At 40.0% G+C, this 144,179-nt stretch overlaps 1 protein-coding gene across 1 annotated transcript; it reads left to right on the top strand.

Moving 5' to 3' along the window:
• The first annotated feature begins 83,410 nt into the window (after positions 1-83,410).
• On the top strand, positions 83,411-134,605 carry LOC148021369 (SEC12-like protein 2). Its single transcript, XM_087699228.1, has 10 exons — positions 83,411-83,829; positions 131,583-131,677; positions 131,821-131,971; positions 132,070-132,161; positions 132,241-132,340; positions 132,420-132,492; positions 133,397-133,517; positions 133,953-134,069; positions 134,147-134,214; positions 134,322-134,605. Exons 1-10 carry the CDS (start codon positions 83,560-83,562, stop codon positions 134,453-134,455), a joined length of 1,221 nt encoding a protein of 406 aa, XP_087555354.1. The 5' UTR covers positions 83,411-83,559; the 3' UTR covers positions 134,456-134,605.
• Positions 134,606-144,179: the final 9,574 nt, after the last annotated feature.

Raw genomic sequence — 144,179 nt, 5'->3', positions numbered from 1 at the left:
GTTTTTCTTGAAAATTAGAAACGCCTCTCTCCTGAAGGAAAAAAAACCTCAATTTACTTTTGAAACGGGAAATTCTTTAGAAAACTCTTTCCTATTGGAAATACACGAGAGTAGCTTCCATCGCGCCATCTCCATCCTAGAGAAAATGTGGGCAATAGATTTAAGTTGTTAAATGCTAGCCTTTGGGACCTCTCCAACAATCCAAGAAGTAAATAGTGAAAGAAAGGATGAGATGTTGTGGACTTCCTCTATCCAAACCGTATTCTTAAGAGGTTGGAAATTAACCTTCTTCAATCATGAAATAACCATTTCTTAAAAGTTGCTAGGAACTTGGATAAGAGACTTAAATGGCAATTTGGCTATGATTCATTTAGAGCTCCAGGCTATTGCACAAAGTTTGCAACAACCCCAAAAAAAAGTAAAGATACATCTTATTAGTTGTCATCACTAAGTTGTGCTATCAACAAATAATTCAAGAACCATGTATGTACATTGCATAATTTGTATCTAGTAAATAAAGATTTACAATACGTTAAGGTGTACCCTAAGACCCTACTCACCATGTAAGGCGTTTGTAGGCATCTTGTACATAGGGAATCTTTCTTAACAACTTAAACATGGACAAGGCTTTCAAAAGACAAGCTTTGAAGATGGAATCTACTTAGCATGTGGCTCCTTTTTGCATTGGAATTGCCCATAGGTGCTCTAAAGTATATGCTTCAAAACAAAGGCCCTAGTGATATTCCAAAGCATGAGGCTTTCTTGGTTTAGGACACCTCTATCTCTAGAAAGAGTTGTTCTCCTTGGCCTTCACTTTGGTACCACAAGCCAATAACTTATCATCCCAACTCAAACCCCCCTTGCAACCCCTACCAAGTTTGGCCATGTCCAAGAAATCCTTAACTATAAGATCCAACATTTGAGGCTTTTCCACTCTCTTCGTTAGGTGAAAAGCTACTTGTTGAGCCTTTGTCTGCAGGCTTTGAAGCCCTAGGCCACCATAGATCTTAGGGGAGTTAGAATATCTCTCCAAGTAGTAGCAAGCCACCTAGATGCATGATCTGCACTCCATAAAAATCCTTTTAGTACTTTGTTGGCCTTTGCCCATACATGCCCATGTGTAAGGCCTTTTGTGATGAATTTTCTCAATGGCCACCAATATGCCCCCAAGGTTGATAAGACCTCAGATTGTATACGGTCATAGCCACGTACACAATCATGATTATGCATATATATGAAATCATGGCAGTTGATTGGGTAGATAAGTTGGAAATTGACTAAGAACGTAAGCCCAATTTCACCGCACTAGCGCGGTTATAGATAACATCAACTATATCCTACATTTCATGTTGACAATGCAAAGGAGATGACATAATTTATTGACCTTGGCTCCAATCTTATCAAGCAAGCATTCATCTTTCTAGGCCAATGTGAGACTTAATGAAGATCTTATCTTGCCTTAATAGAAGTGAAAGCAAATATTTAATTTGAATTTTTTTGACATTTGGTTATCTCCCTCCATCCTCATTATCTCTTTTACTTGTTCTTCTCCTTGTTATTAGTTGAGATGCATATATATAAATTTTCTAGCTAATGCAATCAAATATGAAAGAAAGTCAAGTATGTAATTGTTTACTTCCAAGACCATATGTGGTGAAGACTATTGAAGACAAAGAGTTAATGGCAAAGCGATGAAAGTTTTGGATGAGCCTTTCCATATCAAGGCTAGCTTCAAGAGCAAGAAGCAATAGGTTCTTTACAATGAATTTAATTGCATTTTCCTTGATCTACCTACCTTGCAACGTTTGATGATCAGATTTTATGATTTATCTTTAGAAGAGGCACAAGAAGTAGCAAAGTTTGTGATTAAACTTGGTGAAAGCAAGAATTTAAAGTGTACAAAATTAGACAGGATCTCCATTACCTTGATTAATAGAGCACTTTCATCAAGTCATTGTAGTGTTCAATCTAAACACAATTTTTTTTCGATTAGGCGCTTTTGAAGTGAACACACAAGATTTTGATATACTATATTTGGTTTTCCATCAAACTTCAATACTTGAGGTAATTAAGAGCCAACATGCAGGAAAAGAGCTATTCATTAAGGGATTTGGGAACTACAAGGTCACATGGCATATAGTTAGTGACTTTGAAACACTCAAATACATGTACAATGTGTCTAAAGGAGTAAACTTCAGTTATCCTTGTCTATATTGCATGTCCCCAGATGCACAGTTGAGCTCAAGCAATTGAAATCAAGCCTCCTCTAGGCATATCAAAACCCACGCCAGTTTTAGATATTCCTTTGACCAATGCTCATATATGTACACTTCATGCACTTTGCAGAATAAGTGAAAAGCTCATTCATCTTTACATAGGGTTTGCTTGGAAGCTAAAACTCTTATAAGGTAGATAAGATGCTATAACAAATATTGAGCAAGCTTTATTTGCAATTGGTTTGCATGGAGATAATATTACTATTGAGCCAAATCTTCAAAAGCCCAAGGATGAAAATTGTATCCCCAAAAAGCCATCTATTGGTGGGTGAAGGCTAGAAGGTTTCTAGGCTTTCATGGAAGTCTTAACAATATTGATTCTAAAAATATAAAATCAATCCTTAAACATAATTAATAGAAATCCCTACATAATGTAGTTAAGGATTGTGTTGATAATGGATAGGCTCGGAATAGAAAAGCTAAAGTTTGAAAAGTACTAAATAAAATATTTTTAATTGTAATAAAATTGATCGAAAAGATTATTATATCAAAGACTTCAAGACCAATTGAATATTTTCAAAAAGGCAATGATAGAAGCTTAGGGTAATCAACACTTTACTAATTATATGGTAGTAAGAAGTTGTTATGTTTCTTAATTGTCTAACTCATATAATATTTTTAACTAGCGCCCTTTATTTTTTAATTGTGCAACATATTTTATACAACCATATTTCATCAAACATTATGGAAGCCTATCTATCCAATAGACCCAAGGCATGGAAAAATCACAGTATCACAAGCAAGAACAAAATACTTTAGCACACAAGACATGGAGGAGGAGTCAAAGCAATAGTTTTACAAACAAATTTGACATACACTAAAGTTTAAAGATAAGTTACATAATGCAATACTTTATCTTTGGCAAAGATTATACAAATGGTTACCCAAAAGGAAAAAGGGATATCTAAACTCTTGTGCAAAGCATACATTTTTAGAATGGTTACAAACTAAACTAAGAGAAGGCAAAAGATGGGTTTTAAGAACCCTTGATTCTTTAAGATCCTTCAATTTGTCTCTATTGCAAAGGAATCTTTGGCTTTATCCCTCTTAGTTAGGCCTCTACATTTAAAAACTCTGCTTTTTATAGCATGGAAGAAGCTTCAAATCTTTTGTATCTCCTACATGGGAGAGCAAATAAGAGCTAAGAACTCTAAAGCATTTAGCTTTAGACCCCCTATAACTAGGCATATAGCCAAGACCCTTATGATTTTTTTCTTCTCAACTCCTTTGTTTAAAACTTTAGATCCAATGACTTTCGAAATAGCTTTTAAAGCCATCATTGGCAACTTGGAGAGCTTAAGAATTTATTGTGATAAATTATAATATTTTGATTATTTCTAATGTAGTGGCCAAGTTTTTAACTTTTTCCAAGCTTCAATGGTCTAGAGCCTTTGGCTCTTCCAAGAAAGTTATTAAAATCTTCAATTTCAATGTGCATAAGAAACAAAAAAGTTTTCCTTGTTAATAGATAAAAATCTTAAGTTTACTTATACATTAACCACAACAAAACTCTAGTATTAAGCCTATGAAGATCTTGGAAATAACTTTCACACCTGTGGATTTTTATAATCTTCAAGAAGGCTCTCACCATAAAGATTTATTGAGTTCTTTGGCTTCTCCTGTGATGTTGCTTCAGTGTGTCTTCATAACCCATGCCCTCAATACCAAGTCTTTTGGACCTTTAAGAACTCTTCTTCTGTGGATAGCCCCTTCTTTTCATATTCTATAATTTGATCAATACATGTGTGCAAGGCCATGGAGCTATCATGAAAATTCTCCCTCTCAACACGAGAGCCACTAATGGGCATGGTCCATAACTTATGAGATCATTATCAATCTAGCCCCATACTGCTAGGATGTCTGAGCAATAGTATTCTCTAATATAAAAAATATATCGAATATCATTTAGCAATATATATCTTTTTTGTTGATAAGGTAGGTAGGAAATGTAGCAATACAATCCAAAGGACCTTTTTCAATCTTTGTAGTCAATTCCATATCCTCTTTTTCTACCTTTGTAATGTTTTGACTCTTAAATATAGCAAGATTAAAACCTTGCAATAGCTAGCTCTCAACATCCTCTTGAAACATCTTTGCCTTGTCTTCAACCTCCTTATCTATACATGTAGCATCTTCTTCCTTGTTCTCTTGCACTTTCTTTGAAGGAGTACATATATTGAAGAAACACAAGAAAACCTATGCCTTTTTGAATCAAAAGATACTATTTACTGATCCCTATGAAAAAGATAGTTCATTTTACGCCTTCTAAACTCCTCATCAATAAGATAATACTTAGCAATCAAAGTTGTCCTATGAGCATTGGTTGCTTGGATCTCATAATTAAAATGAACATAATTGAATTAAGGTAATACCGTAAGACAATGAAGGGGTATAGTATTATCTGATACCATACAACAGTCTTCTCGCATTGCATCATGAACAAAATCAAGTCACTCACCAAGTATCAAGAGAGAGAAGGTGTGCTTTGGAGATAAACCACAATTGAATGCATCAAACTCAATGCAGAACTTAGCCCAACAAATAGACTCGATAACCTAGACACGAGCATCATAAGAAGCAAGGAGCACTTCTTAGCTTATATATTTGAATAAGAGCTCAAGGATTACTTCAACATAACCCTCTAGAAGACAATCCTTATGATTGACTTGTAGATGAGAGTCAGTGCAAACAAGGAAGTACATTAAAACAAGATAAAATATAAAAGGGTCTCAATAAAAGTATCAAAGCTTGCTCGAAGTTTAGTTTCCTTTCATAGGGATGAAAAACAACGCACTCCTTGTGAGCATGCGCACCGAGTGCGCACCCTCCTTCGAGACATCCAAGTCACCCTCTTCTCCACCTCGACCTAGGGTATCTAGTTCTCCGTCTCCTACCCTTCTTATCACCCTCTTCTCCTTGTTCGTCCTCACGTGCAATCACACTACTTGGCTTTCAAGGAGTTATATGGATATGATCTTATTAGCACCCGTTCACACACATTACAAGCACTAGCTCTCAAGCATACACACAAAACACATATATGTGCACATATACACTAGACCTAATCGCACACAACACATACTAGTAGACCTTGCTCCATATCTACACACTTATCAAATGTGAACCATAAAAAACACAAACACTAGCCTCACCAAACATGAGCCATATATTAATATGTATACACTATAAATAGAGACAAGAAGCTATAACATAAGATATGATCATACCCACATATATAAACTGTTAATCTTCCTTTCTTCTCACCCCTCTTGTTGGGAAAGGAATCTAAACTCATGCCACCACTCTCACAAAGCCATGTTCCTTCACAACCCTAGTGCTTCCTCTCCAAAACATGTTGATGCTGATGAATCAAATGCTCAAACACATATGCTTTGAAGATGATCCATGTCATGGAATGATGATATGCAATCCAAAATGCATGATGCACACATGGGGAAAATAAATGCACTATAAGAAACAATGCTTAGCATGTAGTACTGTGTAGCACTCCATGAAACTATGCAAGGTACATAGGATTCAATAATAAAGTTCCACCTATATGCTCTACCTCACCTCTTAACGAGGAGAAGGGACTCTATTGTGCTCCCCACTCACTAGCAATATTGATGAAATCTTTCAATATTGAAAACCCTAGATCACAAATGATGCAGTCCTACACGCCTCTCAACTCACCTAAGGTTCCCAATGAGTGAATGAACATCTCGAAAGTGAGTGCAACGAATCTTTTGTGCACAATGAAGGTGCATTCTCAAGTGCACACACAACTAGAACTACGTATAGCTGCAAACAATGGACCTCATGCCATGCTTGTTTTTCATTAATGATGCAAGCATGCATCTTCCCATTTCCTAGCATGGTTCTAGTTGAAAAGATAGGGAAACAATCCTCATGTATAGTGCATAAAAACAATGGTGCAATGATGTTCCTAGGAATCCTTGCCATGTGAAGTAGATTAAGGTGGTGAATTTTACTTGTCTTCTATGATATTTAGCTTCTCCATTGCAGCTTCTTCTTCCAACTTGCAAATAAACACATTGTTGGTCTCCAAATTTGTGTTTGGTAAAACCAAAGTAAATTCTAAACTCATACTCTATTACAAAACCAAGTTTTAACTGGACTAAGAATACACATGTAAACAGAAGCTTGAATCCTACCTATCTAACACAAACTTAGGGGGTTTTTTGGGTTTTGTGAAAGGGCATAACAATGTTGAAAAGAAATAAGAACTTAAGCACAACAATAAATCATCGGCATATGTAAGTAACTCTAAAACCACACTTTATCACAACTCAATAGGTAATTGAGAAAGGGTTGGTGCTCATATAACTAAGATACAACCTTCTTGTGGCTCAAAATTGGAAACAATACCGCAACATTTAGACCATGATTGATGGAGCATAGTGTATAAGGTCATGTCCACAATACAAATCACTTAGGAATGAGCTTGATATCTACAATGTTGGGAGGAAAACTCTTAGGCAAGGAGTTCTCCTCAAGCACAGTAACATAAGGCAACTTTCAAACATGATAGCTCCTTTCTACTCATAGTTTTTATCCACCATGTACATGCTTGATGTTGTTAGGCCTTTGATATGAGCATACATGTATCCTTCTTTGCTTCCACCACCTTCACTTGCAATACCTTCACTACCACAAACTTGTTGAGATATCGAGCTCCACTCGTGATACGCCAGGGTGACCGTTGTGTATTTATGTCACCGACTTGTCAGTTGCAGATACGGTTGGTACACCGCCCATGAATAATAGCTACATGATAGCTATCCTTATCTACTCTAGTTCGTGGCTCAATTAGTATGCCACCTTAGTTAGTTGAGTTTGGTTTGAGACCCATATAAAGGGTTCTTCTATTTCTTTGTACTTGAGTTCTTTTGGCTTACACAACTAAGAAGAGGAAAACTATTTTCAGCCTCCACCCTTGTGTGTCTTCCCCCATTGTGCAAGCAAGGAAGCTTCAAGCGAGACTCCTTCCTTCTCTCCCACAATCTTGACATGGTATCAGAGCCTTGTTCGTGGTAAGGAGCTCAAGAAAGCAAGCCAAGCTCGTGGTGTTCTGGTAAGAGAAGCAGTGTTGCTTTCATCTTCTATTTTGGGAGTAGATCTCTACAGGTAGCACAGCCGAAAAGTGCAGGAGTGCATTGTCTCAGGTTGAGACGCCCTTCGCGGTGAAGCAAGAGGGCAGTATATGCTGCGGGTAAGGGCTTTAGCCCTTGGCGATCTTTTTTTTTAAATTTGAGGCCATTTCGGGGCCTGTTTTGGAGGCGGAACTTTTCTACACGCACTCAGGAAAAGGCCCAGTTTTATGCTGTGCAGCCACTGTTCTACAAGTCGGTGAATAATTACTGTAAAAATTGGATTGTATGCTTGTGCGCAGAGACATTGGGAGTTACAGAATCATCCCTGTTGCCTGTTGATGCAAAATCGTCACTAGAAAGTGACTGTGTGGTCAAATACCACTTTTGCCAGTTTTGCAGATTTTCCCTTGTGAGGGTGAAGCTGTGGTTTTTGCAGTGACAGAATTTTTTGCAGTCTTCTGTAATGGCATCTGATTCTCTTTCACAGATTGTCACTGAAAAGCTTGACAAGAACAACTTCCAAGCATGGAAGTTTAGAATGACGAATTTCCTTATGGGAAAAGGATATTGGGAATTTGTTGCAGGAAATGAAGAAGAACCAGTTCTTCCTGATGTTCCCAATCAACAGCAAATGCAGGCATTTAAAGCATGGCATGAGAGAGCCAGGAAAGTTATGTATTGGCTGTCTATCAGCATTTTAGACCCTATGATTGTGCATATTCAGGATGCAAGTACACCAAAGGAGGCATGGGATACTTTGTCGAAAATGTATAGCACAAATACGCAAGCCAGGAAAATGCAGCTCAAGCAAGAGTTGCACAATGTGCAAAGAGAAAATATGAGCATCAACGACTACCACATGAAGGTGAAGAAGATTGCAGATGCACTTGCTTCCATTGGGTCACCAGTGGAAGATGATGATTTAGTTTCTGTGACCTTGAATGGTCTAGGAAAGGATTATGCACAGTTTCGGACATCCATTTCAGTTCGTGAAAGATTTCCTGATTTTGAGGAGCTGATTGCTCTTCTAATTTTTGAGGAGCAAAGAAATGGTGGTGCATCTTCTTCAGGAGGAACTTCAAAAGAAGCTGTCTTCTATTCAAATGCTGGAAGAGGTAGAGGCAGAGGTAGAGGAGGCCGATATGGAGGCCGTGGTAGAAATCAGAATATGCAGCAAACTCAAGAAAACCAGTCCTATGGAGGAGGACGTGGTAACTCTAGAGGCAGGGGGAGCCAAAGAGGTCGTAGTGGATGGCAAAGAGGCCAAAATGCAAACAGTAATGTTGAATGCTACTATTGTGGTAAAATGGGTCATATGGCTAAAGACTGCTATAAAAAGCAGAATGACATCATGAATGGAAAACTGCAACAAGGAAATTATGCATCCTCTAGTAGACAGGGTGATGACAGAAATGAGCATCTGTTTATGGTGCAGCACATGAACAATTCTGTGACAAGTGCAGAAGAAAGGAACGATGTATGGTATGTTGACTCAGGTGCATCAAACCACATGACAGGTCATGCAGAATGGATGGAGGATGCAAGGAAAATGGAAAAACTAGGATTTGTGGAGACTGGTGATGATACTGCACATCCTATTGTGCAGATTGGAAAAATTCCCTTGTCTATGCAGGATGGGAAAAAGAAATACATGTCCGATATATTTCATGTCCCGAATATCACCAAGAATGTGGTTTCTGTTGGTCAAATGGTTGAACAGGGCTTGCAGGTCAGATTTAATCCTCATGGATGCTTTGTTGAAGATATGAAAAATAAAGGTCGCTTGATAGCAAAAGGAAAGAAGAAGGGCAGAATGTTTACATTGGATGCAGACATGTCTGAATTGAGTGCAGCAATGTTTGCACATGGGATCGGTGTAGTTGCAGATATTGATATCTGGCATAAACGCATTGGTCATGTTAATGTACAGCGACTTAAATCAATGCAGGCCCAAAATATTGTTGCAGGATTGCCAAAATTCAAGGTTGCAGAAATGCATAAGGTATGTGAAGTCTGTCAGTTTGGAAAACAGGCAAGGAAACCATTTCCTAGATATGTTCAAGAGAGTAAGAAGCCATTGGAATTAATCCACTCTGATGTGTGGACAACTAAAGCTGCATCTCTTGGAGGCTGTCATTATTTTGTCAGTTTTATTGATGACTATAGCAAAAAAGTTTGGGTGTATTTTATGAAAAAGAAAAGTGAAGTTTTTGGGCATTTCAAAACTCTTAAAGCGATGGTTGAAAAAGAAACAGGCCTGCAAATAAAATGCCTAAGGTCAGATGGAGGGGAAGAGTACCTCTCAAATGAGTTTGCAAGGTTCCTGCAAGAGCATGGCATAAAGCAGCAATACTCATGCAGTCATACCCCACAACAAAATGGACTTGCAGAAAGGAAAAACATGCATATTGGAGAGGTATCTCGTGCCATGCTCAATGAAAAAGACTTGCGAGATTTTTATTGGGCTGAAGCAGTTGCTACAGCAGTCTACATAATGAACAGGACTCCCACTGCAGCAATACATGGAATGACTCCAGAGGAGAGGTATACTGGTAGGAAACCAGATATTTCTCATTTGAAATTTTTTGGTTGCATTGCCTATGTACATGTGCCAGATGAGTTGAGATCCAAGTTGGATCCAAAAGCTGAGAAGTGCATCTTTATTGGTTACTCTCTGCAGCAAAAAGGGTATAGATGCTATAACCCTTCTACTCGTAAGTTTACAGTGAGCAGAGATGTTGTTTTTGATGAGATGAGTAGCTGGTATAAACCAGTAAATGTGATTGATGATGTAGATGCACAAAATGGTAATGCTGCACAGAATTCACAGCAGCAGTCACAAAATATTAGTGGACCTGGAGCATCCTCTAGCAGTGGTTCACATTCTTCGCCATGGACAGGCAGATTGAGATCAGGAGAATCTTCTCAAAGTAATGCAGATAGTGGTATACATGTATCACGAAAAGGAAAAGAGAAGGTTGATCAGCCCATGTTTGATGTGAATGTAGGTCACTCTTATGTGGATGGTGAATCCAGTGGCTCAGAACAGAGCATTGATGATGAGTTGGGTATTCCTTCTATTGTTACACCTGGAGTAAGGAAGACCAGGGATGTTTTGAGAGCACCTGGGAGTGAACCTACTTTGCGCAGGTCTACGAGAGCTAGGTATCCTGTGGATAGGCTGAAATATGATGGATTTACAGCCATTCACTATGCATATATAGTCAAAGTGATACAGGAACCAGAACCCACTTCTTTTGAGGAAGCCATGGGAAAAGAAAAATGGGAGAAAGCCATGGATGAAGAAATGGATGCCTTGGAAGCTAATGCTACATGGAAATTGGTACCTTTGCCTAAATGTAAAAATGCAATTGGCTGTAAGTGGGTTTATAAGGTGAAGCACAATGCAGATGGTTCTGTGAACAGATACAAGGCAAGATTAGTAGTCAAGGGATATGCACAAACATATGGTATTGACTATGAAGAAACATTCAGTCCGGTTGCAAGGATGGCAACCGTAAGAACGGTCATTGCTATGGCTGCATCAAAGGGATGGTCTTTACATCAGATGGATGTAAAGAATGCCTTCTTGCATGGTGATTTGCAAGAAGAGGTCTATATGGAGCAGCCACCAGGTTATGTGCATGCTGTTCATCCTGAGTTTGTTTGCAGGTTGAAGAAAGCCTTGTATGGCTTGAAACAAGCACCTAGAGCATGGTCTGACAAGATAGGACAGTATCTTGTCACTATTGGCTTTCGGATTTCCAAGGCAGATTTCTCACTTTATGTGAGAAAAACAGAGAAATGTATTATGCTACTTGTCATTTATGTTGATGATTTGATTATGACAGGTGACAGTGATGAAGATATCCTTCATGTGAAAATGCTATTGAAGTAGAAGTTTGAGATGAAGGATTTGGGAGAGCTGCGTTATTTCTTGGGCATTGAGGTGATTAGATCACCAAGTGGGATACAGCTCTTGCAGAGGCAGTATGGATTGGACATGCTGTCCAAATATGGGATGACAGGCTGTAAGCCTATTTCAGTTCCTTTGGAGCAGAATGTGAAGCTGAGCACAGATGCAGGTGAGCTTCTAGAAGACCCTACTATGTATAAACGCATAGTAGGAAGTTTGATTTATATGACTATTACCAGGCCAGATTTGAGCTATGATGTTGGATTGGTAAGTCAGTTTATGCAGGCTCCAAGGAAACCACATTTGGATGCGGCTAGACGCATACTCAGGTATGTGAACTCCACATTGCAGTATGGACTATTTTATGAGACTGGGGTTCAGATACAATTGCATGGATACACTGATGCTGATTGGGCTGGTAGTATTTCTGATAGACGATCTACCAGTGGATATGTGTTCTCTTTTGGGAGTGCTGCAGTCACTTGGAGCAGCAAGAAACAGCCTACAGTTGCCTTGTCGAGCACAAAGGCTGAGTACAGGGGTGCAGCAATGGCTGCATGTGAGGTAGCTTGGTTGCATAAGCTACTTTATGATATGCATCAGTCTACAGATGGACCAGTTGTCATTTATTGTGACAACATGAGTAGTATACACTTGGCAAATAACCCAGTCTATCATGCTAGAACAAAGCACATTGAGGTGCATTATCACTATGTGCGAGAGAGGGTTTTACTAGGTCTTATTGATCTAGTTTATGTCAGCATAGAGGATCAGGTAGCTGACATATTCACGAAGGCATTGGGCGCAGAGAAGCTGCGCAAGTTCAGAGACCTGCTTGGTGTGCAGGAATTGGGATTGAGCTCGAGGGGGAGTGTTGAGATATCGAGCTCCACTCGTGATACGCCAGGGTGACCGTTGTGTATTTATGTCACCGACTTGTCAGTTGCAGACGCGGTTGGTACACCACCCATGAATAATAGCTACATGATAGCTATCCTTATCTACTCTAGTTCGTGGCTCAGTTAGTATGCCACCTTAGTTAGTTGAGTTTGGTTTGAGACCCATATAGAGGGTTCTTCTATTTCTTTGTACTTGAGTTCTTTTGGCTTACACAACTAAGAAGAGGAAAACTGTTTTCAGCCTCCACCCTTGTGTGTCTTCCCCCATTGTGCAAGCAAGAAAGCTTCAAGCGAGACTCCTTCCTTCTCTCCCACAATCTTGACAAAACTCACATTCCTCTTCTTTAGCACATGACTTTTAGCTTGCTATCCTCCTACTATATAGGTAAGCATGCCATTTTACTAATCAATTATCCACCTCATCAAGGCTTATAGGCCCCCTACCATATGGGCGTAAGAACCACCCATCATCAAGAAGAGTATCTTGCTCATTATCTCTCAAATGCGGTCCCCTTACAGTAGCTTGTCTTGGTCAGCTTCATTACTAAAATAAGGCATTTGACCTTCAGACTTGCAATTATTAACAAAGTTATAGAGATACTTACCACATTGATTCCACAAAGCATTGTAAACCTACATGGAAATCCCATCTAGCCCCAAGTTCTTCCCTTTTCCATCTTTCTCACACCACAAAGTGAAGCTCATATTTGGTGAGGGGTCTAGATAATAGGAGTGTAATTTCATTAAATATGACATTGCCAAAAGGAGTTGAGTAGTCTTTCAAGGTATGATTAAAGTAATAATTGGCACTTGGAGGCATTCCCACAATGAACAAAGGTGTTTCGAAAAAAAAGTACAATTGGTGCTTCATGTATATCATTGGTTGAGAAAACAACTAACATGGCTACTTCTAGCTATGAAGTTGAGTATAGGATTTTCACTGGGTGTTGATCAATCCTCAATCAATGATACCCTATCACTATCTATATCAATACCCGTAGTACTTTGGTAGTTGCAATGAATCCAATCTTCCATACTTGCACAAAGCACCTTGAAGGCATTGTCATTAGATTTGGAAGAAACTCTTAGCATGTGAGATCAACTTGGTCTATGTGCTTGAGATGTGTCTACATAGGTTAACTTAAGGCTTTCATTCATGAGAAGTTTGAATCTTTTAACAAAGCTTTAAATATTTTACTCTTCCCACATTGATCTGCCACATTGCCATACTTGTTTACACCATCACTTCCAAGGGGATTCATAGAAATGTTAGGTACTGATATGTGGACACAAGCACACGATGTTTTTTCTTTGGGCATATGCCACCTTACCTTAGTCCATTTTAGGGTTTTGTACTTATCTTCTACATGCTCTTTCTTTTTATTACCATAGATAGTTGAGTTGTGAGCTTAGACTCTCTTCTCTATTCCTTTCTCCATTGTTGCATGTGCTTTACTTTGTTCTCTTACAAAGTAGTCAACATATCTCAAAAGAAGTGCAACACATTAGCATTCATGGTTAACAAGCATTATGCAATGATGCAACCTTAGGTAAGAGAAAGTTTCTAGTGGACCCTTGTAAGTCTAGGAATGCTACACTTATCATTCTTCTAATAGAAGTTGTAAATCCTAGAATCATCTAAAAGTTTTGTTAGCATTCCCCTAAGTCAATCCTTATTAGTTGGTGACAAGTTGGGAATATAGGTTTGGGATCACATCATGTTAGCTTGACTATGTAGGTTTACATTGTGTCACATTTCATGTCTTTCCTTTTTTAGCGCTATCATAATGATTCTTTAGTTGCCTTTTTATATGGTTTTACCAATAATTACTATTCTATGTGTGGTTGTGCCTCCCCATTAACATGAATAGATGATGATGATACTAAACCTTATTTTTACATGACAAGCATGTGATACTAATATGTGTGCCTAATGATTATGTTGTTGTTATTTATGCATGATGATAATTCTTTGCACGATAGGGACTCGTTTATTGTTCATGTTTGTATGTGATGATGATGTTGGGCATGATGATAATGGTCTAATGCTAACATTTTTTATGTTATGTTTGATGCTCCCATTGTCCAAGCATGATGATGATGTAGTGTTGATTGTCATGTTGCTAGGTTGCCAATGTTTGCATCTTGATTGCATTCATGTCCAAGAAGCAAATCAAAACAAGTGGAAGGAGGTTGCACAGGTAGGATGATGATCCTAATTGCACTCTCATACATGGAAACATGATATATTGTAAAGCTTTTTGTGATTGTCTGTAGTTGATTACTATGTGTGCAAACATCTAATTATGGAAAGATTTGGTATCTAATCTCATTTTGGCTTGTTAGAGCAAATACTATAAAGAAGGTACTATCTCATGTAGGTGAATAATGGTGCTAAATGGGTTAAAGATTAGGCAAAGTAGTGAAACATGAAACAAACCTTTTTTCATCTAATTAGGCACATGGTTATTGTAATATGCATGCATGATTAAGAACATGCTGTTGTGTTTCAAAATGAGCTTGATTAAGAAGAAGAACTATCTTGCTAGGCTCATTTTGTGTTTCATCATGTAGGTTTTGTTTTGTTTGTGATGTATAAAGATAGTTTACAATTGAAATATCTCATGCTCAAGCACTAACTTCGACAATTGCAGCTATGGGGTGAATTTTTTCATCAAGCAATGTTGCATAGTTTGATGTGAAATTTTGTGCTAAGGTGTACTATCTAAGCTTTTTTTCGAAGTGCAAATTTTTAACATAATGTTTTCTCTTGTATGGTTTTATTTTTGTTGCCACATGTAGATATGAATGTGTTATTAGTAATGTATTAGCTACCATTTGTGAAGAATTTGCATGTTGCATAACTTGAATTATATTATTTAGAAGATTACTTGCATGTCTTAATCATCAATCACACAATCTATCCTTATTATTTCTTTATAACTATAACTATGGTTTTACTTTCATTTATGAACAAGAATACATAGGAAAATCGTGATTGGATTGATAAAGATTGTATGATGTTCATTTGGCATGTGTAGTGCTACTATCATTGTTGCAAATAGAAGGTATGGTAGTACCTTGAAGGAAATTAAGCATAATCTTCCAGTTTTTAGCAACAATTACAAGTTTATTAATCATGAACCATATTATCTTGCATTGTGTGCTCTCTCATGTGTGACAACCTATACTAATATTATTATCACATGCTTAATGTATTACAGTATTAATCTACTATCTAATCTTTAGTTATTAGCATTAGTCACATTTTTATTAATTATAGATGATATTATTTAGCATTGTGCTTTCTTATTCATGACAAAATATGCTATATTACTAGAAGTGGCTACATATATGAAACCAATAACAATGTAATCATGAGTGAGAAAACTTAACTCTATGCCACTTAATATGTAGATATATAGTACGCTATGCTATTTAGTTTATTACTACTACTACTACTACTAAAAGCAACATCTTATTTTCATAGCAAGAAAGTGTATACCATGACATAGTAAGGGCTCTTGTTCATAATTGTCTTGTATGTGTACATGGTATACGTGTTTAAATATTGGAAGATATGTAGTTGTTTATGATGACTAGTAAAATATGGTGAAAACTCTAGCTCGCTCCAATCCCCGCACATATTAATTATTTTGCTTTTGTCCTTTCTTTGAGTGATAAGGTATGGTTCCTTTTGTACGTTGGTGTTATGACATAAGTGTTAAGTTATTACAGATTTTATGTGTTGAGCAACAAGATATGGCCTCATTGTACCCTGATATTGTGACACATACGTTGTACTACATGTTGAGGATGTTTTGCTTATGTAAATAATGTTAGTACATGCATTTAGCTCGTTCTTTCTATGTTATATCTTAGGCACATTGTATTACATATGTGAGATTCTTTTGCTTATTTGGTTGAGTTAGTGCATGTGTTTAGTTTACTATTTCTATATTTGTTTCTTATGTTCATTAAGATTGTTTAATGCTCTCATAATCTTGAATCATATTATCTAGATTTTTTATTTTGCTTGCATTATTTAATCATATTCTCTATGATCTTTGCATTTGGTTAGTATCAACATATGTATTTAGTTGCTTCTTTGTCTTTTGCTTGTTGATTTCTTATGTCTAGTAATGTTGTTGAATGCTCACATAATCTTTAATCACATTATCTAGCTTTCTACTTTTTGTTACTATCCATATATGTATTTAGTTGCTTTCTTGTCTTTTTTTATTATTGATTTTTAATCTCTTGTTATCTAACAAATAGAAGCTACTCCATGTAACCTTTTTGCTTACCAAAATAAATAATATAGCTTAATCATTCTCACATTATATAAGTTGATTTGAACACTTAACAATTCAAGGATACAACATAACTATGCTTATATTGTGTAAGTTATTTTTAATTCATTAAGATGAATTCAAATTCATATATGTTGTGCTACATATCCTTAGCGGGTGCACCTTATAGAACATGTAAAATACCACGTGAGTTCAAAAGAGAGAGAATTTTATTTAATAAATTTTATAACATTATATTTACAAAAGGGGCTTTTAATTTACCATTTAAAAAATCCATAAATTTAGTAAAGTAAAAGGGGTCATTTTATGACCTTATAGCATGTTAAAAAAAGGCATTTCTTAATAGCCTTTGAACTCATGTTATATAGATGATTTCTTATAGGTGTATCCCCTAAGTACATATCTTGATTTTTTGACTTGATTTTTTAGTACATTTGGAAAAGAGTAGAACCTATGGGCTATTTTGAGTAAAGTTTACAAAGATTTAAATATCATGACTAAGAGATAGCATTTTTTGCAAACCTTTGAAGACTATAAATTGTGTATGTATAATCTCTCTCTCTCTCTCTCTCTCTCTCTCTCTCTCTCTCTCTCTCTCTCTCTCTCTCTCTCTCTCTCTCTCTCTCATATGCACAGTGTCTCCCTCTCACCCTCTCCCTTATTAATATTTTATTAAGAAAATATATGATTATTATAGCTTAGGAGCTAGATAAATATATTTTATTATTCCCAACTTCATGAAGATTTTTACCTTTGTTAGCTTCAAACTTGCTTTATTATTAGAACAAATCTATAGATTCTCATTACAATTTATTATTGATTTTGTACTCATTCCTTTAGATTTCTTCGCATATGTTTGTTTTCGTTGTGGTTATGCTTCTTCAACTTGTATAACTAGGCATAGATTAGTAAATATTGTAAAATTCCATATATAAATCAATGTTTTTAAGAAGAGAAGGAACTCATATAATCAACATTGTTGATGGATTCAATTATTCAAACCATGAAGTTGTAGACCTTATACTATTTGAAATGGCTTATTTTACTAAAAATAATATGACAATATAATATTTTTAAAATTAATCCTTTTTGTTGGTGATTATACATATATAATGGTTTTATAAGTAATAGTAATGGTAACAATGAAAACAATCATTGTACAATAACGGGATGATTGTGCATGCTATGTAGATTTTGTTCTTTCGGAGAGACAAGACATTTAAAACAACATATTAAGAAAGTTCAAATATGCTGGAAAAGTTGCATACATGTTCAAAAAAAAGAAAGCTTGAATAACTGTGCAATATGGAAGAGAATCATATACTTAATTATCACACAAGATTGGAGGAAGAAATGTAAGGTAAATTGGAATCAAGCTCCAACCTTTTGGATTTATGTCAAATGCAAATCATATTGTAGGTAAAAGAAAAAGTTACGCATAGTTGACTACTTCCATTAAAAGTTACAATCTTTATTTAGATTCAAAATTTGCAGACTTTTCCAAAGGAACACAACTAGATGAAATTCACAAGGTTTCAAGGTGAGTTTGCATTCGATTGGACAATCATGCCATTGAAAACTTTTTTCGGATATTATCTATAAAAATATTTTGTAGAACAAGTGGAAAAACAAAGAAAATTTATGTGAAATCTGTGTCAATTGATGATAGTGCAATATATTGTTTAATAGAGACTTTCTTGATGAAGTACTTTTTTATTGACTATGAATTAGCCTTATATCGTGTTTTTTCTAATCAATATTGCAGAGAAGCACCATTCTTTTTAAACTCAATACAAAAGTTAAACAAACATATATTTACTAATGCCATTATTATGATAAGATTAGTACACATATTTTTTTTCAATATTGCAATAAGAATAGTACACATGTTTTTTTTCAAAGTTACAATTAAACATTGTACTTCTAGTAGTACATGTAGTGTTATCTAAATACATGTGCCACTTAGAATGATCCAAATACATGTGTACAACTTGCAATTTTAGAAAGTTGCATTTTCGTCTTATATCCATGCACTAAAACTTCTCCAGTACGATATTAAATAATTCAAAGTTTGAACAAGTGCAAGTGCTGACTCATGTACATGCAATCCACCATTAAATAAAATTATAACATCATATGCAAGATGTAGTACTTGTTTTGGTAACTTTATTAGCTTGGTCAAATTCTAGTTACTTGAATTAGAACATGTTAAAAATTGATTTCCAAATATTTTATACAAAATGGGTACTTGTGCTTGTTCAAGTATTTTACAAGAATTCTGAACACTACTAATTGACGCTCAAACATTCTAAAGATAGTATGTGCTAACAGGTGTAAAACTTTTGAGTAAATGTTGAAAATTAAATTATTTGGATTATATTGTGAAGTGGATCATGTGATAAACCTTGTATCTCAAAACTTAGAGATTTATCATCTCATTATATCTAAAATAAATTCAAAAAGAATAAAGAGAAAACATATGATAAGGCCCAATCTCCCACATTATGAAAGGCATGGTTTGCCATCCTCCATTATGGAATGTTAAATTACATGGCTATTTATGTTCATATCTCATACTTACGTGCAAAGAAAATACAAAGTTTTGCATATCAAGAGGCTTTCTATAGCTTGATATAGTAGTTGCATGGTTTTCTTGTATCAAATCATGACATTTTGCGCATCATTTTCTTATCTAAAACATGCCAAAACCTCCTAATTGACCTTGAAGGCTTTGAATTTTTGTTTTGGATGAGGGAGAAACAATAAAACTATCTTTTTGCCATGTTCTCCATTTTTGCATGTGACCTAGGATAAAGATAGTTAGGAAAGCTTTCTAAAGATAGATTGCATAAAGAACAAGGTGATACAATCACAAGTCTACCTTCATAATTGGAAGTAGTCTTACTAATTTTAAAGTGATCATTTAATAATTAAGAATATAATGGAACGAGTTTGAAGCTTTAAATGGAAAGTAATAATGGTCATAAAAAAATAAGTATCTTAAAATGTGGGTTGTAGTTCACTCCAACAAGAAATGAAAGCCAAAACTTACCTAGGAAATATTTGAGGTTAAATTCATATCCATTCAAAAAAAAGTTAAGTGCAATATCAGTTGCTAATGTAGAAGAGATTGGAAGCACAAAAAAATTACCATATCAAAGAATTTCCATCTACCATGCATGACCCATGCACCCAATGCATAAAATTACCTTACTTTTGGCCTGAGTAGGGATTAAGTCTACACTATATGTAAGAATGAAACATATTCTCTATGCCATTGACCAATCACCAATTTGTTGATTTCTTTTTGTCACTTAGATATAATGTATTCCTACTTGGCTAGCCACACCCTCTTTTCCTAGGGTTACTCTCATTTACTCAAAGGAGTCTAAAATGACCCTAAGTTTATATCAATAAACATTAGATGGCAATAGTTATATTAATGCCCTTCACAATCTTCTAAAGTAGGATACATTACTAGTTAATTCGCCATGAAAATGGAGCTTTAATCTGCAAAAGTTAAACATGTTTGTATGCATGAAAACGTGAGTGATGGGCAGGCTTTTTAATGTATGTATGGGTTTTCTTTTGGTATACAATCCTTAAATTCATTTGCATAATAATGTTTTTAATAAAAGATGTAGAATCATGCACCAGCATTGTATGTTAATTTGTATTTGTGTGTGTTACTACAAGAAATTAAAAAGTCAAAGTAAATTTAAAGGCAAGTCATAAATACAAAAGAAGTTTTCTAATAAATACAACAACACAATACTTGGAAGGGAAGAGTACCATGTGTGATACTTGTATCATAAAGCATGCACATATATATATATATATAGATATAGTTATGTATTGAAGACCAAATTATTGATATAACTATTTGTGTAGTCCATCCAAACAAATAGGACTAGTTATGGTGTTGTGCCTCCCTAAGGCCTTTGATGTGCCAGAAAAATTTGTTGATGTCATTGTTCTTGAGACAAGGGATACAAATAAAATTTCTTGGGGCATTGGCCAAAACTTGAGGTAGTATGAAGGAATTATCTGCTCATGTAATAAATAGGGAACTAGTGGAGACTCTTATCATAATCACCTTACTGATCAAATTAGTAATTAGGAATTATCCGCTCATGTAATAAATAGGGAACTAGTGGAGACTCTTATCATAATCACGTTACTGATCAATTTAGTAATTAGGAATAGATATACTAATGAAATACATGGATCCATCATATTCAAACCCAACACGAAGGAATACATACTTGAGTACAATGATTAAAGAGCATAATAGACATAGAATATATTATTTAGAATACACAGAGAAATCTAAAGTATAGAATGGTCTATCCATCCAATTGTACAGTATTGCACATCACATATATTACATTGATTGATGAGAGCATTCGGTTACATTCTCCTCATTCACCAAATTTCTACAAAGATGATTGAATGAATATGTGACTCTTGACTCCTTAGTTACATGACTTGTGCCACTTTGGCATTTGGTCCACCCAGTAGTAGTCCTACCACCAACACCCAATGCATGGCATACATCAATGGACTCGAACCCACTACTATTGTTAATCCTCGATGTCGCCTTGGTTATCCGAAGCTAGTTCATCCTCAATAGTGACCAAGGGAGCTCGAGCAAGAGCATTTTGGGGAATCAAAACCATTGGCATAGGAGCTCGCAATGGAGCCAAAGGATGCTATGGAGCTAAAACAAGAACTAGTCCCATGTCTAGGAAATGGCATCAAAACAAGAGCGGGAGGAGGAGGAGGCCAATGGTAGATCAGCTTGTTTTTCTGACCAACAAGATTATGAGGTAATGGTGGCAATGGATGTTAATCTAAGTGACATTGCTACATCAATTGGTCAATCCAATTCCATAGAAGGGATTATAGAACATTGTAGAAAACAATGGCTGAATGGAAAATAATGTATGAACCTAGAATTTCAATGAGTTGGGCCACTTGCTACACCTCTCACTAAAAGTGATCTTGCTCAACATGAGCCAATGCTAGGCTAGGTGTTTCTCTAGATATTCAACACACTACATCTGGCGAGTTTGGTTGTCCTCCAGAGTATAAATCTACATTAGATGTTCAAAAGCCAATGCCTCTCTTGTAATGAGATCCCCTTGAAATTGTACCAGTTGAGAGTGCTTCCTGATGTCTAGAGTCAACTCAAACTCTTGGCACCTTGGGTCTACCCCTCCTATTTTTGCTCAAGTGACCATTGCTACCCACTGGATGGCTCCTATTTGGCATGTTTAGAGCCTTTGTTAGAGGACTTACCCTACCGAGTACTCTAACTTTTGAGTGCAAAAGGTGATGGAATTGGGTTAGAAGAATGAGCAGATGGAAGAGGCACAATAGCATTCTACATACGAGTCACCTCATCTTCTAGTTATCTAATAGGATGTGCTTGAAAATGTACTCCACTTCAGCATCCACATTTGCCAAGAATTGACATGCATCTACCTCTAGGACACTCGAACATGCTTCTATAGATCAACATTCTCCCCTTTTAGAACTTTGCAATGCTCCATTAGTAGTTTCATATTCAAATTATGTGAGTTGCTACCTACAAGGGAATCAAAGATATCCAAAATTTTTATGAAAAGTGGTTGATCATCATCATCAATAACTTGCATGGGCTCCTCCAATATTAGCATTTTGGCTTTACCTATAGCAACCCCTAAAGTAGTCTGAGAAGTTGGAGCAAGGGAGTTGGAGTTGCTAAACTCAGATGGATCCAAAGAGCACTAGAACAAGATCCAAAACTTGAAGTTATCTGGACCTATGCTATGAACCTAGTAGGGGTAGTAGCAGGAGCCGAAGTTGAGGGTACAACAATTGTATAGGTAGGGACCTATGGAACTAAAAGACACATTTTCAAAAGATTTTGGTGTTGAGACTGTGCACTGGCATCTAAGTCATCATCATCTGAGGGGATAGGAGGGAGTGTAGAACAAGAATCTTACAATTCTGCTAGAAATCGTCACATCGCCTCATCCCAATCATTTTGAATCTTCTCTTAGAAGGATTCCTATAGCGCTCCAAAGAATTCAAAGAGATAGGCAACCACATAGAACTACAACCGCATCACTATGGCCTCTGCCTTTGCCAAGTCATCCATTCTCAAATGGAATTTGCAAAACCTAAATGGGCATGGTAGATGGAGCATCACTTCCACTACTTTTGAGACTTAGCTTGTTGGTGGTGATGAACCTACCCTCAAAGGAGTGTGTTCTCCTAATGCACTATCACTTCTTTAGCTTGAAGGTCATCCAAGTCCTACTTGATAGTGGCTTCCTCCCCACCCCCACCCCCAAGTCCTCATTTCTAGGCTCTGTGCTTGAGATGGTATTGTAGGTAGTTCCTCTTGGTTGAATAGAGTTATGTCTCCCAAAGGTGTTTGGATCTATGGGGGTTGACAAAGGTGTAGTGCTTATCAAGCCTATTAGACTAGTGCCTCCCACTAACTCTTTATCTTGAAGTTCCACTTGCACTTCCTTAACCCAATCTTTGATTTTATCATGATACTTTCATTTAATGCTCTAGGTTAGGGCACTCACCTACTTTGGTAGTGGATACTTTTTCATTTTGGGTACTATAGTAGCACTTTGAGTACTAGAAACAATTGCACCCAAGGTTAACATGGTAGAAACATCACTTTTTAGAGAAATTTTCATTGCAATATGCTTCTTCCTCTTCTTTGAGCCCTTCTTTCCAATCATTGATCCATTTTCTATAAAAGTTCTAGAGATAATGATACATTTGATTTTTGCCTTATGATCTACTAATAGCATTGGCTACAATCGAGATCGTATCTTTATCATTGACCATTTCCTTTCTAAAGAGAGTGAAGGTTATAAATGGTATGATTGCTTTGCTTATACTAGCTTTTTACTTATGGTAGTCTTGGTACACATGTAATGTTGCATTCAACACGTCTTTGACCCAATTCATTCCTATCTGTTGAGATATCGAGCTCCACTCGTGATACGCCAGGGTGACCGTTGTGTATTTATGTCACCGACTTGTCAGTTGCAGACGCGGTTGGTACACCACCCATGAATAATAGCTACATGATAGCTATCCTTATCTACTCTAGTTCGTGGCTCAGTTAGTATGCCACCTTAGTTAGTTGAGTTTGGTTTGAGACCCATATAGAGGGTTCTTCTATTTCTTTGTACTTGAGTTCTTTTGGCTTACACAACTAAGAAGAGGAAAACTGTTTTCAGCCTCCACCCTTGTGTGTCTTCCCCCATTGTGCAAGCAAGAAAGCTTCAAGCGAGACTCCTTCCTTCTCTCCCACAATCTTGACATGGTATCAGAGCCTTGTTCGTGGTAAGGAGCTCAAGAAAGCAAGCCAAGCTCGCGGTGGTCTGGTAAGAGGAGCAGTGTTGCTTTCATTTTCTGTTTTGGGAGCAGATCTCTGCAGGTAGCACAGCCGGAAATTGCAGGAGTGCATTGTCTCAGGTTGAGACGCCCTTCGCGGTGAAGCAAGAGGGCAGTATATGCTGCGGGAAAGGGCTTTAGCCCTTGACGACCTTGTTTTTTTGATTTGAGGCCATTTCGGGGCCTGTTTTGCAGACGGAAGTTTTCTGCACGCACTCAGGAAAAGGCTCAGTTTTATGCTGTGCAGCCACTGTTCTACACGTCGGTGAAAAGTTACTGTAGAAATTGCATCGTATGCTTGTGGGCAGAGACATTGGGAGTTTCAGAATCATCCTTGGTTCCTGTTTATGCAAAATCGTCACTAGGAAGTGACTGTGTGGTCAAATACCACTTTCGCCAGTTTTGCAGATTTGCCCTTGTGAGGGTGAAGCTGTGTTTTTTGTAGTGACAGAATTTCTTGCAGTATTCTGTAATGGCGTCTGATTCTCTTTCACAGATTGTCACTGAAAAGCTTGACAAGAACAACTTCCAGGCATGGAAGTTTAGAATGACGAATTTCCTTATGGGAAAAGGATATTGGGAATTTGTTGCAGGAAATGAAGAAGAACCAGTTCTTCCTGATGTTCCCAATCAACAGCAAATGCAGGCATTTAAAACATGGCATGAGAGAGCCATGAAAGTTATGTACTGGCTGTCTATCAGCATTTCAGTCTCTATGATTGTGCATATTCAGGATGCAAGTACGCCAAAGGAGGCATGGGATACTTTGTCAAAAATGTATAGCACAAATACGCAAGCCAGGAAAATGCAGCTCAAGCAAGAGTTGCACAATGTGCAAAGAGAAAATATGAGCATCAACGACTACCACATGAAGGTGAAGAAGATTGCAGATGCACTTGCTTCCATTGGGTCGCCAGTGGAAGATGATGATTTAGTTTCCGTGACCTTGAATGGTCTAGGAAAGGATTATGCACAGTTTCGAACATCCATTTCAGTTCGTGAAAGATTTCCTGATTTTGAGGAGTTGATTGCTCTTCTAATTTCTGAGGAGCAGAGAAATGGTGGTGCATCTTCTTCAGGAGGAACTTCAAAAGAAGCTGTCTTCTACTCAAATGCTGGAAGAGGTAGAGGCAGAGGTAGAGGAGGCCGATTTGGAGGCCGTGGTAGAAATCAGAATATGCAGCAAACTCAAGAAAACCAGTCCTATGGAGGAGGACGTGGTAACTCTAGAGGCATGGGGAGCCAAAGAGGTCGTGGTGGATGGCAAAGAGGTCAAAATGCAAACAGTAATGTTGAATGCTACTACTGTGGTAAAATGGGTCATATGGCTAAAGACTGCTATAAAAAGCAGAATGACATCATGAATGGAAAACTGCAACAAGGGAATTATGCATCTTCTAGTAGACAGGGTGATGACAGAAATGAGCATTTGTTCATGGTGCAGCACATGAACAATTCTGTGACAAGTGCAGAAGAAAGCAATGATGTATGGTATGTTGACTCAGGTGCATCAAACCACATGACAGGTCATGCAGAATGGATGGAGGATGCAAGGAAAATGGAAAAACCAGGATTTGTGGAGACTGGTGATGATACTACACATCCTATTGTGCAGATTGGAAAAATTCCCTTGTCTATGTAGGATGGGAAAAAGAAATACCTGTCCGATGTACAGACGCATAGTAGGAAGTTTGATTTATATGACTATTACCAGGCCAGATTTGAGCTATGCTGTTGGATTGGTAAGTCAGTTTATGCAGGCTCCAAGGAAACCACATTTGGATGCGGCTAGACGCATACTCAGGTATGTGAACTCCACATTGCAGTATGGACTATTTTATGAGACTGGGGTTCAGATACAGTTGCATGGATACACTGATGCTGATTGGGCTGGTAGTATTTCTGATAGACGATCTACCAGTGGATATGTATTCTCTTTTGGGAGTGCTGCAGTCACTTGGAGCAGCAAGAAACAGCCTACAGTTGCCTTGTCGAGCACAGAGGCTGAGTACAGGGGTGCAGCAATGGCTGCATGTGAGGTAGCTTGGTTGCATAAGCTACTTTATGATATGCATCAGTCTACAGATGGGCCAGTTGTCATTTATTGTGACAACATGAGTAGTATACACTTGGCAAATAACCCAATCTATCATGCTAGAACAAAGCACATTGAGGTGCATTATCACTATGTGCGAGAGAGGGTTTTACTAGGTCTTATTGATCTAGTTTATGTCAGCACAGAGGATCAGGTAGCTGACATATTCACGAAGGCATTGGGCACAGAGAAGCTGCGCAAGTTCAGAGACCTGCTTGGTGTGCAGGAATTGGGATTGAGCTCGAGGGGGAGTGTTGAGATATCGAGCTCCACTCGTGATACGCCAGGGTGACCGTTGTGTATTTATGTCACCGACTTGTCAGTTGCAGACGCGGTTGGTACACCGCCCATGAATAATAGCTACATGATAGCTATCCTTATCTACTCTAGTTCGTGGCTCAGTTAGTATGCCACCTTAGTTAGTTGAGTTTGGTTTGAGACCCATATAGAGGGTTCTTCTATTTCTTTGTACTTGAGTTCTTTTGGCTTACACAACTAAGAAGAGGAAAACTGTTTTCAGCCTCCACCCTTGTGTGTCTTCCCCCATTGTGCAAGCAAGAAAGCTTCAAGCGAGACTCCTTCCTTCTCTCCCACAATCTTGACACTATCTTTGTGGGTATTTCAATCACGTGTACCCATGCTAACCATATTGCCATCATTCAATGGTCTTTTGGGTTTGAATCATTCCTCTCCCTTGTCCATGACCTAGTAGTATCATTAGGATGGGTCTATAGTCCATGAGGACTATATTCCTAGGAAGTGACATATCAATTAGTGTACTCCTCTTCTTTGTGCAATTCTTCTATATATTGTATAGGAATGTCACTCAATGAGAGCCACAATCAAACATGCATGCCTTGGTATCCTTGATGGATTGATTTGTGCCCTAGATGTAATTGGTATTTTATTAGGTTGGGGCTAGAAGAGCCAATTTTTGAGGTCTTCCAATAGGAAGGTCTTCTAGTTTAGTATTGGTATCCAGCCATCATATGGAGTAGGGTAAGGGAGTCATTTGGGGCCCTCCATAGTAAGAACCTTCATATCTATAGTAGTCAAAGTTAGTAGACATTTTGATGGTAGATGGTTTCCATCAAAATGTATGAATTCTATATCTTTTCTCTATACTTATTAGGTGCTTAACGGGGTTTGAGCCACGAGAGCCCTTGTTGTTGGTGTTTATAGGTACTTAGAAACTCTTAACATACATTGAACTCTAAGCTATGCTTGCTTGGCTAGGAATCTTGTGACCTTGTGCCTCTCTTATATATGCTTCTCTCCCTATGGAGGTCATCAATCCTTATGGCTTCATCAAATACACCTTTGATGTTAGATATATCAAGCACTTAATTATTTACCATGGCATTGTATATTGTTTCATCTCGGATTCCCTTAACAAAAGATTTTGTTATTACCTTAGGATTTGTTCTTTCTAGCAAATGGATTCATTTGTATAGAATTCTCACTCTTGACACATAGTTCCTCATATTCTCTCCTTGCTACTCTATATTCATAATCTATATGATGTAATTGTCCCCATATTTGGACTCAAAAAAACACATAATGAAGAGATCTTTTGAAGTAGAGACCACTCCTTTTTCCATATCATCAACATCCTTCATTAGTAATTTTTAGAGGATCATTGCTTTTTCCATATCATCAAATCTATAAACCAAATCATCCATTAGGAAAGTTTGGAGATCATTTAGAGGGACTTGTAAGAAAGTTTGACCAAAATATTCCCTCCAAAAAGGGGCATGTAGTAAAGTTTTTAGAAATGAACTCTAAAGTTGACCCTTCATATTGAAGTCCCTTAATGAAATATTTCATTACAACCTTAGCATTTAACCTTTCTACCGAATGGATTCATTTTTGCAGACTTCTTACTCTTGACACATAGTCTCTCATATTCTCTCCTTGGTAATCCACATTCATTAGCCATACAATGATGTTGTCCCCATATTTGGCCTTAAAAAAGCACCTAATTGAAAGATATTTCAAAGCAGAGACCATCACTTTTTCATAGCTTCCAAGCTTGTAAATACATCCTCCATTAGGATATTTTAGAGGTTATAAGAGGGCAATATAAGGAAGTTTGACCAAAATATTCCCTCCAAAAAGAGGCATCTAGCAAAAACCAAAGTTGTTGAACTTCACATATTTGGATACTCTTCAAAATATATCCCGATAGAATGTATGAAGATTTCCTAGACAAAAATGAATCTTCTAAGTATCAATCCTATGCCTTCTCTAGAAAAACCCTATTGTATTACATATAACTCAATAGCTTTTAAAGACAAAAACTCCAGATATGTGAAGTTTCAAAAACTTTGGAGTTTATTTGCCAAAACTTTATTGGGTAACCTTGTTTGGAGGGAAAATTTTAATCAAACTTCCTTATAAGGCCCTCTAAATGACCTCCAAAATTTTCTGATGCCCTTTTCACCTAAGCATAATCAAAAGGCTTTCACCTTCTTAAAATTGGATGTGAGTTTATAAGTATTGCATACTTGTTAAAAATTCTCCACAAATCTATACGGGTCATCCCCAACTTTCTACTTCTTGACTTGCTTGGCTATAAGGCATATTTTGAATGCTCTTTGATCCTAAGTGTGATACCTAGTCTTGTTAGCACTATGTTGGCCATTTCAGATCCATCTTGAATCATGTTAGAATTTTCAATAAGCCATATTTTTACCAAGTTTGATAGAAAGTCATTAAATTATCATGCTAGATGTGAATTTAAGACTAAACTCTTGATGCCATCTATCTCTATAAACATTTTCACTCTCTCTTTGGTTAGCTACAATTGGGTTCAAACCTGTGGAGAATCAGAGTTGTAGCTGGAAAAAGTGTGCACAAGAGGGAGATAGGAGCTCAAAGTACAAGAACAAAATCTTGTTTACTAAGATGCTCAAGGTACAACTTGGGTACACTCTATCTCTAGTTTGATAGTGACCCATAGGTAGTTTATATAGCCTCTACCTACCTAGGGTTAGGGTTTCCCTTGCCCTTTAGGCTATTCATGTTGAGATATTTGCAATCACACCTACTTTAGTCCCTTTGTGAGAATCAGTGAGGGCTCAGGACCAGAATCCCATATGCACAGTAGGAGAAAGTACCACCACTCAATTCCTATAAAGCATTGTACCTGCACTCTTTTTCCAATGCAATGATAGTACTCTTTTCTTTCCAGTAAAGTGTCATGTCACTGTCAATACACAAGATTGTGTTTATAAGTCAAAGTCTCAATCTTGGAACCTAATTCACTTATGTAACAATTTTTCCTAATCAGGGTCAATGTCTTCATGAGTTTCTTTTTCCTCTTTCAACCTCCATAGCTTCCGCATCTGCCATGCTCTAGATCCCACATATTTCACATGGTATCAGAGCTCAGTTGAGCATGGCCCAACTCTCCTTTCACTCCTCTTAGCTCCTTTCCATATCTTCTCAGCTCAGTTTGAGTACTAGACCCTATCTCCAACTTCATTTGCATTCCTACCTTCAATGAAGCTTCCATGGCAGCCATAGACAGCATCACCTTGTCAGTTTGAAGCTTTCATATCCCTCTCCACAGGCCAAATCTCTCTAAACTTCCTTCTAGAGAATTGTTTCTCTACTTCCAAAGCTCCTTCTTGGTACCTTAATCATTGAGATTGGGCAACTATAGCTTCAGCATTGCCTCTTTTCAGAGTTGCTGCCATAACTGTGTCTGTGGACAGTACCTATCTACCTCTGTTGGAGCAGCCATATCTCATCAACTAGGCCATATCTCTTCAAGCTTTCTTCTAGACAGTTGTTCTTCAGGTCAAGGTGCAAATTCTTGGCACAAAAATCAAGGAGATTGATGCACACCATGCCCGGCATTTGCATTTTCCCAAATCTGGGTGCAGTTTTGACAGCGATCACTTTGAGGCTTAGATCTCTCAACTCGAGCATAATCAATACAAACCCTCTTAGGGGGAGTTAGATCCATTAGTGAAGGTCCTCGATCTCAAAGGGTTTGATCAGATTCAACCTATGGAGCGTGTGGGAGCTTTTTTACCAGTTGCAGGTCCTTGTTTTGATAGGACAGCCATAGCCACTTACCTTTAAGCTCATTTTTCCTTCATTTTCTCTCTCCTTCAACTTAAACCAAGCCAAGGCCACTCTAATATGAAGTTTTCAGCAAGTATTCAACTATCAAATCAGCAAGGAGGGAAATCTATGAAGACTCAAGCAACAAACATCAAATTTCAAACTAGTATCTTTTGATACTTCACTGCCATTGCTTGTGTCTTTTGACACATACAAAGATCAACTCATTCCTGGTTATTCTCAGTCATTTGAAGCTAATTTTCTATTGGTCTCTCAAGTCGAACATGGGCAAAGATTCTCCAACTGCCCGTTTCAAAGGAGTCGGGTTTCATACCTGGCAGACTCGCATCAAATTGATCCTGATGAAGAAGGGCCTCTGGGCCATTACCACTGGAAAAGAAAAGAAGCCTCGTGATGCGGATCTTGCTGTTACTTGGAAAAAGAATGATGATAAGGCTCAGGCCATTATCAAACTGGAGCTAGATGACAGCTATATCCACCATGTGGATAACTATGAGACCTCACAGGATACATGGAAGAGACTTGACACCTTGTTCGGTGCACAGTCTAAATCATCAAAGTATGGTCTCCTAATTGAGTTTTTCAGGCTTGAAATGAAGTCCAGCACATCACTTGCCACACATCTAAATTACATGGAAGGACTTCTAACCCAACTTGCAGGAATCAACATTAAAATGGAAGAAGATGTTTGCATCAGTGTTCTACTTAAGAGTTTGCCTCCTGAATATAATAATGTATCAACAACTTTAATCAACATGCCAAATCCTCAACTTGTTGATATCCAAGCATCACTGCTAGAGGAGGAAAAGAAGCTAAAAACTAAGGAAGAACCAAGTACCTCTAGAGATGAGCATGCATTATATGTTGGCAACATGTACAAAGGCAAGAAGGATCAGCTCTTCTGTGACTTTTGCAAAAGGACCGGACACACCGAGAAGTTCTGCCAACCTAGAAAGAGGTCCCAAAAGGCCTATCTAGTTGTAGTCAAAGAAGAGGAAGAAAATGGAGCAAAGGAAGAAGAAGAAGAAGAAGAAGAAGACCACCAGGAGAAGGACAAACCTCATCAGTCCTTCTATTCAGATAGACTTTTTTAGTTTTGTATTTCCTAGCCCTAATGCCTCAAACATAAACTTGTAAATTCCTCAGTTATCCTTGTACTACAGCCTCTGTACACTTTGCGAGGTCCCTGCTACAGCCTCTGGTTGTCCATCATGTTTGTGGTACCCACACTTAGCCTTTTTTGCGACAGCATCTGGTGTTTTTGCCATGTTTATGGTGTGCCCACACTTTGCAGGTGTTGCTTTCACTAAAGCCTCTACAACTTTGTACTTTTGGTTGTGATTGAGGAGGGGTGTTGAGATATTTGCAATCACACCTACTTTAGTCCCTTTGTGAGAAGCAGTGAGGGCTCAGGACCAGAATCCCATATGCACAGTAGGAGAAAGTACCACCACTCAATTCCTATAAAGCATTGTACTTGCACTCTTTTTCTAATGCAATGATAGTACTCTTTTCTTTCCAGTAAAGTGTCATGTCACTGTCAATACACAAGATTGTGTTTATGAGTCGAAGTCTCAATCTTGGAACCTAATTCACTTGTGTAACAATTTGTCCTAGTCAGGGTCAATGTCTTCATGAGTTTCTTTTTCCTCTTTCAACCTCCATAGCTTCCGCATCTGCCATGCTCTAGATTCCACATATTTCACAAGTCACACCTATCTGCCCTCATACACCCTTGCTTACAGTGGGTTCCTATGCCTATCTTCTAACAGCCCCCCTCAATGCCAGGGGGGGCATTGGATTACAAGGCATGTAAGATGTCCTCCCCCCCTCCCCCCCCCCCCTTAAACAAATGGGACGCCTTTATAAATCAGGCTACAAGAGTGTTTTTAGGTAGATGGTTTAAAGACTCAAAAAAGTCAATCTTCAGATGGATTGGAGGCATAATTGGCCACCAGTTCTTTGGGTACATCAGGAATGTTGGGGCATTTAGTAGTGATATGCCTTGTCTTCTTGCATTTGTTACATTTCATTTTTTCGAGATACTTCTTCCAACAGTTGTTTACAATATGTCCTTTTTTCTTACAGAAAGAACATCTAGTGAGAAATGTATGTACCAATACTTGATCACGGGAAGTTGAAGATGCTTGGACGGTGTTGCCTTCTTTGTGGTTCCTCTTTTCTTCATCCAAACAGGATTGGATGGTACTTGCCAATGTAGGATTTGGAATGTTGGTAAGAGTGGTTATAAGGGTAGGAAACACCTTTTTTACAGCTTTTAGGAGAATAGCAATATCATCTTCTTCATCTATTGGAGCTTGTACTGAGGCAAGATATGCCATAAGTCCCTTCATGTGAGAAATGAATTTTTGCAAGTCTTCTCCTGATCTATATTTCAAGCTAAAGAATTCAATTAGGACTCATCTAAGTGTAGCATGATGATTGCCTGGGCACATTGGTCATCCTCTACATCAACCAGATTTGCAGAGTTTACAGCTCTACTGCCTTGAATGAGAGGCCAATACCCTCTCTCCAACATCTTGTACTTGATAAGTATTTGCTATGGGTGGAAATCTTTGCCATCAAATTTTCGAATTTGAGGATAGACATCAACATATGTTGTGGCCATTGGGAAGGTCTTACCACTTGCTAGAACAAGGGCAGTGTCTAGTCCCTTACAAACTTGCCACTGAATGCGGAAGCAAATCAAACACTTGATATCAAAGTTGTAATGTGGAGAAAGGATGAAAATCATACATATGTAATATTTCAAAATATGACTTTGGTGGTCCTTTCTTATGTGCAATCTTCTTCTGAGGTTTAATGGTCTTTTTAGGCTTCAATGATCTGAACCTAGACTGGACTTCGAACTCCTCCTTGTGGTATGGGTCAGCGGCGGATGAACCTTGTGTTGTGGTCTATGATTTCAATGCTTGTTGCTGATGATTCCGAGGAGAGTACAATGACACTCATCCTTCTGATTTCATTGCCCAGTGTACTTGAAAAAAGTCACTCAAGATATGCAATACTATTCTAGTGTATGATGGTCTATGTGTTTATAATTGTACACATAGCCTTACAACTTGAAGCAGAGCACTCAGTTGTTTTAATTTCCTGATAAAAAACATTCAGGCTATGTAAGTATTAGCAGCAATGATGATTAAACAATGTGCCTTAGTGCTTACAAGCACTCATCTGTAGCTCATGTTGTTAGAGATGGTAAATGTCAGCCCTGATAAGCTTTAATGATGACTTTCCAAGTGCACTAACCTCTGAGATAAGGTTCCAAATTAGTAATTGACTCAGAAGGAGTTAACTTAGTGATTAAAAATTATTGTTAATGACCAAACATTGAGAATGTAAAATATTACACAACGCAGCGAACAGAATCTAAGAAAGAGATAGACAGTACACAACAGATAAGACGAGAATCAGTAAATTCTTTAACTTCAAACAACTGATACAAAGATGGCTCTGTCCACCCGTGCGCTTCCACTGTGTGAAGCTTAGATGGCGATCTAGACAGAAGATAGGTGAAGAGCTTAAGGCTAGCTGGAACAACAACTCTGACTGGGTGAAAGATGAGTGAGAGATGGCTGCGAAGGGGTTTAGCTTTTATAGCCCGCGAAGGTCATTAGGCCGGCCTACTAACCGACCTACCATATGAGCCTCCACTAGTCGGACAGGGAATATTCCCTTTACCATTGGGCCGGGGACGCTGCCCCCGTACCCCCGCCAGGGGGGTTGCTTTCGCGGCCCTCGAACCCCACAATAGGGGCCCCTTTTAACTCCCTTACACCGCAACTCGATGCAATGCACCTCAAGTTGCTACCAGCTTAACCACTCTGTCTAACCCAAAGATTAGACCCACAACAGTCATGCCATCCGGTCACATAGACCTCATCTAATATACAAGTCAGGACTCAACCAATGTCCGGGCTCACATTTGGCTTCTCCTCATAATGGGGGCCTTACAACTTTGAGCACCATGGATCATTGGTAGCACCTAATGAGGGTGGGGCATTGATCATATCTAACACCCCCCCTCAATGTCCACCCATAGGTGAACTATCTCCACGGCCCAATGCCGAGTCTCTGAAGATGAACTTGAAGCAGATCCTTCGTAAGTGCTTTGGTGAAGAAATCTGCTCCATTCTCCTCTGTTGGACAGTAGACCAATTCCACTATCCCATCCTCCATCAAATCACGCACATAGTGATACTGGATCTCTATATGTTTGGTGCGTGCATGAAACACTGGATTTTTGGCAATGACGATGCAACTCTGATTGTCACATCTCAGCACAGTTGGTTCTTCATCCTGCACTCCCATATGCCATAGAATTCTTCTCAACCATACAGCCTCACATGTAGCAAAACAAGCTGCCTTGTACTCTGCTGCGGTAGAAGACAATGCCATTGTTGGTTGCTTCTTACTAATCCAAGAGAAAATTCCTGAACCCAAAGAGAAACAATAACCAGAAACTGACTTCCTGGAATCAATGTCTCCTGCCCAATCTGAGTCACAGTTCCCCACAAGAGAAGTTCCGAAATTGTATGTGATACTATAGTCAAGAGTTTTCTTCAAGTATCTGAGCACCCGCATCCTAGCCTTCCAATGACTCTCATGAGGTTTGTTTGAGAACCTGCTCAAAACACCAACAGCAAAACTGATATCTAGTCTGGTGTTACACAAGTAGATTAGACTGCCGACCAACCTCCTATACCTCCCAATGTCTGCTAGTGCTGATGTATCCTCGACGGATAACTTTGCATTCACCTCCATAGGTGTAGCTATCTCCTTGCACTCGGTCATGCCAAATGCCTTCAAGATCTCCCATGCATACTTCTTCTGAGAGATAAAGATCTTTCCAGACTTCAATCCCCAAACAATAGTGCAGCAAGCCCAAGTCTGTCATTTTAAACTCAGAACTCAAAGCCTTTCGAGTTTGGTTAATGATATCTTCATAGTCACCTGTAATAAGAAGGTCGTCCACATATAGGACAAACACTACAGACTTTTTACCATCCCTGTAAACATACAAGTTAGCATCTGAGGCACATCTTTTGAAGTTTAGGTTTAAAAAGAACCTATCTATCTCCTGGTACCATGCTCTGGGGGCTTGTTTCAGCCCATACAATGCCTTCTTCAGTTTACACACTTTGTTCTCAGAATGGGGGGACCTCAAACCCTAGTGGCTGAGCCACGTACACCTCCTCCTTGAGGTCACCATTTAAGAACGCTGACTTAACATCCATTTGGTACACTGGCCACTTCTTGTGGGCAGCCACTGCAAGTACCGTGCGAATAGTGGTCATTTTGGCAGTTGGGGCAAATGACTCTTCAAAATCAAACCCTTCAACTTGTGAAAATCCTTGGGCAACCGGTCTAGCTTTGTACTTTTCTAAGGTATCATCAGCCTTGTACTTTACCTTCCAAATCCACTTGGTGCCAATAACCTTCCACTTTGCTGGTCGATCCACTAGCTCCCAAGTGTCATTCTTCATTATGCTGTCATACTCCGCCTGCATAGCAGCCTTCCATGATGGATCTGCAAGTGCTTCTTCTAAGTCAGTTGGCTCCTTTACTTCTCTCATAATCTCAACCATCAAGGCCATATTGACTATGTGAGCAGAAGCCCTCCTTTGCTCCTCTATTCTCTGAGACCTCCTTGGTCCGTCTGCCTTCTCCTCAACAGATGCAGGCATAGAATTATTGTGGTCATAGAGCTCCTTCACCCAGCACGGCAATGGGTTTTCCGATGGGGTGATGTCAGGTTGGTGAAATTTTTCCTCATCATCTGAAGATGATGCTTCCTCCTCCTTAAGGATAGGGAAAGCTCTCGAGACAGGTTCATAGTGGACTACTTCTTCGCTTGATGATAAAGTGGAAGAACTTGCCTTCTCCTCCTCCATTGTATGCGGCTCCTCCTTGAACACCACATCACGGCTCGCGATGATCTTCTTTGCCTCTTGGTCATATAATTTGTAAGCCTTTTGCTCATCACTATAACCCAAGAAGATACATTTTCTGCTTTTTGGTTGTAACTTGTTTCTCTTCTCATCTGGAACATGTGCATAACATTCACACCCAAAAATTCTGAAATGTGAGACAGATGATTTCTTACCAGTGTAAGCCTCATGAGGTGTTTTTCCCTTGAGAGCCTTTGTATAGCTCCGATTTTGAATGTAGACTGCAGTATTAACAGCTTCAGCCCAAAAATGGTTAGGCAATCCCTTGCCCTTTAGCATGCATCTTACCATCTCCACAATGGTGCGATTCCTGCGTTCCACAACACCGTTCTACTGAGGTGAGTGAGGCGTCATCAATTGACGCTTGATCCCTTTGCTCTTGCAAAAGCCTTCAAACTCCTTTGAGTTGAACTCACCACCACCATCTATTCTAAATTTCTTCACACTTTTCCCTGTTTCATTCTCAACAAGTATTAGCCATTCTTTAAACTTACCAAAAGCTTGAGCCTTATCACGAAGGAAGTACACCCACATCTTCCTATGGTAGTCGTCAACAATCAACATAAAATAAGAAGATCCCCCCAAGGCATGTGTAGGCATCTTACCACACAAGTCAGCATGCACCAACTCTAGAGGAGCCTGTGCTCTATTCTTGCTTTCTTGTGGAAATGCCTTTCTCTGTTGCTTGCCCATCATACAAGCTTCACATGGTTCCTTCAATTCAGTTATTGTAGGTAGGTGAGCAACCATACCTTGCTTTTGCATCTCCTTCAATACTGCAAATCCGATGTGTCCAAACCTTTCATGCCAAAGCTTACTTGTGCCCACTCCAGCGGTGGCTGTAAGAGCACTTAGCTCATATAGGTTGTTCCTTCTTTCTCCTTTGCCAACAATTGTGCCAGTACTATCAATAATTTATGCACCTGTCTTCTTGAACCTCACTTCATGACCAAGATCAGTTATGGCAGCAAACTGATAAGAGATTTCTCCTAATTTCGGGAACAAACAAAACATTTGAAAGCTTTTTGACTTCACCATTTGCAACAACAAAAGAAATAGTACCTATGCCCGCAGCAGGGCATTTAGCATCATTTCCAACCATCACAGTGATGGATTCTTGTAGAGGCTGCATAGAACTGTATAGACCTTTCTTGTTGGTCATGTGACGGGAGGCCCCACTATCCAACACCCATGAGTCAGTGGTAGATTCTTCTTGCACCGAGGAGCACACTTCCTCAATGGTCTCCATGAATAATTCCAACTCTGCTTCAGTCATATTGGCTATCTCTTTCCCTTTACTTTTAAGGGTACCATTCTTTTCATCTGCCTTCTTGACACGACAATCTGCAATTGCATGTCCTTTCTTCTTGCAGTAGAAGCACTCTCCTTGAAACTTCTTCTTGCTACCCTTCTTCTTTTTGTCACCATCATTTTTGGTGGAGGAAACACCTTTGCCTTTTGCATTAGCAGAGAATGCAGCATCTCCATTGTTGCTTCCTTCTCGGGCTTTCAGCCTCAACTCCTCCTCCATTAATAATGCACAAAACTCCTCAAAATTCAAAGCTTGAGGTCTCACCTGAGTATTAAGGGCAGTTACTAGTCCATCAAAATTTTGTGGACAAATCTGAAGACACCTCCGAGCTAGCTCTTCGCTAGTCTTTTGTATCCCAGTGCCAGCCATCTGGTCGCGTAGATTCTTAATCCGAGTGATGAATGCTTCAACCGTCTCTCCTTCAACAAACTTCTCCGCTGCTAGTTGATTCTCCAAGTTTTGAATCCTTATTTGGTTTCGTGTTTCATACTGACTCCTTAGTAGATTCCAAGACTCTGACGCTTTGGTTGTATGCTGAATCAGAGTCAAAACACTGTCAAAACAGCTTGTAACTAAGGCACACAATGCATCTGCATTCCTTCGTTTCCAAGCTTGTAGAAGATCTGCATTCGGAGGAATCATCACACTAGGATTTGATGGGTCGGGGGTAGGCTGTGGTTCTGCGTCAGTCCCCAGCACAGTCTCCAGAAGCTCATAAGAATCAAGGATAGTTGTAATTTTGAACTTCCACAAGGTGTAGTTTGTACCATCTAACTTGCCTTCGCTCAAGGTTGGTGGACGAATCCTCAGTGTTTGAATAGTCGGTAAAGCAACACCACCTCCTACACCGCTTCCGGAAGTTGACATAGTTTCTGTTTGTTGTTGAAGCCTTTGCCTCTTGCACGCTCTCCGATCTCTAGAGCCCCCTGGGCTCTGATACCATGTAAAATATTACACGGCGCAGCGAACAGAATCTGAGAAAGAGATAGAGAGTACACAACAGATAAGAGGAGAATCAGTAAATTCTTTAACTTCAAACAACTGATACAAAGATGGCCCTGTCCACCCGTGCACTTCCACTGTGTGAAGCTTAGATGGCGATCTAGACAGAAGATAGTTGAAGAGCTTAAGGCTAGCTGGAACAACAACTCTGACTGGGTGAAAGATGAGTGAGAGATGGCTGCGAAGGCGTTTAGATTTTATAGCCCGCGAAGGTCGTTAGGCCGGCCTGCTAACTGACCTACCATATGAGCCTCCACTAGTCGGACAGGGAATATTCCAGGGAATATTCCCTTTACCACCGGGTCGAGGGCGCTGCCCCTGTACCCCCGCCAGGGGGGCCGCTTCCGCAACCCCCAGACCCCACAATAGGGGCCCCTTTTAACTCCCTTACACGCAACTCGATGCAATGCGCCTCGAGTTGCTACCAGCTTAACCACTCCATCTAACCCAAAGATTAGACCCACAACAGTCACTTTTTTGCCATCCGGTCACATAGACCTCATCTGATATAGAAGTCAGGACTCAACCAATGTCCGGGCTCACATTTGGCTTCTCCTCATAATGGGGGCCTTACAACTTTGAGCACCATGGATCATTGGTAGCACCTAATGAGGGTGGGGCATTGATCATATCTAACAGAGAAATCTGAAAGTTGAAGAAGCTTGAAGCTTCCTGGCTATGGCTGCCATGAAACTAACAGTTAGGGTTTGGATTCTAGCAACCAGTAGAGGTAAAATTTCCTTAAGCCCTCTCAAGGGGAGATGGCCACTAGGGGGGCTATGAAATCCCTATGGTGGCCCTAGTGATTGTGCCGCCTGCTGCCCACGCCAAGCCTAGAGATGTCGCACTGTCAAAAACAGTGCCGATTCTGTGTTTCAAGTAATGACATCTGCCACGTCGACTAATCCCAAGCTTTGTTGTGCCAGGCTGAATTGGGTAGAGCTAAGGAGAAGATCTCCAAAAGAAACTAGAGGCTGAAATTACTTCTATTTCCCACACCAACTGCTCCAAGGTCAGGGGGGTCTAGTTGGCTATGGAGTTTGAAGTTCCAAAATGAGAGAGATGGAGATTGTCTTGTGCACTTAGTGGAGCTGAGATTTGAGGAAGCTGAAGAGACTAGAGGAGGCTCTGATACCATGTGGAGAATTAGAGTTGCAGCTGGAAAAAGTGTGCACAAGAGGGAGATAGGAGCTCAAAGTACAAGAACAAAATCTTGTTTACTAAGTTGCTCAAGGTACAACTTGGGTACACTCTATCTCTAGTTTGATAGTGACCCATAGGCTGTTTATATAGCCTTTGCCTAGCTAGGGTTAGGGTTTCCCCTGCCCTTTAGGCTATTCACACCTATCTGCCCTTATACCTGCCCTTTAGGCTATTCACACCTATCTGCCCTCATACACCCTTGCTTACAGTGGGTTCCTATGCCTATCTTCTAACAAAACCTACCAAGGGTATCTAGCCCTGTATCTTCAAGTGTCTATAGTTTGTGATATCTAAATTATTAGTCATTGCTCTTGATTGCCATATTGCTAGTTTTACCTCCTTTTCTTTTAAGGTTAACTAGCTCAATAATCTTGTCAATAAGTGAGAGATGGGTATCTTTCAAATTTGTCTTTTCAAAGCTCTTTCTTTCTCTAGGTCTAGGGTCCTTTCTCCATCTTATCCCCTAGTTTCCAATCTAAATTAACTAGCATCTTTTTCAAGGGTAAATTCTATGGTCTAGAAAATTTTCATTGTGATGGAATCTTGGAAGAAAGGCTTCCTAATTTATAGCACTTATATTTCTTTAAACAATCTCATCTTGGATCCCATAAAAAGGATAATATCTTACTCGCATAATTCTCTACATGAAAGGAACTTCCAACTACAATTCCCAAGTTAATCCTAACCTTATTAGGCCTATAGCCTTCTTGATTGTTCTTAGGTATTGGATAATTATGCAAGAGTTTATAGTGTACCTCCATTATACTAGCTCATCTTATGAAAATTAGAGTATTAAATTCTAATACTTTTTTTATTCATATTCCTAAAACAACAAGAATCCTTATAGGTGATCCATAATTGTTCCTTTGTCTATATGTTTAAAAAATTAGATCAATTTGTATTCTTAGTATGAACTAGGCTCCATCTTATGAGCAAAATGCTCCTTGCAAAAATTTTCCTCCTAGGCAACCTATCTTTTGTCTACCTACTCTAATCACGTGTACCTAAAAGAATATCCTAAGTCTAGTAGTGAAATCTCTATGCCCATAGCCTAAAAAGATGCACTTACTGGATTTCAATTCTAACTTGCACTAATTTTCCTTTGGCACATGCACATAAACTTCACAACCAAACATTCTTAAATGATGATAAGAGGGCTTCTTGCCCAACCATACCTCTTTAGGAATGCCACCATCTAAAGTAGTATTTGATTACTTGTTTATTAAATGTACCACAATTGCCATAGACCCCAACCAAAATTCTTGAGTCCAGCATTAGGTAGTGTTGAGAATCAGCAATCACACTCAAACAGCCTCTTTGTATGGAATCTCAGGGTCAAGGATATGCAGGCTAACTTATCCCATATGCACAATGGTGCCTACTGCAGTTTCCTACTTTCCTATAAAGCATTGTACTTGCTTCCTTTCTTAATGCAATGATAGTACTCTTTTCTTTTCAATGAAGTGTCAATGTCATTGTCCACATACACAAGATTGTGTTTATGAGTCCAAGTCTCAATCTTGGAACCTAATTCACTTGTGTAACAAACAGTGTCCTTGTCTTCTCCATCATGAGTCCACAATTCTCATTTCATCCTCCATAGCTTCCGGTTTTGCCATGCTCTAGATCCCGCATTTCTCACATGGTATCAGAGCCCAGTTGGGCATGGCATTGCTTGTCTAGCCTCTCTTGATTTCTTTCAACCTCAGTCTAGCTCAATATCAGCTCATGACTTCATCTCCCAACTCTACTCTCACTGAAGCTTCCATGGCAGCCATAGCCAGCAACACCCTGTCAGATTGAGCTGCTTATATCTCACTCCACAGGTCAAATCTCTTGGAGCTTCCTTTTGGAAAAGTATTCCCCAACTCACAAAGCTTCCCTGTATCACATCAATCCAGGACATTGGACCATCTGGAGCTCAGCATTGTGAAAATCCTCAATCTCTGCTCTGTGTCTGCCATAGCCAGACAGGACCTACCTTACTTGGAGCTTCCATAACTCTTCAACCAGGCCATTTCAGCCCACTATTTCTTCTAGGGAGTTGTTCTCTGCTCAAGGTGATTCATCCTGGCACAAAAATCGACTGCATTACTGCGCCCTGGCTCCAGCATTGCGGAAATCGCAGAATCCTGTCAAAACTGCGCCTGCTTCTGTTCGACGTGTATGCGTGCTTCATACAGGTCACAATCTTGACGATTATGATAGGGCTTTGGTAGGCCATGAAGTCAGCTTCCTAGGCATATAAAAATTTTTGAAAATGATCCACTGTAGCTCCTGCAATCAGCAAAAAACCAGGCCCCTGTCTCAGAAACCCTAATTCCACCATAGCCAAAGCTTCAAAATTCTGACATTTTTCACTGTTTCTCTCACTGAAGTTATCAACAGTGATTTTAATCACTGAGCAATACTCTTTGAAGTTCATTAAAGTACTGTCACTCAAATCTGAAGGTATCAGCATCAAATCAAGAAGGGGAAGATCACTTGGATTTTAAAAGAGTAAAAGACTTTTGCAGATTTGGTATTCATTGACACTCAGTTAGTGTTTTTTAGCACTTGTGTCTCTCAACCAATTCTTCTGTTGCTCAAATCTAATAAGTCTGAAGTTGATTTGCTACTATTCCCGTAAGTCTAACATGGGCAAAGACTCTCCAAATGCTCGATTCAAAGGAGTCGGGTTCCACACTTGGAAAACCCGCATCAAGCTCATCCTGATGAAGAAGGGTCTCTGGGCCATCACAAATGGCAAAGAGAAGAAACCTCGGGATGCGGACCTTGCAACTACTTGGCAAAAGAATGATGACAGAGCACAGGCCATTATCAAACTGGAGCTAGACGACAGTTATATCCATCATGTGGATAACTCTGAGACCTCACAGGATACATGGAAAAGACTTGACACCCTGTTCGGTGCACAATCTAAATCATCAAAGTATGGTCTCCTAATTGAGTTCTTCAGGCTTGAAATGAAGTCCAGCACATCACTTGCCACACATCTCAATTACATGGAAGGACTCCTAACCCAACTTGCAGGAATCAACATTAAAATGGATGAAGATGTTTGCATCGGTGTTCTACTTAAGAGTTTGCCTCCTGAATATAATAATGTATCAACAACTTTAATCAACATGCCAAATCCTGAACTTGTTGATATCCAGGCATCACTGTTAGAAGAAGAAAAGAAGCTAAAAACTAAAGAAGAACCAAGTACCTCTAGAGATGAGCATGCATTATATGTTGGCAACAGGTACAAAGGCAAGAAGGATCAGCTCTTCTGTGACTTCTGCAAAAGGACCGGACACACCGAGAAGTTCTGCCACGCAAGAAAGAGATCCCAAAAGGCCTATCTAGTCGCAGTAAAAGAAGAAGAAGAAAATGGAGCAAAGGAAGAAGAAGATGAAGATGAAGACCACCAGGATCGGAAGGACAAGACTCATCAGTCCTTGTACTCTCATAATTCTGATAGACTGTTTTAAAAGCTTTGTACTTCCTTGCCCTAATGCTTCCTGCCATAAGCTTTGTAAACTCCTTATGTAACTTGGCATTACAGTCCCTGTACACTTTGTGAGGCCCCTGTTACAGCCTCTGGATGTCCACAATGTTTATGGTACCCACACTTAGCTTTTTTTTTTGTGACAGCCTCTAGTGTTTTGCCATGTCTGTGGTATGCCCACACTTTGCAGGTGGTTCTCATTACAGCCTCTACACACTTTGTGCCTTTTCTAGTTGTGATTGAGGAGGGGTGTTGAGAATCAGCAATCACACTCAAACAGCCTCTTTGTATGGAATCTCAGGGTCAAGGATATGCAGGCTAACTTATCCCATATGCACAATGGTGCCTACTGCAGTTTCCTACTTTCCTATAAAGCATTGTACTTGCTTCCTTTCTTAATGCAATGATAGTACTCTTTTCTTTTCAGTGAAGTGTCAATGTCATTGTCCACATACACAAGATTGTGTTTATGAGTCCAAGTCTCAATCTTGGAACCTAATTCACTTGTGTAACAAACAGTGTCCTTGTCTTCTCCATCATGAGTCCACAATTCTCATTTCATCCTCCATAGCTTCCGGTTTTGCCATGCTCTAGATCCCGCATTTCTCACAGGTAGGATACTTAGCATCCTTTCATTTAACATCCTATTCATTTGCTCTGCAATATCATTTTGGGTAGGATTATCAAGTCCTATGAATTCCCTTTTTATCCCACATGCTTCACAAAAATTTATGAAGCATGAGAGACATATTCTTTATGATTATCAGTGTTGAGACACTTAAGTCTCTTTCCAAACTAATTTTCTACAAGTGCCAAAAAAAAACAAGATAAATCTCATCTTTTCTATCCATAATGAGAGCCCACACTTTCCTAGTTGTGTCATTAATGAATGTGATAAAATAGGCTGCCCCCCATAGACTTCATAGGCATAGGTCCCACATATATCACTACACATTAAGTCCAAGCATCTCACTACTTTTCTTTTTTAAGTTTTTTAAAAAAATTGATTGAGTGTGCATGCTTTCCATATCTATAATGGTCACAAATAAAAAGATCAAAAAAATCAAGAGAACACAAGTAAACTAAATGAGATAGCATTTCCATTCCTTTTCTAGACATATGTCCTAATTGATGATGCCACAAATATACATTTGGCATCTCAATTACAATAGTTATATCATTTTTTATAGAAGGAACTTGAAGGGATATGAATTGCCACATTTGGCTCCTTTAAGAGACAACAAATAATCCCTTGTGGACTTTCCACGGTTGACTCTCAAAAGAAGTAGAGTATCCCAAGTCATCCACCTAATCAATAAATATCAAGCTATTATCAAGCTTAGATATATGGCATACATTCCAAAGAGTAAAGCTAGATCCATTCTAAAAAGCAAACTACATCTTCCCTATACCAATACCAACTATATCACATATATATTCATTTCCAAGCTAAACTAATCCATGCCAGTTGTTGTCATATAAATAGAACCACCCATTATGAGGATTCATATGAAAATATGTACCAAAATCGAGTATCCAATCTTGGGCTAATTTTCTATCTGCTACAGCTAGCATATGTGCAGAAAGAGTAGAAGTAAATAGCACTTCACCATCATCGTTATGTACAATCATTGCACTAATTTCTTCAATCTTTACCTTTTCTTTACCTTCTTTCCAGTCAGAACTCTTACCCTTTTTCTTCTTATCTTCTTGTTGTTACTTCCATTTGAAATAGTCCAACCTATTTTACCACAATAGAAGCATTCAATATCTTTTTTGGACCCGAATTTGCTACGTTGTCGGAGCTTTTAGGGGTCGAAAGTCTACCGTGGGGGTAAGAGATAGCAGGATGAAGGGAGATTCACAGAGAGGAGTAGACAGAAGAGAAGGGGTTCAAAGAAATAGAAGATGTAGAAGAATACTCACAGAGGTGAAGCCTATCAATTTATTTCTGCATTATGAGAAGATAAATCTCTTGTAGACAAAAACGTGCATAAAATAATATCTTCCTCTATGCTACTCAAATTGCCAATCTGATGCTTCCATTGGCTTCAAAACGGGGTCAAACTACCAGTAAACCTAGCCAAAATTTTGCCAGATCACTCCTTCATCTCCCGCTTCGGAGTGATGTTCACTGCCTGAAAATTGCGATTGCACATTGCACGATTTCGCTAATCCTTCTTTTTACATAAAATCCTTCCAAAATGGCTGAAAGCTAGATGCTTTCTTTTAGATGTCATCCTATTGTAGAAGTTGTCTACAATTTTTGGATTTTTACAAGAGATAATATCTAAAATATTAAAATTTGGGCAAACTTGTCCAAAAATGTAGTATTTTTTAACCATCCATACTACGGATACTAACATTAATGACAATATGGCATTGGCTCTCTAGATAAAAAAGAAAGCCACACTAGAGTTTTTCACACTATGTTCGTGTACTGGCACGACATCCACCCCCTCCTAACCTGCACATCCTCCGGCATATGCCAAAATCTTATGGATTCGCAATGTCAGAAGAAGTATCCTTTGCCATGCCAATGTCTTCATCTTCTACCTCTTTTTCTTCCATATTCTCATGTTCATGCTCAGCAAACTCTTGAATGACTTCATACATCTCTAAAGTGTCGATAATAATTAACCTCTTTTTCTACCCTATTTTCAACATTAATTGTTGCAAAAATTTCAGCCACTGTATTAACATCAACCAGTCCTGAAATACCTTCATTTGTAGCCATCAAACCATATGTCTTCAGTTCTTTTTCAGCCCATCCTACATATTTCTTTTCAGCGTTGCACATGGCTGAAATATTCTTAAAACTGCCAAGACTACATACTGTCCATTCCTGCAATCAAGACACAAACATAGTTTTCCCCTTTCTTGGAGGCATAATTATCTTCCTAGAGGCACTACCATAGCCTCCACTTACAACAATGCTATCTAAAAACCCTTAAACTCCCGTGCATTAGGTAGGATAGGATTATCCCACAACCTAACATGATTGCGAGGATGATTCACACTAACAGTGAGAAACTGTATCGTCTTTGTATTGTCTTTACTCCGAACCCAAGCATATGAAGTATCATCATCCAAGGCTTTTGTTTCCAACCTTGATTCTGAAATATAGGGCTGCCCCAAAATCATCGGATAACTACATGAACCTTACACAAAAAAATGATATTCATCCCTAACATCTCCAATAGTCACGGGTACATTCGGACAAGCCACATAAAGATCCCCAGATGAATTTTTTGTTGCCTGCATGTGCCATCCAAGATCTACATCAATCGGTAAACCTCCATTCTCATACAAGCTGTGTGCCATAACATTGATTTCGAAACCATGATCCAAGAGAGCTATGCAAGGTGTCTCTCTTTCTCCCACTTTAACAATTGTCTCTGTTATAGCACGCGCCGAATGCATTCGTGAATAATGATTGCTTGGAATAAAATGAGCATCTTCTTCTTCATGTGCTTGTTGATGGGCATCCCTATTAAACATAGCCTCTCTATATGCTTAGTGCTACTCATAATACCATTTTCAGCCACAAGCTTTCTATCTACACTTCCATTTAACCCATTTTCAGCATCAGCCTATTCCAAAACAGCATTACATGCATCATCATATTCCCTCTAAAGATGTTTCTCTATGTCTTTTTCAACTTGCATCAATGCTTGCAAAACTTCACCATCAAACTGTCTTTTTCGTTTCAGCATATCAATGATTGCATCATGAAATTCACGCTTTGCAATTCCAAGAACTTTGCCAAGTGTGAATTCCACTCTACTTCCAAGTATGCGATCTTCCAAGACTTTTTTAAGGTTTGTGGCAATCTCAAGATCCAATTGTAACCTGTAACCGGGGTGCTTGCCCCTTTTCTTTCCTTCTTGTTTCTTCTCTTGAGATGCATCCTCCGTAACATGCTCAAGTATGGTTTTTTTAGCCTCTTTCTGTTGCTCCATTTTACTTCGTCTTATGCATTTAGATGGGCCTAAAGAGGAAGGACTAGTAATGCCCTCATCTCTTATTCTCTTTTTTTCCACAAGAGCTTCTTGACTATGAACCTCAGCCAAATAAGCATAGGCTGAAAATAACTCCATTGGTACACTCCATGCTCTCTCTCATATACTCTGACTTGCATCAGCCAATTCAAACTTTGTTGTTTTGCCCTTTTTCATGCAATCTAATGCTTGTATCCAAAGGTAAGATTTTGCTTCAGTCATGCCTCCTTTACAAGCTTCATTAGCCCTTTCAATTGTCAACCCATATGTGGTTGCATAGACAAATGATGTCATTGCATCTATATCTTCCAATCTCTTCTGCATGCCACCATTTCTAAAATTTGGATCTATTGGAAGGCTAGTTTTTGTTGCATGTATTTTGCCATCTTTCCAAAAGACTAACCTTTTTTCTTCTGCTTCATGGTAGGCTGTACAATCTCTCTTTTCATCCTATAAACTGTCACACCAAATGCATCTCCTCTTGTATCCTTCCCTATACGGCCTTTGGGCTATTGCCCGAGAGCCTTCTTTTCTACCTTGACATTCGACCTTTGCATAGATTTCTGTCAAATTCAGCCTCATATCACGTATGCCTTTAATTAATTCATCCAAAGCATCAACTTTAGGAGTCGGACCAACAAATATAGCTGATTGTTCTGCCGCCATAGCTACATGTGTCTTGGCTGCAATTTCAGTCTCCTTTTGAGCACTGACCGGTGTGGTGCAAATACCCCATCTTAATTTCATCCACTCTCTCTTTAACATATGCACTGCTTCAGTTACATTAGCCCAATCTGATTTCAGTTTTGTTTCAGAAGAGACATCTTCTAAACAATCAGTCAGCTTCTCCTCTACAAGACAAGATCTAATGCTAGGAGGCATATTCCATGGTGGATTCTGTGAGACCACGGTGGATTCCGTGAGTTTTTTTAATTCCATGGTGGATTTCGTGAGGTTTTGTGGTGGATTCCGTAAAACTATATTTATTTTCCGGGGCTCGTACACAAGGTGGATTCCTTGTGCAAGAAGTTGACGGGGACGCCTGTCCTTTTCGGGTATCATGTTAATTTAATGTGCACATGGGTGATTCCACAAAATATATATTTAAATTAATGAACATTTTTGAGTTTAGAGTGGACTCGTATTAAATTAAGGTTAGGACGACAGAGTTCCAACCTATTTATTTATTTTGTAGCTGAAGACTGCTGGATATTCACTTTTGTCAGTTTAATTTTATTATTTTCTAACAATTGTGAATGCTTCAATTGATGTGTACAGCAGGGGGCAGTGGCGTTGGGAAGCACAAGGCGATAGCGTGTATTCAAATTACCTAGAAGAAGTTATCATTTTTGATAGATGCACGCCTTATCATTAAAGGTGTGGCACTAATATTTATTTAGGCGCCCGTATTTATTGAAGTTCTTGACAAATATTTATTATTTTGTATGCGCATGGATAACTACTTTAAATATTACATTATTGGACATTGTATTTGGGCACAGTCCGATTTTTGGGGCACCCAACCACTTTATTCTTTATTTGGACAAAAGCAAACACAAAAGCCAAAGCATGCTAATTGTAAAATTGGGCTATTTTTTAGCTTTAAGATGAATAAATTTATAAATACATGCCTTGTGAAGCACTCACAGAAAGCATGGGGAGAGATTGTACCCAATTTGTCTCTTTTCTTCATGTCGTGCAAATCTATCTTCTTGTTTTATGAGCTTTAGTAGAGTTCTTATGTTCTTGGGGACCTTCCGGTACTTGCTACATATTCATCCAACATCCGATTTGTGCACCAATGGTATCAGAGCAAAGTTGAGATCAAGGGTTTCCAATCGCATACCATCCCACGCGAAGGCGAAGCTCCTGGAATGAATGGGCTCTACAGTCACTCTTGCGGAGAACCGTCAATACCAGTGTGTTCATGGTGGTGAAGAACCCCCTACTGTGCTGTGGATCGTGAAGGACCACTCTCTGTCGATGGAGGACCACCCGGGAAGCTTCTTTGGAAGATGTTTCTTTTTTCAGAGTTAATAGAGAGTAAAAACTTCATTAAGAATAGCTTTAGAGCTTTACAAAAGCTTAAGCAAAGCTTAAGCCCTCCAAATTCCAATGTCGACGGCGAGAGAACGTACTGCAGAATGTCAACGTCGACAAAAAGCTGCCACCGTCCCTATCATTACAATTCGAATTCACAAAGATTTTATTTCAAAAGCTTAAGCTTAAAGTCTAAAACTTAGACTAAAGCTTAAGAATTTTACTCTATAATCCCTTGCATAACAGTTGTTCACACTGAACCAACTCTGAACCGATTTTGCAACTCTAGCAAGTCCCTATTTGTACTTGCACTCTGACAGAGCCAATTTCCAACACAAGTAGATTGTTATACACAGTCTACACAGACGAAGTATTCGTTGAAAGAAGACCTTCATCAATTATCGTACCCGCAAAATAAGAAAGATCGCAAAAAGCCATATTTTTTTAAATTTAAAGCAAGCCTTGTAAACCCAACATTAGGCTATGCTCATCCCTCTAACGAGATTTCAAGTGTTTGAGGTTGTTTGAGATTTTGCAATATGTCTGATCAAACTATGGAAGATTTTATGGCCGAAGATGATTTACTGAAACCAACGGTGGAGCAAAAATTGGACCTAATCATGATGCAACTTCAAGAGGAACGAAGAGCACTTCAAACTTTGCAAGCTCAACTGGCTACTCTTCAATGATCCACTGTCAATCAAGATGGACCACAACCCGAAGATGTTATACGACATACAATCAATGTGACACTCGAAGCACAATCTATCAAGAAAGAAGCCAAGATAAGTAAAAGAAATTTCAAATTCTGTACTTTTAATGGGCTATGTGATGGAAAAATTGTTCTCACTTTTATCGATCAGTTTGATGATTACTTCCATGAAGAATAGTATGTCGAAAAAGATAAACTCAAATGTGCCACTAACCATTTAGTGGACAAAGCATCATTATGGTGGACTGTTGTCGGCAAGAGTATTGATTGTCCTACTACTTGGGAGGCTTTTCAAAAGAAATATTTGTAGAATTTTCTTCCACCTCAATTCATGAAAATGCAATCAAACAATGGGATATTCTACAACGAAGAGATCGTGAGCCCTCGCAATACATTGAGCCTTTCTGGAATGCCTTATTGCAACTTCGAATGCTTGAAGATGTACCTGAGGTGATCCACAAGTGCAAGTATATGTCCGGTTTGCTTGGTCACTTCTATGCGAAAGTGAACATGTTCAAGCCAATGACTCTGGAGGATGCGATTTCTTTAGCCCATGATGCTTAAGACAAAATTTGTGGACAAGAGAAGCAACCACAACAATTTCCAACTAACAATAACTTTGGTACAAAGCAATTCAATTCTAACTTTCGAAGATTTGATCAAAATCACTTTGTTCCTTCTTCTTTTCGTAAATCCTAGACACGACCCCCTGCTTTACCATCAAACACAAATTCAAATCCTAAGCCATATTTCTAGCCAAATCCCAATATACCTAAACTCCCAGCCATTATCAATAATGTTTCCAAAGCGAAGCCTTTAGTTTGCTACAAGTGTTAATGACCTGGACACTTAGTAATAAACTATTAATCCAAGAAGTCAACTATTCACATTAATTACTTGGGAGCAACTGAAGACGAAGACCATGAAGAAATCCCTGATTTCACGGAAGACGATGATGATATCGATACCACTTCAGATACTTTACGAAGTATGCCAAATCCTCATTCATTATTAACGATGAAATGCCTTGTGCATGGTAAAGAAAAGATTGTTTTACATGATGATGGCTGGTTTGCCTAACACCCAAGATAATTATGATATGATTTAGACTATTGTAAATCAATTTAGCAAACAAGCATATTTCATTCCATGCAAGAAAACATTAACTGCATCTCAAGTTGCACAATTGTTTTTTAAGAGTGTTTTCACTAACCATGGTTTGCCAAAAGTTATTATTTTAAATCATGATTCTAGATTTTGTAATAATTTTTGGACTACTTTGTTTGCTAATTTAAGTACTAAGATTAATTTTTCATCCGCATTTCGTCCTGAAACTAATGGGCAAACAGAAGCTACTAACAATACAATTTTAGATCTTTTGCGTGCATACACAATTTCAAAACCACAAACATGGGATACACACTTGCATTTACTTTAATTTACATACAATAATACACCACATACAGCTACACAAAAAGCACCTTTTGAAATCATTTATTGACAAGATTACCTACACACGTTACATCATTGTCAAACAAAGTTAAAGTTTGCTGATGATATTGGCAATGTGTATGCTATTATTTTTGTTGAAGTCAAAGCCATGATTGCGAAAGCCCAGCAATCATACACTAGCAAGCTAATAAGAAAAGAAAATCCATGAGTTTCAAAGTTGATGATTATGTTTGGTTATGCATTGAAAAGTGAAGATTGCAAAGTGTTGAGAGATACCCTATTGTTAAGTTAGCCCCTAGATTTTATGGACCTTTCAAGATCATTCACAAAATCAATGACAATGCATTTAAACTAGAACTACCCCAACACTCAAAAATCCATAATACTTTTCATATCAAATTGTTACAACCTTTTAGAGGCCAATTACCTATTCACCATGTCTATGAAAACCCTCCTTTGTTAGAAGAAGAAATTGAATACCTTGAACCTGAAACTCTTCTAGATACTAACTTTATGACCACTAGAAGTTGCCGTAGATATTCTAGATATTTGGTTAACTTTAAAAATCATATTGTTGAAGAATCCCAATGAATGCACGCCCGCAACCTAAGTGCTTACCCCTCACTACTCGCTCCACATTGAGCTAATAGCAATTGAGGACAATTGCTATCCCACCCTAGGGTTATGATGCTTAAGGAGGCATATTCCACGATGGATTCCATGAGACCACGGTGGATTCCGTGAGTTTTCTTTATTCCACAGTGGATTTCGTGAGGTTTTGCGGTGAATTTCGTAAAACTATATTTAGTTGCTGGGCCTTGTACACAAGATGGATTCCGTGTGTGAGAAGTTGACGGGGACGCATGTCCTTTTCGAGCATCATGTTAATTTAATGTGTACGTGGGTGATTCCATGGCGGGTGATTCTGCAAAATATATATTTAAATTAATGGATGTTTATGAGTTTAAAGTGCACTCATATTAAATTAAAGTTAGGACAGAGTTCCAACCTATTTATTTATTTTGTAACTGAAGACTGCTAGGTATTTACTTTTGTTAGTTTAATTTTATTATTTTCTAACAATTGTGAATGCTTCAGTTGATGTGTAGAGGAGGCAGCGATGGCGTTGGGAAGCACAAGGCGATAGCATGTATTCAAATTACCTAGAAGAAATTATCATTTTTTATAGGCACGTGCCTTATCATTAAAGACATGGTGCTAATATTTATTTAGGTGGACTTATTTATTGAAGCACTTGACAAATATTTATTATTTTGTATGCGCATGGGCATTTGGTTAAAATATTTCATTATTGGACATTATATTTGGATACAACCTGACTTTTGGGACGCCCAACCACTTTATTCTTTATTTGGACAAAAGTAAACACAAAAGCCAAAGCATGCTAATTGTAAAATCGGGCTATTTTTAAGCTTTGAGATGAATAAATTTATATATACATGCCTTGTGAAGTGCTCACAAAAGGCATGGAGGGAGATTGCACCCAATTTGTCTCTTTTCTTCATATCATACAAATTTATCTTCTTGTTTTATGAGCTTTAGTAGAGTTCTTTTGTTCTTGGGGACCTTCCAATACTCACTACATACGCATCTAGCATCCGATTTGTGCACTAGGATCTGCAGCCTTTAGAAACAAATCAATTTTCTGACTCTCCAATAATTGTTGCTCATCGGCATCCAACTGCACATACCGACTTTCAAATTCACGGAGCAAAGTTGTAGTAGCCAACCCTTTATTGGGAAATCTGTAAATGTCTTTTTAGTTACCAATCCTACATCTTCCAAGAAAAACTCTTCTCTCAAAGCTTTCTTAAAAGCAGCCCAATTAGCATCTCTTCTATGTAAAGATCAATCCGATCATGCAATGCATGCATGGTCAAATGGGAGAAATGCAGGCTCCATGCATATTGCGGTACCCCATGAAACAACATCTTTTCTTCAGACGACCGGATGAAGGATGAAACATTTTGACCTTTAAATTGCTTCAATTCTTATCCCACTGCATGCAATGCATTCATAGCTAAGGAATCGATTCTGTCTGCTTCCTACCAAGTTTGCATCTGTTGTTGTAACAACAACTTTTGTTGTTGTTGCTGCTACAACAAAGCAATCATCTATTGTAAAGCATCATCGTCACTTGAACTCGCAAAATCTCCCATCTTTACACACATGTTGCAGACTTTCACATCGAGTTCACCACTATCGGAGTGTTTGGGGGTCGAAAGTCTACCACGAGAGAAAGAGACAACACGATGAAGGGAGATTCACGGAGAGGAGTAGATAAAAGAGAAGGGGTTCAAAGAAATAGAAGATGTAGAAAAATACTCACAGATGTTAAGGTTATCAATTTATTTTTGCATTATGAGAAGGTAAATCTCTAGTAGACAAAAATGTGTATAAAATAATACCTTCCTCTATGTTACTCAGATCGCCAATCTGATGCTTCTATTGGCTCTCAAAGGGGGGTAAAATACCAACACACCCGGCGAGAATTTCGCGAGATCACTGCTTCTTCATCTCCCACTTCGAAGTGCTGTTCACTGCCTAAAAACTGCGATCCCGTGTCGTGCGATTTTGCCAATCCTTCTTTTTACATAAAATCCTCCCAAAATGGCTGAAAGCTATATGCTTTCTTTTACATGTCATCCTATTCTAGAAGTTATCTATAGTTATTGGATTTTTACAAGAGATAATATCTAAACTATCAAAAATTGGCTAAACTTATCCAAAAATCTAGTATTTTCGAACCACCCACTCTACTATGGATACTAACATTAACGACTAATATGACATTGGCTCTCTAGATCAATAAGAAAACCACACTCTAGAGTTTTTCATACTGTGTCCGTATAGCGGCACGACATCATGATTGTTCACTGTTTTAATTATTGCCTTTATACTATCTTGTGCCTCTTTCTTCGTGAGTTACTGATACTTGACCATTTCTACCTTGGTCTATGGATTTCTTGAGTATCTCTTTAGCCAATAAGCTACCCACAACATCACTAAAGTTCAAGTCACCACATCTAGAGCTAAATTATTGATGGCTACTCTAAAGGTATCCCATGATGCAAGCAAGGAGCGTAGGAAAAAGGTTGCCCTAACCTAGTCTTCAATATTGAAGTTTTGAACTTGCATTTAACTAGATATGATGTTGAGGTTAGAGTCAATAGAAGCCTTTTTATCTACAACTAAAATAACTTTTTCATGGGAGACACCTTATTAGAGGTAGTTTCTTTTTCGTAAGTGTCACATAGCTTCTTCCAGAAGTCATGTGTAGTGGTCTCATTCACAACTATAAAATACATAGATTTTACCAAGTGCTTCATAGTAGTGAATTTTGTCAATGCATCAAGATCTAACCAATCATCTTTAGACATGTCTATTGGTTTTCCATTTATGCCTCTCATAAGCCTCAACTTCTTCTTTTGAATAAGGACATCTTGGATCTCCTCCTTCCACAAACTAAAGTTGATACCATCAAACCTCCTAATGTTATAAAGTTCTCTATCCATTGCAAATGATGAGGACATCTTGGATCTCCTCCTTCCACAAGCTAAAGTTAGTACCATCAAACCTCCTAATGTTATAAAGTTCTCTATCCATTGCAGACAATGATGCCATTTATCCATAACAACAACTAATTGTCAAGTGACATTTATTAGAAAATCAACACACTATACCATGAAACTAGTACACCTTCTATAACACTTGGTTAACTAAGACTGAGAGAAGATAGAAAATGATCCATTGCTCAATAATAATGGACATAACACTATCCAAATGCTATGAAAATCACTATAGATAGTCAAAACATGGTATTATAGTATCAATGTTTCCCCATAGAGATAGTAACATAACAACATGCAACTATTCAAAAGTACATCATGACACTGATCTCCCACAAACCTCTAAAATACATGAAAAAAAGTTTCTTATTTTCACAAGAAAATATGTATGGAAAATATGACAATCTAGGTAGCTCAAGAATTTTTATGGCATATACATCCAATTCTACACTCCTTCAACACTTGTTATATACAATAGCAACAAACAACTATCTCCAAAACTATAAAATCCATATTCTACAACCAGTGTTAGATAACCTGCAATCCATATCTACTTGTTTTAAGTACTCTATCATAGGTTACAAATGCTTGGTAATATGTATGTAGTGTCTCTACATTGGATACTATAATCCTTGACCTCTTTTGCAGTTTCTAAAATAATCTTGATAGAATTGTAGAAAAAGATGAAACAATCAATGTAACAATTTGCAAGTCAAAAACGAAGCCCAAAACAACCTCAAATTGAAAAAGAGAGCAGATTGAGTCCTTATAGACTCATTCTGAGAATTTATTGATATTTTTGTGCATGTCAAATCTCATCCAAAATAGAGATCATGAATATTTCCATTGGCAACATTGGTTAGAGACTCCTTCCCACTCTAATACCAGTTTTTAGAGTTGTAAGGAGAATGGAGATTGCACACATACACAGATAAGACACTATGTTTGTGGTGCCTCCAATAGTCCCTTGTCTTATCATTCAAAGAATAAAGAATGAGTGTGTACATATATAGTTAGGATTGGTGAGTAAGATAGGTTGCCGACCACATTGGTCTTTACCCCAACACCATCTACGAGTGAGCTCTATTACTTAAGAATGTTACTCATAGTATGCAAGGCTTGTAAATATTTTGAGGATCTTCAAATAGTTGACATGGTATTGCATGGAGTGGTACATATGCATGGAGGAAGCTATGGCAATGCAGACAAGCAAACAATTGTGTGCACTTTTTCAAAAAATTTGGTCTTTTGTGATCCTGTGAGACCAAGACAATTATGGAATTGTTTTAAAGTTCATTTAATAGATGATAGTCTACATCGATTGGTTTCCTCAAGTAGTCATGAACATTGTGCCCAATAAGTAGCCTTCAATTTAGGGCTAATGCATTTAGAAGATACCTTGTGGGAATATGACCAAAGTTTAGACCAAGTTAAGAGAATGTTGGGAATAGATAGGTCATTAATATCAACTTTCAATAATCCTTTGATCCATGATGAGTTGGATGTTGCCGTTGAATATCAATAGAATACTACATATACAATATATTCGAGCTTGAATGAATATCAAAGGAGGGTATTCTTGGATGTGCTTGATGTTTTGAACTCATCACATAAACATCATGGTGTTTTTGGATGGTCCAAGGGCATCAAGGAAGACTGTGAGGGGGGAGAAAGTTGTACTAGCAAATGTATTGCAAGTATTGTTGCATTGTTGTTGCTAAATGGACAAAACATCACACTCGAGATTTAAGATTCTAGTGGAGTCTAAGAATACATCCTTCTAAGTCGGTAGAGTTGTTAAGGGTTGCCTATCTTATAATTTGGGATGAGGTGCTAATGATGCATTGCTATTTGAAGCATTGGATAGAATGCTAAGAGACATCATGGGTTGCAATAGGCCATGTGGAGGGAAGGTGATGCTTTTCGATGGAGACTTTTGTCAAATTTCACCCATGGTTCCAGAGGGCAATTGTGAAGAGATAGTAGATGCAACACTTGGTTATTCTCTTGTTGTCGCATGGGATTCATGCAGGGGTTCGTGAAGTCACTCATCAAAGGAACGCTTTGAGAAGGGAGAATTCAACAAAACAAAACTTATTTAGAAGAATTTTGAATGAGAATAAAAATTCTTGAAAATATAAGCAAGTTACAGGTTCATAAGATTTTCAATTTTTTTCACAAGAGTTTCAGAAACGACAAGATGAATTCTCAATCTGAGAGAGAAGAGCAGAAGGTGGGATGACAAAATTTAATTGAGAAATTTCAAGGAGCACGAAGCTCAACTCAAAATCCTAATGTTGCACGGAATTTGTTGACGATCTTCAAAAATCTAGGTGAGAAGCTTTAAGCTCAACTCAAACCAATCTTCATAGCAACTCGTGATGATGGAATCTTTGATGTAGGTGAGGGGCTTAAAGCTCATCCTCAAGCCTTCTCTCCAAAATTTCAATGATGGTCTTCAAAGAAGGCAAGGGATTCACTCTCAACCTCAAGCCTTCACACACTTGTGATGATTCACCCATATCTCACGAACTTGTTGAAGAAATGAGGAGCATTAAGCTCGACTCAAGAGCTTCTCTTCATGGTCTTCTTGGAAAGAACAAGAAGTGTTCAAGGAGTATATCCCTAAACCCCTCATACTCTTTCTCTTCTATATATTTTTCTACCTCACGTTGAGAGGCTTTTTCTTACATAGGCTTTTCTTTCTTAAGTTTGTTTTAAAGCTAGGTTTTAAAGCTTTAAGAGTGTAAAAAAAAACAAACGCTAAGCTTAATAGCTTAAAGCTTTTAAGCTTTAATTGACTAAAGCTTTTTAAAGCTTTCAATCTATAGCGCGCTTCGCCTGTTGCGATTTCTAAGGGCCAAAGCAACAATGATACATCTTGGAACAACATCAATTGTAAGAGAAGGATCTAGTCCTACTAATCGATCGACCCACTATATCATCAACCTCTCCTATATCATCAATCTGATGGTATTTTCATCTTCCTACTATCCAACAAGCTCCCTAACTTGAGCTGAAGATGCAAAGTCATCTTCCATGTCCATATCAAACATCGTTGGTGAGCTTGGCACAACAGGCACATCTTCTACTTTTGCAAGTTCTTTGTTTGCATCATGAAACTATCCGAAGAATTTGAGTTGTTGCAACTGCTTGCCTAACTTTCCCTCAACTTCAAACTGTAGCTGCAATGCAAAGATTTGATTTCTCCACTTGCAAAAATTATAGACAACGATAGCTTCAGGGCTCCCATTTGTTGAGAAACACGGATCTAGAGCTATGTTAGCTATGGCAGACGGAGGTTATAAACATAAAACATGATTGAGATAGAGAATTGTAACTCAAGTGAATTAGGTTCCAAGATAGATTAACTTGGACTCATAGACACAATCTTGAGTGATAAAAATGATAGTACCATACCATTGGAATGAGTGTCAACAAGTACATGCTTATATAGCTTTTTTGGGTAGTACCACTTTTCCTCTCTGTGCTTATGGGATTTTAGACATCTCTTCCTAGAACATACATCATTGTCTCTCTCTCATACAAAGCCACTTATGGGCAAGCCTCTTTTGGGCACACATCTAGCCTCTACGGGCATTCATGTTAAGCATCATTTACTATTCTCAACACCATTATCCTCAAATAGAAATGCAAACTTAGGATTCCCCCCGTGCATGTCTTTATCATGATCCATGATTCCAGTAGATGTAGTTAAGACAATGTGACCAAATTGTCGTGCTGTCCAAGCTTATCAACCTCATAAAAAGCTTCATGATCAAGTACAAACCACATTCGTTTTCAGTCGCTGTGAGGAGTGACTATATTACAATTAGGAGGAACCAACAAATAGCATGTTTTAAGATAGGCCAAGGGAAGCTAATAACCAAGGTTGTTGTACTAAGGGTTGTCAGATTTAGTCAGGTTCTAAGTTACTTTGAACTAACTAAAGACAAGGAACTTTTATAGATCGGATATTCTGGTTTCAAAGTATGTGCAACAGCCACATAGATTGTAAATTGACTGTATAATTCTGTGGCTGTTAACTTTTTGGTAGCACTTAATTGACCCCCAATTCGAATTGTATCTTCTGCTAATCCATACAAAACTATTCTAAGATTGTAAATAGCACGATGGAAATCAAACTGAAGTGAGATTGCAGTGGTAATCAGCTAGAAAATCCACATCTCAGAGGAAGAAAGGTCTTTCTCCTCACATCTCAATAGAGACCAAGAGAGGCCATTGTCCAAGGTATGTGTAATCTCGATAAGCTTTGCAAATCCAATTATATCTTTTTACAATGTTCTCCGCAAAACATAATACTCTATATGCAAGTTGTTTACCATGCAAGCAAGATACATGATACCGATGCTCATATAGAGCTCACAACAACATGCTATTTGTAGAGCTTGTTTTATCCTAGTTGCTACTACAGAAAGAACATTGTCACTTTGGACAAAACCAATCTCCTTTCAGGATATCTTGTATCTGTAAGCAAGTTGTGTAATAGGTAGAGGGACAGTGGTCATAGCATAGCAAGTCTCCACCATCTCCACAAAGAATGCAAGTATCAAATGTATCAATACTCCACTTAAATGTCCATGATATGAGCGGATAACCTTGTTGTATTCAAGGTCCCAAAATTTGACTAACTTATCATCACCAACAAAGAACATGTAAGGAAATATTGGACTAACTGCAAGCCCTCGTACTTGCTCAAAATGCCCTTTTAGCTTTTGTAGGCTACTACATATGAAAATTACATGGGGAAAGTCCAATGCCAAGCTGATCTTTTCCTTGGATCCGTGAGTCTTCAAAATGGATACCTTCAAATGAACTTGTTTTTCCATGCAATGTGCCCTGTCAAGAATATGCTTTGGAAGAGAATTTCTTGCCCAATCATTCATGCGACTTGCAATTAAAAAACCATGTAATGCAATCATTCAAACAATGCTTCCACACAAAAATTATGAATGCATTGAAGAGAATGTTCCTAGCCTAACTACATGTGCTCGTGCGTCAAGCAGAATGTAAACAAAAAGACGCACACAATGGAAAATAAATTCCTAATGATGATGACTAATGAGTTCAAATTCTTGGCGAAAAACTCCACCCTCAGGTTTGCAGTAGTGGATGCGGAGCGTCACGACATCGTATGGAATCATATGTGCATTTTACAATTATCTCAAAATATGAGTGTCAATGTGAGGAAAGAATTTTGAGAATCTTAGTTCTATTAATCAATTTCTCTCTCTCAGAAATGGTCAAAGCTATTTGGACGATAGTAATCATGATGCAATTGCTTCACACATGATTTTGCATGGAACTACCATGGATGATATTATCTCACGTGTTTACATGAACATCCATTTTGTGCATGACTATGCTTCCTTTTTCAATTGCTGTACAATTTTGGCATCAAGAAACAATGATGTTAATTCTTTGGATATTGTTGCTTCACAAGCACTGCTAGTCCACTCAATAGCTTAACTCCACTGATCTTGGTGGTGGTTTTTTGCCTCATTTCTTGGTGTTGAAAAAATTGCTCATGTGATACTCTTGAGAAACTTAAACCCTGTAATGGGCATGTGCAATGGTACTAGATTAATATGCAAGTAATTCTATGAAAAGGGCTTGGAGGCAGAATTTATTATAGGGTTAAGAATTGGTAATTTCGTATTCATACCTAGAATCACATTTATTCCAGTGTCAGCAAAATTTCCAATCATAATGAGAAGAAGACAATTTCCCATCCAATTGGCATTTTCAACAATAATCGACAAGTCTCAAGGTCAAACAGTGACATTTTTGGAATTGTACCTCAATAAACCAATATTCTTAACTTTATGTTGCATTTAGTCATGTTAATGTTGCCACTTCAATCAAAGTTTTGTTGGAAAGTATGAGTACACACACATTCCACCATGAACATTGTATATCATGGTCTTGCCGAAAGTGAAATAAATTTTTTAACCACTTTTTTCATTTGTCAAAATTGTTGTAGTTGCACCATCTTTCCAATTTTCTATTTACATTATTTGTACTTTATTGTAAAATTCACTCATTTTTCAAGGTTGTTATGTATAATTGTTGTATTTTGCTGCATTTGGAAAACTTCTATACAATGATGGAAAACATCCTCTATCTTTAAGGTACTTATGTCTAGTCCTTGCCTCATCTTTAAATCAAATACCTTTGGGCAATATAAAAGTTAGTAAAACTACGACCTCTCAAAGATGCTTGCCTTTTTGGTGTCAATCACAACAAGGTACATTACTTTTGACATATTATGTGCCTTTGTAAAACAATTTGGATACCCCTTACCTTCACTGCTCTATTGATATTGTGTTGCAACCACTTCTTTTAGTGATTTTCCTCGTATGTGTGGCTCTTAACATTCTCAAGGGATGTCATGGATAATTTGTTATCTTTTTTCACTTATAGTGCAAATGCCATGCAATTGAACAATAAAACAAAGAGGGAGAGCAACAAGCACATCCTTCTAGCTTGCAGCATCCAAGACTTGTCAATGTAACAATGAGCTCTCGAAGTGCTTGGAGTTTTCATAAGATTAAAGATAAACTAGATAGATTGTATGATCATGTAGGCAATGCACTTGAGTGTTGTCCAAGGACATATGGAGTCCAACTACATGATTCCATGATGTTACTCAAGAAAAGAAGAGTACACATCTTGCCCTTCACAATGCCATTAATGAATTGCATGTGAGTTAAAAGATGCCACGGAGGCTGCGTATGAAACAAGGCACTTGATAGATGATGTAGGGAAGGAAACATGGCCTTCTCTTAAGGGAATAGAGAATGAGAGCAATTATGCTGACTCAAGGGAGAATTGCAAGATGTCTTTTTCTACATTTGTACATGTTTTTGCCACTTTTCTCTTTTTATACCACTAGAATCATAATTCAATAGTTCATTAAAATATTGTGACATTTTAATCAAATATGTTGTCTTTTGATGTGTAATGCACATTAATGAATGCTTTTCTTTTGTTGAGTAAAGGGAATGTGATTGCTTCCCTTTGTGACAAAAACGTAAAGTGAGCATAACCGTGCTCGCTTCACACCAAGTGTGGTAGTGGGCCTAGCCAGCAGTTTAGTTAGTATAGTAGTAATAGATACATAAATAATAAGTCAATATGAGATAAGATAAAGATAAAGGTTATCCATTTTAATTGGCTAACTAGCTCGTGTAGCACAGATGTATAGATAAATAATAAGTCAAGACAAGAGGAGATAACTAGGCCAACACATCTAGCCAAGTTTAGGTAGTAGCATTGTATTTTTCTGTCCAAGTGCTTGTTTTGGAATATTTATGAACAAGTTGTTTTACTTTATGTTGCTTGAAATTCAAAGTTAGGGATTTGAAATAGTGAGTGGTCTACAAAAAAGTTAAAATTAAATGAAGGTAAAACATTTGATTGTCGAATGTTTAAAACTAGCAATTTTGTTGAAGGTAATTAAACATTTCACTTGACTTTAAGAGAACATGAATCTACTTAAAATTCTTATGGATAATGCATGAGGCAAAGTAACTCTACTTTTTTATTCGGAGTCAAGAAGCACAAAATCAATCGCATATAACTTATTACTATGCTAAATTATCTTTCAGAGTCAAGAAGCACAAAATCAATCATGTATAGCTTATTACTATGCTAAATTATGTTTCTTCTCTTAAACAAGTAATATTTTTTAAATCTTGTTGGGTGTTTGTGTAGGTTGTTGTAGCTTGTTGTAGTTGCATTCATTTTTAGGATCATGTCCTACTCCAAGTTCCTAGCTTTTTCTATGTTATTGGCTATTGCATCTATGTTGATCTCAAAATTATCCACGAGTGGTTGATAGATTTGGATTTCTTTCTTCATTTTTAAAATGGGTTTTCTTTTGTGTTGCTAGACTCCCTTTTCAACATTTGTTGTTTGACCTACATATATCTTGCCATTTTTTTTGCATATTATGCCGTAGAGGAAGTGCTCAGTCTTGTTTGTCTACATTGTCACTTTCTACTACTAGACAATGTTTCTGTAAGCATCCCAAAGAGTGCATTCAAGATCAAACATTGGTGTGCTTTTGATGATGTTGTATTTTTTGTGGTAGACATAGAATATTAGAAGCTGTAAGCTTGATGGTCAAGCATAGTACAATTTGGAATGGTGCATGGGGATATTCCCTATCCTTGAGAGCTTATCTTGTTGTATGTATGTAGGGGATATGTTTATGTAATCAACAAGCTTGCCTCTTGTGACTATTGAAATCTATATGCGTAGTTCAAGGCCACTTAAGTGCGTCATATTGGCTCAAATAGTATTATGGTGGAGATTAGTTTCTATTTGTTTGAGTCCAAATCTTGTAGACCTAGTCTCTTAGCATCTTCCATCTAATTGTTTAACTTGCTCATTGGCTCAACCTTCATTGCATATGTAAGTAGATGGAATGAGATCGACGAGTTTGTTGCTCGTTGAATATTTACATGGGCTCCCCCCATAAGAGTAGTAATGTTGGGTGATATAGCACAACATTTGGATGTTCATCTCCAAGATGGTAGTAGATGTACTATTGGGTTTCAAGGTCTATTGCTGGTTCTAGATTGTTGAATGGGGCAAATGGGAATCCATACTTACACTTTCCATGGTTGCTTCTATTGATTATATAACAGGCATGATGACACCTATGAAGTTGTTTTGTCAAAATGAGGGCTCTTAGCTTCTATGCCAAATTGTATCGCTTGAACATATACACAAATCTCATTTGTTGTATTTTCAATGTTTGCCTCATGTAGCCATATGATGACATGTGCATGTTGATCACATGATGCTAGATGTGCCCCATGCAAGTGGCTTTCCCAATAATATACTAATTAAAGAAGAGGTTGAATGTGAAAGATAGATTGATGATGGCTTGGGATGAGTCTTCCTTTTATCGCCCAAGAAAGTAGTCTAGTTGGTCTATCCAACCAAATTATGGACCTTTCATAATCGGCAAGGGAATATTCCCTTTACCATTGGACCAAGGGTGTTGCCTTTGAACTCCCATCAGAGGGATTATTGGCCCCCTCATACCCCCTAGCTAAGGACCACCTTTGTGGCCTTGGAACCCCAAAATAGGAATCTTTGATAACTCCCACATTCTACAATTCAATGCAATGTGCCTCAAGTTGCTACCATCTTAACTACTCTATCTAACTCAAATTCATAAAGGTCACCTTTTTTTCATCAAGTCACATAGACCTCATTTAATGTACGAGTTAAATCCACCAATGGCCATGATCATAGATGGCTACTCCTCATAATGAGGGCCTAATAAATTAGAGCACCATGGATCATTGGTGGCACCTCATGAGGATGGGGCATTGAGCATATCTCACATTGTGTAGCAATTAAACAAAGTCATCCATAAATAAATTTGTTGAGTCTAATGTCCAACCAAAGCTTTTAGTGTGAAAGAGAATATTGTACTCTTGACAAGTAAGTCTTTTCACAAAAATTCTAGATTGAACTCCTTTATAATGGATTCTAATGTATTGATCTTGGCCCACCTTATTTTAGTCATCTCATGAGAAAAGTGTAAGGAAGAAGTGAGGCATGCATGTACATTGACCATTTTGATAAGGTCCTTCATGTTTTATCAATGTTAAAATGGCAAGGCTAGTATAAATGCAAGCTTCATGTATTGGAGTATGTGCATGATCACCTCCTCATTTGAACTATTCCTATTTTCTTACATATAGTCATTGATATCTCTTTGTAAGCAAGTTATGGTCATGTTATTTGCGATGAAGGACAACTTTTTTAGTTGTATAGAATCAAGATGTATGGCTTGTGCAAGGTGTAGATGGAGAAGAGTATTGAGAGGTGTATTTGGAGGTATTCACTAAGATACATGTTACTATCATACACACCACAACTAAGTGGAAAGAGAAACAGGAATAGTGTGTTCTCTAAGGTGATGTATGGGCAAGATGGGCCTGTTGTTGCAAGTAAGCTATCTATTTTGAAAGTTGATGTCCTTAGTAGAAGTTAGTTATCTGTAGGGCAGCAAAGATGTTGACACCTACCTACTTCTTTCCCCCTCCTTCTCTTTGGCCTGCAACCAAACGCAAGGCAGGAAGGGTAGTCAAGCAGCCCAGACTCTCTCCCTCCTTCCCTTCCCCCCTCTCTCTTTGGTGTTGCCTCTATCGATAGCTTATGCCTTGTACATGGTTGGCCTATGTGTCAAGTCCCTCTCAATCTCTCTTGATAATCTTCAGCTTGCTGATACATAAGATCATGGTAATTGAGCATTGAATTGCAACCATCATGGGAGGGCCTACTACATAAAGAAGAAGAAGACACCATCTTTGACCTTGATGGAGAGATCAAGTGGTATTTTGCATGTGTTTTTATTATAATAGACATTAGAGTATAGGTGTTTTCAATTTTTTCCTTATTATTGGAGAAGAATTGAGAAGGGGGAGGGGGGGATCTATCTTTATTTCTAATCTACAAGGTAGAAGCTAAACCTCACACATGAGTATTAATGGTCAAGACCAAGTATTTTAGGGCCCATAGAAGAATGTTGTAGTACAGACCTCAAAATTCAAGAAGTGAAGAGGTGGGATGACAACACTTCTTTAGAAATAGGATGTAATGTTCACCCCAACCCACGTTCTGAAAGGTGAGAAGGATCGAAGCTTGCACACAAGAGCTATGGCGAGAGAGCAAAAGCAAGAAAGAGAGAGACAAGAAATGGGAACTCCAACAACCACAATGTGTAGCTGGGCCTTCCTTTATTCAAATTATCACTAAAATAATAAAGAATAAGTGACTATGACGGGCACCCGCCACCTGCAGTGTACAATGGCAGGTACTGTCAGTGTAGTATTACATGGGCGGCTAGGCGGAGGTGCCTTTACCCCCAACAACCTCCCACTTAAAGGCGAATCTGCCCTAGTGAGAGAGAAAAAAGAAAAGACAGTACAATATGTCCACATGTAGAACAAGATGAGGAAAAAGACGTCATCTCATCCAATGCCCATCAATCTCCTGAGGAAGGCAAACTGCTTGCTAGTGAGGCTTTTCATGAGCAAGTCTGCAAGATTCTACTCAGTCAGAATCTTGACAAGGTCAACAGACTTGTCCTCAATGACCTTGCGAATGAAGTGATACCTCACCTCAATATGTTTCATCTTTGCATGGAAGACCGGATTCTTGGCCAACTGAATGGCACTCATAGAATATGAATGCAGTGTAGGCATAACATCTATCATAGCAAGGTCTGCAATCAAACGGCCTAACCAGATAGCCTTCTTGCAAGCCTTTGTGGCTGCAATATATTCGGCCTCTGTAGTAGAAACAACAGTACACTTTTGCGCCCTGGACATCCAAGAGATAGCCCCTCTAGGATAAGTGAACACATGGCTAGAAGTGGACTTCCTACTATCTGCATGTCCTACATAATCAGAGTCAGTGTACCCCATGACTCCTATATCCTGGCTGCCATAACAAAGACACATATCTGTTGTGCCATTTAGGTACCTCATGATACCCTTCACGGCATCCCAATGTTTCTTGCCATGTGTAGCCATATAACGTGCCACAACCCCAACTACAAAAGCTATATTTGGACGGGTGGCTATCATGGCATACATAAGACTACCCACAGCTGATGCATAGGGAATGTTAGCCATCTCGGCCCTCTGCTCATCTGTCTGCGGACAATCGGCCTGTGAAACCTTCACATGAGAAGGTAATGGACAGCCAATAGGCTTAGCATCCTGCATGCGGAAGCGCTCAAGGACTTTATGTACGTACTCCCTCTGTGACAAATAGAGGAGTCCCTGAGATCTATCGCATGTGATGAGCATACCAAGTATATGAGAGGCATGTCCCAGATCTTTCAACTCAAAGCTCTTCTTGAGTTGAGCCTTAAGAGCATTGAGCTCCTCATGAGCTGTCCCTACTAAAAGCCTGTCATCCACATAGAGTACCAAAATCAGTAAAGAACCGTCTCACGGGCTTTCTTCATGTACAAGCACGAATCCATAGCACTGCAGGCTGTAGCCCTCTGACTGCATGAATGCATCAAACTTATGGTACAATTCCCTAGGTGCCTGCTTTAAGCCATTTAGACTCTTCTTTAGCTTGCACACTAGGTGTTCCCTGCTAGGGTGTACAAAGCCCTTAAGCCGCTCCATGTAAATCTCATCATGCAAGTTCCCATGTAAAAAAGCCATCTTGACATCCATCTGGTACAAGTCCAAGTCAAGTTGTGCAACCAAGGCCAAGACTAAGCATAGGGTGGTCATCTTGATCATAGGAGAAAAGACTTCATCAAAGTCAACACCATGCTCCTACTTAAAACCCTTAGCAACCAATCGAGTCTTGTATGCTAGCTTGGGGTGTCCAGGGGTACTTTTCAGCTTGTACATCCACTTGCATGGCAAAGCCTTCTTACCCTAAGGCAAGGAAATCAAATCCCAAGCCTTATTCTTATGCAATGAGACAAGCTCAGATTGCATAGTCCTCTCCCAAGAGTGACAATCACCCCTGCGCATAGCCTCATCATAAGTAAGAGGCTCTCCTATATTTGTAACCAGCACATAATACATAGAGGGCACAAAACGGTCAGGAGGTCGTCTATCTCTAGTAGAACACCTCAACCCAGGCTTTGCTACCTGACCGACATCTTGTCTAGTATCAGCATGTCTAGCATCTGGGCCATGAGCATTAGGTGATGTTGCACACTGTCTGGCTAGCCATGGAGCGGGCTGAACGAGAGTAGGTGGCTCCTCCTGAAAGATAACTTTGCGTACCTCAACCACTTTCTCAGGTTGCATATGCATTTTGTCCTCATGAAAGATGGCATCATGGGCTGTGGATCACTTTCCGCACCTGCGGATCCCATAGACGGTAACCCATCTCTCCTGCATCTCCATAGCCAATGAAAATGCATTTGACACTCTTAGGATCCAACTTATTGTGTTTGTCCTTGGGCACATGGCAGAAGGCCTCACAGCCAAAGACACGCAAATGATCGTAAGAGGGGAGTTTGCCTGCCCATACCTCCTCTGCAACTTGAAAGTCAATGCCTCTGCTAGGTGACCTGTTAATGAGATGCATTGCAGCAGTAACTGCCTCAACCCAAAAGTGCTGCGATAAGCCAATCTAGCTAAGCATGCTATAGACCCTTTCCTGAATGGTCATGTTCATGCGCTTAGCCATACCATTCTGGGGTGGGGTGTAAGGGGTAGTCAACTGACGCTTAATACCCCGCTCATCACAAAACTGCTCAAAAGCATGTGATACATACTCACCCTCATTATTTGACATTAGGCATTTGAGCCTTTTCCCAGACTTGTTCTCTGCCAATGCAAGCCAACGCTGAAATGTGTCAGACATCGAATTTTCTCTTTATGGGATAAGCCCAAACCTTATGTGAGTAATCATCTATGAAAGTAACAAAGTACTTTGCCCCACCAAGTGACTGACAAGGCATGGGCCCACATACATTTGAGTGCACAAGAGCCAAGGGCTCACCCATGCATTTCTTACCAGACTTTTTATGCGTATTTCTAGTCTGCCTACCATACAAGCAATGATCACAAGAATCAAAATGCGAAGAGTTAAAAGGCATAAGATACTACAAATCACAGAGCATTTTCATTCGTTTAATAGACATATGCCCCAAACGAGCATGCCAAAGGGATACATGGGGAATAGAATCCACACACGAAACATGATCCAATGTAGCTCCTTAGTGCGCAGATCGGTCGCAGATAGCTCATGTGGTGAATCCCGGAAGGTCCCCAAGAACAAAGAACTCTACCTTTTTGCACAAAAAACCATGTAAAAGCATGCACGACAAGAGGCAAGAGACAAATTGTGTTCAATCTCCCCCATGCCTTGTGTGAGCGCTTCACAAAGCATGTATTTTATGTATATTTCCAATCTTCATGCTCAATAATAGCCCAATTACAAAAATATGACAAGCTTTTGAGTTTGCTTTCTACAAAAATAGAAAAATAAAGCTAATGGACGGTGCCCATAGAGTCTGGCACGCCCAATCTCAATGTCCAAATAGAAATAACATATCCAGGTGCATAGGCGCATACAAAATAATAATCAATAATCGATGTCTCAATAGACATAACAAAATATAGGCGTGGCGCCTATCAAAATATAGTCCAAAGGTCGAATGCCCGCTAGACTCCAATGCTTTCCTCCGCCACTGCTGCTATCTCTACACATCAACTGAAGCATTCACAATCGTTAGTAAAATAATACAATTAAACCGACAAAAGTGAATACCTAGTAGTCTTCAGCTACATAAATAAATCAACTGGTTAGAAATAAATCCTAACCTTAATTTATTACAAGTGCGCACTCTAAACTCATAAACGTTTATTAATTTAATATGCATTTTGCGGAATCACCCGCTATGGAATCACCCATGTACACACTAAATTAATGAAACGCCCAAAAAGGACAGGCGTCCCCATCAACTTCTCGCACAAAGAATCCTCTTTGTGTATGAGCCCCGGTCATCTAAGTAAGTTTACGGAATCCACCGTGGAATATGCCTCCTGGCATCACTCCTAATATAAGTAAGGGATAGAGGCTGCCAGACTTGGCACCTCTTGCAAGTACAAGCCTGCCACGAGTAATCTTCCATGCAGAGTCTCCAAATGACACAAAATACCCTGCATCATCAAGCTACCCAGCTGACATAAGGCTGTGAGTCAACGCAGATACATGGTGCACATCATGCAAAACAAAAGAACTGCTAGAAGGAAACTGCAGTTGAACATCTCCAATGCCCACAATGTGAAGAGACCTGTCATCACCAAGACGCACAGAACTAGACATGGTATGATAGGTATGAAACCAATCTCGACAAGGTGTCACATGAAAGGACGCACCCAAATCCAAGAGCCAACACTGCACATACATAGAATGTATCTCAAAAGTCTGTAAGGCATCGCATGAAGAAGCTGCAAGTATGTAATCATCATCTGAATCAGTGGCCTGCATGACATTAACCTCTTCTATATTCACATTGGACTTTGCAGGTATAATATTGCACTCAGAAGACTTTTCTTGCACTTTTTCTTTTCCCTTTTCCTTGCGCTTATTATCGCGCATTTTATGGCACTGCGGCCTAATATGTCCTGCTTTCCCACAATAATGACAAGTAAGATCAAACTTTCATCCACGGGACTTACTGCAACCACATGACTTGGACTTGGACTTCTGAGAGTCCCTGCCCTTATGATCATTATCATGCATGCCATGTCTGCCACCTCTAACAGTCAATGCATGTGAAGAGTGGGAAGCATCATTGTTTCTCCTGTTGATTTCCTCAGTCAATAAAGCACTCCCAACATCTTTGATTTTCAGCCCATCAAGCTTGTTCGTGCATATGGTAGTACGGAAGACATCCCATGATTCAGGCAAGGTGCCAAGCAGAAACAACGGGTGCAAGTTGTCTTTGAACTCAATACCCTGTGACAACAGACTCTTCATGATAGCATGAAACTGACTGAAATGAGATGAAAGGGAGGTCCCCTCCTTCACGCAAAGGTCCATTAACTGCTCCACCCAATACATCTGTGACGCACGACTTTGCTATGCATAGAGCTCCTGAATCTTATCCCATAAATCCCATGCACTATGATTCTCATCTTCAACAACATTATGATGGACCTCTTCTGAGAGTGACAAAATAATGGTAGACTTTCATAGCTCATCAACTTCCATCCAAACATCATCATCCATATCCTCAGGTTTGACACCTTTGAAACGCAAGGGTTTAATCTGCAACTTCTGTACCAAAACCTGCCATATTTGGGACTTCCAATACCCGTAGTTGGTACCATCCAACTTGGCAATGTTAAATCCCATGCACTCTAATTCTCATCTTCAACAACATTATGATGAATCTCTTCTAAGAGTGACAAAATAATGGTAGACTTGCATAGCTCATCAACTTCCATCCAAACATCATCATCCATATCCTCAGGTTTGACACCTTTGAAACACAAGGACTTAATCTGCAACTTCTACACCAAAACCTGCCATATTTGGGACTTCCAATACCCATAGTTTGTACCATCCAACTTGGAAATGTTAAAGAGAGCTGTTCTTTCAGATGACTAGCCATGCTGTCCCAAATCAATGCAAAAAAGGCAAAATTGTAGGTTGCTGTAATTACTAGAAGAAGGATCGAAGCTTGCACGCGATAGCTATGGCGGGAGAGCAAGAGCAAGAAAGAGAGAGACAAGAAATGGGAACTCCAACAACCACAATGTGTGGCCAAGCCTTCCTTTATTCAAACTGTTACTAAAAGAATAAAGAATAAGTGACTGTGACGGGCACCCGCCACCTGCAGTGTATACTGGCAGGTACTGTCAATGTAGTAATATATGAGCGGCTAGGTGAAGGTGCCTTTACATCCCAACATGTTCCCCAAGGTGTGCCCACCCACAAAGCTTAGCAATGCACCTGCTCACTTTATGCCCCCATGTGCATGGTGCATTATAAGTATAGAAACCAACAAATAGTGAGGAAGTGAGTACATGCTTTGTAGTGATCATATCTCAATGACATGATTATACTTATTATTAACAAGAAAACTTATAAATTTTGTTGGAACATAGTGATTTATTATATCCACTTTACTCAAACTTATCCTTACTTTCTCTATGGGAGAGATTGTGGTTGAAGTGGAGCATTCCATCATTGTAAGGATGCAACATTATGAAATTCTTAATAATGTTATACATCAATATTGTCATGCTTCAATAACAGATATAGGCATGCCTTTCTCTCTCCCCTACAATTGGGATTAGCACTTGATTGTGAAGGCTAAGTAAGTATGCATAGGAATTATTCAAAAACCCTTAAGAATAGATGAAAGTCTAAATGCAAATAGCTTAGGATTGAAGCAATCAAAAAGATAGGGGGTTCTCCCAAGCCTATCCTATCAATGGCTTGGATCAATGCTTTCAATAATATGAGGTGTATAGATTAGGCATGTTGAAGCATGCACATGCACACGTGTGCACACACACACACAAAATTCCAAGCATTTGGTCTTCTATAAAGAGGAGCTTGATGCTTTTTGCTATCTCATGAGCACTAGAAGAGTCAAAAATACACATCTTGCAAGTCCAAGCATAGAGATAATTTTAAGTTCCAAGCATTAGATCTTCATTAATAGATGAACTTAATGCCTTTTGCTACCTCATGAGCACTAGAAGACTCAAAACTACACATTGCAAATTTTTGGCAATGTTAATTAGTGACCACCTTCAAAACTTATTCAATATGTTTAATATACCCCCAACCACACATCCATCTTGCTAGCATATATCCCCCACATGCATCCCTTTCAAATCCATATGAGAATGTACACACCTAGTTTTTTTAAAGAAAATGTGATCACAAAATATATTGATGAATAGGTGAAATAGATACAACCTCTAGAAAAAGGGCAGTGTCCTCTCATACTATAGAGAGGTAAACTTAGCAAAAGAAGCTACAACATTCATACCAACATCAAGAACTACTCAAACTAACTTCATGAAAGCCTTTGCTACCACCTTGTACACCAACTTCTTGCACTAGAAAGCCCAAAATAGATATGTGACTTCTAGCAATGTCTTCTCACAAATATGAAAAGCATCATCTTTCCTAAACCTTGACCCCCCATGGATCACCTAGTTCCTACATCTCCAAATTTTGTTTTGAACCATAACTCTAATGACCACCCAAAGCAACCATGCCTCCTTTGTCATGGTGCCTTTGTCACTAAGAATAGCTTGTTTAAAATTGGTGGTACTATAGAAACTTGCTTGAAACTTCACCCTTTCAAAATTTATCCAAACATTGCGGATCCTAGGGCATTCCCAAAATAGATGGGCTACATCTTCTTCTTTTCTATAGCAAAGGGAACACTAAGGATTTACCCTCATGAATTTACTGATTTTCTTCCTTGTGAGCATCTTTAGGAATAGTATTCTCCACAATAGAAGGTTCAATCTGAATGTTGGAGTAGACTTTCACACCATCTTGGCTCTCTTTTCCCACACTCTGAGTTATAAGGGAATCTTTGACTCCATTGCTCCTTTTATTTCACCAAAAAACTTGGATATTTTTTGTGGAAGCTTCTCCTTCCCCACAACCTTGTACCTACTCACGAAACTAGGTATCGAATGGGGGGGGGGGGGGGCGCCTGCTCATCTTGAGAAACTATAGTAGGCATCCAACCTTCTTTTATGTGACCAAATATGTCCACAATCTAGTTAATTTCCCTTGAGGACAAGTTAATTTCTTCATTAAGCTCTCTACAAGTCCTTCAACTCTTCTTAGAGTCATTCCACAAATCTACTAATTGTGGATCCCTTTCACATCCACCCTTGTTGAAAGAGATCTATTGGCTGAAATAAAGGAGAAGCTGTCATCATAGGACAATCTCTAAGTCCACCTTTCATTAGAGGAGAGAGGGTCTCCCCTACTATTAACTCTCCACTTTGCCCTAACTTGGACATGTCTTCAACAATGAATTAGTGTTTTTGCCACATTAATCCTTAGTTTGATGTTAGTTGACATTATTCTATCCATGAAATTGAGAGCCTAAAGATTTGGCTTGTACTTTCCTTTCATGACAAACTAGAAGATCAAAGAGTGCCAAGGTTGACTCCCATCCAACCTTTGTAGTAGAGTAAAACAAAGCCTAGCTATATTGGCCACAATTGACTCGATTCCCAAACCACCCTCATCTTTGGGTGAGCACACTTCAACCCAGATCATTTATGGAATCCCTTTTTTTCCCCCAAATGACCAAAGGAAAGCCTTAAAAATCTTTTCAATCCTATCCCAATTCGATTTGCAGAAGGGAATCACCACCCCAATAAAGAGGGAATATGAGGACATAATTGATTGAAGTATCATCAACCTTCCCACAAGTTCCCCATGCCAAACCAGCCCATTTCTAAAGCTTGTCTTTGATTCTATCTGAAAACCACTTGAATCTTTGGGCTAATGAGACACCCACACCTACTAGACACCCTAAATATCTTATTACTTGACTTGGGGAGATGATTTTGAAATCCAAGTCAACTAGTGATTAGGGAGGGGGGTCCCTTTAAGCCAAAGGCCATTGAAAACTCTTAATATGCCTCCAAAAGATTTGAGATAGTTGCAGGAAACACCTCCACCACATTCATATTATCGTCTGGTGAAAAGCTAGGCCACAAATGAGTTCCCTCCGGAATGGGGATACTCCTAATTAGCATCTACTCTTCTTTGATCTAGATTGGTCTCATCAAGGGTTGAGTTGTTGCTACAAATAATAGGGGCGCGAGAAGGAGGCCTTGCCATACAAATCTCCGCAAGGTAAAGGCATCAAAAAGCACCTCATTTGTAGAAACACACAAGCATATGTATTTGTAAATAAGGCATTGATAGCTCTATAGAAATTTGGACCAAACCCTAAGGCTTGAACCACTCCTAGGAGAAACTTCTAGGTCAACCTATCTTGGGCTTTTTCAAAGTCCATATTTATCATCACAGATTTGTTGTTTGACTATAAAGTAAGGTTGACCACCATCATCACACTCAGAATTCGATCTTGTATTCTTTGCGCATAGAGGAAATCGTATTATTGAGGATGCACTAGCCTCGGAAGCACATGTTTGATCCTACAAGCCATTGTTTTCTAGAGGATTTTACAAGAGGTATTGCTCATAGTTATGGGTCTCTAGTCAACTTGTGAGGATATTCTAATAGATTTTAGGAGAACCTTGATCGGCCCTCTATTAGTCTCAAGATCCAAGACCCCCACCCTATGCACCTCATTGAGAAATCTGCACAAGTCCACCATTTACATTCCAAAACTTCTAGTAAAATTCTATGGGATTCCATGAGACTTGAAGACTTGTTATGTTTCAGCATTTTAACTACCAAATCCAGCTCCTCGACCATGAAGGGTCTCTCAAGTTGCAACCTATTTTCAAGGTCTACTTTTGTATCTAGGTACCTTAGCAAATCCGCCATCTTCTACTATACCAAGGTAACCCTCTCCATGGGACACCCACGATCCTAGAGAGGTAGAAATAGGAAAACTTGGCAATCTCAAGGTCATCAATACAAACCTCCCCTTCGTAATTGCAAATTGCTACCACTAAATCATGTTTTTGCTTGGCTTTAAGCAATTCAAAGAAGAATCTCCCTCAAGAGCCCATCTATCTTTGAGTTCGACTTTGGCAATCTCAACCCTCGAAGCCTCCTAGTGTATCATAAAGTCCTCCACTTCTAGGAGCGGCCTTTTCAAGCTCACATCATCCAACACAATTGCTAATGCCTGCACCATCCAATGCACGTGTCTAGTTGCAAGCTTGTTGCATTGCCTTCTTCTTCTTGCTTTATTATTTTCATAACCTTTGGGAAACTAAGTTATAGTATGGATATCGTTTAACTAGTTTACTATACGGTCCAAATTGACCTTAGATGTCTCTTGCCAGATTCTCTATATTGCTTTATAATAAGCAGGTTCATTGAGAAAAGAAATATTTACCATGAAGGGGGGTGGACCCCTTGCAAGATTTTACACATCAAACTAAATTAAAGCATAATGATAGAGGTCTATGTTTGAATGCAATCATTTCATTTAGAGGAATCATTTTGCATTTGGGACCAATCCACCAGGTATTGCCATTTGCAAATGGCAATAATCTAGGGGCTCCTCTTCTTCAAGTTGGTGTGGATTGTGCCATGTGAATTGTGGAACTTCATCCTACTATAGGGCTAGATTAGCTAAGCCTTGTTCCAAGGCCAAGGCTTCCCAAGTGATCCTCTCCCTTCTCTCATATTGGTGACTTTGTGTGACCTATCGTCTTGTCCCATAATCATGCTCCAATCCACAACAAATAATGTTGGAGTTTTGTTCAAATGTTGTTAAAGCCAGCTCCATAACTTGGCTTTTCTAGTTGACACATTCAAGGCATAGATTGAACTAGCCACAGGCTCCTCCCCATCCTGTGCCAACTTAAGGCCAATTTTGTCAAGCCTTGTAGATCCCTCTCGGCTAGTGATGGCTTGAGAGATGACTTTACACAAATGGCAATTCCCCCTCTACCCTTTACTATAGCCTTCATAAAGATTTCATAACATGGCAAAGGTTCCACTTGATCAGAGAGTATTTTTAGCTCTTGTAGTGCAATCACATTAGGGTTGTGCCTTTGTGCTATCCTAAAGTAGAGGACCTTTCTTTTGTCATCACTGAAGCCCTTGACATTCTATGTGATGACTTTGATCTTCTTGGAGCATCTACTCAACTTCCTCCACCATATGATGCTCCTTCTCATTTGCTAAAGAGGCAAATATGTTATTTTTTAGCAAAGGTTTCCTAGCGAGGTGTTTAAGTTTAGGCTTCTTATTCTTCCCCTTCTTTTGTTGGCCTTTAGGAACATGCAATGGACCCTGTTGCTTCCTTGAACTAATTCTCCTTACCACTTTCTCCCTTCCCTACTTGGCAAGGCATTTGAAGTGGTTCAGAGGAATTCTCCTTCTTTCTTGAGTCCTTCCCTGCTCGATAGTCACTCGATGGTACTTCATTGCTCTTCTGAAATTGCTACTTAGGAACACCTTGAGTGGGATGAACCACTAGCAAGGGTAGCTCATTACCTAACTTACTTGATTGCTTTTCTTTGTCTTGTGAACTCATAGCCACTTTAGGCGCTGCTTGAGATGGAGACCCTGATTTTTTATTCTCCGCGGGTGCCAAGAGGCCTGCATGTGAGGCGGTCTTTCATCTTGCCCCTCTAGCCACTTGGGGCATGCTCTTGCAAAGTGACCGCATTCCTTATAGATGCAACATGCATCTAGAAAGGATGAGAACCTAACTTTGATGTAGATTTCAACACCATTTGCATCAAACAATTTTGGGAAGTCTAGACTTTCTTTTTGTTTGTCCCACATCATGCACACCCTATTTCACTTGGTAGGCATGGCAGTACATACAATACCCTCCCCAATGATTTAGCAACGATATGAACTTCATTGCCCAACCAAATTGGGAGGGTGGAAAGTTGTACCCAGATTGGAATACGCACCCAATTTAGCAAGCTACACAAAGTCTAGAGACCCAACAATGCAGATTAAGGGCCACTTTATCAACAAAAGGAAGCCAAACCAAGTCCTTGCTCAATCCTTCCACTGATGTTGTTCATGTGGTGATATGAATACATGTGGGATTTCCTACAAAGCTACTTTTATCTTCAATACAAGGCATTTGTTTGGTTTAAAAATCCTTAACCATCGGAAATGTGCATAAAGTTTTGTGCAAAAAATCACATTTGCATAAACACACCCACTCCCATTATGTGGACATTAGAGTATTGCGAGAATTTTGCCTTGTTGTCCATTGCAAGTTGTGCAAACACTTGAAGTACATTACAGTATTACCTTAACATATGATGGTTCTTAGTGCATGTCGTTGGAGCTATATATAGCTCACTCTATCTAGACTAGGTCTTACCCATATATATGTAGATTGTGATCAATATGATATAGTCTTTGGGAGTGTATATGGTGTGTCTCGTCTCTCTCTATCTCATCTTTACATATCTTCTTTCTCTAGAGTTCAACATGGTATCAGAGCTATCACGATTGACTGCAACCAATTCCTTGAAGAAAACAATCAAGAAGTATACCTATGTAGTATCTCTTATATTCTTGATTCATGTTCTTTTTATGCTTAAATTTAATGTATTGTGTATATTATGAGCATATTATCTTATGAATTTTATGTATAGAAGAAGTTCACTCGATCATCCTTTAGATTGCAGATATGTTGAATTGTAGATATGCCTTGCTTGGACACCCTAAAAGTTTCTATTTGGAAAACTCTTAAGGAAACACCTTTCTCAAGAAAACCAGCGTTTGTGATATGCCAGGACTCACAAGCTTTCTTCCTATCAAATCTATGATTAATTTGGAGTTTTGTATCAAAAGTTATGTTAGTTCAGGTAAATTGGACTTGAAACAGGAAAACAAAGAGGACAATAGCTTTTCGAGTAGACTTCTATGACATAGGTTTCATCACAATTACTCACTCTTGCATTTATGTGTTTTTGCCAAAATTAGCTAGATCATCATCTATTCTTGGCCAAAAAGTAAAGTGATAATGTTTTGAGCGTTGTTCATCTATGTTGGACTAATTTCTTATCTCACACATTTTGTCTATTTTGGGTTGCTTTATTCTTGCACACATTTCGTTTATCTTGGGTATCTTTCTTTTGGAGTATGCTTTTTGAACTAAACGCCTTTTCTTACAACATACCTTCTACGTACGATTAATTGTGCTGCACTTTCGTCTCATTTGTTTTGTATGTGGTGTGTAGATTCTGTGATCTCATATTTTACGTATTCTCTCAGCCAACTATGTCAAATTCTATTATCGTCAACGGATTTCCTTCTGGACAACGTCCCGTTCCTCACTTTCAAGGACAAGATTGGATGGAAAGTAAATATACTACTAATTCTTGAAGGCGATAACTTGCATGACATTGTTCTTGGTAATTATGAATTTTTGCCTCAACCAATTGATTAGGCTCACGATAATACCCTTGTAAAACTGAAGGACCTATCTTTGAAGAATGGAACAACCTTGCACTTTCAATTAATATCTTAATAAAATGTTATCAGCAAGGTACAACCAATTCTTCCCTTGAAGCCATTTGAGAAATAAAGCATTGAATTTATGGGCCCAATCAATCCTTCTTGAAAGAACCCTAAACACTACATATTGCCTACTCCATCTACATTTAATACAGTCACCTACTATTAGGCACCTTAAAAATGTTGTCATCTGATCAACAATGTTGTTGCCAGTCCCTAGCAGGTGTCTCCCTGCTGTCCCCTACCTGCTGAAGCTCCTAGATGGCTATCTTTTGCAGCAAATTGCTGCTCTCTGATCAAAATTCTTGATGTATGTAATCTTTCAACCTCACAAGCTATATGGGAGTATTTAATAGCAAATATTGAGAAGAAATCTATTATATAAATACTTTATCTTCGTAGTTAGCTCACTAAGTTATAATACAACATCGAAACTTCTAGGACAACACATATCGAATCATTCAAGAATATTATCAATTAGCTTGCTGTTGTTAGTGATGCTATTCCACAAAAGCAATTGGTAACATAATTTCTTGATACTATAAAGGATCCTTCTTATGATAATATTGTTACCATATTATCTAACAAAGATGGGATCAAATTTGATCAAGCTTGTATATCTTTGATTGAATATTCACAATGACATGAACGATGATACACAAATCAAGAAACAGTTATGATCCCATAAGAGGACACACAATTAGAACAAATCGACAAAGCTTTACTTGCTCAAAAGCATCCCTTTCCATGCTCTACACATAGGAGTCGTGGTGGTGGTAACTTCTCTTGTCTCAAGTTTCCTAATAGATATTGTTCTTATTGCAATAGAAATGGTCACACTACATATGATTGTTGGGCAAAACAATATGATGAAGAACAAGGTATTACAAATAAACAACCACATTTATCGAGAGATTATTCTCCTTGTGACTACTGCAAAAAGAATGATCATCCAACCTATCTATGTTTCAAGAGAGGTGTTTTGATTCAGATCGTAATAGAGTATATGCAACTACACATGACAACACTACTGAAGAAGCAACTTGTGTGAGTTATTCTATCTATCTGGAAAGGATACTTCATGTTCTTGATGGATTTCTTTTTAATATTGATTTTGTGCTACGGGAAACATGACATATGAGTCCCAATGGTTAGATAATTATCATTCTATTCTTGTTAAGAAATTGGTTTATCTTGCTGATGACACAACCTGTTAAGTCAAAGGTATAGGTGATTTATATCTCAGTACTCTTTCTTTAACAAGAATTCTATGTGGAGTTTTACATGTCCCAGACCTACAAAGAAATCTTATTTCAATTGCAAGACTTGTGGACCTTGGTCTCTTTGTCGGTTTTGACCATACCAAGTGTCACTTTGAGAAAGATAGCCCAACCATAGCTATTGCTCCTTGAAATGGTAATATTTTTAAGTTATCTTTAAATGAAGATGTTGCAAATGTTGTTATAGCTCTCGGCAATCTTAACAACAAAATATGGCATCATTGCTTTGTTTACTTTGATTTTTCTAAGCTTGTCGATCTTTATCGACGTGACCTTGTTTAAGGTATGGAATCCAAAGTTTGTCCTCATATGGGTATTTGTGAATATTGTGCACTTGGAAAGCATTTTCGCAAACCCTTTTCCACTTCCACCACAACTCATTCTAGAGATTTGCTTGACCTTATTCACACTGATATTTGTAGACATTTTCCTCCATTAAAATCTGAATATCAGTATTTCACGACTTTTATTGATGGCTTCTCAAGATACACCATATTTTTTCTCTTACGACACAAATCAAAAGCTTTAGTATCTTTTAAGCATTATCAAAAAGCTGCAAAATTTTATACTAGTCGTTGCATCAAGAAACTTTGCAATGATAATTGTGGAGAATACATTTTAAATGATTTTTATGATTATTGTAATAATTAGGGTATTCATCATGAATATACGATTCCCTACTCTCCTCAATAGAATGGTATTGCTAAATGTAAAAACACGACTATTCTCAATGCTATGCGATGTATGCTCATTCATTTTGGCTTATCTTGATGTTTTTGGACTGAAGCAATCTTAACAATAATATTTGTGCAAAATCATCTTCTTATAACTACTCCTTCTGGTAAAATACTAATTACTACTTGAATAGGTGAAACTCCTATTTTATATTTTTGAACTTTTGGATGTATTGCTTATATTTATGTACCCAAAGAGACTCGCAGAAAACTTGATCTTCCCGGTTTGAAAGTCATTTTCATTGGATATTCAACTTTTTCTAAGGGATATAGGTGATCCATCCTCCAAGAAGGTAATCATAAGTCATGATGCTATTTTCAATGAGCAACTTATGGGTAGCACATGGTCTCAGGAGAATGCTGGACAGACGTGGTCACTAGAGGATGTTGATGATACAAAGTCATTACTCACTTCTTTTCCTTTTCTATACGATGATGAATCTCCTTTACGCGATACTATTGACTCTTTACATCAGGATTCACAACCTACACCTATTATTGATGATGATGACCTTGGTGTTGATCTTCCAATTGTTTGATGATGAGCATGGTACTTGTCATGTTTATGATGCTAATATTCTTGAAAATGATCTCAATATTTGTGAAGACCCTATCTCTTATAGTGATTCCATGTCATCCCCACAAAAGGAACAATGGTAGGAGGCCATGGAAGCTAAGTATGAATCTCTTCTCTCTAAATGTACATGGGTTCTATTTGAGTTACCACCTGGACGTACTGCTATTAAATGTAAGTGGGTTTATAAGACTAAAACAAAAGTAGATGGAACATTTGACAAATTCAAAGCAAGGCTAGTTGCTAAAGGTTTCTCACAAATTATAGGAGTTGATTATCAAGAAACTTTCTCACATGTTGTTCGTATTACCAATATTCAGGTCTTGTTAGTTTTTGCTATTGAGTTTGATTTGGAGGTTTACCAAGTGGATGTGAGAATTGCTTTTTTTAATGACAATTTAAAGCAAGAGATATACATGGAGTAACCAAAGAGATTTGTAGTCAAACATAAGGAAAATCTTGCTTGCAGACTTCATCAAGCACTCTATGGTCTCAAACAATCTTCACGAACTTGGCATCAAAAGATTGATCTCTTCCTTACAAAACAAGGTTTTATCTCTTATTCTTCAGATCCTAACTTATATGTTAAGCGCTGCAATGATAGTTTTGTTATTCTTTCTCTATATGCGGACAATACCATCCTTATTTCTAACAATCTTAACTTTCTTCAATCAGAAAAGAAGGTTTTATCTTTTGTGTTTAACATGGTCAATCTTGGAGACATATACTCATGTCTTGGTATTTAGATTCAACGCTATCGAGAAAATGATATTTTATTATTGCATTAAACAAAGTTCATTGAAGATATTATTCAGAAGCTTAGTTTGGATTTTGTACATCTTGCTAGTACTCCTTGTCTTGTGAGCTCTATAAAGAACTCTCACTTTTTGCAGAATGATGGGCAATTAGTGCATTGCATCAACTTTATGCTAATCTTGTTGGATGTCTTCAATTTATTGGCTTAAATTCTCGCCTTGACATTCTTTTTGCTGCAAATTTTATTGGATAACATCCTAGTTCTCCATGTCTTAAACATTGGACTGCAGCTAAACTAAAGATTTTGGGTTGGTTTATTGGTGCCAACAAAACTCTGATTCTCTATATTTACTTCAACTTTTGGGTTATACAAATGTAGATTGGGCAAGCTCTCACTTATTTATGTGTTCTACAAGTGGAAATTATTTCTTTACCAATGGTTGTTTTGTTTCTTGGACTAGCAAGAAACAACGTTGTGTTGTTGTTTTCATTATAGAGGCTGAATATGTAGCTGCATCTTTAGCAGTTTGAGAGTTAGTATGGCTTCGACAAGTCTTGTTAGATATTGGCCATCTTCTTCTCTCTAGCACACCACTTCGATGTGAGAACCAAAGTGATATTAGTAATGCTAAAGACTATGTTCAACATAACAAGTCTAAACATATTGTAGTGCATTATTATTATGTTCGATATATGAAGCAAAGAAAGACATGATCATGATTGAACATTGTCCAAGTAATCAGATGATTGCAAATATATTCACCAAAGGACTCAATGAAGTAGTCTTCGCTCTACTGCGCTCAAAACTTGGAGTTGTCTCAACTTTAATCTTTGGGAATTAATCTACTATGACGTTGTAGTGCCATTGTACATACTCCTTGTAGGCACCATACACTTCACATATGCACATACACCTCAAACCTCTTGGTCATCCTTGTATATACATATTCAATTTCATTTCACATGCATAAATTCACTTTATTATGTATGCAATAATCCTTCTTGATAATGTTTGTACATTTGTATATAGGAGCTTGGGTTTTTTCCTTCTTGTGCTCCCCACAACAAGGGTTTTTTCATCCACAGCTAGAGACCTTTGTTTGAGCGGGAGTGTTGGAACTATATATAACTCACCCTATCTAAACTAGGTCTTACCTATATATTTGTAGATTGTGATCAATATGATATAGTCTTTGGGAGTGTATATGGTATGTCTCTTATCTCTCTGTCGTGTCTCTACATATCTTCTCTCTTTACATTTCAACACATATAACACTCTTTAATATACTTTTTCCTTTAAAGCAAGTGAAGTGTAACCTCTTGAACTTCAGACTGATACGGAGCGCAGTTAGCTAGTGTAGATTGTTCGTCTTAATTGGCCAGCCAGCTAGTGTAGTGTAAGTAGATATAAATAATAAGTCACAAGACGAGATGAGATAAAGATAAAAGGTTTTTCGTTTTAATTAGAGGGAGAAGAGCGTAAAATTCAGGTCATTCGATACGCCCCAATAAAAATTCCATAGCTTTCGAATGTGACGCACCAATTTGAGGGCCACAGAGACACCGAGAGAGAGAGAGAGAGAGAGAAGAACAGAGAGCGTCGAGCGAGCATCGAATTGGACACGAGACGGATCTCTGGAACGTATGGGCAGCAGGCAGCCCTTAACCTGCGCCAGGAAATATGATCTGCCCCTCTTCTGCTCGGCTTGGGCGGCCACACCTTCCACCACTCAGAAGGAAGACAAAGGTGAGGAGGCAGAGGGCAAGGAAGAGAAGGCCAGCAGCTCCCAGGAGGCTTCTCCAGATGCCAGCTTCGTGATCCTCGGCGGCGGGGGTGGTGTCGGTGATACTGGCATCAAGAATAGCCTCCTACTTGCTCGTTACGATCACTCCACGGACAGCCTCTCTGAAGCAGTAAGCTTATACGTGTATACATATATACATTGATCTGCCTTTTTCTTCAGTATACTGGGATGCATACAAATGCTGTGAGCTTCTGTTGAATGATGTGGACTAAATCCAAGGCATGAAAATTAACGTGATCAATCTCTTCAGTTGGGATCTGGAGATTCCCTTCGCTTGCAACTATTGTTAGCATGAATCCTCCCCAGCGTTGCATGCGATAAGGAGTTTATTCGAGAGTTTTCCTGTTTTTGCCATGTCTACTCTGATAAGCAGATGACTCTGTAATGAACTTTGATAAATAGTTATTAACGTTTGAGTGTCAAGTGGCTGTTGTGACTGTGACGCTCCAAGTCCACACACACACACACACACACACACACACAAACAAAGAAAATGAAAGAAAGAAAAGTTAGATTAATATGTACGAAAGGCCAAATCAGCCTATGAGACCAAAATGTTACATTTGAAAGTTAAGGAAATTTCTCGAGTTCCAAAATGGTTATCATCTAATGCTATGACTAACTAAATGGAGAATAAGCAATACGTAATTGATGAATACAAAATAATGTAAAAACTAGATACAATGTGGAATTGCTTTGGGGTAACTCTCATCCCAAGATATCTGTCATGGATGTATCTAACATTGAGATGCTGAAGCAGTGAGGCAGGGTTTCCTCATGATGATGTAGTATCCTTTGTATGGCCAAATGATACTTCCTACAAGGGCGTGGATGACGGGCTATGTATCTCTTAATGGCTATGTCTACGGTGACTCCTTGGGATGGGGCCACCAATTGGTCCGATGGGACTCTATGGCAGAGGGAGTAGTCAATGCTCTATAGAACTTTGTGAATGTATGCTAGTGTGTCTCTCCATGTGCCTACTCCTAAAACATCATATTCAGTGTGTTCTATCGATGGTGTATATCTCCATGTGCCTATTTCTAAAATATCATATTCGGTGTGTTCCATCAATGGAGATAGCTTTCATGGTTGTCTAGATAGGACAATAGCTGATTTCTTCCATTTGCTTGCGATGGAAGTTTGAATTTTCTCTCTGTTCAGCATCCTCTCATTCCCTAGCCATTTCCCAGCCTTGCTTCAAAGATCTCAACATTCTAATCCTTGGAGATTGAGAAATTGTATTTTTTCTTGTTGTAAACCCTAATTTGTACTATAGGGTTTGATAGCAACCTTGGGAAGTGTGCCATGAGATTGAAGTCTCAAGACTTGAATTTTTAGGGCTGAGAATGAAATCCTAGCAAGATTCAAGTGAGGGACCAGTCATTAATTATTGCTTGTTGTAATTAAGTTATAATTAGGTTATTACCACCCCTCCACGGAAGGAAGGCTAGTTTTATAAATGTAGCAATAAAGGGTTGGAAACATGCCACCTTGCCTTGTTTGACTCCAAACATGAGATTTGTAGTATGTAAAGATGGTGGTTGGTAAGTTTCGTTGTGGACATGATGCTCCTTTTCAAGATCTCCAGCTCCTACATGTGGCTTTGATACCATGTGAGAGTGCACATTGGAAAGAGAAAAGTGAATACGGAGAGGAGGAGACAAAGAGAGCGTTGAGCAAATTACCCTCTCCTTCAATCAAAAGAAGTAGAGGAGGATATATCCAAGCTAATCCTAGGTAAAATGTACTGCAACATCGGCTTATTGACCGCCTCGGTCAATATGTTTGCAAAGTTGTCAAAGGAAGGCACAAACTCTAGGTATATAGTGCCTAGCTCAACTTGCTCTCTGGTGAAGTGAAAGTGCACCCCCCATATACCGTGTCCGCGGTGTAATGATTGGATTGCTTATAAGAGCAATGACACTCTAGTTGTTGCAGTAGACAACGGTGAGAGAGTCACATGGAAAGTCTCCTGTAAGCTCCTTAAGTAGATGGCCTCTTTGGTACCATAAAAAAAGCCTGATACTCGTCAGGTTTGCGAAATGGCAGTTTTCCCAAATGGTTTTTCCAGCATTATCCATAATTAAATATCAATTTTCAGTCTTTAAATATTAAAAACTAATCTAATAAATATTTTAGTGCCCAGAAAAATAATCTGGCTGGCCAATAATTAAATTGGTTAGATAACTTCCATTCTAGAGTGCTATGCCCTCTTTGACCATCAGATTGGTATTAGCTACCATTAAACGCCACTTCTCTAGTGCCACGAATTGAGACTCATAGTAAAAAAAGGACCTAGACTAACTACTGGCAAGATAGCACCAAGTATCTATGTAGCATAACTTACAGTAACTTTTGCCTTTAACATCTCGTAATTTCCTCGGGTCTCGGGATCATAAATTCACTCTAACCCTAGTTACACCTCACATGTGCAACATTTACTTAACCATGCGATTAAAAATTAGACCACATGTTAAGTGAGGTTTCAAAAATACATTTTCTCATGATAGCTCTTCCCTTTGAAATCCTTGCAATCGTCCTCGAGTACACTGCGAGATGCATCAATAGCAAAATAGTAGATTGGAATTTTCACAAGGCATCATAGTTAACACAACATTGCGCACTGTTGCTCAACCATTTCATATGTCGAACACATGATAAAAATTACCAGCCAACATAACATAATATAAGATCCGCAAAGAATCTCAAAAACATTGCGAGATTGTCATGTGACATGTCTATTTCTCATGAGCTCAACTTATCTGGCAAAACCAAACCATAGCATAGCATAAACCAAGGCTAAAACATCAATGTCATCATAACATATGCTACTGTCCATAACTAGCCGCATACCACTGAATCTTAATGACCATACATTGAAAACCAACATCCGTTAATTAGTCCTTCCTGATGATCATTAATCAATGCAAATGCACAGTTTCAGAGCTGTAGTGAAAACCAAACCAAACCATACCCATCTGCATACTAAACATAGTGACTAGTACACCGAATAATGATCTTTTGGCAAACATACGGTCAACTACAGTACCTTGAATGTATGCTGAATACATTTGAGATCCACTACATCTAGAGCTGTCCATCATGGAGGAGTGGAGGTATGAGCTCCCTCATGAGCATCAAGTAACACTCTGGATCCTTGCTCTATTGAACTTGATTGAGCATGAGCTAAAGTCAGCTCTAACTAGAAAGCATCAAGGTAAAGGTGCAACAACTGAGGATGGTTTGCCAAGTCATCCTCCTCCATCCATTTGGTATGCATTGGTGAATAATTGTGAAACTTCACCAAGTATCTTTTGGAAACCTTACCCCTGATCTTCCACACTTTGTGTGCCAAAATGTACTTTGGTACCAGTATTTTATCGAGCTCTTCAACCTTAGGCTGAATTTCAGTAGATACACCCTTTGGCACATCACCATGAAAAGGCCTAAGCAATCTCACATGAAAGCCATTGTGTATCTGCCAGTATGGAGGCAATTTCAGCCTATAGCACGCATTAGTGATCCTCTTCAACACTTGAAATGGTCCATAGTATCTCATAGATAGCTTTGGATACAATCACTCTTTGCCCTTCATCTTTTTCAGTCGTGTCTTTTCAAAACGCAGCAATACATAATCGCTTCTGCAAAGTGCATAGCACGCCTATGATGGCATTATTTAGTTGTACATGTGAATACATCCTTACATGCCCTAAATATAAATGCATTTTATTCTTTGTGTACCTACACAAACTCTAATGAATGGAATGATGAAGCGTTGAATCATGGAGTGAATGTGATACAAGGGAGACAAGGAAGATGATGAAGACAACCATGAACCACGAACCGTAATGTCCTCCTGAAGGGGTGTGATGTCAGAAGTGGTGCAACGATGTATGCTCGGGAAATGGAATCCATATATTAGACACGAGGTTGTCACATACAACAGTGAGTCACTGGCTGTGTGGGCACCTTGGCACTGGCTCCTCTCTCCTCGGGAACTCCAGGTGATGAAATGACCAACTGAGGAGGAAAAGCCCAGAATAAATATGCACAAATAATGCCATAAAATATGTTAGGTCTGCCAGCAATAAATGCCCAATATGACCATAAAATGACACAATAAAAAATATCTAAACAACCTAAATAATGTGCCCAAGCCTCTACAGCTCAGACTCACACATGAGCTGACATATCTGCTAACACCCTCTCTCAGATCATGGGTGATCTGTACAATACAATGGTGTAATGAGAATGAATCATAAACTGTACAACATAGAACCACCAAGTAGAACCATGGATATCCAAGCAGTGGGTGATCAAGCCACCACCAAGGTGCCTCGGAGAGAACCTGATGTCGATGTCGATTGTACCAGCTTCGGAAAATAGAGAAGATCATAGTAGCTCTCAATGTCTGTCAACAATTCCTTTGATGTAGCACATGTGACCATCCTGTCACCAATGCCGCAGTGCATAAATGACCATGGATTCCCCTTCTTTTGGCCAAATTGTCAAAGTGTCGCCCCATGTGAGCTCCAGACGAAAGCCTCCCGCTCTGTCAAGTAACCAGCCCATCATGAACCTAGATGTTAATCCTAGCTCCAGGATTTGTACAGACTTCGGTTGATGCATCAGGGATGTCCCTCTCTGGATCCTGTGCATCTGTATAGAAATATAGATGAGGCGCGGTGGCCCCATCTCACCACCCTTACACTCCCTCTCTGGCATTGGAGAGTCGTGAGGAATGACCTTATCACCACTACTAGAAAGCAGCTGAGGAAGGGGCCACTAAGCCCTTCCCACGATCCGAAGAAGAGGATCCCTGCCGCACCTTGGACTTCGCCTTGGCTAGAGGATTGGAATTGGAATCTGAGGTAGACGAGGACTCGTCGGAGGAGTCCGCATCCCACTTCGTCTTCTGATCCTTTTTCTTCCTGGAGCCGCTAACTCGTTGCAGTCCTTCCTTAAATGAGCTTTCTTGCCACAATGGTAACATTGGGCCTTCGACTTCTTTGTCTTCAAACACCTCTCTAAAGCTGCAAAAGCCTCATTGGAATCTCCATGTAGTGTAGCATCAGTGGATGTGCACGGAGGAGCCATCTGGAAAGGATGTAGAATAGAAGTAGAGAAAAGAAGGTATTTGGAGAGGGAACACAGCCAAACCACGAGCACAGACTGCAAAAAGCAAGAGTTCACATACACTATAACCCAAAATCTGATCAAAAGAAGTCAAAATCTGCTGCACAAAGTCAAAAAATCAGTTCAAAACTACTAGAAACAGCAAAAACGGCCTGTTCTGCTAGTCGCCCAGCCCAAAATAGTGCTGAAAACAGCAAAACACAGGCTGCACACTGCATAAACAGGTGTAGGGTACTGTCACTAGCAGCTTGATGATGAAAACACAGGCAGCAGGAGGTGTTGGACAGCAGGCGATGGCAAATCTGCAGAAAACGTAGGTCAAACAGGTCACCTGTATGGAGCAGCAGCCGCCTGATCAGCAAGGGTGAAAACAGTCCTGAAATTAGCAAGAAAACATAGTAGGAGCACAAATCCTGAAATCTGATACCACGTCAGAAGTGGTGCAGCAATAGAAGCGTAAACATAAGCCGTAATAAACTGCTGAAACACAAGACATTAGAAAAAGGCAAAGAAATAACACAATACAGATGAGAACTCAAATGCATGCTTGGGAAATGAAATCCATATATCAGACACGAGACTGTCACATACAACAGTGAGTCACTAGCTGCGTGGGCACCCTGGCACCGGCTCCTCTCTCACCGGGAACTCCAGGTGGTGAACTGACCAACTGAGAAGGAGCCCAGAATAAATAGGCACAAATAATGCCATAAAATATGTCAGGTTGGCCAACATTTAATGTTGGTCAGCCAGCAATAAATGCCCAATATGACTATAAAATGACACAATAAAAAATACCTAAATAAGGTAAATAATGTGCCCAAGCCTCTGCAGCTCAAACTCACACATGAGCTGACATATTTGCTAACATGTGAGGGTAGTGGAGAGGCTGGAGAGAAGAGGTGACGGACTGAATGAATCAGCTGTGAGGAATGAATTAGAGAGTGGCCTATAAATAGGCACAGTCAGTCTAGGATGGCGCCCCTTTTTGGGGCTGCAAACCCTAAACGCAAAACGCAGAAAGGCAAAAAGTGCAAACTGTGGGTGAAGGGTTTCTCAACACCCCCTTTTAGGCCCAAAAAGGGGAACAAGAGAAAAGTGAGGTGGAGATGCAATGCCGCAAGCTAAAGAATGCTTATGCAGCAGGTGCCACTTGGACAATGTCCCTCGTGGGGAAATTGTTCACTTGCCCAAGCGCCCTAGTACAAAGATGATGAAAACATGCAATGCATAGGAGTAATGTCAGACTTTGTGGGGTGCCGAGAACCATAAGGATATGCTCGTACTCCATCTCGGGAGGTGGCTCCATGCTGACCAAGGGACAAAGAAGATCCGCCTTGTAATCCAAGAATACCACTTGAAAGGAGACATTTAAAGATAATTAGGAGACAGGATGAGTTGTAGAACCTGAAACTCAACCTCGGGAGAAAAGCCACTAGCTCCGTGACTCCATGCTGGAAGGAATACGAAGGCCTAGTCACCAAGTCGCTGCTGAAGATCCAAGGGTCCCTATCTAAGTAGGTCCTCTAGATCCTTGGTATCAGGGCTGGATCTACTTAAACAGTGGCAAAGGTCCTCCATCCAGTGTCGGCAAAGACTGGTGGCGGGGGTTCGGCATCCACTTCTTTTCTTCTAAGTTCTTCCGTTGCATCAAAATCTCGTTTTTTCAAGTTTCAGGTGTTTTCAGCTTGCTGCCCACGCCCCTTTCGCAGAGAACATTGCAGTCTGAGCTGTCCCTTGCTGTCATTTAGAGTCTAGCCCCTGTTTCCAGCCTTGCACCCACAGTTTGCAGCTATCTACAGCAGAGCGATTGTTGCTGATCACTCTCCATTCAGAAAACAATCTCGTTTTTGCAGATTTCAGGTATTTCAACTTGCTGCCCACACCCCGGATGCGGAGGACATCGTGGTCCAAGCTGGCCATTGCTGTCTACAATAGTCTGGTGCCTATTTCCAGCCTACCACACAGTGTTCGGAGTTGATTTCAGCATGCTGACTATTGCTGCTGGTTTTTCCTACGTTTTCAGTCTTCTCTCTCCTGTAACCTTCGTTTTTAGTCTTTCTCTCTCGTCCTCATCAGAGAAGACAGACCTGTGGCGGGTTTGGCATCAACATTTGATTTCTCTATCATTTTCACCGTGCATTGGGAGATATTCTTTTTCTCCCTCCCACCCTCCCTTCTCTAGTTTGCCACACCGGTACTATGGCTTCTCCACTGATAGATTGCCCTTCTACTGGGTGCTACTATTGCGGTACGAATGGTCATCTTACTGAAGGTTATCGACATCAACCTTTGCTTCTCACCCCTCCCGAGTATATGTGTCTTCCACCAAGCACTGCTTGTGCCACCTCTCCTTTCTGGGCCACAGAGATCGTTTTGCATCGGCTATCAAAGTATTATGCTCAAGGCAATAGGCCACACCCGATGCGCACTAAGTCCTTTTGAGCACACGGATGCTCTAAGACCTTACGAGGCGATAAGCCCTCTTGGAGACCACCCCACTACGTGGAGGTTTTCCCCACCTACTTCGGGGTACAGTGGCTTCCTCGGCTCACATCTTCTCCATAGTCCACTCTTGAGAGCCCGCGAATGTTCCCCACCCTTAGCTCATCTTGAGCCTTCTCCTTTCCTATCCTCTTCCACTCAGGTTCGAGAGGCCACTTCTGGGTGCTTTTCGGCTTCTTCTTCCGAGCCCCAGATACCTTCTTCGGCACATCCGGCGGCACTTCCTTTGTCATCAGATGCTTCGCAGTCCGTGAACCATGAGTGGTTGGATTCTCTCTCTCTCTCAGACTGGGATTAAGAGGGGGATTATCTTACTTCACCCTTAGAGGGGGCTTCTAGTTCTTCGGCTTCAGAGGGGCCCCCTCCGTGTACTCCTTCCGATTTAGAGAGGGACCCTATGTGCCATGAAGTTCTTCACACACCCCCACCTTTCACTTTCGAGGAGTGGCTCTCCTTTGAGCAATCATTTGGCCCTTGGATCTTCAGCAGCGACTTGGTGACTAGGCCTTCGTATTCCTTCCAGCATGGAGCCACGGAGCTAGTGGCTTTTCTCCCGAGGTTGAGTTTCGGGTTCTATAGCTCATCCTGTCTCCTGATTATCTTCAAAGGTTTCCTTTCAGGTGGTATTCTTAGATTACAGGGTGGATCTTCTTCGTCCCTTGGTTAGCATGGAGCCACCTCCCGAGATTGAGTATGGGCATATCCTTATGGTTCTTAGCACCACACAAAGTCCAACATTACTCCTATGCATTGCATGTTTTCATCATCTTTGTACTAGGGCACTTGGGCAAGTGAACAATTTCCCCACGAGGGACACTGTCCAAGTGGCACCTGCCGCATGAGCATTCTTTCGCATGTAGCATTGCATCTCCACCTTACTCTTCTCTTGTTCCCCTTCTTGGGCCTGGGAGGGGGGTGCTAAGAAACCTTTTACCCTTCACCCACAGTTTACGCTTTTGCGTTTCTACGTTTTGCGTTTAGGATTTGCAAATGCAAAACTCAAAACTCAAACACAAAAACTCAAACACAAATAGAAGAAGGGAGAGAGAGAGAGAGCACAACTCTGAAGTGAATGAATGCTGTAAATGAATGTAAGAGTGTATAGTGTGCTCAAGGGTAGAGCAATGTCGAAGTGTGATGTCCACCGGAGACGGATCCCAATTCGGAAACTGGTAAACGCAACAGTGTACCGCTGATCGGAGGTTGGAAATTGCGCTTAGTTTGTTGTAAACAGTGTTTGATGTGGCTGGTAATAACTGGATGATCAGATTGTAGCAAATGATGATGTCGCTAGCAACTGATGTCAGTATGGATGAAGGCGCCAGTAGCAGGAGCAAACACGGATGGAGTGCCAGCAGTCTGGAGGGCTGGACAGCCACGTGGAGGAGGCTGATGGCTGAAATCTGCACGTGGAGTGAGAAACTTGCACAGACGGAATGAATTTGAATGGGGGCAGCTTGTCTATTTATAGATATGGAAGGGCGCTCCAAAAATTAGGGTTTCCATTGAACTCTCTCGAACCACTGCCCGTTTTAGGGTTTTTACTTTAAAAGAGCAATTTTTAGTGTATTTTGGGGCTGTTTAAGAGGTTAATCAGCAAGTAATGCATATTTTAGCTCAACACCCCCTCTCAGGCCCAAAAGTGAGCCAAAAGGTTAGGCCAACCATTGTGATGTTTATTGACCCCAAGGCGTTCCACCCCAAAGCAGCCAGGGCATTGGACAAAGGGTGCACGTCGGTTGCCCAGTGGCCTACCAAGACTACAGAGGCGATGGTTATCGTACCAAGGGAATCCAAGTAGTTACCTCGGAGAGGACAGGGCATCGGACAAAGGGTGCACGCCAGTTGCCCCAGTGGCCTACCAAGCCCTACAAAGGCGGATGGAACTACATGGAACTTTTTTTTTTGTTTGAATAAGTGAGGTAAATTTTATGGGATGCAGTCGATTGAGTAAAAGTGACCCAGAAGACGGAAGTAGGGAGGATACACCCAACACATTACAAAATAGAACAAGCTAACCCATCCACTCAGGGTGTTGATGTGACGAGGGAAAATAGGTGTTGAGGTATCCATGTGATGGAGGATGGTGGTGGGGTAACAACCACTGCCAGTGGAAACATCTTAGGATCCGCTCAAGTGGGGCTCTGCACAATGAGATGCAAAGTATGCCATATGCTTTGTGATGTGTTGGGTGTACCCTCCCTACTCCCGTCTTCTGGGTCACTTTTACTCAATTGGCCACATCCCATAAAATTTACCTCCCTTATTAAAAAAAAAAAGTTTCATGTGGTTCCATCTACCTTTGTAGGTCTTGGTAGGCCACTGGGCAGCCGATGTGCACCCTTTGTTCGATGCCCTATCCTCTCTGGGGTGACTACTCGGATTCCCGTGGTAAGATAACCATCGCCTCCGTAGTCTTGGTAGGCCGCAGTAGCAGCACCCAGTAGAAGGACAATCTAGCGGTGGAGACGCCATGGTACCAATGTGGCAAATTGGAGAAGGGAGGGTGGGAGGGAGAAAAAGGATATCTCCCAATGTGCAATGGAAATGATAGAGAAATCAAATGTTGATGCCGAACCCGCCACCGGTCTTTGTCTTCTCTGATGAGGAGAGAGAAAGACTAAAAAAGTAGGTTTTAGGAGAGAGAAATACTGAAAACGCAGGAAAAACCATTAGTAGCAGTCAGCATGCTGAAATCAGCTCCGAACAATGTGTGGTAGGTTGGAAACAGGGGCCAAACTGTTGTAGACAGCAATGGACAATTGAGACTGCGATGTCCTCCACGAAAGGGGTATGGGCAGTAAGCTGAAAACACTTGAAACCTACAAAAATGAGATTTTGATGCGACGGAAGAAGAAGAAAAGTGGATGCCCGAACCCGCCACCGGTCTTTGTTGTCATTGGAGTGGAGGATCTTTGCTGCTGTTTGAGCAAATCCAGCTTTGATACCATGTCAAAAGATGACGTATGAGCGAGATAGTAGGGTTTGTGGGGAGGAACACAGAGTGAACTCGGCAAACATGGAGAAGAGAAGAGAAAAGAAGAGAGAAGAAACTCTGATGAATGGAATGATGAAGTTTTGAATCATGGAGTGAATGTGATACAAGGTAACAAGGGTGTCGTAGCACAAGGAAGATGATGAAGACAACAACGAACCACAAACGGCAATGTCCTCTTGAAGAGGTGTGAGGGTAGTGGAGAGGTAAGAGAGAAGAGGTGACGGATTGAATGAATTAGTTGTGAGGAATGAATGAGAGAGTGGCCTATAAATAAGCACAATCAGTCTAGGATGGTGCCCCTTTTTGAGGTTGCAAACCCTAAACGCAAAACACAGAAATGCAAAAACACAAACTGTGGGTGAAGGGTTTCTCAACAAGGGGAAAAATGATTAGAGCAACATCCTTGGTGTTCTCACTCAGGAGGATAAACTTGATGGATCAAACTACTTGTTGTGGAGATTTATGGTCCGTAACCTTCTTGTAGCGAAGGATTTGTGGGACTATGTTACAGGTTGCTGGTGGTGCTACCTCTCCTTCCCCTCCTACCGAGGATCATAGAAGATGGGACTCAAAAGATGCATATGCACTTTCTTTGATTGCTTTATCAATGAAAATATCAATCATTCCATACATCTGGTCTTGTAAGACCTCAAAATCAGCATGAGATGTACTTGAGCGTATGTTTGCAGCACGTAATGAGGCCATAATATCTTATCTCCATAGAGAGTTGGCCAATGTGAACATGGATGAGGGTGATAGCATGATAGATTACCTTACTCACATATAGGCTTTGCGCGAGCAACTGCTCAATGTGGGTGAAATCATTCAGGATGTTGACTTGGTAAACATCACAGTGAACTCTCTTCAAGAGTTGTATCTTGGTTTCCACACCTCTTTGATGTTGTCTTTGGGGGGGGGGGGGGGACAGCGACCCCTTACATTTGTGGAGTTGGAAGGCCTCTTGTTGCAAGAGGAATATACTTAGAAGAATGTTGCATTGCGCTTAGGAGATGTAGCTATGCTTTCCAAGTTCAAAGGCAAAGGAAAAGTCAAGCAAAATGCAAAAAATCAGCAAAAGGGTGATGTTGGAGAGCCATCAAATAAGGTTGTCCAAGACATAGAAAAGTCTAAAAAGAAGGGAAAATGCCATTATTGCAAGAAGCGAGGTCACTATATTGATGAATGCTGTAAGAGATTAGCCAAAGAGAAGAAAAAGGACTCTGGTTTGGCTGTCCAAGAGACGTTAGCTAGCAAATCTATTGATGGTGATACTTCAGCCAACTTTGTGGAGGAGAACTATGCATTTTTGACTTGCAGTTATGATTCTTCAATGGCTGATTCAGCATTTAATGTTGCTGAAACGCAGCAAACATGGTATTTTGGCAATGGAGCTTCAAAGCACATCACTTCTAGGAGGTGTTTGTTTTCCTTTTTGCATTCAACCCTTGTTGGGAAGTGTGTTACATGTGCTAACAATAGCAGTTATGATGTTTGTGGCATTGGGACAGTCACTATTATTGCTGCAGATGGTTTTGACTTCATACTTCTAGATGTTTTGTTTGTGCCTGGCATTACAAAGAAGTTGTTGTCTATCTTTGCTTTTAACAAGCATGGCTTTCGGGTCATCTTTGAGGATGACAAATGCATTGTCAGAGATAGGGAGATGGATTATGCACTCAGGCTATTTGAGACCAGGGTAACCGCAAAATGTTTCACCCCCAAAACATTTCAACACCGAAATGTTGTGTTTCACCTCTGAGAGGGTCCCAAGTGAAACACCAATTGAAACGATTGAATAATACATATAAGATATATTTTCTTAGAAGTATCGATATTGAATTTATACAAGTGTTAAGACTTGAGAAGCATCGTATGGTATGTGCAAGTATCCAATTTTACTAATAAACAATCTATAAGAATCATAAACTAAAGAGTTGAGACTCGAGACTCCAAACATCAAACTAGTAGTTACAAGTTCAAGAATTAGGTTGCAAGCAACTAACTAGTTTACATGCACTGTGAATTTGATTCACAAATCCCTTGAAGGCCCAAAGAGTACATTTCATGATTCATGAATAAATGTCATCAATATCAAATTACAACGTAGGATAAAAGTTCCACGTTAAGACTCGAGAGTCTTGACAATGAGAAATCAATGAATCATGATTGATCATCGAATACAAATTACAATGTAGTGATGCACATAGAAGGCTTAGGGTCTCTTCGTGCATGGCAATGAGAAACATGAGCAGCAACTGTAGTAGATGACTTTGCAACTTTGTGACGTTGACATGTAGAGGATTGGGTCTGGTGCCTCATCCTCTCAATGTCCTCACGGATGAAGTCATACACATCATCCTGAGGGGTTTGGGGCTGCAACATAGTCACATTTGCTGCTCTCACAACAGCAATCTTTCTAGGGTCAAGCTGATGTGGTGTCCAGCTTGCTGACCACTCACCATCCAAAGCTCTTGGTTTCTTAAGAACTTGAAGGTTGGCATTTGTATATGCCAACTTGTTTAATTGGCTAGTGCTAAGCCTGCAAAATCAAAGGGCATACATATAAATCATGATATTTAGATTACTTCTTAAGTCAGTGGCTTATTTCAAAGGTTTATATTTATCACTTCTTAAGTCACTGGCATACATATTCGAGTCATCTGGGATACCGTGTACAAATATAGTCAAAAGATGCAAGAGCAAGACTTGAATCAAGTCTCAAACGTAACTTGTAAGAGGCGGGTTGTGATATATGATATAGAATGAAAGAAAACTTATATTTCCTTACATGACATAGAATGAAAGAAAACTTATATTTCCTTACTTGTCAACTGACAACACAGTGTGATTGCGAATGGCATTGCGAAGTCTTTCCATAAACTCGTACAAAAGGCCCATGGTAGCCTCTTCACTTTCACATAGTTGTAACATTGATACTATAGGAGGTGGTGCACAGTGTAGTCCATCTGCATCTCTCCAAAACTCAACATTATAGATTGTGTGCGTGATATTTGTGGCATCTGGAGTAGAGGCTTATGACTAGTCCAACCACTCTTGATCCACTACCATATGCCTCAATGAATCCTTGCACTTCACCAACCTGGGATTAACCATGTATGTATCAAGAGACGTGGCATGACTGCAAGTCATAAATCATAATTGTAATAAGGACTATGACTCAGAAATTATAATCCGATTAAAAACTCATATACTTGCATAAAACTAGGAAAATATCACAAAATCTTGTTTTGGCCGGTTTTACAAGCTCCCATTGATAATGATGTCTAAACAAGCTGCGAGCAAATGACTTTCAAAGAATAAATTTGTTTAGGCCTAAAGCCTTCTCCACAATAGATGCAACCGAAGGAATCGATTCAATGTCATCCATCAGCAAGTCAATGGAGTGGGCTGCACATGGTGTCCTACAATGTGTGGATATTAGGCCTCTAATTGGTCTCCCATGCTCTTGCAATTGCTTGTGTTATCTGTTACAACCTATACAACATGGTTGGGGCTAATTTGTTTAATTGCTTCATTGATATGCTGAAATATGACCTCTCTTGGTATGTTATAGGAGTAGTTAGGTAAGTTATGGACTATGGATGGTTGGATAAATATAAAATTTACAAAAAACTAAAGCGTGATTACAAGTTGAAACAAGAAGATACTTGTGATTTGTACATCACTACCAGATAGATCTATAGATCTAAGAAACATTGTTTTAGTGCAAGAAGATACCAAGATATTGATTAAGTGGCGCTTGCGGGTGTCTTTCCAACCATTTGAAATGATTGTGCATCCATATTTCTTTCATGATGCTCTATGACCCTCAAGGCTCGTGTGAATCAAATCAACCTTGTGGTCGAGTCTGGTGGTCCCTAGAGCCTTTGAACCAGCAGGAGTGATGGGGGCTCCTACAACAGCTGCAATTGAAACAAAATTGATTAATCTCTTATAGGCACTTGTGTGAGCAACACGAAAGGCAATGCTACATTGATAAAAAAATATTTCTTCTGCAATATCAGCTTTCTTCTTCAAACGAAGTTTCTAACTTTGTTGCAATGTATTTGGGCATGATGATGCACATGCTCGCTTAGTAGAAGGTCCTTATCGAGTAGGCATTGGAGATGCTCTAGGCACAATACTAGCACTTGAGTTGTTAGTAACCGATGGTGCCCTAGGACTAGCACATGGAGTATATCGACCCTAATTGACAACACATCTGATGGTGCCCTAGGACTAGCACATGGAGTATATCGACCCCAATTGACAACACATCCATGGTTCTAGGAGAGCCAGGCTCATGATTGAGTTGTTAGTAACCGATGGTGCCCTAGCACTTGAGTTGTTAGTAACCGATGGTGCCCTAGGACTAGCACATGGAGTATATCGACCCCAGTTGACAACACATCCATGGTTCTAGGAGAGCCAGGCTCATGATTGGATGTAGCTACTGTCTCAATTCCACCACTTGCTTGTGTTTGAATCTTAGAAGCTTGGCCTCTAAAAATTTCCGTCTCTCTCTCTACAATCATGTTGACCCTATCTTGTTCGATAGGACCTTTTAGCTCTCCCATGATACTCAATCATCGTGATTGGTCTCCACCATAGGCCAAAAATATAGCCTTAGAGACCCCAATGCATCCACTTATTAGCTCACCACTTGCCCATGTAAAATGGGCCTTTGTTCAAGTGACACCACTTGCAAGCACCTCTCCACAATGCTTACATACCCACTTTCTTGAGCTGGATCTAGGATACCGTTTGATGATGATAACTTCTTGCCAAACATCAGGAGTGTTGGCTTGAATGCCAGGTGCTTGGTTTTCACAAGCACTTCTCCTAACCATCTTGAATTGGCAAAATAAAGAAGAAATAAACAAATAGTTTATGAGACAAATTAGAAAGCACGCTAGAATCTACAAAATTTAAGATATGGAAAAGTTGTGGATGTTGGGATAAAGGCCCGGTTTTAACCCCCCCTTTATAGTACACGCACATTGTACATGTGAATGCACCCTTTACGTGTCCTAAGTATAAATACATTTTATTCTTTGTGTAGCAACGCATTGTTGGTACACTCTAACCGAATCGTACTTTCACTCTGCTTACTCACTCTTGAGCTGTCACACTCTCTCACTCACTTCTTGCTCGACCTCCATCTCTCTCAGCTGTGCTCTTCGCTCAACAACTACTCAACAACTGGTATCAAAACTTAAGGTTTTGTGCACGCTTCCCAATGTCTTCCCTGTCGACAGACACAACTAATAGGTGATACGCAGTCAACAAGTGTAGAAGACCAGCAGTTGAGTAGAAAACTGTTGGCAGCAACTAGGCGAGACCAATCCAGCCGCCGACGGGAACCAACAGACAAGTCGCGACCAGTGTGGAGGCCAGGCGGCACGTGAAGACTAGGTGCGCTACTGGGCAGCGGGGTCCAGCAACAACGTGACGCAGGAGCACGCGGTGGGAACCAAGGAGAAATCGACGGTTCCATTGGTTAGACGCATTGACCGGGTGACGGGTAGGTGACGATTGTGGCAGACGTCAATCGTGTTAGTCACGCGACAGTCAACGATCCCTTGTCAGTTTTCTAAAAATAGAAAAAAATTCCTTTAATTTTTCAATTACTTGCCTTGGCGGGTGTTCACACGCCAGAGGCATTGATCTCAGATCTGTGAAGATTCGAGCCAAAAAATTGGGGCTTTTCCTAGATTTGACATCATTCATGGCTGTTAGTGATTTTCGAGTCAGAAATTGCAGACATTGCGAGTGGTGATCTCAATTAAATTGGGGATTTTGCCAAATTTGTCGGAATTTTGCTATTTTGAGTAAAATTTCTTGACATTAGATCCCAGAAATTTGGGGCTTTTCATATATTGGTAAAGTTTTGCTTTGCTGGGTCAGATTGGCTGACATTTATGTGATTTTGGACTTGAAATTTTGGGGATTTGCGCAGAATTTGATAAATTTCTGCATTTTTGCCCGTGTGGTGGCTGGTTCATGTGCAAACAACAGAGATTTACTTCTGGTTAAGAAGAACAACAGTGTATTTTGCTGGTTCAGCTTGTGCTTCTGCAGTTTAGTGCATTTACTCTTGTGTTCGTGATAAAATGGCTGCAACTTCTTCCAGTTCAAACATCAAGAGTTTGATGGAGATCAAACGGTTTGATGGTCATGGCTTTGACCTTTGGAAAGACCGTATGCAGGGCATTTTTTTCCTAAAGGATTGTGAGGATGCTTTGTAAGAAGATAAAGCCGCACTAATGTCTGATGCAGATTGGGGGCTAGAGTAAATAAAAAGGATGTGGCTTACATAAAAATGGGTGTCACTGATGACATTCTGATTGGCATTAAGGGTTTAGATACAGGTTATGCAATATGGGAAAAGCTGAAAACTACTTATGAGATCACCACACCTATTAATTAGGTACATTTAATGCGCAAGTTGGTGAATATGCGACTGGATGAGTCAAAGCCTGCAGCTGAGCACTTAAGTGCATTTACGGGGATTTTAAATCAGCTCAAAGATGCAAATTTGGACTTTGATGATAAGTTGAGGGCGATCTTTTTGATCAGGACATTGCATGATTCTTGGGAGACCTTGGTGGTTTCTCTTAGCAATAACCCCAATCTCTCATATGATGGTGTTCAATCTTGAATGAAGAAATTAGATGTATGTCTAGTGGAGAAGGCAACAACTAAACTTATAATGTAAGGGTCAAGGCTAAAAAGAAAAATGCAAATGTTGGACAGAGAAACAGAATCAAGAGCAAAGAAAAGGAAAAGAGTGACATTACTTGCTATCATTGTGGTTGGAAGGGCCACAAGAAGCTTGATTGCGGGTATTACAAGAAGGAACAAGAGAGAAAGAAGAATGCATGAGACAAAAAGAAGAAAGAGAATAAGACAGATGCATCTGAGGTAGCCAAAGGCAAGGAAAATGCTAATGTGGCCTCCAGTGTAGTCATAAAGGAGCTTTCGGATACAGAGGCTGATGTATTATATGCAATTGATTATGATGCCCTTGTATGTCACATGCACGATATGCAGATAACCAAGGCTGATGTAATTGATGCACTTTTGTCAGTTGATGATGGTGTCACTCAGACTTGGATTGTAGACACTGGTGCCTCTTTCCATGTAACTCCTTGCTTGGAGTGTTTTGCTATGTTCAATGTAGGCAGTTATGGAAAGGTGTATCTTGGAAATAACCATGCCTGTAGCATTGATGGGATTGGCATAGTACACTTGTCTTTAGACAATGGTCAAGAGCTTGTGCTGAAAGATGTCAGATATGTGCGTGGCATTAAAAAGAGCTTACTATCTGTTGGTCAACTTGACTTGCATGGCTACACCACACTGTTTGGTGGTGGTTTGTGGAAAGTGAAAAAGGGTTCCATGGGATGCTGATTGCAAAAGAAAACCAAGAAGGGCACTTTGTATTGTTTGCACTGTAACGCCTTGAATGGCAAGTTTCTTGCAGTTGCTGAAATTTGCAGCCACTTTTAGTTATGAGATAAGAGATTAGGCCATATGAGCCAAAAAGGACTTGTTGTCCTCACCTCTTTGAAGAGGGTTTATGGAAAAGGCTCTAAACTTGACTTATGTAATGAGTGTGAGTTTGAAAAGCAAATAAAAAATTCCTTTTACTCTGGTGTCTCTCGTAAGTCGAATGTCTTGGACTTAGTGCGTTCTGATGTATGTAGTATGCCTGTGAAATCGTTGGGTGGTGTTGCATTTTTTGTTTCTTTTATTGATGATTGTTCCAGGAAGATTTGGGTTCATCTGTTGAAAAAGAAAAGTGAAATGTTTGTTGTTTTAAAACTTTTCATGCATTTACGACCACTCAGACAGGTAGAAAGCTGAAATGCTTGAGAATTGATAATGGGGGTGAGATCACATCTACTGAATTCAAGTCCTTTTGTGACTTGCATGGAATTAAGAGGGAGCTTATAGCTCCTTACAACCCTTCTTCAAATGGGGTGGTTGAAAGATATAATAGGACTTTATGTGAAAGAGTGTGGTGCATGCTGTCCACTGCTAATCTCCCTCATGGATTTTAGGGAGAGCACTTAAAACCACGGTTCACATTTGCAACTGCTCTCCAAAATAGGTCCTTAAATAATGGCATCTGTGAGGAGGTTTGGTCTGGCAAATTGGCCTCATATGACCATTTACGCATATTTGGCTGTGATGATTTTGTGCATGTTAGAGATGAGCTGAGGAACAAACTTGACCCAAAATCCACCAAAGGAACCTTCATGGATTATGGTGATGAGGGTGAATTTGGCTACATAGTGTGGTTACCCCAGTCCAAGAAAATTATTCGCAGTTATAATGTTGTGTTTAATGAGGCAAAATTGCTGAAAGGTACTTTAGCCTCTAATGAAGATCTGGAAAAGGTGAAGTTTTAGAGTTTGCAGCCACCTATTACTTCAGAAAATGAGCCTCATGGTGCTGTACCACAGGCTGAAACTGATAATCAGCCAGTTTTTTTTTGAGCCAAATGATGATGGACAGCAAATAGGAGCACAAGGAGGTCATGGACAGCAAGATAGGCTTGCTGATTATGAAAATGCAGGTGCTGGAAATGAAAATGAAGGTGCTATACAGCATGAACAACATGCTAAAAATGGCTTACAACAGCCAATAATTGCTGAAAATAATATACTTGCAAATGTAGACCCAATTCTTGAAAATGTGATCATTGGGTATGCAAGTCTACATGTGTAAGAAGGCAACCACATAGGTTTGACCCCTCCTTGCATTATGTGACACTTACAGATGAGGGTGAACCTCTTATATACAAAGAGGCCAAGTCATGTGAGTTCAGTAGTAAGTGGGAGCTAGCTATGCAGGAAGAGATTAAATCTCTATATGCAAATGATACTCGGGATCTTATGTCATTTGCCCGAGGAAAGGAAGCCACTTCCAAACAAATGAGTGTACAAAGTAAAGACAGTTGATGGGAAACGCAAGTACAAGGCAAGGCTGGTTGCCAAAGGGTATGCATAAAAGGAAGGGATTGACTTCTAAGAGGTCTTCTCACCTGTTGTGAAGATGACCACTTTACGTGTGCTTTTTGCTCTTACTGTTGTATTGGACTTAGAGCTGTATCAAATGGATATAAAAACAACTTTCTTGCATGGTGACATTGATGAGGAAATCTACATGAAATAGCTCGAGGGCTTTGTAGTTCCTGGAAAATAGCAGATGGTGTGTAAGCTAAAACGCAGCATGTATGGGCTAAAGCAAGCATCACGGCAGTGGTGCAAAAAGTTTGACACTTTTATGCTATCTCATGGGTTTATATGCAACCATGCAGATCATTGCTTGTACATGAAAAAGGATATAGATGGCAGCCCCATCATACTTGTTTTGTATGTGGATGATATGTTACTAGTTGGGAAAAGGAAGACTAGCTTGGATGCTCTCAAAAATCAGCTAAAATTAGTATTCTCCATGAAAGATTTGGGGAATGCAGAGCATATTTTAGGCATGAGGATTCGTAGAGATAGAATGCAGAAATTACTGTTTTTATCTCAAGAAAAGTACATTGGAAAGGTACTGGACAGATTTAACATGGCTGAAGCTAAGCCTTTTGGGATACCCTTGTTAGCAGAGTATTTGTCAGCTCATGTGTGAGTCTGAGCTTGATCTGGGCTGGGCATTTTTTAAAGGTATTTTAGGTATTTTTCTGGTGTGGCATTTTATGCTAGTGGAGCATTTAATGCACCAGTCGGCCAGCATTAAATGCTGTCCGACCAGCATTATTGCTCCCCACTTTTTCAGCCTATTTATACTCAATGGCTCCTCCTCAGTCAGTCACTTCATCTTCACCATCTGCAGACTCTGTGGAGAGAGGAGCCAGTGCCAGTGCCCACGCAGCCAGTGACTCACTGTTGTATGCGACTGTCTCGTGTTCAGATATATGGATTCCATTTCCCGTGCATACATCTGAGTTCTCATCTGTATCGTGTTCTTTCTTTTCTCTTTTTGTCTTGTGTTTCAACAGTTTATTTCAGCACATGTTTATGCTTCCACCGCTGCTCCACTTCTGGCCAATGCTTTGCGGGCGCAGACATCATCGACTCCTGTCAGTTTTACACATATGACCTCGATGCTTCTTGAGCATGAGGCATCCTTGAGATTACAGGGGCGGCTTCCGGCACATTATGGAGGTGAGGCTTATGTAGCTTGAGAGAGGGGTGACGGGAAGAAGAAGTCGAAGGCCCAGTGTTACCACTGTGGCAAGAAGGGACATTTGCGGAAGGACTGCAAGAAGTTAGCGGCTTCCAGGAAGGAGCAGCAGAAGACGAAGCGGGATGTTGACTCTACCGATGAGTCCTCTCCTTCATCAGACTCCGACTCCGATCCTCCGACCAAGGAGAAGTCCAAGGTGCGGAAGGGATCCTCTTCTTCGGATCGCGGGAAGGGCTTGGTGGCCCCTTCCTCGGCTGCTTTCTAGTGGTGGTGATGAGGTCATTCCTCACGACTCTCTTGTGCTAGAGAGGGAGTGTGAGCGGGTGTTCAGATGGGGCAGCCGCGCCTCATCTATATTTTTATATAGGTGCACAGGTTCCAGAGAGGGACGTTCCTGACGCATCGACTTCAGTCTGGCGGAATCAAATCCTGGAGATGGGATTGACATCCAGGTTCATGGTGAGCTGGTTATCTGACAGAGAGCGGGAGGCTTTCGTCTGGAGCTCACATGAGGGGACACTTTAGCGGTCTAGCCAAAGGCAGGGACTCCATGGTCACCTATGTTCAGAGGCATTTTTGACAGGATGGTCTTGTATGCTACTGCGAGACATTGGTGATGGACACTGAGACATGCTATGATCTTCTCTATTTTCAGGTGTTTGGTACGATCGACATCAATATCAGGTTCTCTCCGAGACACCTTGGTGGTGGCTTGATCACCCACTGCTTGGGTATCCATGGTTCTACTTGGTGGTTCTATGTTGTATAGTTTTTGATCCCTTTTCATTGTACTATTGTATTGTATCAGATCACTCATGATCTGAGAGAGGGTGTTAGCAGAGTATTTGTCAGCTCATGTGTGAGTCTGAGCTTGATCTGGGCTGGGCATTTTTTAAAGGTATTTTAGGTATTTTTCTGGTGTGGCATTTTATGCCAGTGGAGCATTTTATGCACCAGTCGGCCAGCATTAAATGCTGTCCGACCAGCATTATTGCTCCCCACTTTTTCAGCCTATTTATACTCAGTGGCTCCTCCTCAGTCAGTCACTTCATCTTCACCATCTGCAGACTCTGTGGAGAGAGGAGCCAGTGCCAGTGCCCACGCAGCCAGTGACTCACTGTTGTATGCGACTGTCTCGTGTTTAGATATATGGATTCCATTTCCCGTGCATACATCTGAGTTCTCATCTGTATCGTGTTCTTTTCTTTTCTCTTTTTGTCTTGTGTTTCAACAGTTTATTTCAGCACATGTTTATGCTTCCACCGCTGCTCCACTTCTGACAACCCTTACCTCCTTATCTCAAGCTTAGCAAAGCCAATAGCCCGAAAAATGACGCGGAAGCAAATGCTTTGAAGGGAGTTCCTTATGCATCAGCTTGTGGCTCCCTTATGTATGCTATGGTTGCTACTCGTCTAGACATTGCTCATGCAGTGGGAGGAGTTAGCAGGTTTATGTCAAATCTTGGCAAAGCACATTGGGAGGCTGTCAAGTGTATTCTTCGATACCTTAAGGGTACACAAAGAAAAAGTATTTGCTATGGGCAGGGTGCACTTAGTTTGCAGGGTTATTGTGATGTAGACATGGTAGGTGACTTGAATACTCGTAGGTCCACCAATGGGTATGTCTTTACAATTGCTGGTGGGGCTATTTCTTGGTGTTCCAGGTTGCAGAACATTGTTGCACTGAGTACTATTGAAGTTGAATACATATCAGCTACTGAAGCTTCTAAAGAAGCTATATTGTTAAGCAGACTTGCAGATGATCTCGGCATGTCTATGGGTACTACAGTTTTGGGATGTGATAGCTAGAGTGCTGTGTATTTGGCTAAGAATGCCATGTATCATTCACACACAAAGCATATAGATGTGCGATATCACTTTATCAGACAGATTCTGGAAGATGGTCAAATCACATTGACCAAGATTAAAACACAAGATAACCTTGCAAATGTTCTCACTAAAAGTCTAAGCAAAGCGCAGTACAAGCATTGCATTCGACTTGTGGGAGTTGGTTAGCTAGAGGTTCACATCGGACCTTTAAGTGGGGGTTGTTGGGATAAACCGAATTTTTAGATTAGGAACAAAATTCTTTACATTTGGAATATAGTTTGAAATAAAATTTCAGGATTTGGGGCAAAATTTTCCAAATTTGGGGCTAAATCTATCATTATTTAGAAGTTTCAAGACTTGGGAGTTGGGAACAACTATTCAGATTTGGGGTAAATTTTCAAGATTTGGAAAAAATTTGGTTTAGCTTTGGGGTAAAATTTCAACAGTTGGGACACACAAATTTATTCAGATTTGGGTAGAGAATCAAAATTGACTAGCCATGAGTCATGACTAGTCACTCACAAGTCATGGGGAGAGAGAGTTGCCTGCTCGAGTGATGTCGACTATGAATCCTATACGTCAATTAGATGTGGATCCACGTCACTTGGATTGATGCGTTGACTACTCGTGAGTCGTTTCCTTTGTTATCCGGATTCCATATGCGTTTGATCGTTGACATTTGCGGTTTGTTTACATGGCCCATTTTAATAAATCGTTTATTAATAATACGTATGACTAAAAAACAATCGATACGTCACACAAAATGTTTAATCAAAGTTTATCAATAAAACGTAGGACTTCGACTAAAAAACGACGGACATAAAAACGTTTTTTAAAAAAAGCGTCATTTCAACTTGAAATGTTTTGATTAAAAACGCCAATATAAAACGTTTATCAATAAAATATTCGACTAGAAAGCGGCCGACAAAAAAACGTTTTTAAAAAAAGCGTTAAATCTTCAGCTTGAAATGTTTGGATGTTTCACACATGACTGAAACCTTTCAGTCATGAAACGTGTTTCGTGTTTTTACTCCTGTTGAAACATGTTTTGCGGTTACTTGGTTTGGGATCCTATATAAGGTTTTGTTTTTGTTGGATACCTATGATGCACAATCTCATGATGCTGTGGCAGTTATTGCTCTATCACCCACTATGTAGAATGCGGAGCTATGACATACCCGGTATGGATATATGAGTTTTGGGAGTTTGATGACCTTTCAGAGGTGTCATATGGTAGATGCATTGCCTCCAGTGGAGACTCCACCTCCTCATGCATGTGAGGGATGTATTTTGGGCAAGATGCATAGATTTGCCTTCAAACATGATGGTGTAGTATGTGCTGTCCGGAAATTGCAGCTTATTCACTCTGATGTTTGTGGACCCATGAGGACACGTGTACTTGGAGGTCATCTTTACTCTATTACATTTATTGATGACTACTCTCGGTATACATGGGTGTTTGGGTTGAAAGCAAAATTTGATGTGTTCATGCATTTCAAATATCTTGTTGTATAGCTTGAGGTTGAAATTGGCTTGAAAGTGTAGACATTCTCACGGGTAGAGGGGGGAGTATATGTCTCGTGCTTTTGAGATATATTTGCTTGATCATGGCATTACACATAAAGCCATTGTTAGAATGACTCCTTAGCAGAATGGTGTTGTTGAAAGAAAGAATCACACTCTTATGGAGATGACTCCTTGTATGCTCAAAAGCAAGGGGCTGCCTCATAAATTTTGGAAAAAAAGTCTTTAGTGTGCAAATCATGTGTTGAATTGTGCACCCACTAAGGCACTAAAGACGATCACCCCATTTGAAGCTTGGGAGGGCAAGAAACCCAAGGTTGACTACTTCCAAGTGTTTGGTTGGATAGCCTATGTGTAACCGGCCTGTTCACTGGAAAGGGCGGTAGTGTACATCTAAAATATATAAATGCTTTCACCCAATTAACAGTCGTCCACTTTACTTGAACTTAAAGACACAGAATCAAGAAGAAATACAGGAAGCTAGAATACTCTTGTTGCAACACAGACACCCTGTTGGCCCCTAAGTTAGGCGCCCCTTGTGGTATTTCTTTATTTTTAAAAAGGAGAAAGTACAATGGGCTGTCTTTCACCTATTCTGGGTGAAATTTGGCAGCATAACAGTACAATTACTGACCCAAATCAAGTTGACCAGGAGGGGAAACTTTGCCCAAGTCTGAATCTTCTGGTTGGAGTGCAAAATTGACCATTTCAACCTGCTGCATTTACTGGTTCAGACCTGTTCTGAAACCTGTTTACAACTCTTACTGTTCCCTGTACTGTTCAGCCCACGGTAATAACTGGTTCAGACCTGTTCTGACACCTGTTCTCAGCTCATATTGTTCCTTGCACTGTCCTGCATCATCTGGGCCAAGTGCCCCTTGATTCTGACATCAATTGGGCTCTGAAATAACCTCTGAACAGTCCAGAATCAGACCTGATTTAATGCTGTTTCAGACACTTGCTTGGTGAGGTTACCACCCTCACCTGTTCCTGCTTGTGGGCAGCAAACAACTGCTCCTATTCCTGGAGAAAAGAGGCTCTTGCCTCATGCAAAAACAGCATATTCCACACAGCTGTACCTGAATCAAAAGAAAGGCCCTTGATTCTGCAGCATAACCATACTGTCAAGGAGAGAAAGAGGGAGAGTAGGAAGCAAGCTCAAGCCTCTATGCATCATAGACAAGGTAGACCAGCTCTCAAGAGCTCTTCATCTGCAGCAATCCATCTCCCTTTCACAAAAATGAACCCCCCATGCATTGAAACTCGTTTTTGTGCTGCCCTCTCTCTCTCTTTTGGGAATTTATGCCCAAATTATGACACATGGCATACATGCAACAATTTTCCTGTTTAAACCTTCCGGTCTAAAGTTCTCCATCCTCGGTTCAAAATTTGACCTCGGCACAGACGAGAGGATTAATCCCTGTACAAAAACGAAGATAATGACGCGAACAGATTTTGGGGTCTAAAAATAGTAACTCCCTAAATTTTAGAAGTCGCTTCCATTGCATCCCCACTAGTCTTCTGACCATCTTTGCAGACTATGGCTACATCCAAATCTATAATGTAGCTCAATTGAAAGTGAATTTCCACTGATGACTCCACATAGACTAATCTCTTGAAGATTTGTCCATCTTCACTTTGAACTAGTCTCTTCCAGGCTAGTTCTTCAACACACTTGTCCATATACACTTTCACAAGTCTCTTCCAGGCTTGTCAATCTACAGTGCCATCAGTCTCTTCAAGACTTATACTGGACCTTAACTGTCCAATCTTGATTCACTAGACATTCCTGTCCGTTTCACAAACTGGCCATGCAACACAAACGTTTAGATTTCAAGAGGGATCCTTCCAAAAAGAAAAACCAAATAAAATATGTAATAAAGAAATCAACAAAAAGGTAATAGTTGTCACAGTCTTGTGACATACCTCCCTCTCAAAATCGCAAACGTCCTCGTTTGCATGAATGTTATACATTGTGTACTGAACACACTGTTAACACATGTATGTTCTAACTGTGAAACATGGCAGACTATCAACATGTGACTCCACGTCACTGTTTCCAGATATAGTGGCTGGTACACCACAATGATATCCCCATAGTGGCAGATTCTCATTTGATGACTCCACATCACCCTGACTAGAGATCTAGTAGCCGGTACATCAAAATGATATCCCCACTGAGTCAATTCACAAAATACATGCCTGATCGAGTAACCATTGTTACAACATGTATTGAATCCAATAGAAGTAAAAACTGTATTCTTGCAAGCAATATTTACTTCTTTAGCACTAAGAAAACCATATAGACACAATAAGTGTTAACCTGTACAAAATCTGTTTCTGTACATAATTTATTTCTTAAGCAATTGTCACTTTGACAATCTATTTCAGCTTAGAAATACAAGGGGTCAAGGTAGGTTGCAAACGAAATGCTTCAAGGTAAAGTTCCAATACATTAGGTGACTTTGCAAGTTCACCTTCATCCATCCACTTAGCATCTATAGCTGGATAGTTCTTGAACTTAACCAAATACCTTCTAGCAACCTTGCCTTTCACTTTCCTTTCTTTGTGTGGCAATACCTGTTTTGGAACAAGAATTTCATTAAGTTCCTCAACTTCGGGCTGTTCCTCAGCTGGCATATCTTCTGGCACATCACCCACATAAGGTCTAAGAAGACTTACATGGAAAGCATTATGAATCTTCCAATTGTCAAGCAATTTCAGCCTATAGCTGACATCACTAATCTTCTCTGTTACTTGAAAAGGCCCATAGTATCGCATACTAAGCTTAGTGAAAAGACTTTCCTTGCCTTTCCGCTTCTTTAAGCGTGCCTTTTCAAACCACAACAGTACCCAATCACCAAGTGAAAATATCAATTCACGACGGTGATGATCAGTAGCTTTCTTTTGCTTTGCCTGAGTCCTTTCAAGGGCATGCTTAACTTTTTGATACATTTCACCCATACTCTGCACATACTGATCTGCCTGAAAAATCTTATCCTTTGTATGCAAAATGGGAGGAACCTTTTTACCACCTTCAACAATTTCAAAAGGGGCTTTGCCTGTTGATGAATGCACAGTATTATTGTATGCATACTCGACCAAAGGCAAATACTGCTCCCACTTTGACTTGTGTTCTGATACATAGCACTTAAGCAGATCCAAGACAGTAGAATTTGCCTCCTGTCCATCAGTCTGTGGATGAAATGACGATGAGAACTTAAGCGTTGTGCCCATGTTCTCAAATATGCCTCTCCAGAATAGACTTGTCATCCGTGGATCACGGTCACTGACAATAGACTGTGGCATACCACGATACTTGAAGACATTGCACATAAACAAACGTGCCATCTGATCTAGTTTTATCTTTTTCCTGACAGGAATGAAATGAGCCTGTTTGCTAAACTTGCAAATAATAGTCCATATCCCATCATTTCCTGTCTGTGTCCTTGGAAGATCAAAGATAAAATCCATAGCTATGCTTTCCCATGGTTTATTTGGAATAGGCAATGGCTGTAAAAGCCCTGGTGCTTTTTGCCTGTCAAACTTGACCTTTTGGCAAATCAAACACTGCCGCACGAAAGCATCCACGTCTCTTCTCAAAGTAGGCTAATAAAAGAATGTCTCTACTGCTTTGACGGTTGCATCAATACTACGATGCCCTGCATACGGTGGAGAGTGACTCTCTGTCATAACTTTCCATCTCAATGGCATAGTCACACATAGTCTACCATGCATCAACATGAAACCATCCTTGAGAAGATAATGCTCATGATGTTGTCCATTGACAAGCTGATCAAAGATCTTGCAAAATCTTCATCATCAGCATACTGTTCCTTCATATCATCAAGCTCATGATGATAAGAAATTGACACAGCTGAAATTTGTGGCTTCCTTGACAAAGCATCAGCCACAACATTCTTTTTGCCTTCCACATGCACAATCTGAAAATGGAACATTGACAAAAAGTTTGCCCAACACATATGCTTTTCTGACAGCTTAGTCTGAGTTAAGAAGTAATGCAAAGTCTGATGATCTGTCTGGACAACAAAATCTGCCCCAAGTAGGTAGTGTTTGCAACAAGAAAGCGCATGAATCATAGCCAACAATTCTTTCTCATAGACTTGCATAGTCTTTTCTGGCCCTCGCAAGATTCTGCTTTCATAAGCCACTACCCGGCCATCTTGCATTAACATTGCACCAATGCTATTGCCACAGGCATCACATTGGACAACAAATGACTTCCTAAGATTTGGCAGAATGATCACTGGACTAGAATTTCTTTAAGAAGATTAAAAGCTGAAATCTCTTTCTGTGTCCACTGGAAAGAGACTCCTTTCTTTTGTAAAGCATGTAAAGGTGAAGCAATCTCTGCAAAATTGCGAATGAACCTCCTGTAGTAAGAACACAAACCCAAGAAGCTTCTAACATCATGGACAGTCTTCAAATCTGGCCATGTTCTAATTGCTTCAACCTTAGTAGGATCCATTCGGACACCATCCTTTGACACTATGTGCCCCAAAAACTGGATTTCTTCCAAGAAGAACTCACTCTTCTTGCCATTGATAAGCAACCTATTACTACAAAGCTCATCAAAGACTGCTTTCAAGTGTTCTCTATGCTCCTATTCATTCTTTGAAAAGACAATCATGTCATCAAAGAATATACCAACAAACTGCCTGTATGGACGAAAAATCCTGTCCATCATTCGATTAAACGTAGCAGGAGCATTAGTAAGTCCAAATGGCATTACCAAGAACTCATAGAGACCAAACGTGGTCCTAAATGCAGTCTTATGCACATCCTCTTGCTTAATCCTGATCTGGTGGTATCCACTCTTCAAATCTATCCTGCTGAAAATTGACGCTCCTTCCAAACGATCAAGAATGTCGTCAATTCTTGGAATAGGGAACCTGTTCTTGATGGTACTCTTGTTCAACGCTCGATAATCTATGCACATGCGCCAAGAGCCATCCTTCTTCTGCACTAAGAGCACTGGTGAGCAAAAGCGAGATGAACTTGGCTGAATCAACCCCTTTTCTAACAGCTCATTGACCTGGCTCAATATCTCTTTCTGTTGGGCTGCACTAACCCTATACGGAGGTCTATTTGGTGGGCTACTGCCTAGCACGAAATCTATCGCATGATCCTTAGGCCTCTCTGGTGGCAACTGTGATGGTAATGAGTCAGAAAAACAATCACTGAACTGAGACAAGAAAGCAGACCTGTCTCTATCTAACATAGAAAAATTTGACTCATCATTATCCTTGACATCATGTGCAAAAATCAAGTACGCAGAAAGATGATTCTTTATTACAGATGTAATGGCAGAAGCCAATACAACAGGTATAGACTCTCCTTTAAGCTTCACATCAAGCACATGAGTCTTTCCCCTATGTTCCAAAATCAGTGTCTTGTTAAAGGCATCTGACACACCATGCTTTCTGAACATCCATGGCATTCCCAACAAGACATCACAGCCTTCAAGTGGCATGATATAAAATTCTTCTGCATCAACATAAGACTGTATATGAAGACACAGCTTTCCAAGAATGGGTGTCACAGACTCTGAGTGGCCAGGACATGCCAACCCTGCCTCTGCTGTGTAGCCCATCTCATCTGCTCTGATGCCCAAAGTAGAAGCCAACTCTGGTGAGATAAAGTTTGCCTTAGCTCCAGGATCAAAGAAAATAAGTACATGTTGATCCCTAACTTTACCCCAAGCTCTGCAAAGCTCATTAGCATCCGAGTGTGGCTTATCTCCCAGCATATCTGGCACTAAACCTGCCGAAGGTTTGGGCTTCTTTCCTTTCCTGTCCTCTTTATCATCATCAGCTGATCTCTTATTCTTGTCCGGACAGTTAGACGCAATATGACTAGTCTGCTCACAGATAAAGCACTTCCTCTCAGCCATTAAAGCCTTTCTCTCTTCAAGAGACTTGCGCACAAAAGGTTTCTTCTGGTCCTTTGGCTGCTGTCCAAAGAACTTGGCTGGCTTCTTCTTGAACTGCCAAGATTTACCTGTGCTTTGAGAAATCTGAGAAACCTATTTACCAAATGGCTTATTTGCTGAAAATTTTTCAGATTTGTCCTGTTTAATGCTGCCCCCAAAACCACTTGACTATCCCAACAATAATGCATTTCCTGTGGTAGCATTCTCAATTAACTGAGTCAAAGTGGTGACCTTTGTCTTTGTACAATAATTCCGAAGTTCCTTGGGCAGCCCATAGCAGTATTTCTCTATCTGCTCGGTCAATGGCACAACCCTGTAAGAAGTGACTGGGAGTAAAGCCTCCCAAAACTTCTTGTTATAGTCTTCCAGATCCTTGCATTTAGATGCATCCAAATTGTGCCAAGCCGACATAACATCGATCTCAGATTCATTGGTCAACCAAGCAGAAGCAAATACTTGCTTAAAGTAAGTCCAAGTGGCAGGAGCCTGTCCTTGCATCAACAGTATACTCCACCACTGACTAGCATTGTCCTTAAGAAAAGTGGCAGCTTTCCGGACCTTAGAAGGCTCTGTAAAGTTCCCTCCTGCAAATGCGGCATCAAACTGCTGTAAGAAAGAGAGTGCCTTAGTCCTATCTTCAAATCCTCGAAAGATGTCAAACTGTACGGCTGCACCACCTTCCTTGCATGGCTTTGGCTTTTCATGAGCCATCAAAGGATCCGTAGGATATGCTTGTAACATAGGAACACTAACATGTGGCATAGGAGTTGCCGGACCACTGACTACAGGGCTTGTAGACACAATACTTGCTGATTTTGATAACCAGCCATACCAAATGTGCCCTGTGGCATGCCAAAACTGCCATGAACACCTTGAAATCCAGGCTGCATGCCTATATTACCATACATGCGGTTTGGCATAAAACCCTGTGTACCCCCAAACACTGTTCATGGTACATATCTGGTTTCGAGGTGCATAACCAGCCATACTCTGAAATACAGATCCACCTCCAAAGTACCCAGGATGTATAGAGGTCGGTGGGAAAACCTGTGGTAAAGCCTGAAAACTGTTTCCCTGTCCATTTAAGCCAACATTTGGCTGCTGTAAAGTGGCGAGCTGAACTGGCAATGCTTGTGTAACTAGCGTTTCCGCCATCAATTCCTGGACAATCGAAACCAATCTTGGAGTCTCCATTGACTCTGCAAGCTGCCTTGGTGTTTCCACTGAATCTGCAGCATGCTTACCCTTATCCTGGACCTCTACTGGATCCGAAATCTTTGCAGATTGCCCAACTTGCTGTAAAGGAAGGGAAGGCTGCAAAAATGCCAAAAATCTTGGATTCTACATCACTTGAGTAAACATACTCACAGCAGCAACTAATTGAGTCTTGAAAATGTCTTCATCCATAGAAGAAGCCGTAAGAACTTGTGGCTCAACCATAACAGGAGGAGTAACAAACTGTGGAGGTCTAGAAGACTCTCCCACTTCATGAACAACAGGGATCTCCTGTGATGCAGACGCTTCCTCTCTGGTGTCTTCCTTTCTATCAGCCATAATGCACAATTCTGTGTCTTACACCCAAACAAACCTTGGCTCACTCTTTAGGGAAAAAGTGATTCGATCCCGGCAATGGAACCATGTAACCGGCCTGTTCATTGGAAAGGGCGGTAGTGTACAACTAAAATATATAAATGCTTTCACCCAATTAACAGTCGTCCACTTTACCTGAACTTAAAGACACAGAATCAAGAAGAAATACAAGAAGCTAGAATGCTCCTGTTGCAACACAGACACCCTGTTGGCCCCTAAGTTAGGCGCCCCTTGCGGTATTTCTTTATTTTTAAAAAGGAGAAAGTACAATGGGCTGTCTTTCACCTATTCTGGGTGAAATTTGGCAGCATAACAATACAATTACTGACCCAAATCAAGTTGACCAGGAGGCGAAACTGTGCCCAAGTCTGAATCTTTTGGTTGGAGTGCAGAATTGACCATTTCAACCTGCTGCATTTACTGGTTCAGACCTGTTCTGAAACCTGTTTACAACTCATACTGTTCCCTATACTGTTCAGCCCACTGTAATTACTGGTTTAGACCTGTTCTGACACCTATTCTCAGCTCATATTGTTCCTGCACTGTCCTGCATCATCTGGGCCAAGTGCCCCTTGATTCTGACATCAATTGGGCTTGAAATAACCTCTGAACAGTCCAGAATCAGACCGGATTTAATGCTGTTTCAGACACTTGCTTGGTGAGGTTACCACCCTCACTTGTTCCTGCTTTTGGGCAGCAAACAACTGCTCCTATTCCTGGAGAAAAGAGGCTCTTGCCTCATGCAAAAACAGCATATTCCACACAGCTGTACCTGAATCAGAAGAAAGGCCCTTGATTCTGCAGCATAACCATACTGTCAAGGAGAGAAAGAGGGAGAGTAGGAAGCAAGCTCAAGCCTCTGTGCATCATAGACAAGGTAGACCAGCTCTCAAGAGCCCTCCATCTCCCTTTCACAAAAATGAACCCCCCATGCATTGAAACTCGTTTTTGTGCTGCCCTCTCTCTCTCTTTTGGGAATTTATGCCCAAATTGTGACACATGGCATACATGTAACAATTTTCTTGTTTAAACCTTTCGGTCTAAAATTCTCCATTCTTGGTTCAAAATTTGACCTCCGCACAGACCAGAGGATTAATTGTCGTACAAAAACGAAGATAATGACGCGAACAAATTCTGGGGTCCAAAAATAGTAACTCCGTAAATTTTAGGAGTTGTTTCCATTGCATTCCCACTAGTCTTCTGACCATCTTTGCAGACTATGGCTACATCCAAATCTGTAATGTAGCTCAACTGAAAGTGAATTTCCATTGATGACCCCACATGGACTAATCTCTTGAAGATTTGTCCATCTTCACTTTGAACTAGTCTCTTCCAGGCTAGTTCTTCAACACACTTATCCATATACACTTTCACAAGTCTCTTCCAGGCTTGTCAATCTACAGTGCCATTAGTCTCTTCCAGACTTATATTGGACCTTAACTGTCCAGTCTTGACTCACTAGATATTCTTGTCCGTTTCACAAACTGGCCATGCAACTCAAGCGTTTAGATTTCAAGAGGGATCCTTCCAAAAAGAAAAACCAAATAAAATATGTAATAAAGAAATCAACAAAAAGGTAATAGTTGTCACAGTCTTGTGACACTACGCACATGTTCTGAAAGAGCTTTGTGGAAAGCTTGATGACAAGTCTGTAAAATGCATATTTACGGGCTACAGTTCAGAAAGCAAGGCCTATCACTTGTATGACCCACATAGAAAGAAAGTTTTTGTCAGTAGTGATGCCAAATTTGCTGAAAATGCTACATTTTCACATGATCAATTTTAAATGGGAGGGTCTCTTGCCACTTTCTTTGGAATCTGTGCTTGCTGTAAATGGCCGGATAGACATAATATAGCAAGCTTTTTCTGTACCATATGCACCTGAACAACAGGGTATTGATGATGGTTTGCCACATGTAGTGGAAGATGCAATACAACATGAAAGGGCTACTGTAAATGCAGCAAAAATAGTTTCGAGATGGCTGTTACAAACTCTTTAGGAGAGTAAAATGGATACTCCTTTAGCTCAATGCACTAGAAGCTGCTAGACATGCGGCACATGATGCAGGGGGAGCCCATTCGGTTGATTTTATGGAAGTAGATGATTATGATGAGCATGTATTTATGAGCTCATTATTGGATGATGATGAGCCTACTTCCTTGCACGAAGCTTAGCAAGATGTACTTTGGATGTAGGCCACGTAGGATGAAACTCTATTGTCACTAACTCTATATGGGATCTTGTGGATTTACCACTTAGCAAACTTGGCAAGAAGGCCATGGGCACAAAATGGGTTTTGAAACTCCAATGCAAGGCTGATGGTACCATTGACAGGTACAAAGCACAATTGGTAGCAGAAGGCTACGCACTGAAGAAGGGCATAGATTATGGAGAGACTTTTGCTCCTACATCCTGTATGAGTACGGTGAGATGTGTAATTGCTATGGCTGCAAATTATGGTTGAAAGGTATATCAATTGGACATTAAGACATCATTCTTGAATGGGGATTTGCATGAGGACGTTTATGTGTTACAACCTCTAGGGTTTATGGTTAAGGGGAAAGAGCATATGGTATGCAAGCTAAACAAAGCTCTTTATGGTCTCAAATAAGCTTCTTGTGCATGGTACTCTAAATTTGATGCATATTTGGCTAGCAAAGGGTTAAAAAATAGTCCAATTTCTCCCACTCTATACATAAAGAATGAAGGGCGAAACTTGTTGATTATCATTCTTTATGTAGATGATATGCTCTCACTGGACCTTTAGAATAAAAAATTGCAGATTTCAAGGCACATGCATTTGCTATGTCAAATATGGGTTGCTACACTATTATTTGGGGATTTAAATTACCCAAAATCAGCATGGTATCATCATGTCATAGTCATAGTATGTAGATAAGTTGTTATATAGGTTTAAATACAAGATTGCAAACCTATGTGTACTTCTAAGCAGCGAGGCTTAAAGTTTATGAATGATGGTAAAGAGATGTCTAATGTTGCAATTTGCAGCCAGACTGTTGGCTGTCTTATTTCTCTTTGCAACACATACCTTGACATTCAGTATGTAGTATCTCAGGTGAGAAGGTATATGCATGGTCTACAAACTACACATTGGCAAGCTGTTGAGCAGATCTTTAGATATTTGCAAGGTACTCAGTCACATGCATTATTATTTCTCGGGGGGGAAGACTTGTAATTATAGGCTTACAGTGATTTAGATTGGGTAGGTGATGCAGACACTAGGCAATTTATTAGTGGACGCTGTTTCTTTCTAGGCCGTTCATGCATTTCATGGCTGAGCAAGAAACAGCCTACAGTGGTTACCTCGTCTTGTGAGGCTGAGTATAGGGCAGCCTTCACAGCAATAGTGGAATGTGTATAGTTGCGTAGATTGTCGGTTGATCTACATTTACCGTTGGAGGGTCCTACACCCATTCTTCCAGACAGTCAGAGTGTGTTAGACAGTCATTTTCTAGACAGACGGTGGACAGCAAATCAGCGTAGAGGCCACGTCAGCAGGGTGCCACGTCAGCACCTGCAGTCGGACAGTTTTACTGCAGTGGGTTGCATTTAATGCAGCCGACCTGGTGTAGTTATTTCCTATTTTTTGGCTATTTTTAGCCGGTTTGTGGCACACTCTAGTAGTCATTCATTTTAGATTCTGATCTTGAGATCTGTTGGCTGAGACAGACTGTGCTCGGGCTAACGGAGATCAAGGTCAAGTTGGAGACATACGTAGATATTTTCTCTGCCCCTGTGTGTATTTCTGCACTCTTATACAGCATACTACATTGTAGATTTTCTGCGTTTACACAGTCTCCTTTTCTCTCTCTCTCTTCTTTTTGTGTTCACTCTCTCTTAGTCTTTGTCCTACGCTTCTGCATTGCCGCACTCTGACATGGTATCAGAGCGGTGAAGATGGACTGACTAAGGGATGAACCTATCTGAAGAGGAGTTTTCAGTGCGACACAAGGCTGCGTTTCCAGGATTCAAGGGTGAGTAGGAGGGCTGCGTATTGGATCAAGGCTGAAGCGAGTGTGAGCGTGCGGGAAAGGAGCCTAATCGGTGAATTTGCTGTAGGTTATTGTTGTTCGAAGGGGAGGAAGGCTGCGTTTCCAGGATTCAAGGGTGAGTAGGAGGGCTGCGTATTGGATCAAGGCTGAAGCGAGTGTGAGCGTGCGGGAAAGGAGCCTAATCGGTGAATTTGCTGTAGGTTATTGTTGTTCGAAGGGGAGGAAGGCTGCGTTTGCGGCCTTCCACTGCAGATTTTACTTTTTCATCACCTTTGGCGGGTGAAGAAGGTTTGGGCAGCGGAGGAACCAGCCCTAGAAGGCTGCGTTTACACAGTCAGAGGGGGAGTGATTTTGCGTTTGTGCAGGTATTGTAGGTTAACATGTCTACAGAGACTGATTTGGAGTTCTAGGCGATAATGGACAGGAAGGTGCCTGTCCTACCAGCTCTTCCATCGGATCAAAAGCTTGATGGTGACAATTATCGCATTTGGTGGGTGATGATATTGGCCATTTTGGAGTCTTATGATTTGGCGGAACTGGTGATGGAGGACATTAACAGGCCCTCGGTGAGGGATGAGTCCAAACTCTCTTCCAATGCTCGTGCGGAGTTGACCAAGGCTTAGTCTCATTGGTACAAACTGAATGCCAGGATTCGATCTTTTCTGTTTCTGTCTTGCGCTATAGTTGTGATAGCTCACATCGAGCACTTGAGGGTGGCTCGAGAGATATGGTTGGAGCTCGATTAGATGTACAACCGGATGACCCTGATGAAGAGGGTTTCTTTGGAAGTGCAGATGCGGACCTTGTCTGTGAATAAGTCTTTTTCGCTTCGGAAACACATCAACAAGCTTCGGCATTTGGCCATCTGAACTATGAGTACCTTCGGAAGGCGTCACGAGGGTTGTTTGTCTGAGGATTGCCGGACATAGTGGTGAGCCATCAACCATGTGTCTCTTGCATTTGTGGGAAACTGCATCGGGATGCGATTCCCAACAAAGCTTCTAGGCGGTCTACTTCACCCATGGAGCTTGTATCTACGGATCTTTGTGGCCCAATGAGGACCGAGTCCGTGAAGGGAAGCTTCTACTTCATGTTGATTGTAGATGACTACAACAGGATGACTTGGGCCTATTTCTTGACTTTGAAGTCGGAGGCTTTCTCTCACTTCAAGGATTGGCTTCATTTTGAAGAGAACCGTTCCGGCTGTCGATTGAAGACCTTGCGTTCCGACAAGGGAGGTGAATTTCTGTCTAATGAGTTTGCTTGTTTTTGTGCAGATAGGGGCATTCACCAAGAGTTTGCTTACACCAACACTCCCCAAGAGAATGGCATTTTGGAGCGGAAGAACCAAAGTGTGATCGAGACGGCGCGTACCATGATGGAACACCGACAGACACCTCAGTTTTTGTAGGCCGAGTCAGTGGCTACCGCAGTTCATATCCTCAATCGATCTCCCACTTTGGCCGTTGACAGGATGATATCTTTGGAGGCTTACTTCGGGACTAAGCCTGATGTTTGTTATTTCAGGATCTTTGGGTGTGACGCTTATGTGCACATTCCGAAGACGTAGCGTGATAAGTTCGAGGCAGCTTTCCGATGATAGGTTTTTGTTGGCTATAGCTTCTAGTCTCAAGGTTATCGTTTGTTTGATCCCATCAAGCGGGATGTGTACGCGAGCCGAGATGTGCTGTTTGTGGAAGTTCCAGCCACAGAGAGGGGTGAGGAGCACCCCGTCCTTGGAGATCCAGGGGAGAGTTGGGCTCCCGAGACAGATTCTTTGGTGCCAGAGTCTCTTGATGGAGATTCTTCTCTTCCATCGGCTACTCCCGAGGAGCTTACGTCAGTGGATGTTCCTGAGTCTTTAGCAGATGGCGAGCGACGAAGAGAGGTTCGTCCTCCTCCTCGTTGGGCCCGTGACACACTCCGAGATTCAGGGATCGAGGGGGTCCCTAAGGAGTAGGAACTGCAAGATGGACCGCGGAGGTCATGGAGGAACCATGCACATTCTTTGGAGCTTGTTTGCTCCAACTATTATTTGCTGACCCGTGTTATGCAGGATCGTGAGCCCACTTCCGTGAAGGAGGCTTTGCAGTTTGATCATTGGCGGAAGGCCATGGAAGCTGAGTTGGAGGCTATTGAGAGGAATGGCACTTGGTCTGTTGTGCCTCGTCCCTCTCATAAGAAGGTGATTGGTGTCAAGTGGGTCTTCAAGACCAAGTACCTTAGCGATGGTTCTTTGGACAAGCACAAGGCTTGCCTTGTTGCTAAAGGTTTTGCTCAGCACCCATGCATTGATTTCCATGATACTTTTGCCCCCACTGCTCGTGTGGCGACTATTCGCGCTGTTCTTGCCTTGGCTGGCCATAGGAGATGGCCTGTCTATCAGTTGGATGTGAAGTTGGCCTTTCTGAATGGTGACTTGCAGGAGGAGATATATGTTGAGCAGCCTCCTGGCTTTGGATCCTCGGATGGGAAAGTTTACAGGTTGAAGAAGGCCTTGTATGGCCTTAAGTAGGCTCCACACGTGCATGGAATAAGAAGATTGACTCGTTTCTTTAGTCGATGTTGGGATATTAGCGCTCCAAGGCCGACCTGCAGCTTTATGTGCACACTTCCGCGGTTGGTCGTGTGTTGTTTGTGTTATATGTTGATGATTTGATTTTGACAGGGAATCATACCCAGACGGTCTGAGAGACCAAGACAGCTTTACATTAGGCATTCGAGATGACAAATTTGGGGCTTCTTCATTTCTTCTTGGGTCATGAGATTTATCAGTCTCAGAGGGGGATTTTCATCTCTCAGCAAAGGTACATTTAGGAGCTCTTGGTGACTTTTGAGATGGAGACTTGTCGGCCCATTACTACTTCTATGGATCCGAATTAGAAGGCCACTTCACACTCAGATTCTCCCTGATGGATGCTTCACGCTACTGTCAGTTGATTGGATCCTTGATTTGGCTTCTCAACACTCGTGTTGATCTTTGTTTTGCTGTGGGTCTTTTGGTAGGATTCATGACTGAACCCCAACAGGTGCATTGACAGGCTGCCCTGAGGATTCTTCGGTATTTGAGAGGGACCTTTGACTTAGGGATTTCTTATCTCGCAGGTACAGATGCTTCAGATCTTGTTCTTGCAGGTTGGAGTGACTCGGATTGGGCTCGTGATGTGGACCACCGACGGTCTACTACAGGCTACTGTTTTACCTTGGATACATGTGTTATCTCTTGGAGTAGCAAGAAGCAGCCCACGGTAGCCCTTTCTTCTAGTGAGGCGGAGTATCGGGCTGCGTCTTCTACCACATGTGAGGTTGTGTGGCTTCGAAGATTGTTGGAGGAGCTTGGCTGTCCCCAAACTTGTCCTACTCTTCTACGGTGCGACAATGAGAGTTGCATTGCCTTGGTACAGAATCGTGTATTCCATGCCCGGACGAAGCACATTGAGATCCAATATCACTTCATTCGGGAGAAGCTTCTGGATGGGACCATTGATGTGGAGTATTGCAAGACGGAGGATAATCTTGCAGATTTGTTTACGAAGGCGCTTCCCCAGGCTCTTCTTCGGCAACATTCCAGATCTCTCAGTCTTTTAACCTGTCCAGGATCGGAGAGGGGGTGTTAGACAGTCATTTCATGGACAGATGGTGGACAACAGATCAGCGCAGAGGCCACGGCAGCAGGTTGCCATGTCAGCAGGATGCCACGTCAGCACCTGCAGTCGGATAGTTTTACTACAGTCGGCTGTATTTAATGCAGCCGACCTGGTGCAGTTATTTCCTATTTTTTGGCTATTTATAGCCGGTTTGTGGCACACTCCAGCAGTCATTCATTTTCAGATTCTGATCTTGAGATCTGTTGGCTGAGACCAGACTTTGCTCGGGCTGACGGAGATCGAGGTCATCAAGTCGGAGATATATGCAGATATTTCCTCTACCCCCATGTATGTTTCTGCACTCTTATACAACATACTACACTGCAGATTTTCTGCGTTTACACTGTCTCCTTTTCTCTCTCTCTCTCTCCTCTCTGTGTTCACTCTCTCTCAGTCTTTGTCCTACACTTCCGCATCGTTGCACTTTGACAGAGTGTTGTTGTAGTGGCATGAAATCTTGTGTTTCATGCTCACACGAAACATATTGAGGTCATTACCATCATGTCAGAGAGAGATGCTATGTAAGAGAGATCAACTTGATGTATGTTCCTACATAGGAAAATCTTGCAAACATTTTCACCAAGGCACTACCTCGTGAGAAGTTTGAGGCTTTTTACAAGTGGTTAAACTTTCTACCATTTGGTGATTGATTATTTTTGTACTTTACCACATTGGCACTAAAGGGGGGTGTTAGAATTTGCTAATTGTATGGGTAGTGCCTAATGTTTAAGTCTTTAGTTCTTTTTCAATTCTTAGTGTGAACACAACTAAAGTTATGAGTTGTGTCACCACTCTTAGAGTTAGAGTCAGTTAACTCTAGTTGAGTTAGAGCTAGGTCTATCTTAGACATAGCTTGTACCTTTCATTCTCATTCTTTTAGTTCAGTAAGTACACTCTACTTTGTTGCTTCAGCATACTCTCATTGTCTCTCTTTTCTCTCCTCCATAGTTGGCTATCATTCTCCAACAAGCATCATCAATATCTTGTGAAAAAAAGGAAGTAAAATCATAAGATTGAGAAGTGGTAGCATGCGTATCTGACATGGGAAGGAATGAAGATGGAGAAGAAAATGATTTATACTCCATGCTAGTTTCCATGTAAGGGTGATCAGTCCTTTGTGGAACTTCCATCCTTCATGCAAAATCATTAGAATGGTGCATCGAATCTAAAGGGAAAAACTCAAATTTATCTTAAATTTGTTGTTGAGCTCGATACATGAGGATGAGCTCGTACTTGGCTTGTGAGATCTTGTATGGTTTGTGAACTCATGGTAGTTCAATGACTCTTCAGCCATGTCGGGTGGCTGAATTTGTGTTCGAAATCATCTTGCCCTCTTGTTGTTCTTGCTTCTTGTGAAGGGCTTCCAGATCAAAGGCAGAGGTTTCGCTGAAGAGAACCTTGCTCTAATACCATGTGAAGAAATACCTTAATGCAGAAACATAAACTAAAGCATATGACAAAGCATAAACTTAGAAGAACACAATTAGGGTTACTCAGAGACAATGAACACAATGAAATCTGAATGAATGACTGAATATTGGATGTACAATGCTCATGCAATAAACAAACCATACAACAATGAAGGCTATACCCTGAATTGTTGTGTTTGGAGGACGAGGCAGAGGTGTTGATCGGGAGTGTGTGTCGTACTCCTGACGGATCCCAAAATGCAGCAAAGGCAGCCTCAAAGAGTGGAACACCAGCAAATGCAGTCAAAGAGGCTGGATTTGATGTAGAGACAAGTAGTAGATGAGAGAGAACATTGCAAACACAAATACATGAAGGATGTAGACAGCCTGGGCGGCACTAGTAAGGACCAAATGCAGTAGTGTGAAGTGTACAGAGTGCTAGGTGGCAGTTGGAAGGACCAAATGAGGTGTAGGGGCAATCATAGATAGTTTGTAGTAGTAAACACAGAGTTTGCAGCCGCGGGATAGCAAGTACAGCCTTTTGGGAGGTGGGCGACAGTTGGTGATAGCACTTGGGGGTGACTACCACAAGGATGGGGTTAGAAATAGATGCTTGATGGATGGAGACAATAATGGGTAGCTTTGGTTGAGATGTCCTTTGCAAATAGGATGTGGGTGTTGGGAATAAAGGCCCTCGTGCCTTTTAATGCGCTCAGGTGTGAACACACTGTTAGCACTTGTACTTACACATATATATATATTTATGTAAAAAACCTAAAGAGGTACACTCATCATTGTACCCACTAATCGTGCACACTCTCTATTCTGCTCTCTCTCTCTTTGTCTTGCTGCGCGTAACGAACACTGATTGCCTCGATCTTTGTGCCTCCCGGTCTCTACAAATTGGTATCAGAGTGGGCAAGAGACAGCTCAGGTGCAGGGGAGTTGCAGGCATGCTCGTGAGCAAAGAAAAATTTCTGACCTTGTTAGCAGAGTATTTGTCAGCTCATGTGTGAGTTTGAGCTTGATCTAGGCTGGGCATTTTTATTCGGTATTTTAGGTTTTTTTCTGGTGTGGCATTTTATGCCATTGGGGCATTTTTATGCACCAGTCGGCCAGCATTAATGCTGTCCGACCAGCATTATTGCTCCCCACTTTTTCAGCCTATTTATACTCAGTGCTCCTCCTCAGTCAGTATCATCATCATCATCATCATCATCTTCACCATCTGCAGACTCTGTGGAGAGAGGAGCCAGTGCCAATGCCCACGCAGCTAGTGACTCACTGTTGTATGCGACTGTCTCGTGTTCAGATATATGGATTTCATTTCCCTTGCATACATCTGAGTTCTCATCTGTATTGTGTTCTTTTCTTTTCTCTTTTTGTTTTGTGTTTCAGTAGTTTATTTCAGCACATGTTTATGCTTCCACCGCTGCTCCACTTCTGACATGGTATCAGATTTCAGGATCTTTGTTTTTGCTGTGTTTTATTGCTGATTTCAAGACTGTTTTTCCCTTTTCTGCTTAGGCGGCTGCTGCTCAATACAGGCGACCTGTTTGACCTGCGTTTTCTGCAGTCTTACCATCATCTGCTGCCTACGCACCCTCTGCTGCCTGCGTTTTTCATTTGCAGCTGCTGGCGACAGTTTTCTGCCTGCTTTTCTCCAGTTTACAGCCTGCATTTTGCTGATTCAGCGTCTCTCGTGGCTGGGTGACTGTTACTTCAGGCCGTTTTTGTTGTTTTTGGCAGTTTTTGACTGATTTTTTGACTTTCTGCAGCAGATTTTGTCTTCTATTGATCAGATTTTGGGTTCTATTGCATGTGAACTCTCATTTTCTTCAGTCTGTGCTTGTGTTTTGGCTGTGTTTCCTCTCTAAATTCCATCTCTTCTCTACTTCTCTTCTTATCCTCTCCATATGGCTCCTCCGTGCACTTCCACTGATGATAAGTTACATGGCCCTGATTATCTCACATGGAGTGCTGTCATGAAAGCTTGGTTTGTGCAGAAGCGGTTATGGTACATTGTCTGTGGAGCTATTGCTCGACCTCTCCGTCCTTCTCCTCTTCCTGAAGATTTTGATGAGGACAACCGTGAGAAAGCGGTGCTCACATGGGACTCGGACGATGCCCGTGCTTACTCGGCGTTGCTTCGGTGTATTTCTAAAGTGGTCTTACCGGCGGTTACCTCTTGTAGGACATCTCTTGAAGTATGGGAGAAGTTGCAGCAGATGCACGAGGCACCTTCCACCATGCGGGCAGTCACACTTTATGGCCAGCTCCAGCAGATGAAGTTGGAGCCGAAAGATACTATTCAGTCTTTTTTTCTTTGTGTTATGCAGGTACAGGACCAACTTCGGCACATGCAATCTGCTCTTCTCGAGGCGCATCTCGTCGGGACGGTCCTCTACAAGCTCCCCCCGGAGTTTGATGGAGTGGCCGATGCTTTGCGGGCGCAGACATCATCGACTCCTGTCAGTTTTACACATATGACCTTGATGCTTCTTGAGCATGAGATATCCTTGAGATTATAGGGGCGACTTCCGGCACATTATGGAGGTGAGGCTTATGTAGCTTCAGAGAGGGGTAACGGGAAGAAGAAGTCGAAGGCCCAGTGTTACTACTGTGGCAAGAAGGGACATTTGCGGAAGGACTGCAAGACGTTAGCGGCTTCCAGGAAGGAGGAGCAGAAGACGAAGCGGGCTGTTGACTCTACCGATGAGTCCTCTCCTTCATCAGACTCCGACTCAGATCCTTCGACCAAGGTGAAGTCCAAGGCGCGGAAGGGATCCTCTTCTTCGGATTGCGGGAAGGGCTCGGTGGCCCTTTCCTCGGCTGCTTTCTAGTGGTGGTGATGAGGTCATCCCTCACGACTCTCGTGTCAGAGAGGGAGTGTGAGTGGGTGTTCAGATGAGGCAGCCGCGCCTCATCTATATTTTTATACAGGTGCATAGGTTCCAGAGAGGGACGTCCCTGACGCATCAACTTCAGTCTGGCGGAATCAAATCCTAGAGCTGGGATTGACATCCAGGTTCATGATGAGCTGGTTATCTGACAAAGAGCGAGAGGCTTTTGTCTGGAGCTCACATGAGGGGATACTTTGGCGGTCTGGCCAAAGGCGGGGAATCCATGGTCACCTATGTTCAGAGGAATTTTTGACAGGATGGTCTTGTATGCTCCTGCGAGACATTGATGATGGACATAAAGACATGCTATGATTTTCTCTATTTTCAGGTGTTTGGTACGATCGACATTGACATCATGTTCTCTCCGAGGTACCTTGGTGGTGGCTTGATCACCCACTGCTTGGGTATCCATGGTTCTACTTGGTGGTTCTATGTTGTATAGTTTCTGATCCCTTTTCATTGTACTATTGTATTGTATCAGATCACCCATGATCTGAGAGAGGGTGTTAGCATAGTATTTGTCAGCTCATGTGTGAGTCTGAGCTAACATTGAAGGTTTGGATTCTGCATATGCTATTTGGACTCCACTGGAAGAACTGTATGCACAAAAGAGTGCTGCAAGCAAAGTGTATTGGCTGAAAAAGCTTATGAATTTGCGCATGAAAGAGGGTACAGGAATGTCTACTTACTTGAGTGAGTTTAACTCCATTTTCAGCCAGCTGGTTGCCTTGAAGTTTATGATTGATGAGGAATTTAAGGCAACTTTTTTGCTTTGCACTCTATCAGAGAGTTGGGATACATTCAGGACTGCTATGAGCAATTCTAATGTGATCCTTTTGTATGTTGATGTAGACAATACTCTACTCATGGAAGGTTACAGCAGAAAGGAAAATATGATAGTAAGGGCCGTAGTAAATCACGTGGCAAAGATGTTAAATGCCATCATTGTGGCAAGAAGGGTCACTTTAAACGTGACTGCTACAAATGGAAGAAAGAGAAAGGAAAGGGCAAGGAGACAGATGATAGCAAGGAAGAGAAGAAAGAGGGTCAACCTAAGAAGAGCAGTGTCAAAATTGAAGAGGTGAATGTAGTCACTCATGACAGTGACAGTGGGAATGGCGTACTCTTTGTCTCTTCACACTTTGGTGCCCATGCTTTACTTGGAGATGGGCACGAGGGATGACTGCCCGGTGGCCGTTGGAGGGCACATCACCTATATATAGGCAAATTGGGGCCACAACTGGTAATAAAGTGGCCAACCCAAAATAGGGCACCTAGGATAGCCAAAAGTGCAGATGGAGAATCAATATTAGAATCCTTGGGAAAGGAAAATTGGTGTATCTTACCAAGTAGGCAGCCTTCACAAATGTGATTCGATGGTAGATGGATTCTGACCATATTCTCTGACTAGAGTTTGATCAATACTTGATAGTTGATGTGTTCAAGCCTTTGGTGCCATGAATGTGGATCTTCAAAAGATCATTACTCAAAACCTTGAAGTTGCAATGGTTAAAATAGATATAAGATTCTTCTCGATGTCGGGCACATAGGGAACATCATGCAAGGTTAAAAGAGTGCCCGAAATAGAAACAACCTACACATGACCAATGCCTTCAACTGCATAAGAGGCATTGTTGGCACACATGACTATACCTTATATTGATAGATACAAAGTCTGCTTGGTCGCTAAGTTCTATGCTCAATAGCAAGGAATCAACTTTGAAGAGACGTTTGCCCCCTCTCACTCACATCACTACCATCAAGAGTATTATTGCAACTGCTGCCCACTTTCATTGGTCGGTGCATCAATTGGACATCAAGACAACATTTCTCCATGGGCATCTGATTAAAGAGGTGTATATTTCATAGCCTCCAAAATTTGAGGTTAAAGGCTACGACCATAAACTTTTTCATCTCACAAGCAGGCTTTGTATGGTTTAAAGCAGGCTCCATGGGCTTGGTATGCCTCATATATTCTCATCTATTGCAAATTGGCATCAAGAATAGTGCTACAAAGGCTACTTTGTATATATGAAACTATGGTATCTGATTTTGTAATTCTTGTACTTTATGTTGAGGACATGGTTGTCAGTGGGACAAGTGCTAGTCAAATTGTAGCATTTAAGGCTGATTTGTCGTAGACCTTTGCTGTGACAGATCTTGCTCTACTTTAGTATCACTTGGGTATCCAATTTGCTACCACTGAGGGGGGTATCATCATGACATTACTTCTGATGATGGTAGTAGATCTTTTGACACTACTTTATATTAGTAGGTGGTTGGATGCTTGATTTATTTATGTTACACGAGGCCCGATCTTCAGTTTGCTGTTTTCTAGCTGAGCAAGTTCATGCACAATCCTTCAGTACTTCATTGACAGGTAGTGAAGTGTGTCTTTTGATATCTTAAAGACACCGAGGATCTCGGCCTTTTCTACAAGGCTCCTAGGATCTTGGCCTTTTCTACAAGGCTGATTCTTCACTTCTTTGCATGGACATTCAGATAGTGATTGGCTTGGATGTTTAGATTCTTGAGTCTCTCACAGTGGCAATTGCTTCTTCTTGGGTACATGTCTTGTTTCTTGGCTTAGCAAGAAAAAAATTACAGTTGCTACTTCCGTTTGAGAGGTTGAATACAGAACAACATTGTCGAGAGACTTGTTGTGTGGCCAAGAAGACACCGGGTCTTAGACTGAAAGTTCAGCTTAGGAAGAGACAGATTTCACTGTTTGAAGAAGAGAAGAGAAGAGGGATTAGATTTCACAAGTGTAGACAAATACATTGAAAGCATGTCTATAACATCCTTGCAGTCCAAAGAAGAGTCTGCATCTAACATAAATAAGCATATGTTTCAGCTTTGAAGGCTTATGTAGAGCATAATCCAAGCTATGAACAGTCGTGTGTTACAATATCAGCCCTGTTTTTGTTTGTGGACAGCTCTCATGCTCCAGAACAGTCACGTATGTTCTCTTGTATAAGATTAGGCCTGTTTGTGTTTATGGATAGCTCTCATGTCCAAGAACAATCCTGTATGTTCTCTTGTATGAAATCAGCCCTGTTTGTGTTTATGGACAGCTCTCACGTTCTTGTACAAAATCAGCCCAGTTTGTGTTAATGGACAGCTCTCATGTTCAAAAAAAATCCTGTACATTCTTTTGTATCAAATCAGCCTTGTTTGTCTTTATGGATAGCCCTTATGTTAAGAACAGTCTTGTTCATCCCCTTGTATCAGTTCAGTTTATAACAATTCAGCCCTTCACGAATCAATTCAGCCCTCTTGCTTCAAGCAGTAACATTTCCAAAACTTCAACTGAGTAACAAGAGATTGACTAAGGGCTAGGTGGATCAATATGACATCTTGCCCAAACTAGGTGCCTACAATGCTTAGTCTATCTAGATCTATGACTTTGTGAAACCTTTGGCACTCTTATGTGTCCAGACTCCAAACTTGTCCACGTGGGCCAAGTGCAGTGGGAATATGTATGCAGCAACAGCCAATTTTTACTTATGTTTCCGGATTTTCAGACCCAAAAGGCTGCCATTTGCAATCCCAACTGGAGATGATTTGTAGAAGAACTTGCAAAAGGCCAGCAAAACACATCCAAAGTGAACCAGAAAACTGTAGTTACATGTGAGACAGAGACCACACAATTTACAGGTTGTGTGTGAGTTGTGTGGGCCACTTTGAGAGTACTGAGCAGGAAGAAGAGCTGCTGATATCATTGTTGAAACAACCAAAGGCATACACAAAGTATGTGAGTTGTGAAACATGTGCTTCCATAAGTGTTTATGCACTTTGGTTCTGCAAGAGCAATCTTTAGTAGTTTTTACAGCATAGTTTCAGGGGTATATTTGCACTTATTAATAACCTTATAGCAGTGCCAAACAAGGGCATTTAGCTATGCCATTCATGACTGGATAAAGTGTGCACATCCTGGATAAGGCAAAAATCTCCACAATGTTTTTATTTTGAGCTTCTATTTCATTGTAGGTAACTGGTTGCAAAACACAATTATAAAATCATAATCAAGCATTCAATCAGCCATTGTGAGAATCACCATTTTACATTGAAATGAAAGCTTCGGGTTCCCTTGGTATATTGAAATCTCTAGATATGATCTTTTCTAATGTGAAGTTGACTAGTAGGTTCATGTACTCTCCACTGAAGATGATCCACCCTATAGAATGGCAGTTCATCCAACTGGACATGGTATTGCATGTTCCTTCACAAGGAGTTGCAGGTACATTTTCCAAGTTGCAAGACTGATCTACTTATTCAAATAATCCTTTGGATGTTCATTAATGTATGCAACACTGATCTACTTATTCAAGTAATCCTTTGGATGTTCATAAACGTATGCAAAACTTTTTGTCTAATCTGCAGGCTCTTTGAAATGGTTAGAGAGGTGGGCTCCTCCATTGAGGGAATGAAGTTGGAGCCTGCAAACAAAACTTTGTCCCAACTGCAAGATGTGGGGCAACAGAGATGTCTTGTATTCAGTGCAGATGGCACTCGCTTTGCTGCGGGTGGCGATGTGAGCTGAATCATTGCACTAAGCTTGTTATTCTCCAGTGATTTCTTATGTTTCAGTTCATACAGAGACTCAAACAAATGAGCTTCTGTGGCAAATAGGATGGACATTTGCGGGTTTTTGAATGGCCAAGCCTAAGAATTTTGCTTGATCAGCCAGAGGCACACAAATCTATCAGAGATGTTGATTTCAGGTGAACAGCGTGTCTTCCGATAGCTTAACAGGCATTGGGATCTATTGAATGTTCTTCTGTAACTTATATAATGTTGCAGTTTGGATGCTGCATTCCTGGCATCAAGTGGTGGATCTGGTCCTTGTCGGATATGGGATTTGTCAACTTCAGCTCCTGTTGTTTCACTTTCATTGGATCAGGTAAGTAGCTTGTTATTTGGAGTGACTCCTGCTTAGAAAGCATGATTCGTTGTCAAGTAAAAACTTGAACATCTTGCAGACAGGGGATTTGGGATTTTGTAGATTTTCAAGAGATGGCACAAATCCACTTTTGTTTTTGACAGTGAAGGAAGGTATGCCATCACTAATATCAAAATGTACCTCAAGTTTTACGATGTTTAAAGGAACCCAAATAGAATCCAAGGTTGGGGTTTTTTCCTTCTTTCTGAATAAGTCTGAATGGTAAATGGAACTCGTGTTAATATCACATTTGGAGTGAAGTTTTCCAGATTCACCTGTCATACAGCTAGTTGTGTCAGATGTCCAGAAAGTGATCTCAGTGATAGTTATAGAAACAAACATATGACATGCATATTTTATCACAAAAATACAAGTCAAAACTAAGGCTTCTTCGAGTGATATGTCTCCTGAGAAACCATGGAGAATGGTTGCAGCTTCACATTATTTGTATGGCATAGCACAAGTGACAAGTTCTTAAGAGGCTTATTGAGCCATATAGGGAATCAATCATGTTGGTTTGGCTCTGAAAGTTCAGCATATAAACTTTCATTGGCATCTTCAAAAGAATGGTTTAAAGTGAACAACTGTACCTATAACTGCATACACATTATAAAGTGACTCCACTAATTGAATTACTAAATCGTATACACCTTATATGGGTAACATGCTCTTACATCACCTTTATAGAAATATTACTTGATGCATATTGTAGTCCTTAACACACTATTCAGTTTTCTTCGCCTGTAAAAGATGTAGGAAAGACTTCTTATGCTATTATCAAGAAAAAATACATTATCGCTGATGTGATAAACAAAATCTATCAGGAAGCTTGTGCTATCCATGTTGCAGGGACTTTTTAGCTAGGTCTTTAAATGGAGGCTGTCTGGTTAATAACATGCTTGTTTACCCTTAGACAGAGGGAATAGAGTAACTACACACTATCAGTATGTCTCATTTTGTGCCTTGTTGAGTACTACGGTGATATTCACATGGTTCGTTCATTGGTTTTCTGTACAGGGGATAAGGGCTGTATTGCAATCTGGAATACAAATACTTGGAAGAAAGTAGGGATAAAGAAGTTTCAAGAAAGTCCTATTTCGGCATTTGCCATGTCATATGATGGAAAATTCCTTGCCATGTAATCCTTTATCCCTTTAATTCTTGCTGGTTTTGTTCGTTATAATGATTTTAGTTGGTGCTCTGCTTGATTTGGTAATAGCTTGGTTAGTATCTTCAATATGTTAACAAGCTGGTGTTCTTAAAGTGTTATCTTGGTTCAAATTTGGTTATTCTTTGGTTCTGTTTTTACAATCATCTGCTGTATGAATCTATTTCAATTGGTCAAGAATTAAGTTATTTCAAAAGTATCATCAAAGGATGATGGTATAAAGGGCCTTTTATTCTAGTTTTACTCGTCATGTGAGCAACTTTGTGTATTGCGACTATCTGGTTGTGTCCAGGTAAGGCTTTAGGCTAGTTCTGTGCTAGTTGACAGATTGGTTGCTGGTCTGACTTTACTACACTTGGAAGGTGGAGGGCAACAGAATTTACTCAATTCAATGTGGATTGGCAGAGGAAGCACAGAAGGTGACATTTCAATAATATCAGTTGGCAAGATGACCCTTCATCAACGAGTAAAAAGAGCTCATATGATTTTTGTCACATCCATGGAATTTTCTCGAGATTGCAGGTCAGGTTCTGGTAAGTCTGATCCATTTTAGGTTGTTTAGCTGATGGTTTTTGACAAATAATTTTCTTCTATTGCAGAGCCCTGCTTTCTGTATCAGCTGATTCTAGTGCGAGAGTTACAGCCATTGAGGAGGTCAAACCAGAAGGTGAGTCTGCTTGATGATTCGTTATTCCTTCAGTAAACATGCTTGTCTTCTCTCCTCATGTATTTGTTGTTTTAAAAACACACTGACTCAATGGTTCTGCTTGACAGCTGGAAGGAAACCCATGCTCATCTTTATATTGATTGTGATTCTACTGGTTCTGTACATGGCCAAAAACTTTCTCTGGGATGGGCCACGAGAGATCCTCAATATGGTTGTATCTCAATCTAATTTTACTGAGTGATTACAAGAATCTGGCTGGAGTAGGCATTTTCTAATGCCTGGTTTCTATTCATTTGGATGGCCAGGAATCCATTTTCCTCTATCTTCACTTCATGGGCTTCCTGTATGCACGATGTGATTGAGCTGGCAAAATTCTCACTTTGTGCACAAAGTCTATGCCTATGAGTTTCTGTCCAATAATGTGGACTTTTTAGTTCAATAATGTGCAGAAAGTTTATGCCAATGCTTTTCTGTTGGATAATGTGGACTTTGTGTGTTTTGTGCGGTCATATGCTTGTTTCTGCAAATGGGATGTTGATTTATTCTTCCTCATTAGTTGATCAGAAGTGAGTGAGAGCAGGAGCTTCAAAGTTTCAAGTGACCTGTCTGCATGCCTCACATGCAGAATTTATAACTAGTGCAAAGAAAGTTGTTAAAATATTTGAAATTTCAAAATGGCCTGCCTATAAATAGGGAAAGGGCTTTAGTGAAAATAAGAAAGGAGGTGGGGGGAGAGAGAAAGAAGAAAGAAAGAAATATCTATTGACATCCTTTGGAGGCCAAAATTGACCTGTAGAACAAATCAAATTATTCATTTCTCCACTTTGGGGCATCATTGCTATGTGGGCACATAATAGTAACAAGGAAATATGAAAAAAGTCTCAACTCTAAGCTCTCATGACTCATGAAAGCTTTGATTGCAACATTGGGTTTCACTCCCACAGAGAGAGAGAGAGAGAGAGAGAGAGAGAGAGAGAGAGAGAGAGAGAGAGAGAGAGCACTACTGTTATGGCAAGTGAGTTCCATGGTTTCTGCTATTGTGGTCCTTAGTGAGGTGGGTGCTCCATGGTCGGAGAGAATTCATTCCACCCTTGTTGTACCCACTTCTTGATTCCTCGTGTGATTGTAGCCTCGTGGCTGCTTGGGTTGTCTTATAACCCCCTTTGAGCCTAATTGATTGTTGTGAAGGGCCTTTTGCAAATAAATGCATTTCTTTAATTCAAAACCTGTGAGACGTGTGTGTACATGAGGCCAATGTGGCCTGTGAGATAGTCGAAAGTATGTCCATGTCTAATGCTATCTCGTTAGTAAAGTGGAGATAACAATAAAATAAGTGCCCTAGGAGATGATGCTGAGAATAGGTGTACAATGAGAGAGTGTTAGTACATGCATGTCTAATGTTGTCTTATTAGTAGAATGAAAGATAAGTCTTCGAGATTGTAGGAAGCTTGAAGATATATTTGAAGTTGTATGTGTAGAATGTCCTAAAGCTGTTGGATCATCCCAAGGTTTGTGCATGATTGAGTATGATGTGGTCTCTAACTATTGGATTAATATGATTGGTGGTGAATCTTTGGTGTCTCACAATCATAGCTGTGATTTTACTATAGTACCTCATGGTACTATCCTAATTTGTTGTAGTATATTTACATTTGCATGTGTAGTGCGTCTCAAGCTCTCGGTCATAGATTTGGCAAAAATCTTATCCTTTGGTCGGGCAGTGAATCCATCATCGGAGGTACAAGAGGCGACTCTAGAATTCCATCCTTGATCTTAGAGGGAGTGGTAGGTGGGCGGGTCCATGTTCTCTATTCCAATCCTAACGATATCAACTTTGATTACCTAGTTCAACTCTGGTTAGTTAAGAGAAAGTGTAAGATAATCAAGATTGTAGTTATATGTTGGAAGGCAATCAATATCTGAGCTATGCAAGCTCAAATAGTCATTTGTGAAAGCCAACAATCCTCTCCCTTTGTTGCTGGTTGTCTAGATGGGGTGAGCACCAATTTGGAGTATTTGTGGTATGGGAGCTCCCATAGTCTTTGCAAAGTCACTCCTTTGAGGAGTGTTTGCATGACTTTAGGCATTGCTCCTAGCTTTACTTTGATGATGGAACGTTGGGAGAAGGGCTTATTCCTATTCATACATGTGATTGTCATGATCAATGGCCTCTCCCAACCATCATAATAGTTGCTCTACTTTGGTCTAATTAGCAAGCTTGCTCGAGCACTATGGTATAAGTTCCATACCTCTACTCAACATAGTAGTGTAGGTGTTCTTGGGTGTTAAAAAACCATAGTTACACCCTCAAGTGCTTCTAATCTTGTATAACCTTGTGCCAAACATGTTTGCGATGCTCCTCTCGATAAAATTTTAGGCTAGAGGAGGTGACTCTTGGATAAACATACTCCCTTAGATGCTTCACTATTTCTTCTCAAGCATAAACTAGTATATACATCTAATCAACCATGATGTTGAACCATTTAAGACTATGGTTTTGGTCTTTTCAAGGGTCACTTTGAGGTCTTTGTATTTGCAAAAGGTTGGCAAAGTATTTAGGTAGTATTGAAGTCCCTTGGGTGAATATGAAATGAGAACAAGGTTAAGGTCATTTGCATACAATAGTAATCAGTACTAGCACCCTTGCTACACTAGCTGTAGCTTCTCCTTAGTCAATGTAATCTAACACCTCATCTAGATATAATCCAAACAAGGGTGAAAGTGATCCTTGTTTCACTCTTATGGTATTGTTAATCCTCTTTGACAGTCCCCTAGGTGCTTGCAAATGGTTTGCCGCAATCTCATGTAGTGCATAAATGTCCCATTTTATATTGTTATAATCCAATATCCTACAATATTTGCATGATGCGTGTATGGGCCATTCTATCGAATGCTTAGAGGAAATCCACAATAATATTTTGCAATATCTGCATGATGCAAGTACAGGACATTCTATCAAATGCTTGGTGAAAATCCACAACATACTAGAAACTTGTCTTGAACTAAGCCATCCTCAATAATGGAGTGTGAGGATATGGTCTAGTGTGGTGTGTCCATGTCTTAAACTTGCATGTCCTTGCACTCTCTTGCCCTACATCTTGACCCACACACTAACTTGATGCTCCAACTTAGATCCATATATCTTGGCCAATGTAGAACCAATCATAATGGTTTCGTAATTCCTAGGGATCACCTCTCTTAAGGAGCAAAATCGTACTATGATTTGACTAGTCCATAAGGAACCCTCACATACTACTTTATTAACTCTACATGCTAGTAGGAGTGTTGATATGTCACAAGCATGTGAGAAATGTTGTGTCACTAGATCGTCTCATACTATGCTCTCCCATTTTGTAATTAATGAATCACATCTTTGACCATTTTTCAAGTGAAGAAAGATCATTATGTTGCCCTATAATCTTGTGGGGGTTTCATGGGTGGTTATTTTGGTGCATCATATAATTGTCTTTCATGTTCAAGCCATCATTTGGAGATGTAATCTGTATGGGGGGTTGTCTCTCATGAAACATCTTCCATGCACTCTTACTCTTGTCCAAAAAGTAGATGGTATATTTCCACCTTTGCTTTTGTCAAGTAGTCTCACGTCCTTATTTTGCACAACACATTTGAAGAGCATCCTTGCTTGACAATGTGCTCAAGTGCCTACACTCATCATCATAACATCTTTGTTGGGGGGCAGTAGAGGGTATAGATCTTCATTGGGGCAACGTGTAATGGGATGCATACTTTGTTGATCTATGTAGGGCATTTCCTAAGTCCCTTGTACATTCCTCCAATAGTATGTTCAAATCCAATGTCTATAAACTAGCCTATATCAAGCTACTATAGATGTGACGTGTCCTTTATAAAGTAATATTTGGTATGTATAGGGAGGCATGATGTTTTATCTCTCATATGTCCAAAAGAGATCACAAAAGTTAAAATAGCATAATTTGCTGCTATGCTAATCAATCTCGTAGTTATCTAAAAGTTTTTGAGTGTTTGTATTGACACTAGTAAGCCTATTAGGTAGTCCATAGTAATTGTCCCTCCCTTGTGATTCCAACATGGAGTGTTTGATTTTAGCCATTGTGAGAGCCCTATTGAAAATGGTTAATTCAAATATACTTCTCAAATCTAGTAGATGTGTCCTTTCCCAATGCTACTATATCTCATAATGTCCTCATAGAGTATATCAAAGGGTGATCCATCTCATGTGGCATAGGCTAAGTTCCTCAGAGTAAGTAACTTATTGCAAAATGAAGATATTTCCTTGCATGTATCTTGACCAATAAGTGTCATGCATCATCATCTCTCTTCATACACAACATGTTTGAGGCCTTCCTAGTATAATATGGTCACACATTTAGAACCCTAGTGCTTCTTGATTTTCTAATTTTTGGTTGAAATGCAATTTCCCACTTGTACCCCCATACAAGTGGTAGTCGGTTGCCTTTGCATTGGTGTGTTTGTGTATATGGCTATATTTACGTTTTAGAAGTTATCCTCAAAAGTAACAAGTATCCAAGCATATGTCTCTATTACAGTTCCATATCAAAATTGTCTCATAGACCTCATGTTGTCATGGTGATCTTTTTTGTGTGATGATGACTTGTCCATCTTTGTAAATAGCCAATCTTTAGTCTTTGTGAGCCTTTAGCACTTTGGGCATGTGTTCTTTGTGATGAGTTATCTGTATTGGGTTAAGGTTCTTGTCTAAATAAATTTCTCACCTTTGAGGGCTCTTTTCTTAGAAAAAAAAGTCTTTTTTCCCCATGTCCCTAAAGCAAAGAATTAAGACCTTTGACCTAGAGTCGCATTTTCCCACGCTCCAAGCACTAGCCATAGCTATCTTTGAAGCCCCAATTTTGTTCACTAAGGACTTAGTAACCTCATGTGGGTTGCCATTCTCCTTTCATCCTACTATCCTACATGTCATACCATAGCTTGTCTCCTTGTCTTTTCTTAGTCTTATTCATCTCCCTAAGAAGAAAGGAAGGAGCCCATATCTATAATCTCAAACTTCTCATTGAGTGCTTGCTTAGTCTACTTCACCATCTAGGTATGGTAACCTATCAAAATGAGATCTTCCACATAAAGCATAAATAGTGCATGCCCTCTAGTTGATGTGTGGACACACAAATTTGGATTTGGAGGCAGATGTAGGATACCCCAACCTGTCTTGAAGGAATGAGTCCTATCTTCTCATTCCAAGTAGGAGAAGCTTGTTTGAGGCCATAGATTGTCTTCTTTAACTTGTATACCTTACCATCTAAGGTAGAAAAGTTAGGATGTTGATTTACATAGATCTCCTCTTTTAAGTCACCAATGTAGATTTCACATCAAATGGGTAAATCGGCCATTTCCTATGGCTGGAAAGGGCAAGCAAGTATTGTCTAAATGATAGCCATACAAGCTAGGGGGGAAAAAGGATCATGGAAGTCAATGCATGGCCTTTGTGCAAAGGCTTTGGCAACCAATTATGCCTTGTGCTTGTCGAGTGTGCCATCAATTGAGATATTTGGTCTTAAAGACTAATTTGACTCCAATAATCTTCCAATGAAAGGGATGAGACACAAGGTAGCAAGTGCAATTCCACTCAATAGACTCCCAACTCTTGCTCCATGGCCTTTTGCCGATGATCAATCTTGTAATGCCTCCTTTATGGAGCTCGGCTCCCTATCTTGCATGGCATGGGTCATGAAACCATAGTTAGTGCTAACAAGCTCGGTGGAATGTGCCTACTTTCTCTGAGATCTCCATGGGCCATCTTGCAGTTGCCATTCCTTTGGAATCCTCTCAATCCCTACATCATGGAGTGTCTCATGAGCTCAAAGAGGAGTAAGGTGATACTCTCCTCATTGCTCCACATTGACCAAAGTCTTCAAAACATCCACTAGTGGGAAATTTGGTGGAGAAGCAATCTTCTCATATTTTGTAGATGGAGCCTCAAGAGGCATAGACTCCATAGGCACTAGCTTTGGTTCCAAACTATCTCCTATGGATATCCAAGAATAGGGTGCACCTTATCACCCTCTACAACTAGAAACTCAACAAATCATACATCTTGGGTCATATAGACATCTCATGAAATGGGATCATAAATCCTCTACCCCTATGACTAAGAGCTGTAGCCAATGAGCAGTTGTATTTTTGGAAGTCGACTTGAACTTATCCCTTTGCTTCATTGGGATGTGAACATAAGCATCACACATGAATACCTTGAAATAAGAAACATCTAGCTTTAGACCAAAATATGTCTTAAAAGGAGTCATACCAGCAATGGCGGATGTGGGTGACAAATTTAGGATATGAACTACAGTGGCTATTGCTTTGGCCTATAGACATTGAGATGTTTGTCGATGCTCCATCATAGTCCAAGTCATCTTGATTACACTACTATTCTTTCACACCAATATGCTATTCTCTTGAGGAGTGATAGTGCTAGCCTACTCTTAACGAATCCCTTAATCTATACATAATCGAGCTAATTCATTGGAGACAAACTCTCCATCCTCATCGGATCTACTAACTTTCATCCTAAATAGTTTTTCTCGAAGATGAGCCAATCCTTAAAGTGAGAGAAAGCTTCCAATTTTAAAGCTAGAAAATATGCATGTCATCTTGTTGTAATTCTCCACAATAAGACCCTCCTTAAGGGAATCCATCTATATAGGTCCAACAACTTTGTAGAAACAAGATCCAAGAGCTCCATTGCTCATCTTGAACCCTCATTGGGAACCACATCTCTATGTTGTTTACCTTGGATGCAAGATACACATGATCGATGGCTCACCCCAATATTTGGCAATCCATGCACAGTCTAATTAGGAGCTGCCTTTAGAAGGTACTTGTAGTTGAGCTGGACAAACTGAGCATGCCATAGCTTATGGGAAGTGGAAAAAAGAGAAGTAAGGGCTAAAGCAATCAAGGCAGAGTAGAATGCAATGAATCTAGGGAGCAACTACAAAAACAAAGTAATTGTGATATCTTCAGAGGTGATCAACTTTCTTGCATCGTGAACCTACATCTATAATTGTTGAAGCTTCTTCACATGTTCACAAATGGAAGTGGACTTGCTCAAGTTCAAAGTCCACATGTGCACCTCCAAAGAAACCCTCTTCATGAGAGTCATCCTATCATAGAACTAATCTAACTCGAGCCATATTTCCTAAGCATTGGTCATATGCTTGATGCGAGCATTTGTGGTTGGTATGCAAGGCAAAAATGAGAATGAGAAAACACAAACATTTAGCTTGTCCTAGTCACAAGCTTTGCCAAAGCATAAGACTCCAAGATGGAAAGCATCATCACTTGCCAAATACGGTAGTTTTCTCCCATCTAGCTTTTGATCCTTTGGAAGAGTGGGTACCATTGGGACCTTACGGTCCATGATAGCTTGGAACTTTACATCAATTTATGAAGACGTAATTGCTTGAGTAACTTGCACAAAAAAATGGGTAGCCCCCTCTTACTCTGAAAAAGAGTTTGTTAAGGCTTCCTTTTCTCACCCCAAACTTGTGTTAACCATTAGAGGCAATTAAAATTTGAAATGTGCCCAAACATGTTCTCCTTCTTGCATAGCAAATCTTGCAAAAAAAAGAGAGGAAAAAAATCACTTTCTTTCACATGGTTCTCTACTTGGTTTAGCCTTTGTTGATGCGCATCCCTTCCACTTACCCTTGAATACTAAAAACACAACCTTGGTGTCATGCAAAAACTTGCTCTTCATATTTTTCCACAATGGATCAACCCTTGAATGCTACTTTGATACCATTGAAACTAGAATTCCTTATCATATAGGGTAGTAATACTTGGCTAAGCACTTAATTAAAACAAACAATAAACGAGCATAAACTAAAACACATACTTTACCTTAACAATCTAGGATATTACACACATTGTTGGCCCCAAAACTAGCACCCCTTGTGGTATTTCTTTAACTTATATTGCCAATGGATTGCGTACAACATGATATTTCACAATCTCCTTTGTTGATAGAAAAACCCCTTGATGTATAAACAATTAGCAAGCAATTTGAGCTAATTGGCCCCTGATTTTCACCCATGACTTGCATAACGGGACTCCACCATTGGCCAAGTGCTGCTCCAAATTCACAATGGATGAGCTGGCATTTGAAATCCCTAACAATTACTTGAATTTTAGGTGCTAATTTCAATGTAAGATGCCCTTGATTGATGGCACAGGTCTCGAGGTAACTGCTAAATCCTAATTTTTGCTTTGTAAATAAGGTTTACAATAAAAACTCCTTTGTTATCCGCCAAATTTGGTTGAGATATTATGAGAATGGTTGATAAATGCTAAGATTTGCTACGAGAATGTGTGAGAGAGCTATAGAGAGAGAAATTCTAGAAATTGACTACTGCCTTGCCTAGATCAACCTCCTTAAGGCTGTCACCTCTGTTGCTTGGAGAGGCCCAAATTGCTATTGCTTGCCTCTAATTGCTGTCACTAGCAGCTCGAAGACTCAATAATGTTGTCACATGCTCTCTTTGGTGTCCTGGATGCTGTCTCCTACCTTCAATTTAGAGGCTAAAATCAGGCCTAAAAACTTATTAGTAGCTCTTCCTCGTTCTCTCTCTTTCCCAAGTTGAATGAATGAAAAGTAGCCTCCACTAGTCTAAAAACGTTTTTCTAAGTTGTATGGGTATTTGTGCCAAGTGACAGCCTTCAAAGCCATTTTTGAGCATTATTCAATCACTAAATTAAAATTAAAATTGATTAAAATTTAAAATTAATTACAATTTATTTAACCTTGCCCAAAATTAAATGTGTCCATCCATAAATAAATCGACTAGGCCATTTGCAATCTAGACTGGTCTCCGACCCCTATTGACTCTCGGATTGGCATTAGTCAATTAATTAATGCATAGTCCCTAGTGTCACCACTACCACTTTTAGTGCCCAATAAACTGATAAAAAATTGATCTTTAAGTTGAGGTAAAAAATCGTGCCAAAGTGATGCAAATTCATAGTTTCACTACTAGGTGAAACCCATACTCATTTGCATACATCTCATAATGACTAGTACATTGAGTAGTGACCTCATGGTAGACATATTGTTAGCATAGTACCTTGGATGCATGTTGAATACATTCGAGATCCACTACATACAAGAGTTGGTTTATAAGAAGAGGAGTGGAAGTGCTACCTCTTTCTTGAACATCAACCAATGATTTGCACCCCTGCTCTGTTGAACCTAAAGAACTGAAGTTGGCTCTAATTGAAAGGTATCTAGGTAAAGTTGCAACAATTGAGGATGGTTTGCCAAGTCATCCTCTTCCATCCAATTTGCATTGATTCATGAATAGTTCTGTAACTTCACTAAATATCTCTTGGAAACTTTATCTTTGATCTTTCTTTCCTTATTATGCCATAGTTTGCTCAGGTACCAAGATCTCATTTAGCTCCTCAACCTCAGGCTAAATTTCAGTAGATACATTCTTTGGCACATCAGCATGAAAAGGCCTCAACAAAGTGACGTGAACGGCATTATGTATTCACCAATGTGGAGGTAATTTTAGCCCATATGCCAAATCACTAATCTCCAAAACTTGGAAGGCCCCATAGTATCTTATAGTTAACTTTGAATACAACCTCTCTCTCCCTTCCATCTTTTTTAGCCTTGCCTTTTCAAAATGCAACAATACATAATCAGCCTTTGCAAACTGCAAAGCATGTCTATGGAAATCATCTACCTTCTTTTCCTTTCCGTGCGATCTTTGAAGTGCATACTCTATCTTTGCATAGGCTACATCCAAATTTCTACATAATGATCAATCTTAAAGATCTTATCCTTAGTGTGCAAGATAGGTGGTACCTTCTTGCCACCCTCAACCACCTCAAATGGAGCTTTGCTAGTGGAACTATGAATCATGTTATTGTGAACAAACTCAATCAATGGTAAATACTGCTCTCACTAGTGTTTTGTGGTGTGAAGTATA

The sequence above is a fragment of the Lygodium microphyllum genome, chromosome 18 (assembly GCF_053477565.2).
Source record: "Lygodium microphyllum isolate KBCC chromosome 18, Lygodium_microphyllum_v1.1.10, whole genome shotgun sequence".
Taxonomy (NCBI): domain Eukaryota; kingdom Viridiplantae; phylum Streptophyta; class Polypodiopsida; order Schizaeales; family Lygodiaceae; genus Lygodium; species Lygodium microphyllum.
This window is presented reverse-complemented; position numbering and strand designations above follow the sequence as displayed.

Bases quoted from the DNA above. Each gene is read 5' to 3' on its own strand.
- LOC148021369 (XM_087699228.1), top strand. From the start codon at position 83,560: ATGGGCAGCAGGCAGCCCTTAACCTGCGCCAGGAAATATGATCTGCCC. The intron at 132,162-132,240 runs GTGAACAGCGTG...ATAATGTTGCAG, and splicing joins ATCAGAGATGTTGATTTCAG to TTTGGATGCTGCATTCCTGG. The intron at 134,070-134,146 runs GTCAGGTTCTGG...CTTCTATTGCAG, and splicing joins GAATTTTCTCGAGATTGCAG to AGCCCTGCTTTCTGTATCAG.